This window comes from Episyrphus balteatus, chromosome 2, assembly GCF_945859705.1.
Source record: "Episyrphus balteatus chromosome 2, idEpiBalt1.1, whole genome shotgun sequence".
In the NCBI taxonomy this organism is placed as follows: Eukaryota; Metazoa; Arthropoda; class Insecta; order Diptera; family Syrphidae; genus Episyrphus; species Episyrphus balteatus.
In genome coordinates this window covers 20,562,950-20,705,710 of record NC_079135.1, presented here as the reverse complement: position 1 = coordinate 20,705,710, position 142,761 = coordinate 20,562,950, and the positions used below count along the sequence as shown (strand labels likewise).

The window sequence follows — 142,761 nt, the reverse complement described above, 5'->3', positions numbered from 1 at the left end:
ACAATTTACAATTTACAATTTACAATTTACAATTTACAATTTACAATTTACAATTTACAATTTACAATTTACAATTTACAATTTACAATTTAAAATTACAGCAACAAATCAACGTCGTTGATTTTGGAAGATGACTATAATCCTAACCGGAACATCGACGTTCAGGTGCCGAGGTTTGATATACAAAAAAGCAGTGATAAATTCATGATATAAAATCAAATCAAATCCAATTAAAAAAGAAAATTCTTTATTGTTTTTGCTGTTGTTTTTATAATTTCGATAAGCCTTGTATAAAAGAGCTACAGCTGCGAGCAAAAAAATAGCAGCGCTTTAAAATAAAGCACTAAACATTAAAAGAGCTTTGGTTTTGGAATTTTTTTTAAGTAAAACTACTTAATTTTCATTAAAATTTTTATTTTTAGTAAAAATGGAATTCAATTTATTTCTATTAAGCTAAGAAATAATCCAAAAACAAAATAAGCATCAAATTAAAGCGAGCAAAATAATAGCAGTGATTTTCTTTTTCTAATAAATTTAAATACAAAATCAAGGCCCAAAAAAGTTCAATTAAACGGTATTTTATTAGAGAAAAGATAGTATTTGCTTCCATGACAGTTATTTTCAATTACTGCTTCGCAAAACGACCTTTCAGGAAGTCGTTAAGTCCCTGAGATCTTTGAAGTGATATAGATCATCAAACCTGCTCAACAACGGTACATAACTTTCGTTATTTTAAATTTTGGCCTTAGAGATGTGTCTTTTATATCCCCCCAAAGTTTTTAGTAGGGATTGAAATCTGAGAGACTCTGAGCACCCAACTAACAATTTTGCTTCTATAAAGCTTTATAGATGCTACCGTTGCTTCTATAAAGCTTTATAGAAGCAAAATTGTTTGTAATGCATATTTCACTATATGACCTCAATTTTAGTAAAATGAAATCATTGCCTGGCTGCTCTGCTGGTGTATTTTGGGTTATTATCCTGTTGGAAGACCCATTTAAGCTTCATTTGGTGTCGGATTAATAGCAGCATAAATGTTTTGCAAACTATTCAGGTATTAGAGCTGGTTAATAACAGTTTTGATCCAATATATTCGGCCAAGTCCATAGTAGCAGAAGTATCCCAAAATCTATCTGTTAAATCTCAAAGCCTCGGTAGAGCTTCGGTAAAGCTTTGTTTAAGATCTTATAAGGACATCCCGACTAACAATTTACAGGGCTATTCTGGGCAACCTCACTGATGTCTCACAAGTCACAATAACCTCATAACTCCAGTTAAACTCGATTTTGTGACTTTTTCGTATTCTAACGAAAACCTCACAGTCACAAGAACCTCATAAGGTGTGGTGAGTTTGATTTTGTGAGGTTTTTCGAATTCTGGCGTACCCTCACAACTTGTGAGCCTCATAAAAATTGTAAAAATTGTGATCTCCTTCAGAGCAGGTCACAACTCACAAATAACTAGAATTTTGACATTTTTTATGTCCATAAAATGTTTTGAGAACAAATAATTTTAGTTTTTCTATTTGTTAGTCAATAAAAATGGAATTAGACCTAATTTTGTTGTATCTAGTCATAATCCCATATGACTTTCTTAATAATTTATATCTTTTCTGTAGGAAACTCAGGACTATCGTCACAGTAGCTTTTGCTGTATCGAAATCAAATTCTCATTGAATCTGGAAAAAAGCCTTCAATCAGGTTAAAACTATCAAGAGCAAGTGCTCTCCTAAACAGTACGAGACGAACAAAATAAGCCCAGAGTGGGCAACGTTATTTTTGACCCAGCATTAGGATTTCATGCGTGAGACTCAAACACCGTTGAAAGAAAGAATTTACAAACTAGCTGCCAGTCCAGTGGACTGGTTGGTTACAAGAAACACAAAGCTGTGGAAGACATCGATTCTGGTAAGCTATTTTTTTCTAGATTCTATGGTGTCTAACTAGCTTATTAAATTTATAGACAATTGTCCACCATCTGTGCTGAAGAAGCTTTCCAATAAACAAAGTAATGCTTAAAAACCTGCGTCAAGCCACCGAAGTTGGTGTCAATCGCAAACAACATAAAAAGACTATATAGCAAAACGCTTAAAAGCAGCAGCGGCAACATCATCGACAAGTGCGCATACAACAATTACAACAACTTCAGTATATCAGCCCCAAACACCAAATATAATAAACAGAGTCTAATGACGTCCGCAGTTGAAGTTCCTTAGCCTAATTGGCAATTTTTAGTCATCACAGGTAAACCCTTAATTTAGGATTTTTAGATCATACTATTTTCAAAAGCTTTATTTTTCTTAGGTTGACACAATAAATCAACAGGCCAAAATCAGCCTCCAGTTGACCACAAGATACAAATAAGGCCAATTGTCAATGATTCAGGCCTTTAAATCATTCCACACTACAACGGCCAACTCACAATCATCACCCACGGCAACAGTAGCAACATCAGCAATAGCAACAAGAAGCCAATGCCAAAGCATTAGCGTATGCACTTATGCAGCCATAATGCAACTACCAGACCATAAGCAATACCCCAAGTTCCGCAAACACTGTGTGTCTCAATTTTGTTTTTACCGATCTCAAATTCACCAAAAGATCACCAATCGCAGACTCTGTTGAAAAATTTAATTTGTTTTGATTTACAAAAATCTTTCCTAAATTCTAGAAATTAGAGATTTATATTTTTTTAGAAAAATTATTTTATTAAAACGCATCTTACAATAAAAATAACGTATGAATGCAACCAAAATCATAAATTTAAAGTGTTTTTTCTCAGATACGTGGGTTTGCGCCATCTACTAAATGGCAGGCGAACTGGAGTTCAAAAGACAAGCGTTCAAGCTCCATTTGTCTTACAAGCATATTAATATACACGACCTGGTGCAAGTGTTGATTCCTCCGTCACCGATGAGAACAGATGGAGAGTTTTTTGTATACTCTTAAAGATGGGGACACAAAAACTTTGTCACGACAGCCAAATAATATTTCTTGCTTTATGTTCTTTCATAAACCGCTCGCCAATTCTTAATGCAAAGAAAATGGGCTCAACATTGAGTACCTTCTCGAATACAAAGAGAATCAATTGCGTATGTGTAGTTTTGTCTTAAAATTGAAAAGAAAATATTATATATTCTTTCAATAAAAAGAATTAATTCTCAATCTTACCTCATACAGAGGATGCAACAAATACTCGAACAGTCATTAACCTTCCATCCAATCACAATATATCACAACACTATTGTCGTATACTCGCCCATTTGCAATTGCAAAAAATCACATCGAATATCTGAGCATCTAACAGGAACTCAATGACGTTTGGAAACAAATGTGCGAATGCAGTGTTGCCGCAGGCTTTTTTAGAAAAGTAACAACATTTTTTAAAAAGCGTAACAAATGGGAAAAAAGAGTAACAAATTAAAAAAAAAGTCATAAATCGAATCTTATCTTATTTGAAAGCTTATTTTTACCAAGTCTGCAAGCTACTGCAGCGAAAAAGAGGTGAAATAAAATAAACTAGTAGAATTTTCACTTTTCAAAAAGCAGAATGAAATTTTTAGTTTGAGCCTAGTGGCTAAAACAGATGTGCGGCACATCTGCAGGCATCGCTGCTTGCAGCGCTGCACCCAAAATACATGTGCCGATTTCTGTCAAAAAGAATTGATAACCTTGATATTTTTTATAATTTTTTTTTTTGTAAGAAACGATAAAAATGCGGTTTAAATGGAAGAAATAATTGAATTTATAAAACAAAACAAGATGGTTAAGTTTTTTTTTATGAATTCAATTAGTTCTTGCATTTTAAGAAAATCAAAACGAACGTTATTTGAATTTTTGAATGATAGATTGTGTTAACTGCCAATATCAGTAATGCCAAACAGCAAGTATTTTGTATTTTTGTTGAAACTTGGCATGGAATTTAAAAATAGAGACATATTGCAGCTCTGCGCTGCATGCAGATTTTTCTCCCATAAGAGCCCGTGTTATTTTATTTTGCTGCAGGGAAAAAACTGCATGTCTGTTTTGACCATAATAAAGCTGAAACAAAATTTTATCAACGAAAACAAAATTTCAATATGCTTTCCGTTTTTCAGTACATAGCTGTAGAAAAGAATTCCGGATTATGTAGAGAGTTTTCCTGGCCCTTTTTTCTGTTATAAAGAGCTGTGTTGAAGTTTTTATTTTGTATTTATTTTTTGTTCAAAAACGTATTTTCCGATATTTTTTCTTGATTTTAATTTAATTAATTTTTTTTTACTTTGACAGAATTCTCGATGATATATTTTCGTTATCACTTTAGCTGTCGACTTTGAGGACTTAGAAAATTTAATTTTAATTTATTATTTTTAGTTATGCCATTTTTGTGTAGTATTTTTCGTTTTTCATCTAGGTTTTAATCAATGAAATTTAAAAAACAAACGTTCTACTGGAGGCGGAGAGGAACAATTTATTAATTTTTTATATCTTTCTGAAAAATTGCCCTTCATTTTAAACAGTTTTTTCTTCTTGTGTATTGTTAAAAGATATTATAAATCCTCAAGAGCTTTTAGATTATATGTAGATACATTTTAAGATTGATAACTGTTACTTTCGAAATTAAATGCATTTTATATTATATTATTTTGTGGTTGGAGAATAATTTAAAAATTGAAAGGTAGAACTATTTTGGAGAAGAATTTTTTGGCTAGAGTGTCTAGCCTAAAATTAACACATTAAATTTTCCCTTCATTAACTCCCATCCATTTAATCCTTAGCGAATGCAAATAGGTATCTATACAAAAAATAGATTTAAAACTTTTTTACCATAAACAGCTCATTGTTACCTGCAAAATAGTCAAAGTTATTGCATAAATTGTTAAATAAAAAAGTGCGTCGGGTTGAAATTTTCACTCTATTCAAAAACAAACAAAATTTTACTGAAAAAAAGTGTAACAAAACGGAATAAAAAGTAACATGGTAACAAAATTATTTAATATTTCAATAAAGTAACACTTTTGTTACACTTGTAACATTGTGGCAACATTGTGCGAATGTGATTTCCCATGCAACTAATATGGCCTTGAAAGCCCAAACCAAGAAGAAATTGCCTTTTTAGATTACTCCATATTCCTGCATTAGATTGGAATGATGATTTTGTATATGTAGATTAATTTTGATTTGTTTTTTTGGCTTACCTCATTTTTTTTTTAACAAAAGAAAATGCAGCCCCAGCAGATTTAGTAAAGAAAATCCTTTTTTTTTCTAAACAGGCGGATGCGGGCGTGAATGATCCATTATACAATTCTAGTTGGTTTGATATTCCATTTTTTTTTTTGTTTGCTGAAAAATATTAATTTTAAAACTTACTGGTTGAACAGAATGAAAATTCGCTTGTAGCAAAGAAAAACGTCGTGGTACAAGATGTCAAATAAATTCGCTCAAAATGTAGAAAAGATGAACAGAATTATGTGGCGTACAAAAATGTCAATTGCCTTGAAAAAAAAAATTTTTTAACTGAGTAACCACATTAGAAACGTCAAAAGTCATTCCGCTTGTAGCTTGAAGTAAAAGTCGACTCGACTTGTACCACAGCGAATTTCCTTGCCACAGCCACAGCTACGTATTCTGGCACCAATATACTAATTTCATACTTTTTAACTTTGACAGCGACACAAGACACAAGCCACAGACACACATTCTGGTCTACCAGTTAAGGTTCATTCGAAATAATATAAACAAGGGAGAAATTACTTATTTTTTTTGGCAGTTCTAATAATTACAGCCTAATTCGGGTTGAAATTTTCGGTCTGGTAAATAAGGTGTATGGATGTTATTGTTGATGACGAAATTTGTCTACGTCGAAGGTTGTATGGTATATTCAGTTTGATAAAAAAAATAGCCATTTATTCATAAGTGAAATTGAATTACTTATATAAATAATTTGGAGGAGGTTGTAATCCATTAGTTGGAAGTGCTGTTAGATAATTTTTATATTTCCTGCATATGTGCATGAAATATGCTTGGTTATTGAGTCCGATTTGTGAGCGTGTTTTGAAGAATTCTTTGTCAACATTTATGCGTTCGTATTTAAATTCCATGTTTGCCTTTGTTTTCCAGCTTAATTCGTCTGAACGTATCAGATTCTCTGTACCAGCAAACCAGAGAGATCAAATTTTTGTAGTCCTTCATTGCCACCAAGACGGACAACCAATTTGTCGTCCTTTTTTTGACAAGATTGCGGAGTTTTGTTGCTTTGGGTGAGAACGAAATAAGTTTCGGGCTAGCGATTGGTGTTGCGGCACATTTGCCGATACTTTAAGTCAAAGTGGCAATCTTTTCACATTCACTCTTCAGTTGATCAACCTAATATGGACGCTTTGAGAGCCATTGTTTTCCTAAAAGTAAAAATCTTCATTTACAAAAAGCGGAGAAGGATTGCATTCACTTATTGTGCATGACTTGATTTAAATGCAATCAATACTACTTGCCGTTGTAATAGGTAACTCATGCCATCCGATGCCGGTGGTGATCCAAACACTTCCAAACTTAAATCTCATCTTTTGATGAGTTTCACGTTCTTTTGAGTCTCTCTGACTGCCTGGTACAGGTTGGAGTCCATCTCGACGAATGTCTTGAACTGCGCCAAGTTTACACTTTTCTTATAAACAAGTGCAATTATATCATCAAATGCAAAAATTAAGTTGGGATTGTTAAAAAAATTATTAATTTCTTGAGAGTTTATTAATTCTAAAATATGTGAATTGAATATTGTTTCTTTTTTATCTGACAAATCAGCTGGTTGTCAAAATAAGAAACTCACCTCTATCGTGGTGAATTTGTTGTGAGGTTTCTTATGAGGTTTTTCGCAGAATACGAAATTGTGACAACCTCATAAGAAACCTCACAAAAAAAACCTCACAAAAAATTGTGACTTGTGAGCATCACAACTCCAGAATAGCCCTGTTAGCTTCTGTAAGGCTTTATACATGCTTCTTTTGCTTCTATAAAGCTTTATAGAAGGAAAATTGTTAGTTGCGATTGCTATAAATGTCAAACTTGTTTAATGTTCTCCCTTTTCCATATGCAACAACAACAACCTTACTAAAGTTTAAAAAAAGCTTAAATATATCTTCCGTAATACCTTTACCGAAGTTTAAATAATATACATAAGCTTTTCATATTATTCTTTATTATGCATTTCAAGTCAGTTAATTTTTGCAATCATGTGTTTTTTTTTTTTTAATATACACCCAAATTTAGAAGTAACAAAAAGATTTCTTTTTACCCCGATAAAGTAGATGATGTAGGCGTTACATAATATTAATTTCGAAATTTACTATCACACAAGTGTGCTCTACCCCTTAACCACTCATTTTTGTTTAGAATTTCGCAATGGCGTTCAATATTTGTTTCATTGACCTATTATAATAGGTCAATGGTTTGTTTATATTTTATTAATGCACAAAAATTTCATTAGATGTTCATTATTTCTTAACAAATAATTGCTTAAAACTTTATTTGTAGCTAATTCATTGCAATTTCCATTGCAAAAATATTTATTTTTCGTAAATAAACATTCCCAAACTCTACTTTTTCTATTTTCTCCTAGATGTCACATCACTATTTCTCATCCATATCGTTCACACCTCAATTATTCTAAACAAATTTAGCCATTTTGTTTTTTTTCATTTTCGAACAAAATAGCCGATTTGCGCAAATAGCCGCTATATTTCGGCATCAGTTCGTCATCGTCTGTTGAAAGAGGTTGGTCGATTGTTCGACGTGAATAAAAAAAAAATAAATAGAATAAAAACTAATAAACTAAATTACAATATATATATATATAGGAAAATTATATATATACATACATCAATTCAAGACAAGTACATTTTTTTTCAATAATTAATTAACCCGAGTAAATTGTACGCCAATTCTCAACACAAAATAAAAACATTAAAGTGAAGTTTATTTAACTTTAAATATTTGACAACAAATTGTAATAAAATAAAGGTGAGTTTATTTTTCACACTATAATCCGGTATAATAGAATAGAAGGAAGCCATTTTGTTTTTTCTTTCATTCTTTCTGGTTGAAAAAAAGTTCTTTAATTTTTCTTTCTCTTTTTAAAAACTTAAATTTTAATTTGATTAAAAATTAATTTAATAATAATTTAGTTTGTAAGTGAATACAATTTATTACATAATTATGAAGGTTTTTCTCAGTTTGAAAAAAGACTTTGAAAGACTTTAATTAAGTACAGTCAATTCAAAAGATACTTACTTTTCTGGAAGTTTTTTTTTTCTGTTCTTTCTCCAAGTCACATGTTTTTTTAGCTGAAAATTTTCCAAAATCAATTTGGTATTTTATTGATTTTTTTTTCGTTGAAATGATTTGACTGAAAATTTGCAAGTTTGATGGGTTTTTTTTCGCATATTTTTCTCTACATCCCCAACTTTTTTTCTTTCTGTTTCATTGAAAAAGTAAAAAAAAAAAAAAAATGGCAACCGGGCGGCATAGTCAGGCGCGCCATTTTGTCTTGTTTTTTTCGCACTTATGTGTTACCGAAAAAAAACATTTGTATGTATTCACTTTACCTTTCACAAAAAAAACCATTAAAGATACAAACTAGCACTCTTGTGTGTAAACTGTAAAGTACACAGTGGAGCACCCGGGACCCGGTCATGGCGTTGACCTCAATCCCAAAAAAAAGCAAAAAATGCTTGTCATGGCGGCAAATTGAATTTGAATTGAGTTTGCCGGTTTTTTTTCTCCCTATTTTCATTCTCTTTCCATTGAATTGTTGAATTAATTATTTAAGTACTTTTTTGTTGTTGTTGTTGGGTTGGGTTTTTTTGGTGTGCGTGTGTAAGAAACACCTTTTTTTGTGATGTGTGTTTGTGGATGATACATTGACACCGGCCGGTGAATTTCATCAGTCTCGATCTCCAAACAAGCTCCCTTGAGTCATGAATGATTAGTATTTTTTTTCCATAAAGTCGTTGTCTTTTGTACGTGGCCAAGAGCCTCATTAAATTTGTTTGTCTTCTTTTCTTCTTATCTATCTTGTCCGCATTATTCACATTAAACACCGGATGACGAGGGTTTTCCTTCTTGTATACATAATTTACTTTTTGTTCTTCAGCGCATGTCTGATGCAGAAGGACGCTTCTTTATATACCTACTTTGTATACCTCAAACATATTGAGCGCTAAATTTAGGGGAAGGTATGTATATTTTTCTTCTGTTCATCACAGATGTTCAATTTTCATGGGAGCCGGTAAAATCTTGGTTTCCTTTCCTTTGCTTTGCTTTTCGTTTGTGATGGAAAAATTCTATGTAGGGTGACTATACGCATAAATAAGTTGAAGAAAACTAAGATTTATATCGGCATAAAGCAAAATTGTTTTAAGTCTCAAAAAGCAAATTTTACAGGGGTTTAAAGCGACAATTTTCTGCTCGTTTGCCATTCAAGTTATGTTTTTTATAAAGTTTGTTCTTTTCTCTTGAATAAAATGTACAAGTTTACCTCATTAGTAGGTGCATACTATTTTTAAATATTTTTTTAAACTAAAAACCCAAAATTGGACTTAGAACAATTTCTGTACTACAAGTAGGTACGCACTTTCCTTAAATAAATATTGGACTTAGAACAAAATATGATGGGACTTAGAACAATCAAGAATACTCGGGGTCTCATTGTGTTTATTTTTCTATGTCCCATTAAATTATGTTATCTATTCGCTAAAAAGAAATTTTTTAGAGACAAAAACCCTTTTCAAATTCGGAAAGAGCACCCTCAAACTAGTAAAACTGCATCATTAACTCATTTTCGGTAAAAAGTGGATTTAGAACAATTTTGCGATTTATAAAGTCGCATTTTAACACTTGTAAGTTGTAATCACCCAAATTGTTATTTTGAAAGGCACCTTAATCGTTGGTATCTTATCTTGAATACCTACTTGCGCAGATAGTTTATCTTTGTTTGACTTGTTATCTATTTGCTAAATATACTAAAATATTTGTTTTATCATTCACCTAATTTTTAATTTTTGGAATTGGTGCATTGTTTTTTTAAAAAATGTTTCTTCTTTCAATTTCAATACATAGCTATACTTTGTATTTACTTGATATTGGTAATTATATTTATGCAGATGGATAGAATGAACACAGATGGTCTACGTGAGAGGGGGATGCTTTGTGGTGTTTTCTGTTTTGTGTATTTTTTTTTTTTTCTTCTCAATTTCTGATTCTGCGTTTTATTGCCCTTTTTCATTCTATACATTATGTACAAATAATGCAGCAGAGTAACCCAACCCACAATATCTACTGAGGGTGGATTTGTTGTAGTATCTATAAATTTTCTACTGAACTAAAAATTGATTTTTTTTTTTTTAATTTAAAACGAGGCCTACCAGCAGCTAAACTATCGAACCAAAAATGTGTCAAAAGTAATTTTGAAAAATCTTTAGAATACTACTTTTTTAGTTGAAAAAGTAATATTATTCTTGAAAGAAAAATTAATAATTGTAGGTATAGATTTATTGTAAAAACCAATCAGTTAAAAATACAAAATAAAAATAATTGCTTAGAAGGGCACCTATTGAAAGAATTCTTTTGCGTATACCTATAATAATGACGAATAGGTATAAAAAAGAAAACAAGCATGACCCAGATATTTTGGCATTTAACTGTTTTAAATTTTACAACAAATATGAATCATAACTAGGCACTCTGTCGCTGTTGCTTGGCAACCAGCATCTGGCATTTATTAAAATTATTTATATCTTTTTCATGTTGCTGTTTCAGTAAGTTGTGTAGGCAAAATGAATAGAAAAATAAAATGTGTTGCCGAATACCTGAAATTGTGCAAAAAAAAAAAACAACTACCTGATATTTGTTGTAAAAATTCTTTCGGTTATGTTTTTGTTGATCTGTTCTCTAAAAACTCATATACATTCAAATTTCGAAAAAGTGGAACACAACAGCTTATTCTGAAAGATTAATAATTGTAAAAACATGTTCAGCACAATTTTGTGTATTTCAACTCTGAATTAAAGTTGAGGAAAGAGAATAATGTACCCAGTTTTTCATTGCGATATCAAAGGCAAACTTGATTAAGAAACAAAATAAAAGTTTTCAATTGTTTTGCCTTGTTACTTTGGTCCTTCCGTATGCATATTTTCACAGATGATAAACGGGTTTTTAAGGTTTTTGAAATTCAAGTCAAGAGAAAACTACTTTAATACCAAGTTTTTCAGTGAGGGAAAGTAGACTCGTACACAAAACACCAAATTAGTTGAATAAACACTGGTTTAACTGATAGACTTGTTTTATTATAATAAATACACGTTTGTAAGGCTTTTGTGTATTCATTCCTTATTAAAAAAAACTACTTCAACTCAGCACTGAAAAACTTGGGCTAAATCGGAATTAGAAAATGCTTCAAATAAATTTGAATTAAATAAAGAAATTGGGAAAATAAGAGCACAAATAAATAAATTAATATACCTACCTACATAATTTAAAGCCATGGGGCGATTCAAAACGGTTACGTTGTTGTTGAGAAAAAGTTCAAATACTACCAAATGAGTTGTGTACTTACTAGGTACTTGACTTGACACTGAACTGAACCCTAATCTTAAAATGACTCTTTCAGTATTTATTCGTTTGCCATTGAAATGGCAATCTATTTTCAATCTTATATTCAATTTATTGCAATTCGATCATGACACGAGGGAAGAAAACCAGTCTCTAAAGCTGACTTTGCTCTAGGTTTTTAGCTCTACAAGTCAGAAACGATAAATTGGTAAATTCACTTGTTTCCGAGAATTTCCATAATCTCACTTTGTCAAACAAGAACATAAAAGTACATATAATTTTCCTTTGTATTTTTCTTGTTTTGGATTTTCAAAACCGGTTCATGTTTCAGTTCTTGAACATCGCAAGTAAATTCAAATACGCTCGTTGAGCTTATTACGGTCAATCACCCTTGTCAAACATTCACAAACGCATGAACTTTTGACCGTTTGTTAAAAAAATCAATTTCAACGAGATGTTTCTTCTTATCTAAAATCTTCAGAACAAGTTTCTCCACCGTCCATTTTTAATGGTGTTTGAGCATGTTTCATTAGTTCTTCCTTAGTATGTAAACTTTTTCACCCTGTTTCAAAACTTGTGCCTGAATTATTAAGGAAGCGACATGTTTTGACAAGTGTAGACAGTCTAACTAACTTTTTTAAAATTTATTGTTTTCGTTTGGTAAAAAAACCAATTTTTTTTATCTAAATCTATCAAAAAACTGTTACTTAATTGTAGTTGTACAGATCAAAAATTGAAAAAAGACCTGTCTAAAACATACAAAAAAAAAAAAAACAATTTTAATGTTGAGAAAATTAGTAATTAGTTAGTCGGAGTATTGGAAAATAGCAATAGATATTTATTACATTAAGGTGCTGGATCGCATGATTTTTTTTTTCTCTTCATATTTGGTTATTCTCTTTATTTCATTTTCACATTCTATTTTCAGGTTAATATAGAAAAAATTGAATATTTTTTCGAAGAAAAGAATTATTTTTTAAACGAATCATTTGATTAGAAAATTTTTTGGCAAATAAAGAAATTCAATTTCCTTTAATAAAGAAAATGGCTCCAAGGTAGGAATGTTTTTTTTTTCAAAATTCTCCATCATTCTTCGATTTTAAAAAAATTAAATTATAATTTATCATTATCGCTAAATATCTATTTATGTTTTATTTCTTATCGTTGTAGCGTTAAAATGGCATTCCGTGGAAACAACAATCGCAACCGCAACTTTGGCGGCAATTATGGTGGTGGCCCAATGGCTGGCGGCAATAACCGCATGGGCATGAACATGAGCCCTTGGGATAATCAAAATGCCGGCGGTGGCAATTATGGAGGTGGTAATATGCGCCAAGGTGGCGGTGGAGGTGTTGGCGGCGGTCAAGGCATGAATGCCCAAGCCATTAGCTTAGCCAACAACCTGCTCAATAATTTGTTCAGGAATCAAAATCCACCATCGCTGCTAGATCTTCCACGAGGCGGTGGAGGAATGGCGGGTAACCGCAATCAACGTCCTGGACCGGTATGTATTGATTTTACTGATGTTTAATTTTATTTATTTTCCACTTCATAAAGGGGGGACATTATTGGTTTTTTATTTACTTTCATCAAAATTTTATTTATAAAAAAAGACAAAAAATATATAAAAATACAGTATGACTTGATGGGAGAGATTTATTTAAATTGTATGTTATCAAATTTCATATTTGCACCCTCTCTTCACAACAAAAAGATTGTTTTTGAAAAACTATTTCATTTAAAACTTAGAAAATTTGTGAAAAATAAAAAAAAATGCATGAGTTCTTCTTTTGGACCTTTTAAGAATGCAGTCGGTAAGAACTTTTTTCTTCATCAGCTCCTGTTGAATTCGCAAATGGTTCCACTTACGAGCAAGTGATTGAATGAACCACTCATTTGCATCAATTCTGAATTTCATTCACTGTTGCGTCCAATCATTTGTTTTATTCAATTCTCAAAACAATCTTTTTCTTTTCGTTCTTGCTTATCAAAATTGCTTTTTTTTCTAATATTTCTAATGTCCTTAGTTCAAAATATGTATTTGCACTGTGCGAGGAGTCAGGAAGATCAAACAAAAAGAGATAAAGCTCTGTTTGAATACTCCTCGACTCGAGCACCGTAAATGCAGAAGGTTTTGAACTTTACTTTGTTTTAACGAAAACTCCCGAATCACTTCATGTCTATTTAACTAGGTTTCATCATCTTGATTTCAAACAAACATGCTCAACAAGCATGCGTGTTGCTTTTATTGTTGCTTCTTTGCTTTGGTGTTGTGTATTTTTGCCTTCAAATAACATAAATTCTTCAATAAGTTTTTCAACTCGCCATTTTAGCCTACTGTATTTTTATCAACATATTTCACCAAAAAACACCAATAATGTCCTTGGAAAATGTATCTCTTAAGTCAATTGTACAGAAAAAAAATGAAAACTTCTCCTTTTATTTGCAATTTTATCTTATTTTTTTTTTTAATTTTATAACAAAAAAAAAAATGTATTGTATACCTCTAGAAAAAAAAACTCCTTTCGGCAATGTATAAACTTCGTTTTGTGCATTGCCACCTTTGTTTTTCTTTAGTTTTAATGAAATATTTTACTAAGACATAAGTTAATTTCTAAACAAACAAACAAAAACTGTTTTGGCTGTTTTTTGATGCGTTGTAATTGCCGTCGCTACAAATGGCTCCTGACCTACGATATCGTCTTCTGGGATTTAATAAATAAAAAAATAGCGCATATATCTATCTATCACACCAAAAAAATACACAGCCAAACTAACAACATTGGTTGTGTCGTCGTCTCTCCATTGTATAATGTAGATTTCATCCGACAAAATCAATTTTTTTTTAAAAAATGTGAAGAATTTGAAAAAAAAGTAAATGTTTTAGCCCGAGAGATATTTTAATAAACGCCAGAGAAACGTGATGAGAGAGCAGTTAGACGAATCTATGTCGGCCTTTGTGCATGTGCAAAACAACAATGCCGCTCAAAAAAATAGACTATTTTATTTTAGCAAACATCAAACATGTGTGTTGTTAAAAACAGTTGACAGTTTTATACACCAATAAAAGAAATGTATATTTTTTTCTTTAGAATTTAACGAAAATTATGTATTTTTAAACAAACAAAAAACAAAAATCAAACAATCAAAAAAATTTCAATTCTAATTTTCTTATAATATTTTTCTCTCTTCAATGTTCTCTCTTTTGGTTCTCCGTGCAAAATTGTGTTCTTTTGTTATTTCCCTACACGAAAAACAAAATCACATAAATTGTAAAAATCAATCTACGCCACCACACAATAAAAATTCAAAAACAATTTTATTGTTTGTGTGTGTGTGTGTTATTGTGTGATGCCTGGCTCCACCTATATACACCTACCTACATTAAAAAAATATGCGCACTGTGCCCACAACTACCGATCTTCAAAAAAAATCTGTTCCAACTTTTAAACCAAAAACCATGTTGTTTAAACCATCAACGGTTAATTATTATGCTACACCACGATTCACGATTCGATTGCTTGCCCGCCGATGCCGCCAAACTGACCAATCTTTATAAAAAAAAATAATGATTTATAATATATAAAAAAATATATAAATTTGTGTAAACAAATTGTTTAAAATAATTATGAAAAATTATATAAAAACTTTGTTTTTAACCGAAATCCACAAAAAATGTAAAAAATACAAAAACATAAAAACTTGATGTTTATGTGCGCCCAATCCAACTGTACACGTTTTTCTAATTTTTTAATTTTGTTTTCTTTAAAATGTGTGAATTGTGATATATTTTATTTTAAAAAAACTATCAATGTTTTATTGATTTTTTAATTTTTTTTTATAAATTGTAATAATTTTTAAACTATACGTGTCTTGGGCGCTGATTCCATTGTGCAATCACAAAAATATGTATACAATAACTGTATTCAAAATATACACTTGGACTTGCAAAATCAAAACCGAAAACTGCCATTCGGTTTGTGTGTGCGTATCTCTGCTGCAAACATGGCAAAAAATAATCAATATACAACAACAACTTCACGTGGCTCTTGTGATTTATATATAATTTCAAAAAACTTGAAAAATCGATACAAAACAAACAAAAAAATACTTGTATATTTATGAATATGAATTTTGTTATTTAAAAAAAAATCAAAAATACTATGTTTAAAAAAAAAAAAGATGGTCAATCGAGCTGGCCCTGGCAATCGCAATAACCAACGCCGAGTTCAAGGAGGTTTCAATAACCGTGGTGGTGCAAAGGTTGCAGCCAATAAGCAAGGTGGCGGTATTCGTAAACAGAATGCCTTTGATCGTGCCAAGAAACTTCTGGCTAAAAATTCCAATAAAAAAAAGGATTCAGCTCCTGGTGAAAATACTGAAAATACTAAGAAAAACGAGAGGTAAGAAATGTCACTTCAAAAATGACATATTTTTAAAAAACAAAATACAAAAAAAAAAAAAAACAAAAATCAATTTCAAAAAAATTTCAAATTTCTTTCCAAATAATAAATAAATAGTAATTTTTTATATATAATTTTATATATAAAAAGAATTTTATTTTATTTTAATAATAAAATATATTTAAATATATATTTTTCATCTACTATATAAAATATTATATTTTTTAAAGTAAGTTTTTTTTATATTGATGGATATAAACTACAAACAAAAAAGCCAACACATTTTCATATAAACTACTTTTCTATATAAAAAAAAAAAATATATAAATTTTTTTAATTAATTTGTATAAACCAAACAAATGTATGTGAATTTTTCTGCAAAATCACTTGTACTACTTCTACAATTTTTACCTTTTTATATCTTACCTTACGTTACTACAAACTACATTTATATTTATACAAAAAAAAAGAAGAAAACTAGAAGAAAAAAACAGCAACAATATATTTTTTTTTTACAAATATTTTCTCAATTTTTCACTTTTTTCTCTCGCTCTCTATTTGTGTGTTTTTAATCGTCATTTTCAAGAGAAAAGTTGTTGTATTTAATCTATTTTTTTTTTTAATAAATTTTAAAGAATTTGTGTTGAGAAATTATAAATAGAGAGTCTCTCTCGTTCGATGAAGATGATGATTAATTAATTGTTGTGTTTCACCAGAGAAGTGGACTCTCTTTGCGCTCACAGATGTTTATTTTTTTTTTTTTTATAAAATTATTTTAATTTTTAAAATCAATTAAATCGAAGATTTTTTTTTTAATTATTTGAAAATATTTTTGTTGTGGTTTTATATGATGTGTGATGTACTACAGTTATGATGAAGCAGAAAAAATATTTACAGACAACAATTAATAAGAAAATGATAATAAATGATCGTGTGGGCCAACCTGAGAGTAATATAAAAAAAGTCTTTATAAGAAAATGGTAAATGGTAAAAAAAGTCTTAAAAAATATTTAAATTTTGTTATTGTTACGCACATAAATCGGTTTTTTATAAGAGTTTTGAGGTGACAACGTTATTCGTTCACGTAAAAATAGAAAATTCCGCAAAAGGTTTAAATGAAAACACCCCAGCAGAAAATAATTGCGTAAAAAAAGGAAACAAACAGCTGTTTTTTAAACGTCAAATTGAACTTATAAAATTTGTTCAATTAAAAAAATAATACCCCTAATCTCAATATGCTAGAAAAATTCCGATACTGTAACCAATACAATTTTGTTGGTGATTTTAGATTTTTAAATTTAAGTTTTATATTCTACGAAAACACTTTTGTTTTCTGTTTGAAGTCGTTATCAATTCTTATCAAGACAAAAATTTAAATAATTTTGAAAATGTTCATAAATCTTGATTAAATATTAATTTCTAAGTCATAGCTTCAATCATACCATAAACACTTTTCAAAGAGTTTCATTTTCTCTTGTTTATGCATTGAAATAGTAACGTTTTAAAGCAATATAGGTAATAAGAAAAGAAAATTAATAAATAAATTTGAAACATGCGAACGCGTTTGGCAATATAAAACTTCATTTTTCAAAAATTGGATACTTAAAGTTGCTAAACGTTCACATTGTCAACTCCAATTTCATTAAGTGATCATTATAGACAGATTGAAATTGTTAAACTTAATATTTACTGAAAAAAGCCATCGGTTCTGCACGAAAGTATGCTTAAATTTGTATGTTTAGAAAAACTAGTTCTAAAGCTTTTTAGAATTTTTTTATTCACGATATTAAGATCAAGAGTTTAAACTGTATCTATTTAACCAACTTCAATACGAGAGATGTAATTGGCCATATTTAGATATATAACACTGCACAACAAAATTAAGCTTTTTGTATGATGAATTAACCAAACAATACTTTTCCAAAGGTTTTTGGTGTGCTGAACTCGAATCCGAATTCAGAAATATTCTATCAGCTCCCGTTTTTTAAATATTACCGTTAGAAAATGCAAAAACACCTGTTTCTGAAGTTGTGTTGCAATGTGTGGGAATTTTTTTGCAACACTTTTTGTGAAGGTTTGTATAATAATTGTCTTTCATCTTTAAAAATCTGTTTTTATCTTTGCGATATCTTTTTTATAATCCGAGATATTTTAATTTGAAATTACTGCAGTTTGAAAATAACGTTATAGATAAAATAAGTAAAAACGAACGTACTTAAACTCAAGATATCTCAGACAATAAAACAGATATCGGAAAAATTTATACAGATTTTCAAAGAAGAAAAACAGTTCTCATAAAAACCGTTAAAAATTTTGATAAAATAAGGTACCTCACATCAAAGCATAACCTCAAAAACAGCCAAAACACGTTTTTTTCGCAAATTCTAACGGCAATATTTCAAGAACTAAGACTGATAGAATATTTCTGACTTCATATTCGAGTTAAGCACCCCAAAAACTATTGGAAAAGTATAGTTTGGTTTATTTATAATAAAAAAAAGTCAAATTTTGTTGAACAGAGCTATCAGCCAAAAAACGTGTTTTTGCATTTTCTAATGGCAATATTTCAAAAACTAAAGCTGATAGAATATTTCTGACTCCAGATTCGAGTTCAGCACACCAAAAACCATTGGAAAAGTATTGTATAGTTTATTCATCCAAAACCTTGTTGTGCAGTGTAATTGGTTAAAATCTCGTTTGATTTATTTTGAAGCAAATGGATGCATCCATTACTTTAGCTATTTCACTGCATTCTCCGATCATGTCAATTCAAAAGATGTCTCTTCTCAGTTCATTTAAAATACTTGCGAATGCAAGAGTAGAAGTTGTATTGCTACATTTGTACTTCGCTAATGAATTCTTTAGCAAGAGTGAATAAAAAAAAGTAATTACCTGAGTCTACCGTCAATTGTTATTGGATACAAAAAAGCCGCCATGATAGATAAATGCCGATTTATTGACTTGATGCATTTTTCATTAATTTTATACATTAATCAATTTATAACTGGTCATTATTATTTTAGCAATTATAAAAGCTCATTATAATACCTTTGTCATTTTTCGGCGTTGAGTTGGAAAATTAATTTTCTTGTCGTCTGTTTAGTGTAAAATATAGGTGTGAAAAATACATTAAACTTAGAATTCAAGCATTGATTGATTTTAATGACATTGACATGCTAGAACTTTTGTCACGAAGATTTTACAATAGTGCCGATTGCATTTGTTATTTCTTGAAACTGTTAGCGGAACCTTAAGCTGTTTTTTTTTTATATTTTGTTTGAGAAACACGACAAAATTAACCAACATTTCCATAATCTCTATTAGAAATCCGATTTTAGTGCAAACACAATTTTTTAATTCAAAACAAAAAATAACAAACATTTCTTATGAAGACTTTTGAATCCATCAAAAAGAAAATTATGAATAAAAAATCCATTTTCCATTTCCAATATTTTTCAAAATAAAACTAATTTTATTTCTTTTTTTATTTTTCACTTTCAATATTTCTCTTCGAACACACAAATTTGATCCTGTGATGAATATCAATCACATCAATCAATATTAATCAATAAATGATGAGCAGCCAAGTCAAGGAATCCCCCTACGCCAATGTACCCAACGACATGTTCTACTGTCATCTCTGCAAGAAGCACATGTGGGATGCCAACTCGTTTGAAAACCACATCAAGGGACGTGCTCATTTGATGATGCGCGAAGGTATTGAAGAAAGCTACCGTCTACGGGCTAACATGATCCGCCAAGAGGCCAAGATCGCCGAACAGCTCAAATCGGTTGAATTGGACCGTTTGAAGCGTATGGGTAAGTCCAAGAACCGCAACTTGGAATACTGCACAATGTGCGATTTGAACTTCCATGGTCATTTGTCGGCCCATCGCAAATCGGACGGCCATTTGCAGCTGAAGAAATTCTTGCATCCCAAGTGTGCCGAATGCAACAAGGAATTCTCCACCCGCATTGACTACGACTCGCATTTGCTGTCTGCTGATCATTTGAAGAAGGCCGCCGAAAAGAACACCAAGGTTGGTGAGCGCAAGAAGAACACTCTGACCATCTTGACTGAGGAGGATGAGTTGAAGGATGTCCGCCCACCACAAAAGAAGAAGAAGAAGGCTGCTACCCCAGCTGCTGGTGAAGTCAAGAAAGAAGGTGAAGAAGGCGCTGAGAAGAAGGACGATGAAGAAGGTGATGAGAAGAAAGAGGGTGAAGAAGAAGCTGCCGATGAGACCAAGGAAGGTGATGAATTGAACGAGACCAAGGAAGAAGAAGAAGAGGAGGTTGCATTGCCCGAAGATACTGAAGATATCATTGTTGATTTCAATGATGGTGATGATGTTCCCGTAGAAATTGACGCCAAGTTGCCAAAATACAACTGGACTCGCCCAGTGGGTGCTAGCATGATCACCAAATTGGAATGCTACGAGTGTTCAATTTGTGGCAAATTCTTTGACAACGAAAAGACTGTGGAGGTACATTCACGTACCGTTTCTCACCACCGTCAATTTGTTAAATTCCTTAATGACAAGTCTAGCGATACCAAGATTGCTCAGAAGAGAGCCGCAGCCGCTATCGAAGAGACCGAACGCAAGAAGAGGAAGATTGAAGAAGCCACCGCTGCAGCAGCTGCCACTGAGGCCAAGAAGGAAGCAGGTGAAGGTGAAGGTGAAGAGGCTGAGGGTGAGACAGTCAAGGAAGAAAATGGTGAGGAAGCCAACGATGAGTTGTACGATCCATCAGAAGCTACCGGTGACGATGAAGATGTTGATATGGCCGAGAACGGTGAGAAGGAAGCTGCTGTAGCTGATGAAGAGATGGCTGAAGAGGAGAATGGTGATGCGGCTGAAGTTGAAGAAGAAATGGAAACACAAAACGAAGAAGCTGTTAAGGAAGAAACACCCACAAAGGCTGAACCCAAAGCTCCCGCAACTCCAGCAGCAGCCGAAAAGCCAGCTCCCGCAGCAGCAGCAGCCGCAGCAGCACCAACAACTCCAACACAAGCGTCACCCCAGAAGAAGGGAGCCGCAGCAGCCAAAACACCTGCCGCTAAAGCGACGCCCAGGGGTCGTGGACGCGGTCGTTACACCCGTTACTAGGTATATTTTTCCAAATGACTAACAAATAATTAAAGAAAAACACACACACATTAAGTAGGTCTTTTTTTTTTTTAATATTTCTCTAAGCATAATAGAAATATATGCGCAAACGGTATTATTATTGAACAATATAATAACTGGCACGTGTATTAAAAATTTACCATTCTCTGACATACTTAGTAATTTATAATTTTAATTTTAACAATTAAAGCAAGCAAACAAAAAAAAAAACAAAAACAATAAATGAAAAACCCTTAGATTTAAACAAAAGAAAAATTAAATTAAATGTGTTGACTTTTTATTTATAAAACAAAAAAGGAAAAAAGAGACTTCTATTTCTGCGGAACTATTACAGATTTAGATTTTGCAACAGCATTGAATTTGCACATTTGGCTCAAAGATGGGTAAGCGTTAGTGAATTGGAAAGTTATTTTTTTTTTTATAAAGTTGAGAGAATTCTGGTCTCAGAAAATGATCTGTTTTATTATAGAAGATCCTTGATTGAATAGAAAGAAAATACTCAGACAAAATTGTCTACAGCAGCACCAAGGAGCCTATTACGTATTAGACTGATGTACAGTTAACTTTTGGAATTTGTACCACAATTCCATTTAATATCAGAAACAAAAGTGCTACATTCGAAAGATGGGAAATTTTTGCACATCAAATTGAAGGTTCAATCCGTTTAGATGTCATTAAGATTTTGGTGACCGAAATGATGCTATTGGGTTTGCGTTTATGCGGCTGCTTTTTTCGGGTGTTAAGTAAGGTTAGACATTCGGTCCTATCGAGCTATCCGTCGGAGCGGAAAATTCTCCAATTTTATACGAAACATGCTTCGAGGTGTGCTTCCGACAGGTAAAAACTGCCCGATTCGGATAAAAGCGGACAAAATGCGCTCGGACGGATTACCTCGCTAGGGCCGAATAAACGATTATCGTAATACGTAATCGCGTTTGAACGATAACGAAGTAGTTTCAACGATAATCGTTATACAAAATAGGGCCCCAGTTAAACGAAAGTCAAACGATAACTAAATGGAAGTCGTCAAGATTGACGACTACCGTTGAATCGTAATAAGTAATCGCATTTCAACGAGAACGAAGTAGTTTCAACGATAATCGTTTTGAAAAAATAGGGCCCCAGGCAAATTGCAATCGTAAATATTTGGCCCTAGCGAGGTACCCGTCGGAGCGGAAAATTGTCAAATTTCATACAAATGGGAGAGTTTGGGCGAGTTCATAAATGCAGGACTGCAGCAGTACTGCAAAAAAAAAGAACTTTCATTCATTCAGCCAAGGATTGTTTGGTTAAAAATGTATTGTTATTAGAAATATTTGTCTTTGTTTATAAGAACAGGTACTAAATAAGTCAAAATTCACTTGTAATTACAACATTATCAATTCTTTTTTACAGCACTGCTGGAGTCCTGCATTTATGATCTCGCCCTTTGTACATGATACCTCGCTTGGGGCCGATTAACGAGTATCGTTGGAATTAAACGACAACAAAGTAGTTTCAACGATATCGTTTTAGAAAATACGGCCTTTGAAATAGATTTTTTATCTTCCATAAAGGTAACAAACACTAAGCATAACTTGGACGTATTTAAAAAATGCTCGCTCAAAACTAGCTTCGAATACTCCCCAATCACCTGATTTGAATGTTATTGGGCTTGTATGTTACTCTTTGTTTCGAAAAGTTAGGCAACGATCAAACGATTTGCTGAAACGAGTTTTATAGGAAGATTGGTTAAGATTTAGCCTAAATTTTATATCAAAGCTAGTAAAATAAATGCCTCCAAATGAGTTTGTCCCGTTAGGTCTAGAAGGTACCCTAGAAACTTTCTGAAAAAGTACTTATTCCTAAAATAAAGTTGAGGAATTTGTACTTTAAATTTCGATTTTCATGGCTTTTCCTTCTGTTAGTTTCAAATCTAGTTTCGTTGATTTGACTGATTTTTTTTTTTTGTTTGAAATATTATGTATGTAGGTTATGAATAATAATATAAAAACTTATTTAAGTTCCTTATCAAAAATCTGTTCGGCTTCTATAAACGTTCTTGGTCTTGTTAAGTTAGGGCTTTAAACTTAGTTTTGTGACTGCTCTGTTTTCGACGCATGCAACTCAAAAAAATCCTCATATTTGCAAACATTTTTAATTTTTATAGGTATTAAAATAGAGGGATAATTAACTAGTATCATTGAATAATTATATATAGAAGTGACACCGGAAAAAACATCCGCTTTGTTTGAGGGGTGGCGCTACAATCCTTACAAGAGTGGCGCCACAATCGTTTTAGGATTGTGTATTCGATGGCCGAAAAATTCCTTAAAAGGACTTTTGGTTACTAAGTAACCACAACTACTATATTATTTATATTTGGTGTATTTGTATTAGTTTTGTTTTGTGTTAGAAGTGTGTTTGTTTATTTTTGTTTCTGTAATATTCAAATTGAATTTATTTTTAATTTTTGTAATATTTTGAATTGAACATTTATTTTTGAATGTTTGATTCTTATGTATATTTGAAAGGATTTTGTTTTTCTGTTTTTATTAACGACAAGAAGATTTTTCTTCAACTATAGAGAGTTTATTTAATTTTGACTAGGGTGCTTTTTGTAATAATATCTAGCTGTAGTTCACATTATTTAAATGTTGTCTGCATGCACTGTAGCATATACTTACTATTTTCTTAAACCCCATATGCAAGAGTAGGTAAGGATCAAGTTCATACAATATGGCCATATTACACATTATTTTAAAGTATTTTAATGCATATTTCAAATATTTTAATACAATACGAAACTATCTCGATTATTTGCTTAAAATGATTTATGTATGCGAACAAGAACTTAGGATTTACGGCTTTGTTCAAATTTGCAGTTTTTACAAAATGTTAAATTTTGGAAAAAAAATCTTTTCGTACCATTTTTGGATACTTTTCTCTGTTTTTAATTTTTTTTTAATCTAAAATTTAAACGATAATAATTAATAAAATGTTGAAATAAACTCACAAGAATTTGAGTTTATTTGAAAAAAAACTGTAAAAAGGTCTATTTTGATCGCAAATGTATGAAAATGTGGTTTTGGATAGTTCCAATGATTTTCCTATTTCACCATTTGAAATAAAATATTTGGTTCTAATATCCTAAAACTAGAAGAATGTAGCTTTTACATGCTCTTTATTTTGTCATGATACTATAGTCAAGCTATGCATTCTCACAAAAAAAAAGTTGAGATAACAATCAGACATTGCATTACTATAGCCCTGTTCCATTGGAGAATACTAATAGTAGATTTTTTGTTCATCTGTCAGTCTGTCTGTCTATAGCTAAACGGATCTACCGATTAACATCAAACTTGGTATGAAGTATTTTTTGGAGACTCTCCAGAAGGGTTTTTAGAACTAATTTTTTTTACCAGAAATAACGATACCTGCCATATACCAATTTCGGAAATGTTTTATTTTCTCGAAAACGGTACCAGTAATTTTGTTTAAAAAAATTATAAAATAATTATTATAAAATAAAAATTATTATTAACCTACCGTAGAACCGTTTTTTTCAAATCTGATTTTCTGCCAAACTGCCAATTCAATTTTAAAGAATTTTTATATAGTTTAAATATTTATATAGTTTAAATATAAAACAGTAAGACAATTTGGAAAAATAATAGTTTTTGGATAAAAAAAATTTAACACTTTTTTTTGAAAAATAAAATTTTCGAAAACCGGAAATTAATTTTTTTTGACATTTTAGTTTTGAATGTTGAATAGTGATTTCTACGAAATTGCATACCAATTTTATTTTTGATTTTTTTTTGTTTTAATTTATTTTGTTTGTTCCTTTAACTTTTTGGACTAGTGTATAAAAACAACTCAGGTTAAAAGCTGCACTCGTTATGAAACTCAACTATTAAATTTAGCCGAGCGTTAGCCATGTACCTGAGCATTAAATTGTTTATTGGTAGGGTGAAATATATACAGTACCTTGCCATATTATTAGGCCCAAACGAAAAAAATAAAATTTTTTGCTTCATGTTGCTGAATTTTTAAAGTTTTTGTCGAAATATCTTGAATTTTTTGTTGTCTTATTTACTTACTCTTACTATGTAGATACGGATTGACTTAAAAAAATTTAAAGAATTCAAAAATTTTGATAAAAAATAACGTGCAAAAGGGAATAAGCTCCAATCGAGGAATAACGTGACATTCTTAACTTTATGACAAAAGCACCATCTTGCATAAATAGTGAAGCTCTGATCGTCTGGTTATTACTTAAGATTCTTAGATTTTTGGCAGTTTATTCTTTCGTAGAAGACCAGACGAGCAGACCTTCACAGTATGTTATTCCAACTTTTTTTAAGTCAATCCGTATCTACATGATAAGTGTAAGTAAATGAGACAAAAAAAAATTTAAGATATTTCGACAAAAACTTTAAAAACTGAGCATCGTGAAAATTTGTAGTTTTTTTGCTTGGGCCTAATAATATGGCAAGGTACTGTATAATTCAGTTAAATATTTAAGTCAGCCTTAAATTTGATTATTGGTAAGGCCCGCAGAAAATAAAATTTACTAATTATAAGTTTCGGTGAATAAAACTTCTTATTCAGATTTATTTGGCACAAATTTATTTGTCATGAAGTAAAGTTATCAGGTGGAGTTTCGATTCAGCAAAAAAAGGCGCTAGTTGTTACGCATTTTATAATATTGCCAAAAAAAATATAATATAAAAAAATAGCAATCTCTGTGGGGATACGAACTCAAAGAGCAAAAGTAAAGAGCAATCACCTTGTCACCTACGCTAATAGGACTATTGAAATAAGTGTAACTTTCATTCCCTATAAGCTATAACGTGCCTAGGATATACAACAATAATTATTTAATTTTGTTCAAATTCTCGTCGTTAATAAAAATGTTTTGTTTTTAGTTTCGAGTTACTATGGATACATTTATAATGTCAAATAACTTTTCAATATTTTTGTTTGATATTTGTGTAATTTTGTATGTATGAGTAAAATTTCCATATTTTCTTTTTTCATTTATAGGATGTCGATGTGTCGATAAGATTTATTTTTTTTCGATATTTGTTTTATGTTTTATGTGTGAGTAAAATTTCCTTATTTTTTTTTCTAATTTAGGATGTCGACATGTCGATACGTTTTATTTTTATTTGATATTTGTTTTCTAATGTTTGTATTAGTGAAATTTCCTTTTTTTAAAACAAATTTTTGGAAATATAATTTTCTAGGACAAGCCCCATTCTCTCTGGACATTTTTTAGTACATCTGATTGCCGAAAAAATAAAATTCTGTGGCGCTAGAAACTATCGGTGTCACTTCTATATTATATAATTATTCAATGCTAGTATCGTTAATGTAACGAGATATCAAAAATAGAATGGTAGCAAAAAATAACTTCAGAAGTGAATTTAATTTTTTTTGTTCATGGATCAATAAATAAATGTGCTAATAGGATTCAAAATAATTATGCTAATATCTTTTTTTTAAGTGCATAGTGTTTGTGTTCGCACATTTAAGTGCGGCTTTGTTGCTATGCATCTAGTCAGCGCTGTAACTCCATCATAAGTAAATAGTGTTGACACTAGTTGCAATTATTTGTTAATCTCTTAATCAACTACATCTTGGATATATGTAAACAAACTGCTTAGATTATTATTTTTCAATCTACAGCATTTCGAACAACATTCTTTAAAAAAAAATCGCCTCAACATTCCTAAGCTTGATTTAAGTTGTTGATAGCAACGAGTTGATTTTTGTGCTAGTTAATTGCTTAAATCGGGACACATGTTGTTTGTTGGTCTTGTAGACCAACATGTTGTGCTTTCCTTATGACATTAACCACTTCTGATTAATAGCAAATAACTTACTTCTAAACAAACATTGAAGCGGATAAAAAATTTATCAGGAGCAATTATGGAGTAGTTTGTAGTATAAATCAAATCATGGTTTAGTTCAAGTTATCCAGTTAAGTGGAGTTAAAAGTTGTAATCCATCAATGCATAAAAATGTTTTTGACCGTTTAAATTCATGATACAAAAAAAAAATATAAACCGTTATAATTTATGGAATATTAGTTATGGTTGGCCTTATCGTAAATTCAATCGAAGTCGGAAAATTGTTTCGAAAAATTATCATAAAATCTGGTAGTAAATCGTAATTGGTAGTATGTATGAGATTTTTAACTAAGTTACACTGAGCGTCACTTGAATAGAAACAAAGGATTGCTGTTGTAGATAAGAGCAATTTGTGCTTTGGTCAGGTAACAGCAGATTTTTTTTTTTTTTGGAGTTGTACTCGTAAGTCAAAGTTTAATTAAGTACATTGTATTTTTGATGTGCTATCCAAATCCAAAAATATTAAATTCACTCATTGATTGATTGATATTTGGAGTGTAAGATGCACTGCAATTTATAAGATCTATTGTGTCCCAAAAGTCACTCATACGCCATACGTCATTAAAAAAAAAAAAACACTTCGTTAAGCTGATATTTTGCATGATTTGGAAAGGGTTTTAACGTTTTTTTGAGCGGAATGCACCACGATTTTAATATTCAGCCAAGTAAAAAATTTACATCAGAAAGTTTGATTTGCAATAATCTTTTTTCAATCATTTTTCTAGACATTGGGCAGGAAAATCGAGTAAAAATAACCCATTCTCTTAATCCCATGAAATATTTGGTGCAGGGTCTAAAGCCCTAAGGCCAAAAGATCAGTGTAATCGGCCCTAGCTAAATTCACACAGCTAAAAACTCCCCGATTCGCTAGGGCCGAACATCAAAACTGCAAACTATGATAACATACACTTTCCCATGGTCTCTTATTAAAAATCAAATTCATAAAAAGTTAAGAATACAAACAAAAGGCTATTTTTATTTTATTTTTAAATAAATATTTAAATCTAAAAATACATTAATAAATTAAAATACATAATATTGCATTTAAACTTAAAATTACTTTAACATGAACAATACAATAAAAGTTAACATCTATAAACTACAATCTATAGAGTTATTAATTCTGATTTGGTTTTGAATACTTGAAGATTTCTTTGATCGACAGCACCAACAATTTAATAAATTCCTCCCACTCAGTACATACACATATGGATCCAATGTAAAGAGTAAGGCAATTAAAGCTTCTGCTAGCTTAAAGAACCAATGTTCTTTTGGCAAAGGATTCGTTTTCAATGCTAATACGATGGAGATCTAAAAAAAAAAATAAGTGCATGTTTTGAATATGTGCTAGAGATCTTACCATTTGTGGCATCCAACAGATAACAAATATCAAACTTAGAAAAGCCATAAGTTTGGAGAATTTTATATTAATATCCAAAGCCTTTGTTAAACTCGATTGGGATGATGAGGAACTTGAATTGCTGAATCGCCTACGTTTCTTATAGAGAATGGCTCTTATGACAAACGTGTTGCAAGTTACTATTGTAATGCAGATTAGAGATCCTTAAAAAAGAGAAAAGAAAACATTCTTGTTTATGTATCTTTTTTTTTAAATTTTGCTAGTCAATCAAGAAATTATTATTATTCACTTTTTTATTTTAGTATTATTGAATAACAATGTCAGATTGTGTTAAAAATACTACAAAAGAACTTAAGCCATATCATAAACAAGTACAAAAAAAAAAATAATAAATAGAAATGACCAAACCAAACCAATAAAAATTTAAATTTGTATTTATGACGGCCAAAAAAAATTCCGAATAAACAAATAATAAAATAATATTTTTGTTTAGATTCAAAAAAGGAAAGGTAGAGGTAGGTACATTTCGGCATCAAAAAAATTATGTGCAGACTTACCAAAAACTAAAAATAAAATCGCATATGCTCTATCTCGTAGAGTTTTAGCTTCCCTGTAGCGTAAACATTGTCTTGATTCGTCATTGAAATAAATTCCAAAACCAAAGAGTGGGAAAAATGTTATAATACCCGCTACCAAAGTCAATGCTAAAATCGCATTTCGATTAAATTTTCGTGTAAAATGCTGCAATAAATATTAAATTGAAATAAAATCAAAATTTTTAAACAATTCTGCTCTGTGTGTTTACTGTTTACCTCTTGATAAATGACGGGATGATTCAAAATTATATATCGATCGATAGACATTATCATTGCTATGCAACCAGAACTTATTCCAAAAAATCGAAAGACTACCCAACTTGCACAAAACCAATGATTATATTCCAGGAGGATATTTGGTGGAACGGTACGCTTTACAATTACCATGGTGGAAACACCCATTAGTCCGATTAAATTGTTGGCTGTTAAGCATCTGTGAATGAAAAAAATAGGTACTTATAATTTGAATGAAAAAAAATCTTTGGAAATGTTGAAATTAAAAAAAAAACACTATTTTCCTTAAAAACTGAACTAAAGCGACTAAAGCACCACAATAATTTGGTCGCAAAACCCACAAGATTTTTTGCTTTAACCCTTTCGAACACAAACTATGAAAATCAATTAAAAAAATGTTTTTTCAGTATTATGGCGCAAAAACATCACAACTAAGAAATATGAATAGCAAAAAGTTATTTTCCAAAATAAACAATAGCAAAACTAATGTGTTACTCTCATGTTACATGTACCTACATAACATGCACTGCCTATGACCACCAAAAAAGTCGGACAACTGAGAAAATAACTTTTTATGGAACAATGATGTATGCTACTTCTTCTAAGCCAAAAAACAACTGGATTAACATTTTTTATATCTTTTTTTCAAAATTATGACCATATTAAAAAAAAAAATGTGAATTTCAGTCCCTTTTTCGATAAAAAAAAAATTAAAAGTATGATAATATGACTAACTTTTTTAATAATCCAGTAACAAGGCATTATTATCTTTCAATTAAGCCATCGACACCTACAAAATTATTTAATGGAGTATTTTTTACGAGTTTTTAAAAATATTTTAAATGAGAGTAACGCTGGGTTCGAAAGGGTTAAGTCCTTTTTGGTATAATTTACATTGCGATGTAGGTAGGTACTATTCGCTAAGTTTAGGATTCGGAAAAAATCGAACTCGAGAGTCTGTCTGTCTGTATGTTTAAAGTGCCTCGAGGTACAGTCTAAACTACTGGAGCGATTTTCTTCAAACTTTGTTATAAACAGTTTCGAGTGATTTGATTTGGATTTTTAAAAAAATATTTCAATTTTTTTTTTTAAATCAAGTTTTTGAAAACGGTTTGATGAATTTTATTGAAATTTCGTTTTTATGTCTAGAATAATATTTTCTTTAAAATGGCAGACCAACTTTTTTTTAACATTCGACCCTTGTCCGGGTCAGGTGTAAATTATTTTCAGCGATACCCTTACTCACCACATACCAAATTCTCAACGAATTTCACTTGGGGTTTGCCTAACATCGTCAAAAATCACTGCATCTTTGAAAAGCCCTAGTTTTGGCTTATTTTCTAACAAAATTAAAACCAAATTTATACGACTACTCCTAGTGAGTGACTATAAAAGTCTTTTTAATGTAGTTACTAGTGTAGTTTCAGTGCAACAGGTATGGGTCAAAATCATTGGGGTGGAAAATTTGATGCCCAGGCAATTTAACATTTAATTTTTCGCCTTTACCAATTTAAATAATAGGTAAGCATCTAGGAATATACTTTTTTTTAAGTAAGAAAAGATTTCATTTATTTTGTATTTCATCTATATACTCAAAAAAGCGTTCCTGGACATGTTCATAACTAAAAAACTGAAATTCAAAAGGCTTAAAAACATATAAAAGACAATTATTTTAGACTATTTCCTTTTTAAACACCCCCTGGGAAAAAAGATAGTAAACTGCATTATTTTTATTTTGATAAATGTTGCCTACAGAAAAATGATGCATCGTATCAAAATATCTTAAAGCATCAAAATTATAGGATCAAAAAGCCTGCAGGTGGTGTAAAAAAATGTATTTTCGGTAACTCATCGAACTAATTTATCGTCACATAATTATTTTCATTGATTAAATCAATGTTTAAATTATTTTTCAATGTTACTTTCAAGTAGCGTACATCAAATAACCGTCATTCCGGGAACGTCAGTTTCGCAATAATTCTAGATTCAAATTATAATTTTTTGTGAATAAAAATGATAGGTTATTGAGGCCAATTTTACCTACATATATTTTTTTTAATATTTCGTTATACAATATTAAAAAAAAATAATAAAGGTCATTCATAAGTATGTAATTTAGAAAAAGCCACTTTTATTACAAGTATAAAATTTGGGATGAACGTTTCATTTGCAATTTGAACCAAAAGAGTCCATCGAAATATTTTGGGCCAAAGTATAGCAATTTTTTTTAAATTTAAATGATTGTTTTTCTGAACTATTTTGCATGAAAAGTTATGGGTTTTTAAAGTAAATAATTTGTTTAATCTCTTTTTCACAATTTAACTTTGAAAAATTTGAATGTACTATGGCTTAGCCATAGAACACACGGTCATTCTCCTACCGACCATGGTAGAAAGTTTGGATCGTATGCTATAGTTGTATAGTAGTAGCTAGTATTCCACCCAAAAGTGATTTTAGTAAAATTTGTCGCTTAGAGCTTGTGGAAAGCTTAAATTTTTGTTAAATCAGAGTAAATACCTAGGTTTTCAAATTTTTGAAAATGTTAAGCTTTGAAACTACATAGGCTAAAAATAAAAAGGAGAAAAGTAAACATTTTCAAACTTATTTTGGGATGGTTTTCCTAGATGAAAAAAAATTGATGCAGAAAGCTAAGACACCTATTGTTAAAAAAAAAACAATTTGTTTACTCTTTTTCACAAAACAATTGCATTAGTACGACAAAAATTATTTTTACTTTTGTACTGTTCAATAATGTCAAGCTTTTACTAAGCATTAGTAACAACATTCTTTTTATAAGCTTTTGTACTATGTAGTTTTCCATTCGAAAAAAAGTGAGTTCTTATTGAACATCATTTTTTGAACTTTTTTTCGATACCTCGATGATGCAAAATTATAATTTTTTCTCGGTCGGTCTCAAAGCGTCTATTATAAAACGAACTTAGATTATATGAGAGATCTTACCACAAAATCCGGCGTAAAAATTAAATTTGTCTAAAATTTAAGTGCGAAAAATGTACCGTTGCAAGCTCGCAATCACAAAAAAAAAAACTCTTGATTGTTGTAATATCGGTACGACGATTGTAACGTCTAGTTTGTTCATGGAAAATAAAACTGAAATTTTCAACCAAAATAATGTTTTAAACTGAAAAAATTAATTGAAGTTTTTGGTACCGCTTAAAGAATGTCTGTCTGTGTGCTTTAATTATTTGGCGCCATAAAATGATTTACAAAAACTGCATCGTTATCATTTTAATTTCCATCAGATGTCCCACTAGGGAATCCAAGACTTGTGCATCTTCTGAATCCCTATGGCAATATTTATTAAAGCACTTAAATTTGCTAAGTAATATTAAAAGAAAACAAAAACAAAAAAGAATTATATGCACCACCTATAAATTTTATATTTCAATATACTATCACAATAATAACATTAGCGTTACTTTAAATCAAAATCTAAAAGCAAAAGGGGAGTAACTGATGATTAGACATAATTTTATACTTTTATAAACACTCTTTATCAATGAAAAATTGAAATAACATAAAACAACCTCACTTGGGTACTTTCATCTCCTAAATGCTTCATTTTCAAAAAAAAAATAAACAAAATCGTTAAAAAAATTGATAGGCAAAATTTAATTAACTTCCTAACTTACACTTAATTTTCCTACACTTCATTTAAACGATTTACTGTGGCGTATCCATCAAATTATTCAATTTATTAATTTGTAAGCTTATATTTAACTGAAAATGTTATTAAACATTTTCACATTTAAACACTATTAAAAAAAAATTCACTTACCTTAACATCAGAGTATAACTGCCATTATTATATCTCCTTTTCCTGGCTAATTTAACCAATGCCAAAAAATTCCCCAATATTCCAATTGAAAGAAATACAAATATTATTGCAATTAACATTTTCTTGTCTTTTTTGACTAAAGATGACTGGAAGCTTGCATTCGCATTAACACCACTCGAATCATTTTTTAAAAACACTTGAGAATCCATATTTTCAAACCGTCAATATAAACAAACATCCATTAACATAAAATTCATATAAGAACAGTAGGTTTTTACTCGGTAGTCACTTGTAAAAGGCGCACACCAGCACTCTAATAGCTCGATCAATAAGAAACCAACCAGTTTTATGAAAAATGTTTAAACTTTTTTTGTTTTTTTCTGTTTGTAAATATTGTGAATAAAATCTACACAGCATCCAAGCTACCACAACGAAGCTTGCTTGCTTGCGCTTCGGCCGGCGTCTCGGAACTTACTAATTTCAGAAATACTATAAACGATTGCATCCCCAAATGGGGGTGCGAAGTGCGAACTACAAATCAGTTCTCGGTGAGTTTTAATTGTGAAAAAAAAAACAATCACCTCTAAATCTATAGATTCTCTGCTGCGTAAGAATCTGAGAGTGAAAATTCCCATCAAGCTTTTAGATCTTCTACCGAAACAGTGAAACTTCAATTTCTGACTGTGGATGCTGGCTGGGATGCTAGAGATGCATGACTGGAGGAAAAAAAATGCACACACGTCGAGCTTTTCTCGCAATTCTTTTGTGCTTTTCCTTCAATATTGTTAAGGCTTGATGCAAAAAAAACAAAGATTTTTTTTTCTTATTTAATTATATTAATTAATTAATGAAGTTAATGAATTATAAATAAATATTAACAGAGAGATCAAGTGACACAAATGGAATTTGTAATGAGTAAACGTGTTGACAAATTGAATCAATGTGTGATACAAATAAAGTTGTAATTGTTAATTATCACATTGTGGTTTTAATTTTTTAATTTCTAGAGAAATGGGGAAAGATTGTAGGTACTTGGAGGGTGTAGTAGGTACTATACATTGCGTAATTTTATTTCCGGATTACAGTGGGGGAAAACCATTAATATTGACGCTGGCCACATATTTAATTTAAAATTTTATGGTACTTGGTCTAATATATCTATAAACATGGCTGGAAATATAATAGAACTATTATTTGCGAAAGTTCTTATCCTAAAAAAAGTTGTGGGTTTTCCCAAAACAAATTATGAGTTTATAAGAATGATGCTTTGTTTTATGAAGAAATTTGATTTTTTTTTTGTTTTGTATTTTTACCAAGACTTAATAAAAATTAATAACTCACGAAAACCATCGTAATCTGAAATGTATGACGAATCCGAAAAACCAATCTGTTTGTAATAATTTGAATTTTGATTTTTTTAAGAACATTTTTTTCTAAGAACAGTTTTTTATTGGTTCTGTTAATTGAGGTAATTTTGAATTGCTTGAAGTGCTCTGAAATGTAATCTTCCAATAGAATCGCTCAATCAGTCAAAACAAAATTCTTGGGTATCGGGGTGTATACGTAACTTTATTTTCTTTGCAACCGTTTTCAAGTTAAACGTTCTAAGTTACGCTTTTCCCAAGTTTTTTTTTGGTGTACTGAATTCAAAATCTTATCATTTTTTTTACTTGCGATATATGTACATAGGTACCTACTATAGGGCAAGTTTACATTTACATGACATTACGATGATGGAGAATGTCAAAAAAGTAGGTTCGGCAATTCTGTCTGTCTGTCTTTCTGTCCCTCTGTAAGAACCTCGATCTACAGCCTAAACTACTGGAGCTATTTTCTTCAAACTTGGTAGTTAACAGTTTTGGGTGATTCCCTAGGGGACAAATTGAAATTTTTTTAGGACCAAAACTAACGGTACCTGTCATATAACGGAAATAGAAAAGTTAATTTTTTTTTTTCAAAAATGGCTCTAACGATTTTGATTAAAATTTTTGTCTGTAGTATTAGTATTACACATAAGAGCCAACTTTTGAAATAAAAAAATATTATTTGTACCGTTATTAACGGTACCTGTCATAGAACGATTTTTTTGATTTATGAATATCTCGTAAACGACAACACAGATTTCAACCAAATTTCTTATACAAAAACGTTAAAACAAACGTTATTTAAAAACTTTAAAAAAATTTTCAAAAAAAAACATTTTTGGATTTTTAAAAAATATTTAAAATTTTTTTTTTTGAAAAATCGATTTTTTGAAAACGGGTTGATGAATTTCATCGAATTTTCGTTTTGTTTTGTGTTGAATTATAGTTTCTTAAAAATGGCATACCAACTTTTTTTTTTAAAATGTTATAAAAACGGCTCTAACGATTTTCGATTTTTTTTTTTTCTAAAAATTCCTTTTTATACAAGAAATCAAACTGCATATTTGGTTTTGTGAAAAAGTTAATTTAAATCGGTGTTCAATTAATTATAAAAACAGATTTAATTTTTTTGCACTACTTATGAAATTCCTTAAAAATAACAAAATTCAGATTTTGTCTAATTTTTTTCGGTAAAAAGCTTTAACATAAGAATTACTTTTACCATAAGAGCAAGTACGTGTGAAACCAGTCGTGCATTTTGTCTTCATTTGTTTTGAAACAAAAACATACAGGGTGTTCTTAAAAGTCATTACTACATATAAAAGCCATGATTGGTTCCTAAGGTGGTTCTAAATCGAAAAAAACTTATGTCTTTTAATTGGTTCATATTTTTCATAAGTTTTTCTATAGAATTTTTATAGGAATATCTAAAATTACTAACAAAGATTTTCATCTGGATTTTATTTCCAAAAAAGTATGAAGTTTGATTTGGGTAGTTTTTTGAAAAATAAAAAAAAAAAATAACAAAAACTACCCGGAACAATAGGTATTATTTTTATTATTTTCTTCTTCTTTAAATAAAAAAAAAACGTTTTTAATCTTGTATAACTAACCGTTTATAAATTTTCGACTTCATTTCTAAGTTTCCGCAAGAAAGTTCACAAGAAAATTTTGCATATTTTCAAACAGTTAACACAAAGCTATCGGATAGCTTTTTGTTGTTGTAAACAATGTTTAAAATAAGCAAAGAAACGAACCATTTTCTGTCAAAAAATAATCTGAAGGTATCCGAGAATTTTTGGTATACCTCAGGTATCTGAGTGATCAGCTGATAAATATTTGGCTATTTTTTATTTTGATTTCTATTCGCGCGTTTATTCAGCTTGAAAATAAAATAAATTTGCAAGAATTAAAGTTAAATCGATTGTGCAAGTACTATTGTAACAATAAAAATAAATTGCACGACTGGGGTCGCACGTACTTGCTCTTATGCTTAAAGTTACTATAATGTTAAAGCTTTTTATTCAAGAAATTTTAAGTTAGATATTTTGAAGAAATTTCATAAGTAGTATAAAAAAATTAAATCTGTTTTTATAATTAATAAAACTCCGTTTTAAAATATCTTAAAAAAAAAAAACAAATATGCCATTTTATTTCTCGTATAAAAAGGTATTTTTAGAAAAAAAATTTTGAAAATTGTAGGAGCCGTTTTTTAAAAAAATAATTTTTTATATATAAAATTTTTTTAACATTTTTCAAAAAAAAAGTTGGTATGCCATTTTGAAGAAATAATTAATTTACACATAAAAACTAAATTTCAAAATTTTTCATTGATCCGTTTTCAAAAAATTGATTTTTCAAAAAAAAATTTTGAAATATTTTTTAAAAAAAACCAAAAATGCGTTTTTTGAAAATTTTCTAAAATTTTAATATTATCTTTACTTACACACTTTTGTATAAAAATTTTCATTTAAATCGGGTTAATTTTGTACGAGATATTCAGAAACGAAAAAAACCGTTCTATGACAGGTACCGTTAATAACGGTACAAAAAATATTTTTTTTTATTTAAAAAGTTGGCCAGATACGGGTATCCCAGATAGCCTGTCCGATAGGTGTTTGAACGTGCCCATTGAGTCATAAAATCTAATTTTTCATTTCGATCGAAAATATACCTTGCATTATATTTGAATAATCTCTTTTTGGTCATTATACCAACTGAATTACTACATCAAATTTCACAGGTATTGGATTATATTCATAGGGTATTTCCTTCAACAATCACTATTTCACGTCAAAAAATTTAAATACATTTTATTGATTTATTTATTTGAATCGGTCATTTCAAAAACTGATAAGTCACGCAATACAAATTTGAGGTGTGAATCTTAGTGAATATAATTATTATTATTATTATTTATTCTCTATGGTGTCATTAACAACTTTTTCATTCACATCACAAATAAATGAGTTTCTTGCGCAGATTATTGGTCTGTAATCAAAAATATAAAATCGTGAATGTTAGTGGTGTTCATTTTGTTTCAGAATCTTGTACATTTTTTTGAAATTTTATTTTCTTCCGAGAAAATTTTCTCTCAACTCTAAATCATTTTAAAATAAATGATGCTTAAAAGTTGGAAGACTTCGTTAAAAGTTCTCAAAAAAATTTCAGTTAATTACTTTGAGAAATGAAAATTGAAAGACAAATGAGAATGTCCGTCCGCCCGTCTATGTAATTTGTAACAATGAAAGGACTATAATTTGATAACAACTTTTACTATGGAAAATTCATTGTTTAGCATTAGGAATGTAAAATATTGCAATATATTAGGATTATAATCCTAATAATTTATGAATCAATCGTGCAACCTAAAGGTCGAAATATGATGGTTTCATTTTTCCTGAGTCTGAAGAATTCAATTTAAGAATCCGACCAATAGAGTCCAAAATGTACCTAAGCTTTTTAAGCCCGCAACTTCCAAATTTTTTTGAGATTTTCAATGATTAAAACTTATTGAAAAATGAAAAATTGGCACTTATGAAATTATCATGAATTGTTTTTTTAAAACGCTTATATTTTGAGTTCTTTTGGTCGGATACTCAAGTTTAACGTATTTACTCATGCAAAATTACTGAGCAACATATCATTTTTTTTTTCAATTTCAATTTTGCTTTCTTGAACTTGCTATTTACAATTTACTTAAAATATTTACAATTTTTCTATAATAATTTCTTCTTCTATTGTAGTAATTTCAAAAAAAAAAAAAAATCTAAAAAAATACGAAAATTGGGTTGTTTTTCTAAATAATAATTCTCCGTACTACTTAGTAAATTGAAATGGAATTCCTACAATATGACTTGTTACATACTTAAATATCGTGACATGATTGCAATATCATGATGAGTAATTTTTGCATTACATACGTTTTTGAAAAATGGGGATATCTAAATTTTGTAATTTTTCAAACATTTTTGAATCAAAATTAAGAAAGCCAAGAAAACCATTTTCTGGCTTTAAGTGGTAAGGTTTTTTTGTACACATTAAATAAAATTGAAACTACAAAAAAAACTGATGTTATTGTTATTATTTTTTGTTTGTAAATATATGTATATATTTATTTTAATATCATAAAATTAGCTTTAAAAGAGCAGTCACAAAAATAGAATTATCTTCACAAATCTTAATTTAGTAAGTTTTCTTATTTCTTAATTGTTAAATTAATCTTAAGCTTAGCTTATTATCTTTATTTTTTCTTTTTAATATTTCCATGAAATGTTAAAGAAAAATTTAAAATGTATACACATAAATAATATAATTAACCGAATGTACAAAACATCATTTCTTAAAAAAACTGAGAAAACTACACATTATATTCGGTGGTATTATCAACTCCAGTTCGTAATCGACTTTGATCACTTAACGATCGTCTTAGACCACATCGCCAACGTTTGACGTAATTCATGACAACTGGCTGTTTAGTTCGACTTAGAACATAAACATATGGATCTGATGTAAAATGAAGTGCCATAAGGATATCAGCTAAACCAAAGAACCAGTGATCTTTTGGTAAAGGATTTTCCTTGAGAGCAAGTACTATGGAGACCTAGAAAAGTAAAAAGAATATTTATTTAAAGACCTTTTTTGGAATCATTGAATTTTCTTACCATTTGTGGCATCCAACAAATGACAAAGGAAATACTGAGATATGTCATCAGTTTGGCGAATTTGATCTCATCCGGTGAAGTAGTTGTATTGGCAGCACTGTTTGATTGATAAAGTGCAGTATTGACGTCATTATCTTTTTCCCTATTAACAGCCTTGTAATTTCGAGAATGTGTTAGGGTCTTACTGCGGCCAATAAAACAGAGAACTCGTGTAACGAATAAGTTACATGCTACTATGACAACGCACAGAAGACATCCTGAAAAATTCAAAAAAGAGTTTTTAGATATTTTGTAGATACAACATCTATATCTTATGCCAACTGACTTTCTTTTTTAGTTGTCACTCATATTTCATTTCTTAAAACTTACCAAAAGCCAAAAACAAAACAGCATACGATTTATCCCAAAGCGTCTCTGCCTCACGATAGCGTTGGCATTGGCGTGTCTTTTCATTGAAATAAACTCCAAAGCCAACAAATGGTAAAAATGTTATAACCGTTGCCACAGCTATCAAAACATGTATCGTTTGTCGTACAACGTGAAGTGTAATGTGCTATAATAATCAATAAGATTTGTCAAAGGATTTAATTAAGATTAATGAGTTGAAATTAATTAATTTAGATTTATGCTTATTACCTTGTGATAAATAAATGGTTTAGCTAAAGCCATCCAACGTTCAAGTGCCATAACTGCCGCTATACATCCAGAGCTTAGTCCGAAAAATCGCCAAACAACCAAGCCAATGCAGCGTAAACGAACAAAATCAGCAAGTATCGATTCGGGAAGATAGAGTTTTAAGAGTAATTGGGTTAGCATACCCATAAGACCGATCAGATTATTGGTTGATAAACATCTGGAAGATAAAATATAAAATGCGTAAATATAAAATGGATTGGGATGCAAGAACTGATATTTAATTTTGATATTTAATGTTAATATTTTTAACAATATGTAAGGTCCCAAACGATGAAGAAATCAGTTGATACTACAATAATTGCAAGCACTGCTGTTCAGTGAGAAAACCCATACTGTATGTAAAGGATGTGGAGATTCTACTTTTTGGACAGAGACTATTAGAAAAGAGGGAGGGATGTACGTAAAAGCTAAGCACCTTGAACACTTTCTTAGATTGAAAAGGTAGTAGTTAGTGAATTTAAAATGGAAAAAAACATTTGAAGAGTCTTGGTACTGCAAAGCTGGGTCCACTCAAAGTTTTTGTGGTATCGAATTTTGAACTTCCAAAATGATTTGAAATGTACATTTTTGAGAAACAATGACCATTTTGTTCACAAAACTTTTTTGATGTATCAACTGGCTCAGTTATCCAACGTATTCATTGGAATTTTTGTAAGCTTTTAGCATGTTGTCATACAGTGAGTGCAGCTAGGCTGCTTCCGTCAATTTACAATGAAGGTTTGAATGAAATATAAGGACTACAACCAAGTTCATGGGCTAGAGTTGTGGCGGTGCTTAAATTGTGCTGCTACCTGTTATAATTTTTTTGGTTTTATTTTCGTTTTAATTTTTTTTAAATTTTTTTATTTTATTTTTTATCATGACAAAAATATTGTTTTTGGAAGTTCAAAATTCGATATCTCTAAAATTTTGTACGTAAGAGCAATTCTAATAGGTACTAGATTCAAATTCAGAAGGTCAAAGTTCATTAGGAAAGTATAATGTGGTTTATGGCAAATTCTAGCTTGCCAATACTGCTGTTATTTACGGACAAATTGATCATAAGAAATCGTTGTTTTTTTTTCACTTTTTCTAATATTTTCTGAAATAAAAGTGTAATATATCTACATACATAGTCTTAAATAAAGATTTTAATTTTAAATACGGCATCCTAAACTTTTCAAAAATCAACAAAACAAAAAAATCAACAAAAAATAATATTTTACTGAAAAAAATTAAAAATAGTTTAAAAGATAAAAAAATAAATTTTATTTTATTTTTATTTATTATTTTATTTTATTTATTATTTTTCGCACTATTTAGGAGGTTTTATACAAAAATTAAAAAAGTTGTAGTTTTTTTTTATTTTCTGCAACTTTTTTATTTAATTTTTTTTTTGATAGGTAGACTATACTTTAGACTGAAATTGTAAAAATCCACGATTTTTGACACCCACCCCCTTTTCGCAGTTTATTATTCCATTTGTACAACTTGAACCACGATGGAATCAATGTTCAAGGAACCGCCATGACGATCAAAAATAGTTTTACACTTATCTGCAAAATGTATCGCCTCTTGATGAACCCAGAAACTAGTCAATTTTAATAAATAAACTATACATAATATAGAAAAATTGGCTTTGCAGGAGGCGTAAAAATTTCGTTATATTTGGAGAATTTACTTTTATTACAACAATTTTTTTTTTGCAAGTTAACTTAGTTTTTGAAAAATTATTTTTGTCTGTATAAGTGAGTACATCTGAACACATTTCCACAGCCTAAGACGGGTGGACGGATTTTCTCCAAGTTTTGGTAAAAATGGTTTTCATTTAATTCTGTAATTTAGTTCTTTTTTTTAATTTAAAAAATCTTTTTATTTAAAAAAACACAATCTATTATGTACCAGAAATTGCTGCTTTTCGTTTAAATTCGTATATGTTTTGATTTTTGGCTTAAGTACATTTCAACAGAATTTGCTCAAAACCTGCGATCATCTATCAATTTAATAAAAACAAAAAATATACTAAAAATGATAATTTTTTGTTTTTGTTTCGTTTATTTTATCAAGCAGTGCATTTAAGGTATAGAAGTATGTAATCCGTAAGTCGTATATTTATTGATATTCAACCAGTCTTCGACTATATGCTGATTTAATTTTTTCATCGTTATACGGAAATATTCGCAGTTCAATATCAAGGCTCTTTCTTACGTATAAAAATTGCACACGGAAAATTAATGTAAATGACATGTTAACGCCTTTTCACACATATGAACATATCTACCAACTGTTACAGTCTGCAACGTCAAGTTGTCACACATTCCCGCTTACATCGGATTATTGACAGAAATGGTGTGAAAAGAATTTTAATGTTTTCACAGTTGGTATTCATAATAATCCAATGGAATACAAATATTACAATTTAACTTCTATTTCATTATCATTCATAGATGTGAACGAATTTAGTGATTCGAGTACCGATAAAAGGATTTTTAAATATAACCTCTCGCATCAAAAACATTATTGATGATTTTAATTTACGATTTTGATTTAAATTCTTTTAAAACTTATAGTTGAGGATTGTAGATTAGATATCAGTAGCTTTTACTTTATGAATGTTTGAATTCTTAGATAGTCAAAATCAACCTATTTGAAAAAAAAAACGTTTTATGTTTTAAGAAATCTATTTCCATTGATTTTAATAAAATCTTATTTTTATATATGCATAGTAATCTCTTAATAAGAAACTTGTGTTTCTGCTCACTATAGCAAATTTTCTATCACTTAAATTGTTAGCAAGTACCTTTCGATTGACGTACATACTCTGAATAAAATCTCACATATTTTAAATAAATTAAGACCATAACCTATTTTATTATTTTATGTTAATTTGGTTAAATAAACAACTTTGACTTTGTTTACCACTTTGGAGAAAAAAAATTTTCACAACTTTTTCAACATCCTCGATAGTATAGTGGTCAGTATCCCCGCCTGTCACGCGGGAGACCGGGGTTCAATTCCCCGTCGGGGAGATATACAAGAGTAAATTTTTTTTCATACCACAAGAAGAATTCGCTTTTGCAGTTTAACAATATTAAGAAGAGTATCTTACATAATTGAGGCCCTTGCATCAAAAAGGGGACAGGTCCTTATTTTTTGTTTATGCAGATCCAAACTTTTAAAAAATCGCAGTTATTACTAGTATTTGTTATTTAACTTAAAATTTGTTTAAAAATATGTGAATTTATTCAAATTTTCATTTAAAACAGTCGTTAAATAAAAAAAGTTTAATTTCATTGGAATTTCTTTTGATGTAACTGATCAAAATATGTATGTTCAAAATATGTAGGTGTAAGTGTTGAAAAAATAAGAAAAGCAAGAAAAAAAAAACACTTCTATCGATCTCCCCGACGGGGAATTGAACCCCGGTCTCCCGCGTGACAGGCGGGGATACTGACCACTATACTATCGAGGATGTTGAAAATTCGGTGCAAATTATTTTTTGGAAGTTAATCTAAATTCTTAATGACTAAAAATAGTAAAATAAAGTAACAAATACATAAGAAATTTATTCATAATAAATAAAGTGATATTTATGTTGTGCGTTGAGATGTATACAAAATTGTATTGCTAAATTGTGATGTTTTTAATTTATTTAATTTAATGTTATTTATTTAAAAAAATATAAAAATGTAATAAAAATAAAAAATAATACGTAATAATAAAGCGCCCTTGAAGATGCTGAGAACCTCCAGCAAAACGTCGGGACAAAAATTTATGTTTTAAATTTTTATTTACACAAACAAACCAAATTGATCAAAAAAGCCCAATTAAACTATCTACTTAAATTACAAAATTATAAAGAATTGGTCACAAACACCAACTTAATAATTACACTGTGTTCGAAAATGGAACTTTTTTTTCCGACAGAGGGCTCTCATATCTACTAAAGATAATTCGAGTATGCTGAACACGATGGCGTTCTTAGTTTTTCTGGATTAGGTCAAATAAGAAAGATTTTTGCGTTTGAAATTTTGTTTGCACATGCCAAAACTGAGGGTATAAAACACCATATAATTTCCAATTTTTGATTTTTTATCGATGAAAAATGATGGAAAATCTATTTTTTCGCAAGTATTATTCGTAAAAGAAGTTATTTGAAAAAAATCTGTCGAATAACCATTTAAATCATTATTTTATGGCAAAAAAACGTCGATTTTTCTTCAATTTTTCTAATATTTCTCGTATTACTTAAATTTAAATGCAGCACTCGGTGGCAACGATTTGATGTTGTATTTCAGGATAGAATATGGCTTTGTTTACAAATACGAATAGGCAATCTACAATATTGGTTAAGCTTAAGAGTGAAAAAGTAGCAGTAAAACACTGTTTTTTTTTTTTTTTAATTTTTTAGTTTATAAAATAAAAAAATTACAAAAAGTTTAAATGCAATACATATGTAGGGGAAGTGGGGGCAAAACGCCCATGGGCTCAAGTAAAAACCCGCTTAAGAGAAACCCTCTTAAGAGAAAAACCCGCTTATCTGAAACACGTTTCTGATATTTAAATATTTTCTTCAGTTAAACGGGGACTGTGACAAATATATTATGTGTTGTGTATGTAAGCTCATATAATGCAGATGGAAGTAATAGTAAATATGTTTTAATTTTAAAACAAATTGAAAGAAAAATGATTTTTTGAACTTTAACAAAAATTAAATAAAAATATTGATACCATGCCTGATTTTTTAATTAAATATCTACATCTACATATGTATAATATTCCAGAGTACTAACACATACAAGGTGTGTACAAAATATGTTGAGTTTTCGCATACATTTGTACCTTTATAGTTCAAAAATGTAAGAAAAATTGTAGAAAAATCGACGTTTTTTTGCCAAAAAATAATGATTTAAATGGTTATTCGACAGATTTTTTTCAAATAACTTCTTTTACGAATAATACTTAAAAAAAATAGATTTTCCATAGTTTTTTTATCGATAAAAATCAAAAATTGGAAAATATATGGTGTTTTATACCCTCAGTTTTGGCATGTGCAAACAAAATTTCAAACGCAAAAATCTTTCTTATTTGACCTAATCCAGAAAAACTAAGAACGCCATCGTGTTCAGCATACTCGAATTATCTTTTGTAGACATAAGAGCCGTCTGTCGGTTTTTTGAACTATCACAGTGTTATTATTAAAGTTACAATTAAACATAATTTTAAAATAAGGGAAATATAAGTATAATCGTAAAAAAAAATCAAAATGATAGTTATTCTTTTAAAAAATTTGTAAAAAAAATCGCTATATCCAATGAAATAAAATCTACAACTGGGTCACATGTACATGTACATGAATTTACTTACTTTTATAGTTAAATTTAATTCGATGGCTTAAAATCATTATTAAAAATGTATACATATGTATGTAAATGTAAACTTAAGAAAATAAGTTCTTTTATAAAGAATTTGTTTTAACTTAAATTTAATATTAGCTGTGTTTTATTTTCCTCGTGATCCAGATCAGATCAGATCATTGTTTTAATTAGATAAACAACAAAAGCAGGATTTTGTTTTGTTATTGTTTCGCAAATAAATTATTAATGATCTGATCCGGATCACGAGGAAAATAAAACATAGCTATTGTTAGTAATAATAATTAAATAACAAAAAAAAAAAAAACAAAGTTAGTTTTAAAAGGTTTTCGCGCCATTTTGACTTATAATAATAAATATTGCAAATCCAACACAATGAAAATTAAATAGAAAAGAAAGTGAAACATATCGGTTTTTTTTGTTTGTTGTAAGATTACAACAAACTTTTGACAAAAATTTGTTAACATAATATGGCGCCTACTGACTTAAATACGATTAGAATTTCAAACTCGAATAATAATATTTACCAGTTGGCATTATGTCTTCGGCATACATATACATAGGTACAGTGTACATATGTAAATTATATATAGGTATATAGTTTTTTTTAAAATATTCTCATTGCGATTAGATTGTTATGATTTTTGAATAACAACAACAGTATTAAAATTCTTTGGGTATGCAATTTCTCTGTCAAGTTTCGGATGTAAGTGTAATATAAGACTGACTATTAGAGACAGTGTATACAATAGAGCTGTAGCAAATCGTATGTATTCGTTACTAAAATGCGGGTATTCACTTTAGTAACGAGTAACGAAACGTTACTTTCTAAACAGTATCGTTACTCGTATGTTTCGTTACTGGGTACTGAAGTAACGAAACATACGAAACGTACGAGATACGAAACATACGAGTAACGACGCGATTCCAGTTTCAATACTAAGTCCGATGTAAGAGATACGAAATGAAGTGATACACTTAATTTGTCGCATTTCGCATCTCGTGTCGGTATCGTAACCATAGTCAGAATGCTAACTGCAGATAATTATCTGGAGTTTACTTTTGTCTCGATTAAAACAGTAGTGCCAAGGTTCAATAATCATTGTGTTATCGATAATTTATACAGAAATATCAAAAGAGACGTTTTTGTATTTTCTCTATTTGGCCGAAATATGTATATCTACGACGCAACCAATCTTTTTATGGCCTTGGTGTTAATGGTATTGATATTTAGCTTAAGAATGTACAAAAGTTTTTTGGTTTTTCAAAAATTTTTTTTATTTTCGGTGCAAAATTTTCAACACAAAAAAAAAGCAGAGAAATCGAGGTTTGAAAATCACTCTTAATAGAAAAAATTAATGAAAAATTGTTCGACATGGTTGTATTGAAGTGTTAATATTTCGAGATCTGCGAAATGTACGAAACACACGAAGCATGCGAAAGTAACGAAAGTAACGAAACATGCGAAACACACGAAACATACGAAATATGCGAAAAATGCGAAACATACGAAAGTAACGAGTAACGATATTATTGATGCGGGTACTAGTATTAAAAGTAACGTATACATGCGGGTACTCATTTTGTCGTTACTTTTACAGCCCTAGTATACAACGCACTATGTGAAAAAGCGTTAACATGTCGTTTACATTCGTTTTCCGTATGAATTTTTATTACGTACAAAACAAATTTTAGTCGATTAAGTATACAATTTTGTAGAAGAAAATACGACTAAGCCTCTAAATAATTATGCTACTTGATCTGATGTTTTACTACTCATTGAATTTTCAGATCTGTCACAAAAATGACATCATTCCGTATCGGAACTAAGCTTTCATCAAATTTCAACTTTTTTTAAGCATTTTCCGCGATGTTATATCCTTATTTGATTAAGTTATTAAAAATATTTTATAAAAATGTTATATTAAGCAAAAAGAGGACATTGCTATATAAATATTATCTTTTTCGCAATGTTTTCATTCTTTTTTGGCTTTCATAGCAAATATTAATTTTATGTATTTTATTCATAAAATATTATGAGCTTAAAAAATTATTTAGATAGAATATCAAATAATCTTGTTACAAGAAAAATGCTAAAAACAAGATATAAAAATATTATTACAGTCTCTTTTCTAATAAACTAAACATACAAAGTGAAATTTTGATCAAAAACAATATACGCAAATTTATCATACTTTTGTACATGAAAGGTCAAGAGTGACAATAACAACAAAGCAAAAAAAAAGTAACACCATGATGGTGAGGATGAAGCATAGTTTTTATGGTTGATAGCCACTTTCCTAAGATGCGTATCTACTCTACACAAAACCCAATTTTATTAAGTCTTCTTTTTCATCGTAGATACATTATTATGTATAAAGTTTTATTATCAGGTTTTTTTTTATGGTTTTCGAGACTATTTACGTTTCTTCAATTCTGTTTTGGATGTCAACAATGCCTTTACTTTGTTAAACTTTTATTTTGCTGAAATGAATGCTGAATTTTTATTGAAGTCTTGTACCTTCGTTTATGATTTATATATAAAAACAACTTCATTTAGAAGTTGGTTTAAGGAGTATCTAAACTTTATATTTATTTAATTCTTACTTTGGAAAATTACATTTGAAAACCAACGTAAAAACAAACAAAAAAGTATAATATTCGATTTCCTAGAAATTAATTTGTTGTACCAACGAATTTTGAGATATTTACAATCGATATATACCCTTTAACATTGAAAAGTCTAAAATACTTATTAATAGAACCTGTAGGGTTTTTCCAAACATAAAGTTGAAGTGCTTGCTTAACATAGTATTCCTTTTACCTACTTAAAGTATCTCACTCTCTTTTGTCTAGTACCTGTGTTTGTACTTACAAAAGTAAACATTCATGTCTTGTCATTCTAAAGTCGTTACGCAGACCACACTATTCGATGAGAGATACTAATAAATTAACCGGTGATGAAGTGCAATTTAAAAAAAAAAAAAAAAAACAAATTTTGATGATTATTATTTCCCTCACACTACCGCACGTGACGCTAATTCGTAAACAAACTCAAGATGTGTTACATTAGCTGCGCCTCCAGTAGAAGCGTAATAATAAGACAAAATATAGACAAAAATATTTACTCAATATTCAATAAAAATAACAACAAAAACAAATTATAAATTTTGTATATAGACAAATAATTTTGCGAATCATCATGATTATTATTATTGATATTGGTGGTCGAAGTGAAAAAGAATATTGAAATTTAACTCATCTATGTTGAGAGAATCCATTTGTATGTTTTGCGAGGAAAGAGATTAAGTCATAAAATTTATTATTCATCATAAAAATAAACGTATAAATGTGCATAAAAGTAAAATCTTTTTTTTTTATAAGGAATTTTTAAAAATAAATTTTTAAATTGTGCCCAGACTGGACTTATTGTATTCAGTTCGTTTATTATATTTTAAGAAGTTCAAAACAAAATAAATGATTTTTTTTCTTCTAATTGGAACGTGCCTTCTTTTGAATTCTTTGAATAAGATAGGCAGTGCAAATTGCTAATAATAGAGATCAAAATTCCAGTGAAGATCTTAGTGCCTTAAAGTTATAGAATGAAAGAAAAAAGTTAAGTTTTTTTTTTTATGCACATTGACACTTGACATTTATTTGCTTTTAATCGGGCCATTTTAAATGTTATACTTAAGAAATTTCTTAACTTGAGGGGTTTTGAATCTTAAACCAAATTGTGTGTGTTCTTAGTAATCACAAAACTGATTTAAAGTTCTCCTTTGTTGGAACTAGATCCTTCACATAAGATATGTACACAAGGACATCAAGTTCAAAGATTTGGTGTTTAATTTTCATCGATTAAATTTTGATTGTTTTCCAAGAGAAGTTTTCAAAAAACTTTTTAAGCAAATGTTCGTTAAAAAAATTACCAAGGGAAAAAATAAAAATTTAATTGAATAATGATTTTACCTTAGTTTTAAGTTGCTCTACGATGTTGATTTCTATTTGGATTCGTTTTCGAAAATTGGTTTTCGCAGAAAAATATTGTTCAATGTTAATCCAAATTTTTAGTTTTCAAATTTTAATTGCTTAAATATCAATGTTAAATATATGCTAAGCTGCGGAATAAAAAAATCCTTTCAATCGGTCAGTTAAAACATTAACCGGTTGTTTCTACAGAAAAAAAAAAAAAATGTTACGTATACGCCACAGTGGCCACTTATGTACATTTTTCTATGGAATGATTAATATAGCTGCTCACTTAAGGGGTAATAACACCTTGTAAACCATGAAATCGAGCGTCATATTCATCAGCGTATAAAACAAAGAAGAAATATTATTTTCTTTTGGTGTTTGTTTAGTTTAATTAAGTATATTAATAGGTAACAGAATAGGCTAATGTTAAATTTTTTAATGATGTGAAATTTTTTAAATGGCGGTGTAGTTCAGGATGATAGTAAAATACTGTGCTCCCATCGGGCGACCAACTAACTCCTACAGTTTTTAACCGATTGGGCTGAAATTTTGTGTGGAGCTTAAAAATACTATTCTCTAGTGAAGTACGTAGGATTTTTTTGAAATATTAATTTTTAAAGAAATGGCATTAGTTTGAAAAAATTATTTCATTCCAAAAACAAAATTCGTTGAAAAAAAGACCATAAAATCGTTAAATTTTAATATTTCAAAAAAACGTACTACACTAGAGAATAGTATTTTTAAGCTCCACACAAAATTTCAGCCCAATCGGTTAAAAACTGTAGGAGTTAGTTGGTCGCCCGATGGGAGCACAGGATTTTACTATCATCCTGAACTACACCGCCATTTAAAAAATTTCACATCATTAAAAAATTTAACATTAGCCTATTCTGTTACCTATTAATATACTAAATTAAACTAAACAAACACCAAAAGAAAATAATATTTCTTCTTTGTTTTATACGGTGATGAAAATGACGCTCGATTTCGTGGTTTACAAGGTGTTATTACCCCTTAATATATGTATACGATGTTTTTAATGTAACAAATAATTTAATAAGAAAAGCGAAGAAATAAATAAAATAATTGTTATTTTCATGAAAATTTAAATTAAACAAAAACCCGTTCTATTTTTAACAAAACTGTTATAGCCGTTTTATAGAAAAATAAATTTTTCCATATTCACTATATGACAGGTATGTATAGTTATTTTTGGACCAAGAAAATTATTTCTAAAAACATTTCTGTAAAGTCTCCAAATAGCACAAAAACACATGTTTTTAAACTCCTTTTTGATGCTGAATCTACTCTGATATAAAAATTAGTCAATATATCACTTTACTAAAAGTTATCTGCCGATTTAACGCAAGGGTGCTTGTCTTTTAACAACAATAGGTAAAAATATAATCGAAAGCCCATGCACAAAATATATGTACATAGGTACTTATCAAATTCGGAATGGAGTTTTTAAATAATGTTAAAACAAAGAATCCAAGAGAAACACTTAAGGTGAAAGGGTGTTTTTTCTGTAAAATAAAGAAAATCTGCGATATGTGACAAAAATTAATTATATAGATGGTACCCTTACGAACTTTATTAAAAATGTCGTTGTTTGCCATTAGAATATCGAATGTGCATATTTACTTGCTCTATAGGGATATTGGTTTCGTGTCAAAAAAATTTCAAGGTTTTAATCAAAACTAACATTACGATGATGAAGTTTAAAAAAGGGAGTACTTGAAGCTGCAGCCTAATTGGGTGGACGGATTTTCTTGAAATTTGGTACAGGTGATTTATTCGTAATTCAAAAAATTCGAATAGTGGAAATATGGCGTTGCAAAACTGTGCAAAACTGAAATTTTGGTTATTTACGTATGATGGTTGATGGCTTGAACAATTATAAACTTCTTCTTCTAAACACACAGTTCTTATCATTTTTAATGATTTTTTGAATTCAAATTTTCAAAAAAAAAAATATATTTGTTTATATAATTTTTTTTATATCTGACCAAATCTATGAATTTTCAAAGGTTAACTAACATTTTTGTACTTTGAACTAGGTATAAGAGCTAGTACGTGCGATCCAGCCGTGCATTTTATTTTTATGTGAAAGGGTGTTTTTTTAGGTGTAAGGAAAATGTGATTTTATTGCAAAAAACCAAGTAATAATAATGGTACCCCATTGAAATCAGGAACCAAGAATAAAGGGATTTTATAAAATAATTCTGGGATGTTTTTTGGAAGAGAAAATTCTATAATTAGTGCCAAAAAGGAAATGATTTGTTAAAAACTTTACTCAAGTTATTTTCTGGTGTCGAACAATATTGAAAGAAAGACGAAAAATTCAAACTGTTTTCATATGTCTTAATTTTTTTTGTTTTGATTTAAATTCAAGCTTTTCTTGATTGCCAACCAAACCGAGATCAAATGAAAAGCTTTATAGTGGATGGTAGTTTGCTAGAGCAGGCTATTTCATTATTTCTTTGAATTCGTTTAAAGCATTTATGAATGACAGAAACAAAATATATCTTGCCATCAATTTATGCAACAATTCTAGTCCTGAATATTATTGGCTCATTATTTCTGCACCTAGATACTGTACATTCATATATTTTATATTTACTGTATAGATATATTTGTAGTTAATGTATATCTTCATCTTATTGACTTTGACACTTGAAAAACTTCTTGAGTCGATAAGAATGAATATATTTTTATTCAAAGTAATAAATGTGTAAAATATTCAAGACACGTCGTCGATTTAATCGTTTCTACTGAAAGTACTTTGAACTAATAAAATATAGAAGCAAATACTTCTTCGTTCCTAAACAAATAACTCTTTGACCATTTTAGTATATTTCAAAGTACCCTTTAAATAAAACTAAACAAAAAAGAGAAAAACAAATCTTTTGTTCAAAACATTTTCAGAAAGTTTGTTTTGGTGATCATTAATTTTTAATTGATAAAAAGTTTTAAAAAAAATACGTTCCAAGCTTTTGTTATGTTTAAATTTCTGCAAATAGAGAACCGTGATAATACAAGTTGTTTTACTAAATTAACATATCAAAACGCAGTTTTTATAATCCAACTTCGTTTTGTTTCTTTCAATATTCAATGTTATTGTAAAGATATCTGATCCAGACACCCGCCTTCTTATTTAATGAAACGTTAAAAACGACAACTTCCAAAGGATCCAATCATGGTCATGATGGTCATTCATTATTCATGACACTAGAGATAGTGTTGTTTTGGCCAATTTAAGACTTAACCTATGAAATTACACACATCAAGAAACAAATTTACAAACATTGGCACACTCGCCACAAATTTCTGAATTTGTTGCACGTTTCAATAAAAATTATCCCACAGAAACCAAATTGTATATATCTTTTTTCTAAAAATACCACAAATGGTATGCTATAAAATTATGTCGAAGCAGAAGTGAAATCGAATCAAAAATAAATGTGGAGTGTGGAGTCCATGAAAGTCCACTTTTTGTTTTTTTTTTTTTTTTTTTTTCATATTAAAGCACGTGTACACCCCGTGGTCCTTTATCGAGGACACAAGTCAAACTAAAAAAGTAGGTATCCTAATTATTTAATGTGTGTGTGCTATTTTTTTTTTGTATAGTGAAGTATGAAAACGTTCCTTGAAAGAATGCCACAAACTCAATACTCACGAGCACTATCCTGCTGATTTCAATGAATTTTTTAAAGACTTAAGTTGTTTACGATGAATTCTCTTGATATATTGGCAGAATTTCAAGAGTTTTATCATAGATTAATATTTGAGGCCAATTTCTGAAAAATATCAATATTGTAATAGATTAAGAAGAATATTTTACGCAAATAAATTCCAAAAAGTATGACAACTCTTTTAATATAATATTACTCAATGATAACTTCTGTAGCGTGAAGACGAGTTAAGTTAAAGTCGAAATCCCTAAGATGTTGAAATCCATTAAAAAAAATGTTGGATTTCAATGTTCTGTTTTACAAAATTCAAAATTTAAATAAAAAAGTACTCATACACCACAGTGACCGAATATTAAAAACGAATAGATTAGCAATCGATCCTTACAAAATGTATGCAGCTGTAAAGTCTTTAATCTAAAACCGTGTCTAATGTTTTTTTTTACCCAGTCATTAATCGTTGAAGGCAGTTTTCATAGAACACTAAAAAAGTGCCATTAAACTTTGTTACCTAACTTTACTCTTTAAATTTAATTTTAAATGAAACATAATAAGAAAACTGAAATTGAAATGAAATAAATAAATTAAATAAGTAAAAAAAAGATTACAAATGCTTTCTAAAAAAGAGACAAATATGTCAATCACTCACTCGAACTTAATCTCCAGAAATATTTTATTTAATAAGAGAACATTTCCATTAGGAAAGACATTTCAAGGACGAAATTTCTAATAAATATTTTTGTTTGCCATTATATTCTAATCTCTTGAAATCCTCATTAATACCCAACACATTTTTATTTGATTACGTTGAAGTAGTTATTACTGAACAGTGATTGTTATACACATACATACATAAATCTTGCATGCGGATTTAATGAAATTTAAGATGATTCTTAAACCTTTCGATGGTTAACGATCAAATTTCATCTCGGGTCAGTTTGACCAACGCCACATGTCGATTGAACAAATAGATGTGACAATAGATAGAGAAGATAAACAGTATGTTAGTAGAAAAATTTAACTCTTATAAAATTGTACAAGGTCAACAAAAAATGATTTAAGTTGGATCGAGGTATTGTTTTGCATCCAATACTATTTTCTATGATAAAAAAGGAGGTATGCTAAAGTACTCGTGATTTTATTGAATCCTCGATATTATAAAACTTATTTTTAAGATATTCTTTTTAGCATTTAATCATAAGTAATTTTCTTAAAAAATTGAACAATTTTTTTTAAGACATGAAAAATTATTTTTTATTGCAAACAGTTAAAAACAGTCAATTGTTTACAAAATGTTAAAATGCTTTAATAAGAATTCCAAAGTGTAAACGTTCTTAGAGGTTAAAGGTTATCTATTGTATATATGTACTTTGTAAAAATAGATCACTGTGGTGTATACGTACTTTTTTCTTTAAATTTAATCCTTCACAATTTTGTAATTCCTTTCTGTCGCAGTTAACAAAATCTCGTAGCTGAGTAATATAAATAATTTTCTGTGAAAATTTTATTCAAAGTCCTATTTATGAGCACTTTTACGTCAAGCCTTTACAAGAAAAATTAAGAAACACACAAATTTGTGATTTTATAGTTATTTTCGATGGACTTTACCTTTTTGAAAAATGGTGGCATATGGAAAGAATAAAACATTTTTTGAGAGCCATTGCTGCGCGATCATAAAAATTGTCACAAGTTTTCATTTCCGAACAATCTTATTTTATGTTTTGATGATTGTGTTTATGGAAGAACTTTTTTTAAAATCTTTCTCTTGAAAATATAAAAAACTGCAACTTTTATCTATTCAAATTTACAACTTTGTGATATTTATTTTTTTAAGCTATGAAAAATTATCTTTTTTTTTTAAATGTTCATGAAACATTAAATTATTAAATTATTTTTAAACTCTAATTTCCAACTGGATTAAAATTCTTACAGGTCGTTATAAGAAATTTAGTAAATATGGTGACATTTTTCAAAGTATCATACATAACATATTTATATTTTTAAACTTTCGGCCAACGTGGTGTATACGTACTTTTTATGTTATTTGACTGTTCGTTAAATTGTTAATTCTTCTCTACCACAGTAATAGTTACATTGTAGCTATGAACGTTTTTGGTTGTTTTTTTTTTTTTTTTTTTTTTTTGTAATAATATCTGAATCGTTTATTTCAGAAACGACATAAGTCCATGAGCATAAACTTTTCAGGAGCAACAAAAAACTGTTTTTTACTTAAAATTCCACAACACTTCAAATTTAGAGTATGCCGAGTTATAATCTAGCCTAAGATGCATTTAGAAACCTTTAAAATATAAACTTTTTTTTAGGTCTTTGCGGGTTTTTAAGCCTTTAAAGTCGGTGGACTTATGTCGTTTCTGAAATAAACGAAATTTTTGTGGTAAAACTTTTGTTTTTATTTATCTATAGTTTTTGAACCCTACTTTCGATTTTAATAAATTAAATAGCAGTAGATAGAATAAATCTTTACCTTTTTATAGATGTATAACTTAAAGGCTTGCGTGTCATGATGTTTGCCAAAAAAATTTAAAACTGGTAAAATGTCATATTATTCAAGAGTTAAAAATTCTGCCACCACCAGAAATCTGTCTATAACTTTTGAATCCTGAGTACAATTTTAATGAATATAGATAGAGTAATTCTTTACCTTTTTATAGATATATAACAAAAGGGGGTGCGTCGTGCGTGTCAAGATTGCTGCCAAAATAATTTAAAACTGGTAAAAAGTCATGTATTTAACAGTCAAAAATGTTGTCACCGGGTGAAAATTTTCCATATATTTTGAACCCTTTTCTTTCAGTTTTCGTATTTTGGGGGGTCTGACATACTTAATTTTTTTTTCAGAAGATGAATAACTATACATAAATGAGAAATTTCCAAAAAAAAAATTTTTTGGAAAAAGTGGACTTATGCTGTTTCTGAAATAAACGATTCATCTGTTATTCAATGTTCTACTCTCAGGAGTTATAAAATTTATGAAAAAGGTCATCTCGAAACGAGATTTTTATTTTTATTTTATCTACCAAAAATATTACATTTTTATAAATTTTCCTTCTGTATTTTAGTAAAAGAAAAATAGACTTTTTTGTCGGGATGCCACCCCCTGCTGAAATTCGCAATTTTGAAAAATGAGGAATGGTTTATATTTTCATAACCATAAGTTTAACTGTTTTCAGGCCAAATTCTCCGAAAATATTATATGCTTTTTTTAGTTCTTAGAGCTTTGATTTGGTCGACTTAGAAGTAACAGAAAACTCCGAACTTTTAGTAAAGCAAGTAAATCGGTGACTTTTGAATAACAATTCGTTTATTACTTAAACAAGAATCAAATAAAATACAAATAAATTGCACGACTGGGGTCGCACGTACTTGCTCTTATGCTTAAAGTAACTACAATGTTAAAGCTATTTATTCAAGAAATTTAAAATTTGATATTTTGTAGAAATTTCATAAGTAGTATAAAAAAATTAAATCTGTTTTTATAATTAATTAAACTCCGCTTTAAATTGTCTTAAAAAAAAAACAAATATGCCATTTTATTTCTTGTATAAAAAGGTATTTTTAGAAAAAAAATTTCGAAAATTGTAGAAGCCGTTTTTAAAAACAATTAATTTTTATATATAAAAATTTTTTAACATTTTTAAGAAATGATTAATTTACACATAAAAACTAAATTTAAAAATTTTTCATTTATCCGTTTTCAAAAAATTGATTTTTCAAAAAAAAATTTTGAAATATTTTTTAAAAATCCAAAAATGCGTTTTTTGAAAATTTTCTAAAATTTTAATATAATCTTTACTTACACACTTTTGTATAAAAAATTTCATTTAAATCGGGTTAATGTTGTACGAGGTATTCAGAAACGAAAAAAACCGTTCTATGACAGGTACCGTTAATAACGGTACAAAAAATATTTTTTTTATTTAAAAAGTTGGCTCTTATGTGTAGTACTAAACAAAAAAATTTTAATCAAAATCGTTAGAGCCGTTTTGGAAAAAAATTAACTTTTCTACTTCCGTTATATGGCAGGTACCGTTAGTTTTGGTCATAAAAAAAAAATTTCAATTTCCCCTCTAGGGAATCACCAAAAACTGCTAACTACCAAGTTTGAAGAAAATCACTTCACTCGTTTAGGGTGCAGCTCCAGATAATCGTATGTCATGTAAAATTGTTATCTCAAGTTCGATTTTTTTTACGAATCCTAAACTTGCCCTATAGTACCTATATCGCAAGTAAAAATGAGTCAAAAATTCAAAAATGTGGTTTAAAAAGTATTAACTTTATTTGTGTTTGACAAAGTCATTCAAAGTCATAACAATTAGACTGGAACACAATTTCAATATTTTTAACTAAATATGTATACCTACTACATTTCAAATTTCGACATAATGAACTGCAAAATTTTTGTTTATAATACAATTAGTAAAATATGTGCTTCAAAATTCTTTGTAGGACTTTATTCTGTCAATCCGAGATACAGTCTAGTTTTTTTTTTTATTATTACAAATTTTTCTTTCTAGACTATAATAAATATGAAAGATGTTTAATTTGTCTGTTCTTGAAGATCTGTATTGACTGTTATTTAGCGAAATGCAGTTTTATTGCATTTATAATTCAAAATGGTGCAACCAAAATTGCACTCTTGATGTCGAAGAATTACCTATATCTCTATTTTAAGGTACTTTTCACTCTAAGTTCACGTGCTAGAAATGTTTGACATCAGGAACTTAATAAAGTTTCTTACAAAAACATTATATTTCGTAGAGTAATAATTCAAACTAAAGTATCAGTGTTTTTTTACTACCTACCCGATTCTGAGCTGCAAAAAATGCACCGATGCACTTGAGGTAGTAAATTTTATTTGCACTGCATTTATCAAATCATTCTCTCCAGAATTTATGACACAAGCCAAACAACATGAATCATGACAAACATTGCATAAACTAATATTGCCAATGTGAACTTGTTTTGATATTGATAAGCAACAAATTAAATTCACCCTATGGAAGGGTTCTCACACATTATTTCTCCTTATCAGTTTGTTTTTATTAAACCAATAAATCAAAATTTTACAAAAACTATTATATTTTCTTGAAATAAATCCCCCCCCCCGTTTAACCAATTTGTAAACACACACTTACCTTAACATAAGTGTATATTTGCTATTCTTTGAAGTCCTTTTCCGCGCCAATATCACCAATGCAAGAAAATTCCCCAAAACTCCCAAAATGAAGAATAAAAAAACTATAACCATTCCAAAGGCAGACTTTGAGAATCTTCGTTGTACAATTGCACGCATTGTCGAAGTAGGTGTTATGTCCATTGCCGCTGATGAAGATGACCATAAGCTTTGATTAGCTGGTGCAATAATCGAACTATTCCATACATTTTCGGGATCCATTTTAAATTTGTATTTAAAAACTTTCAATTAGTGCCCATATAATTCACAGAAAAAAAAAACTAAATTAAATCACAAAAAAACGCCGCCCGAAAAACTCTGAGGTCTCGACCAACTATAACACTTAAATAACTAGTCCAAAAGGTATGTCTTGAAAAAAGATTGGAACTACTTTATTCGAGATAGATAGAATCGCACCACATTCGAATTCTTTTTCGACTACATCTACTTATTCCTCATGGAATGTTTACACTAAGGCGTCTTGGCACAAACTGAATTCTACTTCCAATTGATGTTTACGAGTTACCCCCCATTTTGGTGGAGCGCACCACTCGGAAAAACTTATCATCGCCAAAGACCCCCATTCTCGGTCTCGGTCTCGGTATCCACCATCAGTTTCAGTATTATATCGTGCTCATCGGTTCCGTTTCTGGCTTTTCTGATTCTGAGTGTTGTATATCATTGTGATGTTTGCTATCAGCCATAGCCAAGACTTCATGGATTCAACATGCGTACGGATGGAGAGCTTTATGAGTGTTGTATAGACATTATCATCGTGATGCGAGAGGGGTTGTTTATGAAGGCAAGACTCCAGCAATATTTTTCAACCTTTTTCGGCTTTAAAAGATACTTCTGCCGCATTTCTATACTTCTGTCAATTCAATTGTGTGTTATGCTTGACTATTGTTTGCCATAAATGCAATTAAATAGCCAATTATTATTGGATGATTGGGCGGAATCACAAATGAACCTATAGTTAAGATGGACCACACTTGTATACAATAATAAAAATCGTTGGGTGATTAATACACATAGACGACGCAATTGTTTTCCTTGACATGGGCTTATAACTACCACCCGAGATGTAGCTTAATATCCTGCGGATAATCCTTTTAAGTGTGAAATATTAATTGTTTCTGTAGAATTATGATGTTTGTTTTTTGCACAATTAATAGAATGATTGTGAACACGCATTTTTTTTCTGTGGAATAACTTTTTCTTGAGAAAAAACTAGGCTCTTGAGACTTTATTTTGCGCCAGAATGAGCTTAGAGAGGGTATTATAATTTATTAAAATTGTGTATTTGGGTAGCTCTCTCTAATTGTGTCTGTCCAATGCTAAAAGTCTATCAATGAAACAAAGTGAAAAATTTTAGTTCATTTTTGGTTCGCTACCCACAAGTTTTGGTTCGTTGACCTTCGGTATGGAGGTTGATAAAGATCTAAGGACAACAACATTTTTTTTTTTTTGTTTTCCTTTGTCGTGTTGTAACAAATTGAGTTAAAATGATGGGAATCAAGAGGAGAGATTTAATGTTAAAAGAACATGCAAAGTGATAAATTCAGTTGAATCCGAAAGTAAATATTGTTACATTTTTAAAGATGGAGATATTGAGATGAGATATATTTTCGTTTTTTTTTTTCATAAATAAATTGAAATTGGTTTAAATTATTTTTTTATTTTGAGAATGGCTAAGGAATGATGAACTTGAATGATGTACTTTAAAAGAAGTCCTAAATTATAGTGTACGTGATATAGATTTAATGATTTTAACTTTTTAAGAGATATCAATCATCCACCTACACTTTTTTTGATGTGGATTTATGGACTTGGTTTAAATTTTCTGGAAATTTGAAACATTTTTAATTAATAAGTTCTACTATTCAGTATTCATGATTAAATTCTAATGTCATAGAGTATCATAAAATTTGTAAATTTATAATAGACATTAAGGATTAAATTCACTAAAGAGTTTACAAATTATTAAAATAAAAAAAAAAAAAACAAAAAGTTGATAGTGGAGTAACTAAAGCTCAAAAATTGGCAATATTAGTAGTCTAAGAGCCGGCAGCATATTTTGGCAGTTTTGATATAACCGAAATTCAAGTGTGCACATATCTAGATATGCACCACAGTATGTCAACGGAACAAGTCTGGCAGTGATCTTTTTCAGCTTTCCCTTGCCAGACGCATCCAAAGTGCAGCAAAAAATCAATTTTTGGCGTTTTGGTATAACCGAATAAATGATACACCAAAAAATCATAAAAAATCCCCTGTGGGTACCGCAAGTTTCTTTTTCAGCTTTCTCCCCGCCAGATCGCTTTAAAGCATTTTTAAGTGCATTTTTCTAATAAAAAACCTAATTACTTATTTTCTGTTAGGTATAACCATATGATGGTAACAAATTAATATTCTATGTCTATTCCTGGTCTAGAAAATATAAGTTTTAGCCAGCTATTTTTCAGCCTTCCCTCTGCCAGACGCATCCAAAGTGCAGTCAAAAATCAACTTTTGGCGTTTTTCTAGGTATTACCCCAATAAATGATACACCAAAAAATCATAAAAAATCCCCTCATTTCAAAAATGTGGGTACCGCAAGTTTCTTTTTCAGCTTTCCCCCCGCCAGACCGCTTTAAAGCATTTTTAAGTGCATTTTTCTAATAAAAAACCTAATAGCTTATTTTCTGTTGGGTATAACCGTATGATGGTAACAAATTAAAATTCTATGTCTATTCCTGGTTTAGAAAATATAAGTTTAAGCCAGATATTTTTCAGCCTTCCCTCTGCCAGACGCCCTTAAAGGTTTCCCAAACAGGTTTTTCCATAGAAAAAACACCTAGTTTCTGTTTTTTTCTTATAAAATATTAACTTTCTCTGCCTTGTCCTGATTTAGAAAATGTAAGCTCAAGCCAGTTTTGTTTCAGCCTACCCTCTGCCAGACGCCCTAAAAGGTATCTCAATAGTACGGGAAAGTTAGATTTTGCTATATGGGGCATGGGGGTCTGGGAAAAAATCCGAAATGCATTTTGCCTTCAGGGATTAAAAGAGCATAAACCCAGGAATCGAAAGAGTCTAAAACCACATTTTGTACAACCGCACCAAGAATCATTTTGTTTGTCCCTATACAAAAAATTGCAATTTTTTGAAGTTTTTTGCCTGTTTGGGAAACCTTTAAGGGCGTCTGGCAGAGGGAAGGCTGAAAAATATCTGGCTTAAACTTATATTTTCTAAACCAGGAATAGACATAGAATTTTAATTTGTTACCATCATACGGTTATACCTAACAGAAAATAAGCTATTAGGTTATTTATTAGAAAAATGCATTTCAAAATGCTTCAAAGCGGTCTGGCGGGGCGAAAGCTAAAAAAAAACTTCTGGTACCCACATTTTTGAAATCAGGGGATTTTTTATGATTTTTTGGTGTATCATTTATTGGGGTAATACCTAGAAAAACGCCAAAAGTTGGTTTTTGACTGCACTTTGGATGCGTCTGCCAGAGGGTAGGCTGAAAAATAGCTGGCTAAAAATTATATTTTCTAGACCAGGAATAGACATAGAATATTAATTTGTTACCATCATACGGTTGTACCTAACAGAAAATAAGTAATTAGGTTTTTTATTAGAAAAATGCACTTAAAAATGCTTTAAAGCGGTCTGACGGGGGGAAAGCTGAAAAAGAAACTTGCGGTACCCACAGATTCGAAATCAGGGGATTTTTTATGATTTTTTGGTGTATCATTTATTCGGTTATACCAAAACGCCAAAAATTGATTTTTTGCTGCACTTTGGATGCGTCTGGCAAGGGAAAGCTGAAAAAGATCACTGCCAGACTTGTTCCGTTGACATACTGTGGTGCATATCTAGATATGTGCACACTCGAATTTCGGTTATATCAAAACTGCCAAAATATGCTGTCGGCTCTCGGTCTATAGGGAACCCGGCCGAACAGCTTAGATTTTGATGATCTTTTTTTTCAAACGTCGTTAATTAAAAATACTTTAAAGTCTATAGATTAAAAATTGCCGGTGTTGCCGTTTTGATTTTTTAAATTTAATTGAAGATTTTTGTGAACAAAAACAAATTTTTTTCAAAAATTTTTCTTAAATTTCATAAATCAATTGATGCCAAAAGATTGTCTAGGAAATTCAAGGAAAAAAAATATATGGGAGTGAGGGACAATCTTCCATAGTTCAAGCGATAGATGCAATTTTCTTATTAATTGACTTCAAACACAAAAAAAAATATTTGAACACAACGGCAACACCTATATATTCAAATATACATTTTTTAAAAGCTAGAAGCTTAGTCATATATGTAAAATTAAAATTAAGTTAATTGAATGAACGGCTTTTGAAAGAATGGTAATTGAACTCAGATTTTTGAAAAAAAAAAAAATTATTGAAAAAATTTTAACATGTCGTTTTTTAAACTTGGTCGTAATATAAAATGCATTTATTTTCAAATTTTTTTGGCTGCATTTATTATGATTTCAAATTACACTGGTCAACAAAATTTAACTTTTTTTTTGCCACAAGAATCCAAATATACTTTTCTAGTAGTTTTTGGGGTGCTGAATCCGAATCTGAAGTCAGAAAAATTTGATTGGCCTTCGTTTTTGAAATATTACCGTTAGAAAATGTAAAAAACCGTAATTTTGGCTTTTTTCGAGGTTCTGTTTTTATGTGGGGTAATTCATTATAAACAAATTTGTAATGGTTATTATAAGAACAGATATTCTTCTTTCAAAAACTGTTTAAATTTTCCCGATATCTCTTTTATTGCTCGAGATATCTTAAGTTTCATTTAATAAGTCAAAGAGAAACTAAACTTAATCTAAAGTTTAAGTCACTGGCCACAGAATTTTTGCCACAAGAATCAAAATATACTTTTCTGAAGGTTTTTGGGTTGCTGAACTCGAATCCACAATCAGAAAAATTCTATTAGCCTCCGTTCTTGAAATATAACCGTTATAAAAAAACCCTTTTTTGCATATTATAACGGTAATATTTTAAGAACGAAGGCTAATAGAATTTTTCTGATTGTGGATTCGAGTTCAGCAACCCAAAAACCTTCAGAAAAGTATATTTTGATTCTTGTGGCAAAAAAAGTGTAATTTGGTTGGCCAGTGTTGTTTCTGATTCAAAGACCGCTACTTAAATTTTAAATATCTCGGGCAATAAAAGAGATATCGGAAAGATTTAAACATTTTTTGAATGAATAAAACTAGCTCTTATTGGCACCGTTACAAATTTATTCACAATTAATTACTCCACATAAAAACATAAACTCGAAAACAGCCAAAATTACGTTTTTTGACATTTTCTAACGGTAATATTTCAAAAACGAAGGCCAATCAAATTTTTCTGACTTCAGATTCGGATTTAGCACCCCAAAAACAACTAGAAAAGTATATTTTGGTTCTTGTGGCAAAAACCTTGTTGACCAGTGTTATAAAAGGAAATGTCAATATGTATTACGGTTTATGAAAAAAATTAAAAATTATTTCATTTTCGAAGAACTTTTTTTAATAAAAGTTTTGAAAAAAATGTAACTTATTTTTATTTAAAAGTTCAACATCTAAACATAAAATTATTTTTTATTCATTTAATAACCCTTACTGTTGAAAGTTAAATAGCAAAAATTTAAAGTTCCTATTTACCACAGTCTTTGAGAAAATTAATTATTTCAATGCAAAAATTCAGTTTTAATAAAAAAAAAACCATTGAAATTGAAGTAATTTTTCATTTTTTTTTTCAAAAGTGTGATATATTTAACCTTTTTTGCTTCGAAATTCAACTGGTAATATTTATGGCTAAACATTTTTTTTAAATAAATTCATATTTTATTAGAAAAAGTTTGGAAAAAAGTCATTTTAAATTTTTCTAACAACAATTTTTTTTTTTAATTCTGAGTTTGAGGACCATTTTTTCAAAAAGTCTTGATTAAATTTAGTGGATTTAAATTTAAGAGATAAGAATGAGCTTCTGGCTTTTTAAAAATGTATTTTAAAATATTGTGGTGTTGCCGTTGTTTTCAAAATATTTTTTTTGTGTTTGAGGTCAGAATGTTAGAAAATTGCATTTATCGCTTAAACGATGGAAGATTGTCCCTTACTGCCTTTTATATATTTTCCTTAAATTACCTAGAAAATCTTTTGCTATCATTTTTTTTTATGAAATTTAAGAAAAAAAAATGGTTTTGTTAAAAAAAAAATAATTTTAATTTAAAAATACAATACGGCAACAGCGGCAAAATTTAATCTATAGACTTTAAAGTATTTTTAATTATCTACGTTTGAAAAAAAATCGTCAAAATCAGAGCTGTTCGGCCGGGTTCCCTAATAATTTGCTTTAGTTACTCTACTATGATATGAAATGGAAATTGATATCGTAATAGTTTTTTTTTTTTTAATTTAATATAGAAAGCGCAGGAGGTTTCATCTATTATTTCAATAACAGGAAATACGAAAAGGCCTATGAAATTTCTCCCAGCAATGGAAGACATTGTTCATACAATATAACAATCCTTCATTTTATGTGAAAACCAAGGTGAATAAAAATTAACTTTTCACTCAAATTTTAAGAAGATTTTTTCTATAAAAATAATAAGAAAATCTGATTAATCGTTGATTTTAATAAGATTTTCTTATAAAATATATGGGCAGTAAAACAATAAGGCAATCTGTTAGTTTTTACGTGGTCTCTGTGTATGATGTAGGTTAACATTTTTGGTACAATCAACTATTTAGAAGACTGTTTACAAAAACACCTCAAAGTTTCTGGGAATGGTGCAATATTAATGGTTTAGTTTTAAATATTGACAAGTGTAAGACAATGTATGTATGTATTTTATATATGAAAGAAAAATGGTATTGTCAATAACTATGCGGTTAATTTGTCTCTACTTTGTAATTTGTGAAGTTCTACTGACCATAGGATAGTGTTGGAATCAAAACGAAACTTTACTGACCATTTTCACTTCTTCTTCTTCCATTAATTCGGCGCTGTTATGATCTACTGCACATTAGTGACCCACCTGTGGTGTTTGCTGGGTTGACTTAAGAATTTGGTGGCAAGCCTCCCGGGTTTGTATTGTTCAAATTTTGAGACCAACTGAATGCTGGTGTTTTTGCATTTCCTGGTACTATGAGCTTTTAAGCCTACCTTTCTTCTTGCGATTTTACTGACCATTTTGACAATTATTAAAAACTTCAAAAACACTCTTGCTTTTATTAAAAGATTTGTACGAAATTTTCGTGATCCTTATGTTCTAAAAACTCTTTATATCTCATTGGTAAGATCCATCTTAGAGTATATGAATATTTTCTATGAGTACCATATTACACGATTCATACAAATAGATTAGAATCCATTCAAAGAAGATTTATCAGATTTTGTTATAGCCTAGTCGGGATGTACAAAAAATTAAGCTGAAATGGAAAAAATTATTAAAATTATTAAAATTAAAAATCGTGCAATTTTTTTTCATAGGACGGTAGAGGGGATCACTGAGAGCTTAAAACCAGTTTTTCGGGAAAATCGACCTTGTGCTTAAGCCGCCATCTTGGATTAAATGTAAAACACGTTTTAGTGAATAACTCGGCCATTTTTGATTTTGACAAAAATTATATATAAAAAAACTTGTAGAAAATGTTATTTTCTATAGCTTTTATCTTAATAAATTTTTCTATATGAACCATATTTTTCGAGTTAATTTAAAAAAACTATACCCCTACTCAGCTTAAACTTTATACCCGCTTTGATTATAGATTGTGAGATCAACGCAATATGAGAGTGTTTGTATATGTTTTTGGGGATGAGAAATCTAGCTGCATTTTTAGTTGTTGCAAATTCTTGAAATTTTATAAACAAACAAAAGGAACTATCTCAAAATCGGTAAGTGTTATTTTAAACAAAATGAAAGAATATTATAAATGATGTTTAGCAAGACAATTAAGTCTTTGAATTTTTCGAATCGGTTCATTAATGCCTGAGATATGACCAATTGTTTGTAACTCACTCTCTTTTTTAATCTTTTATTATAAACAATTGGCCATATCTCAGGCATTAATGGACCGATTTGAAAAAATTCAAAGACTTAATTGTCTTGCTAGACATCAATTATAATATTTACTAATTTTGTACTAATTTTGTTTAAAACGACACTTACCGATTTTGAGAAAGTTCCTTTTGTTTATAAAATTTCAGGAATTTGCAAAAACTAACATTGCAGCTGGATTTATCATCCCCAAAAACATATAAAAACACTCTCATATTGCGTTGATCTTAAAATCTATAATCAAAGCGGGTATAAAGTTTAACATGAGTAGGGGTATAGTTTTTTCAAATTAACTCGAAAAATATGGGTCATATAGAAAAATTTATTGAGATAAAAGTTAAATAAAATAAAATTTTCTACGAGTTTTTTATATATAATTTTTGTCAAAATCAAAAATGGCCGAGTTATTCACTAAAACGTGTTTTACATTTAATCCAAGATGGCGGCTTAAGCACAAGGTTGCTTTTCCCGAAAAACTGGTTTTAAGCTCTCAGTGATCCCCTCTACCGTCCTATGAAAAAAAATTGCACGATCTAATTTTTTCCATTTGAAATGTTTAATTCGACTGGGCTATTAAAGATTTCTTATTTCTACCATGGTCGAATAGATTCATCTTGTCCCTTACGCTCAATGTATTCAATTTATAAATCTTCTATCTGTAACGAGTCAAACATATCTTCAACTTTGTTTTACTGTCGGAATATTCAATGGATCGATTTCAGCTTCACCGATCCTTTTTCGATTTAATTTCATTGCGAGTCAATATAGTTTGTTTGTTTGTTATTATTTTAAAAATAATGTTTTTAGCATTTAATGAAATTAGTAAAATAAATGAAAACTGAAAATGTGTTTTTTTTTTCTTTAACAAAAGATACAAAATTTATCCTCAAATAAAACCCATTGGTACCCTAAATATATTGTTTTAGAATCGCATAAGATCTTTAATGTGGTACTTGTCTTAGTTTTACTTTGATGCCGTCAGGAAACATTGTTAAGAGCAATTTTTTTTTCTTTAGCACCTTTTTAATGGCAATGGCAATGGAGTTAGCATTTTGTTTCCTTTAATAGTCAAACTCAAATGTTGTTCGTTTGCCAAATAGTAGCACATATTTTCGTCCTTTGGAATTAAATGTAAAATAGGGAAAGGGCGTTATTAATAATTTTATATCTGAAAACTGTATGGACTTAAAGGACCTGGGCCCCTGTTCTTTAACTTTATTACTGGCGATAAACGTTTTTCAACGTCTCTAAAATCCATTTTCTTCCATAAATGAAGTAAAATTTCTTTCAAATTCAGAATTTATAATTTAATAAATTATGATCTGGCACAAAATTTCTTTTATTTTGATGAGGTTTAATGGATTTTAAAGTCATTCAGAACATATGAACACTGGTTCCCATCTTAATGGAATAAACTGCACAAGCAGAAGGGTTGTGGACCGCCACTTATATGGAAATATTTCCATCACTTAGAACTTTTGACATTGAAAAGACAGGGTCGTAGAAAGAAAGGCAATACCCTACCTCGAAAAAGGTCTAGAAGATGACGCCTTTAAATTTAGCCTATATAATCTTTTAGCGCAATGGTTTTCAAATCTAGATAAAATACTAATAGTGTTTTTTTGCAACAAATATAGAGAGTACGTCAATTCTAGAGGGACAAATATAAAAAAAAAACTTATTCCACTAATAAATTTATATTAAAAATAAAATAATAGAACCAATATATTATTGGGAGTTTAAAATTATTCAGAAAGCATTTAATTAAAATTCAAAACAATACGAAAACGATATTTTATATATTTATATATGTACAGTACATTACAAATATTAAAAAAAAATGTTTTTATAAGAAAGCTTGCCAATAAGTCTGATCATATAAATTTCATTCAAATTTTAAATGATGTTAGAAACAATAGCACCAGGTTAGTACCTACTCACTTTACTTTTTCTACTTATTACAAATTTATAGGTATTCAAGACGCGTTTTCAATCAAATCCATTTTAATTTCTTCGAAAGAATTACATATATTTCTAAAAAAAAATTGATAGCTAGCTTCTATAAAAAATATTTGTATAACTAACTTTACTATTGACAATGCCAACACCATTTCACAACATTATTTAATGTTTTCTATACTTTAGCCAACACCATAAACCACCCTATAGAATGTATCAAAACTCTCAACAACGATAATAACAATAATAATAATAATCAATTAATAAATACAAAACCATTTCCGAATTCTTGGTGGAAAATAATGGGGCATTGTGAGTAAGTGCATAATCATAATTTGATCACTTAAAGAAAAATAAACAAATAATTTAGGCATTAGGGACTAACTTCTCTGGAAAACTATATTGCGAATTAAATTCTATTTCCGTGCTAGTCACTAGAGACTATTAGAAATATTACAAAGTGAATATATTTTCATAACAATTCAACTCTAGGAATTAAGTGGGTGATAAAGGCAGAACTAAAAATATTAAATGAATGGCATATTTGCATTCTTATTGAAATGCTATTATTGATAAATTCAATATGAGTTTCACGCTAAAAATTTAAAACTTTTGTTTTATTATTTTTTGAAATATTAAAGCACAACATTAGACAAAATGTGCAAGTCGAGAGTTGGGAGTGAGGAAGTATGAATGGTCAAAACTCGAAGCTTGAGAAGATGATGAAAAGAAGGCTGGTAGACATTTTTTGTGTCCAAGACGCGAAATGGCAAAACACAGAAAATTAGTCCTGATTTTTTATTTTTAAAACAAAAGCGTATTAGGTGTTTTACTTTATGGAACCGGAAAGGGTAAAATTGGAATCTATAATCCTTTATGTCGCTTAAATTACTGATGATGATTAATGGCTACAGCTGCAGTTTTTAATAGAGGTCATAAGACTATACTTTTTTTCCTGAAGTAATAATTCGTCATGAACACTTTTTTCTTTCATAAATTCGCTTCTTAAAGAGGTCCTAAGGTCTTACTTTTTGCTTTGTGAAATCCTGATTTGTCATAAAGCCTTTTTTCTTCTATAAATTCACATCTTCAAAGTGGTCTTAAGATAATACTCTTTGCTACGTAACGCCCTAATTCTTCATAAAGGCTTTTTTTTTTCATAAATTCGCTTAAAGAGATCTTAAGGTCATACTTTTTGCCTCATGAAGTCCTAATGCGTTATGAAGACTTTTTTCTTTCATAAGTTTGCATCCTTAAAGAGGTTCTAAGGTCATACTTTTTGCTTTGTGAAGTAAATTCGCATCCTAAAAGAGGTCTTAAGGTCATACTTTTTGCTTCATGAAGTCCTAATTCGTCATAAAGACTATTTTTTTCATAAATTCGCATCCTTAAAGAGGTCCTAAAGTCATACTTTTTGCTTCATGAAGTCCTAATGCGTTATGAAGACTTTTTTCTTTTATAAATTCGCATCCTTAAAAAGGTCTTAAGGTCATACTTTTTGCTTCAGGAAGTCCTAATGCGTTATGGAGATTTTTTTCTTCTATAAATTCACATCTTAAAAGTGGTCTTAGAAAATACTTTTTGCTACGTAAAGCCCTAATTCGTCATAAAGTCTTTTTTCTTCCATAAATTCGCATCTTTAAAGAGGTCTTAAGGTCTTTTTTTTGCTTCAGGAATTCCTAATTCGTCATGAAGACTTTTTTCTTTCATAAATTCGCATCCTTAAAGGGGTCTTAAGGTCATACTTTTTGTTTTGTGAAATCGTTATTCGTCAGGAGGACTTTTTTCTTTCATAAATTCGAATCCTTAAAAAGGGCTTAAGGTCATACTTTTTGCTCCATAAAGTCCTAACTCGTCATAAAGACTTTTTTCTTCTATAAATTCACATCTTAAAAGTGGTCTTAAGATAATACTCTTTGCTACGTAACGCCCTTATTCGTCATAAAGGCTTTTTTCTTTCATAAATTCGCATTATTAAAGAGGTCTTAAGATCATACTTTTTGCTTCATGAAGTCCTAACTCGTCATAAAGACTTTTTTTCATAAATTCGCATCCTTAAAGAGGTCCTATAGGTCATACTTTTTGCTTCCTGAAGCCCTAATGCGTTATGAAGACTTTTTTCTTTCATAAATTTGCATCTTTAAAGTGGTTCTAAGGTCATACTTTTTGCTTTGTGAAGTCCTAATTCGTCATGAAATTTTTTTCTTTTATAAATTAGCATCCTTAAAAAGGTATTAAGGTCATACTTTTTGCTTCAGGAAGTCCTAATGCGTTATGGAGACTTTTTTCTTGTGGTCTTAAGATAATACTTTTTGGTACGAAAAGCCCTAATTCGTCATTAAGGCTTTTTTCTTTCATAAATTCGCATCTTTAAAGAGGTTCTAAGGTCCCACTTTTTGCTTTGTGAAGTCCTAATTCGTCATGAAAACTTTTTTCTTTCATTAATTCGCATCTTTAAAGAGGTCTTAAGGTCATACTTTTTGCTTCATGAAGTTCCTATTCGTCATAAAGATGTTTTTCTTTCATAAATTTGCATCTTAAATGTGGACTAAAGGTCATATTTTTGGCTTCGTGAAAAAATCATGAAGACATTTTGCTTTCATAAATTCGCATCCTTAAAGAGGTCTTAAGGTCATACTTTTTGCTTCATGAAGTCCTAATTCGTCATAAAGACTTTTTTTTCATAAATTCGCATCTTTAAAGAGGTCCTTAAGTCATACTTTTTGCTTCATGAAGTCCTAATGCGTTATGAAGACTTTTTTCTTTCATAAATTTGCATCCTTAAAGAGGTTCTAAGGTCATACTTTTTTCTTTCATAAATTTGCATCCTTAAACAGGTTCTAGGGTCATACTTTATGCTTTGTAGAGTCCTAATTCGTCATGAAGACTTTTTTCTTTCATTAATTCGCATCCTTAAAGAGGTCTTAAGGTCATACTTTTTGCTTCATGAAGTCGTAATTCGTCATAAAGACTTTTTTTTTTCATAAATTCGCATCCTTAAAGAGGTCCTAAAGTCATACTTTTTGCTTCATGAAGTCCTAATGCGTTATAAAGACTTTTTTGTTTCATAAATTTGCATCCTTAAAGAGGTTCTAAGGTCATACTTTTTTCTTTCATAAATTTGCATCCTTAAAGAGGTTCTAAGGTCATACTTTATGCTTTGTAGAGTCCTAATTTGTCATGAAGACTTTTTTCTTTCATAAATTCGCATCCTTAAAAAGGTCTTAAAGTCATACTTTTTGCTTCATTAAGACTTTTTTCTTTCATAAATTCGCATCCTTAAAGAGGTCCTAAGGTCATACTTTTTGGTTCATTAAGTCCTAATTCGTCATAAAAACGTTTTTCTTTCATAAATTTGCATCCTTGAAGAAGTCTTAAGGTCATACTTTTTGCTTCATGAAGTTCTTATTCGTCATAAATACTTTTTTCTTTAAAGAATTCGCATCCATAAAACAAGAAGGAAAATCAAATTGTATTAATGACACATTCTTCTTGGATCTTGGATGAATGCAATAGACAAATCTTATTGTTTATTTTACTATTCTTAGAGCTTGAGGTTTTTAATACTTAAAATGTTTAATTTTTGAAGCATTTTCATACCTCATGAAATTGTTTTCAAAAAACACCCGAGGATTTAAAAGAAAACTATCCTATATCTTGAAGAAGAAATTAATTTCCTAGATAGCCATAGTAATAGTAAACTAGTAGGTACTTAAATTCCAAAAAGCCGTTAACAGGTGAGATTATTCCGTGAACTATAATAAAAATATACACTATTTGGTCACAATGAGACATTAACTTTTTTTTTACCGGTCTAACTAATTTGTAAACAATTTGGTTTTATATTTTTTATTACGAGTATTAATAATTTTTTTTTGTCTCCATATTGAATTACAGAAACGCGCTAACACATTTTTATACTTTTTTACTTGCGATATAGGTACTATAGGGCAAGTTTAGGATTCGTAAAAAAAATCGAACTCGAGATAACAATTTTACATGACATTACGATGATGGAGAATGCCAAAAAAGTGGGTCCGGCAATTCTGTCTGTCTGTCTGTCTGTCTGTCTGTCTGTCTGTCTGTCTGTGTGTCTGTCTCTATCTGGAGCTGCAGCCTAAACGAGTGAAGTGATTTTCTTCAAACTTGGTAGTTAGCAGTTTTTGATGATTCCCTAGAGGGGAAATTGAAATTTTTTTTTTATGACCAAAACTAACGGTACCTGCCATATAACGGAAATAGAAAAGTTAATTTTTTTCAAAAACGGCTCTAACGATTTTGATTAAAATTTTTGTGTGTAGTACTACACATAAGGGCCAACTTTTTAAATAAAAAAAATATTTTTTGTACCGTTATTAACGGTACCTGTCATAGAACGGTTTTTTTCGTTTCTGAATATCTCGTACAAAATTAACCCGATTTAAATGAAAATTTTTATACAAAAGTGTGTAAGTAAAGATAATATTAAAATTTTAGAAAATTTTCAAAAAACGCATTTTTGGTTTTTTAAAAAATATTTCAAAATTTTTTTTTGAAAAATCAATTTTTTGAAAACGGATCAATGAAAAATTTTGAAATTTAGTTTTTATGTGTAAATTAATTATTTCTTCAAAATGGCATACCAACTTTTTTTTTGAAAAATGTTAAAAAAATTTTATATATAAAAAATTATTTTTTTAAAAAACGGCTCCTACAATTTTCAAAATTTTTTTTCTAAAAATACCTTTATATACGAGAAATAAAATGGCATATTTGTTTTTTTTTTTAAGATATTTTAAAACGGAGTTTTATTAATTATAAAAACAGATTCAATTTTTATTTTATACTACTTATGAAATTTCTTCAAAATATCAAATTTTAAATTTCTTGAATAAAAAGCTTTAACATTATAGTTACTTTAAGCATAAGAGCAAGTACGTGCGACCCCAGTCGTGCAATTTATTTTTTTTGTTTGCATACCCAAAAGTGTGAGTGTTTAGCATAATAATTGGGCACTAACTTATGCAAACTGAATGTTAAAAACACAATACGTCAGACCAAAAAAAAATAAATAAAATTCATTTGTTTAATTAATCGGTCAGATCGGACGCACGACCATTTTAGTCCTTGAATATTTGGTGAGTAAAAAAATCTGAAGCCATTGTTCGTTCATTCTGATGACAATGACTTGCAACCAGAATTGATAAAATTCTAAAAGAACAATTAATAAAATTTTTTATATAAAATTTTAAAGGAGAATTTGCGTTAAGAAACAATAGTTGTCTCATTTTTGCTGTCGTCAAAAATCAACAACTGTCGTCAAGTGCATTTTAAATGGTGCGGGAGTTTTCCAAATGGGTACATTATTGGTATGCATTTTCAATTATAGACAAAGCTTTTCCGCTGAATAATGGAGAGCGTGGAATGCTTATTTCTATTTGCTGGCAAAAATGACAATTTGATAGGAGGTAGGTTACAACTGTCTATCGTAGAGGGAAGATTATGATCAAGCCTAGATTTACATCAATGCCTTGTTAAGCATCAGGCGCCACTCCTAGATTCTATGCATAATAAATTAAGGTGTTTTCAATTTAAATGGAATGTGATAAAAAAGACTTTAGCTTTTTGGGACAATAGTCTTCAGTATATGGGACCATCTGTTCTCTGACTTTTGTATATTTAAATAATGTTAATAATTGGATGCCTAGTCTAGACATAGTTCTTTATTTCTTGGACTGCGACAGAAATAAAAAAAGCGATACAGCACTGATAAGAGTGGCTTAGGCGGCATAAGCTAAAACATTGACAAGAGTGGAAAAAAACAACAAGGGTGACTAAAGCGATAAGAGTGACAAAAGCGACAAAAATTATAAGTGTGTCAAAAGCGATAAAAACGACATGGGCCACAAAGTCTACATGAATCACAATTGGACAAGAGTGACAAAAGTAAACAAGAGCGACACGACAAAAGCAATAGAGGCAAAAAAAGCGACAAGAGTAACAAAAACGTCAAAAGTGACAAGAGCTACGAAAGCTACAGAAATTAAAAAAGTGACAAAAAGACAATTGTGACAAAAGCGACAAGAATAAAAAATAAATAAAATGAAAAAATAAAATATAATAAAAATTGACAAGGGTGACAAAAGCATAAGATTCGAACCAGAGGAAAAAAAACGACAAAAGCGGCAAGAGTGACAAAACTAACAAAAGCAAAAAAAGCGACAAGAGTGAAACAAGCCACAAGAGTTACAAAAGCAGTAGAGGCAAAAAAATACGACAAGAGCGACAAAAGCGACATTAGCTACAAAAGCGGTAAGGCTGACAAGAACAACAAGAGTGACAAAAGCAACAGAGACAAAAAAAGCAACAAGAGCGATAAAAGCGACAAGAGCGAAAAAAGCGACAAGCGTGACAAAAGAACAAAAGCAACAAAAGTGACAAAAGTTACAAAAGCGACAAGGGTTACAAAAGTGACAAGATCTACAAAAGCGACAGTAATTAAAAAAGACAATAATGACAATAGCGACAAGAATCGATAAATAAATCAAAATTACGAAAAAAGCGACAAGAGCAACAAAAGCGACTAGATCGAAAAAAGCGACGAGAGCGACAAGATTAACAAAAGCTACAAAATTACTAAGGGTGACAAAATGGAAAAGCAATAAGGGCAAAGAAAGCAACAAATCGAATAAGGTGAAAAAAGGGCCAAGAAACGACAAAAATGACGAAATCTAAAAAAGCGTCAAAAACTGTTATTGCTCTAGAATATTAAGTTTTAAAAACCATAAACAAACTAAGGCCCAATTTATTCTTACTCGATTGAATTTGAAGTTACTATTAAAAAGAGCAAATTTTAAAACTTGTTTGTGATTTGGCAGTTTTCTATAATTTTTAATAATAAATGCAAAAAAATATATCTAGATACATTTTTATTTTATCATAGCACAACGCTGGTTAATCAATAAAATTCACTCTCTTTACATAAAAAAAAAAGATTTCTCTTAGTTATATCTTTATACTGTTTCTGTTCTCTTTTAATAATAAACCTCACTAATAAAAAAGTACGACCACAACAATTTTACACTTGATTTGTTATAAGATTCAAGTTGACTGCCACCACACTATTTCATCGCATCACATTTGATAATTGATATGGCTTAGTGGCAACATATTAATTTCAATAGAGCCCTTTATTCATGAAGATGGCACGCGACTGTCATTCAATACATTTTATTATGCTAAACGATAATATTTTCACAGTTCAATGGGTTTAAGTATAAAAGTCAGATTATTGAAAGAAATTATCTTGTTTAAAAATGTTGTTATGTTTTTGTTGTCCAAATAAAATATGAATTAATCAGTGCAGTGTTACCATTTAGCAGTAGTGAAGAGTTAAATAAAATTTTTGTTATGAATAATATGTAACTGAACATGAAATCCAGTTGAAGGTGTTTAGTTGCAATTTATTTATTTTGCGTTGGACGCGTTTCATACGCGTTTTGGACGCATTTCAGACGCGTTTTGGACGCGTTTCAGACGAGTTTTGGACGCGTTTTGCACGCGTTTCAGACGCGTTTTGGACGCGTTTTGGACACGTTTTGGACGCGTTTTGGACGCGTTTTGGACGCGTTTCAGACGCGTTTTGGATGCGTTTTTCACGCGTTTCAGACGTTTTGCACGCGTTTCGAACACGTTTTGGACGTATTTCGTACACGTTTTGGACGCGTCTGAGATAAGATTTGTGAGTGTATGCTCAACCATTTAATTCAAAATGTCCTCAGTTGGTATTCAAAAGCTAAAATCAAAGAAACCCTTAGGCTTTTTTAACGTAATGAGTATAGCTGGATTGGGCCAAACGCAATAGCAAATGTTCACTTCAGTAAAATTTTTACGTGAGAAACGACTCTGAATTCAGCTCTTATATTAATTAAACTAAAAGCTTTATTTGAATACAAAATTTTAGTTTTAAAACTTTTTTTTAATTTCTAATTGAAAAATCAGTTTTTGAAAACAGGCTTAGGTATAAGCGAAGTGAATTGAGTAAATTCATAATATTGGATTTTATTTATTTATTTCTTAAATTGCTCTTGGTGTAAACATATACCTACTAAAATTCCAATTTTTGAAGAATTAAAATTTTAAAAAATATAAAATATTGTTTTTTTTAAACTACTTAGAGCCAATTTTTCAATCTTTTAATAAACAGTCAGTTAACTGTTCGACGAATAAAGTTATTAGGCTCATAAACAATCAGATAAAAACATTGAATTTTTCAATCAAGAATGATTTATTCTACAGAATAACAAAAAAAAATTGACAAATTCAAAAATATTTAAAATTAAACGTCATTCTTATTCATGATTGTTTTTGTTTTCTTGTGTTCCACTGTATTTGTTTTTCAAAATTCTTTCAAAACAGCTTTGACAACTGACACAATATTTTTGTTGAGATTATTCCTTAGAATAATTTTTATTCGTCTCTGAAAGAAGCAGATAGTTTTATTCTAAGGAATAAGCTATATCTGCTTGTTGAAAAATTGATTTTTTCTCTATCCTTAGGAATAAGTACTAAATGACTGTTTAACTGACTATTGAAAAATTGGCCCTTAATAAAATAGGGGTAAATATAAGATGTTTGAAGTAAATATTTGAAAAAAAAATTCCTGATTGCACAAAAATCCAGAATTTTTTCACTAAGTTAAAAACGCGGTTATAGCGTACATTTTATTACTTTCAAAAAACATAGCGACAAAATTCATCAATTTTGTAATAAGGGAAAAAATGTCATACAAAAAAAAACTAAACGAACACATCGGCAACCCTGCAACAAATAATAAAAGAAAAAGGGCACTCTCTTTTCATATCCATACACAAAATAATCTTTTGTGTGAGTATTTTTGAGTGGGTTATTATTTTTTTTATTTTATTTTCTTATCTTTTACAAAAACAAAATTCTCTGACAACGACAAATTGTTGCTTCTCGCCCTACTACTAGCGAGCGGTATTGTGTGAAAGTAAAGTTGGGCATTTTGCCATTCTACTGGATACGCAGGTACACACTTCAACTAGAAATGTTCGATTAATTTTTTTTTTGTTAATAAGTGAATTTAATTTAAATTAGAAAAAGTAAAATAATTAATAATATAACGACATATGTTTTAGAAGTTCCTAATAAAATAAATAAATAAAACATAAGGTAAGAGGTAACGCAGGCATTTTGAATAGTTGAAGCCACATCACATTGAAACTCTGGTTATTTGCATTTAGTGGCACGATTTTCCTTACTCACATGTGGCCTTGAACTTCAGAATAATTGATTAAATTTAAATTTTTAGTTTACATTTTATTTATACCTGCGTGCTACTAAATATTGAAAATGTTGAATGAAATGTAGTTTTGTGTTTTTCATAAAATTTGTTCTTAAGAAAGAAAAGAATTTGGTATAGTGTTTTAAATTGTGTACCCTTTTTATCATCTCCATGTTTAAGAAAAATCGATAGAGTATGTGTTGGTATGTACCAAATCTCATAAGGATGAAATTCTCCTCATAAAATAAGAAGAAGAAAAATAATCTATTTTATTATACCTACGAGTGGAAAAAAAAAATACTGTCATTTTGAAAGCATGACAATCAAACGCAACAGGTCTCGATTTTATTCTTGACTCATAAAATTGCACTGATTAATACTGCCCTTGCTTTTAATAACAAATTAAAAAAAAAAAAAAACAATTAGGTAAATAGAATATTTCTGATTACATTTTAATAAGTTTATTGCATTGAATCAAATGATAATATGACAGTCTTATCATGTTTGTAAGCCAAAAATAGACTTTTTTTTGTTAGATCTTTAAACGTATGTATATATGTACATACACCCTCCATTTTTTTTTTTATTGTTTTTAACATTACGGTTTTTGGTTAAAGTTGTGTTTTACCGTTGATGTTGATTGTTATTTCTTAAATATTGTCCATGTTTTACTTTCAAAAAATTGAATGAAAGTATGCATTAAAAGAAGTACAAGTATGTATTAAAAAAATATTATAAGTTATTAAAAATTGATCTATATAAGTGACAAAAACTTACATACCTACTCCGATTTTTATGAAAATTTCTTAATAGTTTTCCTTTTCTGTTTCTCAAAAAAAAAAAAAAAAACTAGTAACAAATGATTTGCGAAAAAGTGAACTTCCTGCCTAGATCTTAAAATAACTCAAACCGTTAACAGAGTTCAAATTGCTAAAACTTTTAAGACTTTATATACACAAATTTGGTGTAGGTATATGAAAAAAAAAAAAATATAAAACTTAGTCTTCAAAGTAAAAAAAGATGTTTTCATGTTAATTGAAATATGAAGTCCAATTTGATAAAAAATAAAATGCACGACTGGATCGCACGAACTTGCTCTTAGAGTTAAAGTTGCTTAAATTTATAAGATTTTTTATATAGAAATTTGGAAAAAAATATAAAATTCGTTTAAAAAAAAAATAAAATAAAATCTGAAATTAAATTGCCCTCCAAAACAAGTATGCGGTTTTGATTGATATATTAACCCTCTGTAGGCACACCTCTTTTTTGCGAATTTGGTTTAGAATTTTCCAAGGAATTCGAATATTGTATTCTTAATTCCAAAAACATGTGTTTTGACCCTTATAAAGACACTTTTTTGTGACCACTTTTTGTTTTTGTCTTGCCAAATTCGCACCCGTGTGCCGACAGAGGATTAAGATGCATTTTTAGAAAAAAAAATTTCAAAATCGTTAGAGCTTTTTTTAAAAAAATAATTTTTTATAAATAATTTTTTGGAAAAAAAGTTTTAAAATAAAATTGGAATGCCATTTTGTAGAAACCACTTATCAACATATAAAAACAAAATTTCAAAAAAATTCAATGTCCCGTTTTCGAAAATTTGATTTTTCAAAAAAAAATGTATTCTGAAAAGTTCTGAAAGGTACAAAACTTGAATAATATGGAAAAATTACTTCATAAAAAAGACGGATTTCTTAAGAAAAAAAAAATGTATCTCGGTTATTTATGGAATATTCCCAACAATGTTATACCATTTTGAAAAGAGAATTGAACACACCAACTTTTAAGACAACTTGCCGAAACATTGTAGTGCATTTTTTTTACTTTTTTTTTTCTTTAAAACTGATACAGCTGAGTTAAAATTTTTGAATGCATTTGATAGCAGGGTTATTCAAGGTTCCGTAACAAAAGAAAAAAATGAGAAAAATTAAGATTTGTAGTCACGGCACATGAAAAACCGTCACAGGGTGACCATTTTTTCACCTTTTTTTCAAATGCCCATAACTCCCAAAATATATGGCTGCGATTTTTGTTATTATTTTTCTGATAACTGTCACCACCTACCCTATCTACCGTTTTCTTTTCGACGTTAACTTTTGGGACACCCTGTATACCAAGTTTGACAATAATTGGTCCATCCGTTTAGGCTGTAGCTCCTTATACAGACAGACAGACTGACAGACAGACAGACGGACTTCCGGGACCCACTTTTTGGCAATGTCATCTCAACTTTTTTTTGTACGAATACATAACTTGATACATACATATACATATTAGACTGGGCCAAAAAAATAAAATATTTTTTTTTTTTTGAAAGTCAAGGAACTTTTTATAGAACGTTAAAGTCCCTACAAGAAAACATCTTGCTAATTTGAAAATATTGAATTTTCAGTGAATTAGAAAATTTTGAAATTGAAAATTGATTTTTTAATTTTTTTCTCGATTTAAATCGTGAATAACTTCTTCAGAACTCAATTTAGGGAAAATTACTATGAGATCTTTTTTGTAGAAAATTAAATTTCCTATAAGAATCTGTCGTGTTTTTATTTTTCTATTCACTTATTTGCTCATCACAAAATTCCAAAGTGAAACAGTCAAATTGAAAAACACTTCGATTTAAAAAGCTTAATTACTCGAATACGGCTCGTCTGACGAAAATTTTCAATCAGTTCTTTTTTGTAGGAAATGAACAGAAATTTTTTTTACTTTGATCGTCTAGCAGTTCTGTTGTAAAACATCATATCATGTATAAAAATAAAAAACACCAATGATAGACCTCTTAAAATTTTTTTTAACGGCTCAAATTTTCACCAAATTTTTTTTTCATCATCCTGAACAAGATTTTCGAAGTAACTTTCAAAAAAAAAATATTTTATTTTTTTGGCCCAGTCTAATACATAACATATAGTACCTATATCGAAAGTAAAAATATTCAAATCGTTAGAACCCGAGGCGTTTAAAAAAAACAAAAACTTAACAATATATAAAACAAAAGGATAGACCCTAAATTTCCTCGAAATACTATATTGGTAGGTATAAAATTATATAAAAAAGTCGTTTTATTTGAACTGAAGAAGGCGATATAAAGATTTAATAAAACCTACATAAATATAAACCTCTTATTTTTTTTTTTTTTTTAAATTCACATCAAACAAATAAAACTTTTGGTTCGAAAAAAAAAATATAAAAAAAAATGAATTGGTTTAAGAAAAGGAAAATTGGGAAGAAATAAAGAGACTCTAGGATTTTTTTTTAATGTACTTATAATGAGGGTATCCTTTAAGGATCTGCTGCTAATTATAGTTTTAAGAAATTGCCAATCTATTTAAATTTAAGCCCATCAATAAATGCAGGTAGGTATATAAAATTCTTTCGTTCTAAAGACAGTTTAAAATTTTTCTAACCTTAAAAGGCATTAACTCGTATAAGCTTATGTTAGAAGAATACATCGACACACACAACCATCAATTACTCTATCGATTTTTTTTACACTTAGTATTTATCATTTTATTGTCGCATTTTGGAAATGATACAAATTTCGGATTAACTAATACCAAATTTGGAATAAAGTTTATAGACCAGGATTGTCAAACGTATTGTTAATTGTTATGTTATTGAAAGCGAGATAATTTATCAGTGATTTTGTCGCAAAGTAGGTATTCATAACTACCAAAAGTTCTTATTTTGCGAGTTCTGTAGATTGAACTTAAATGTTATCTTTTCATCAATTTTTTTTTCGCTATTATAATTTTCGTGTTTAATTTCATGACACCTTAAGTTGTGGTTACAAAACTCGTGACTCACGTTAACATGCGTTTTTAAAATATTTTTTTTAAGAAAATTAAAATAAGAAATATTTAAAAAAAACTACACTCGAAAGTCCTTAGACAAGTTTACTCCGTTTTTTTTTTCTAAACTTAAAATTGAGCTTAAACTTAAATAAGGTTAATAAAAAAAAGTTCTTTGAGACGTTTTTACTGTTATTATTTTATTTTTTGAAAATAAAAAAAATTTATTTTACTCGAAAAAAACCATTGCTTAAAACAATTGTTGTCAAGTGTTTTTGTGAAAAACAATAATTTTTTAAATTTTAATGAAGTCAAACAAATATTGTTCTCTGTGGGAACAGCTTGTTTCATAAATGAAAAAATTGAGTTGATATAATTTTAATTTTAAAAACAATACTTTTTATACTTTTTTAAAATTAAAAAAAAATTACTTTCAAAAAAATTTCATTTAGCAAAAGTAAAATCAATAACTTGCTGTCTAAATTGATACCCTCTACTGTATTTACTGTGTAAAGTTGAAAATTTTATTGATTCCCAACACACATCATAATGAGAGGAGAAGAGGAGAGCCAGAGGCCGGGTCGGTGGCGACAACAGTCTGCCTGCAACTCCCTTCAGACAAAATGTATCTAGATACCTAGCCTAGCTGCGTTGTATAGTAAAAGTACTCGTTTGTAGTCAAATACAGGGTTGAAGAACGATACAAAAAAACAGCTGCCTGCTAGAACCAGAACGGTATGAGAAAAACCGAAACCAGAAAGAAATATTCGGCATTTTTAGTATCTAAGAGTATCTCTGAAAAGAAGCACATATTCATTCTCAAAAATTTTTTATTCAACTCAATTTCATTCCGTTGAACTTTCTTCACACTTTAATGCCATCATCGTAGAAGATAGTTTATTGTGTTCATTTTTTTGCAATATATTTTTTGTCGACTTTCATTTTTTTTTTTTATATTGATTGAGGATTTCTCGCGTGCATGAATTCGCATCTTAATAGGTTTTTTAGTCTTGTGCAATTTATAGTTAATGCATCGTTAATTCAAACTAACTATCAAAAACATTGAATATAGCGATTTAGTTCCACACTGACTACGACTAATACAAGACTTACTAGCTTTCCGAGACTTACACAAGTCATGTCAGTCAACGACATGGAAATTCGTAATCGAAACGAAAATGTTGAAGGAAATATCGAAAACAATGCTCGGATGCAAACAGGTTGACTCATCGTTTCGCATTTTTTTTTTTTTTCTTTATTTGTGAAATAATTTTTGTTCTTACAAAAAATATCTAAAATTGTATTTTGGGTCGTGACTGTCGTCATAATGAAAAAAAAAATGTGTTTTTAATTTTGTTTTAGCCAAAATGGACGATATTGATGATAGTGTATCGCTAAGCAACTTTAAGGTTTTGTATATCCTTACACAATTATCAGGAATTACACTGATTGTATTGATGGGAAGTTGGATTTTAATACATTTGGGAGGATTTGCAGGAACAAGCAATCCATCAGTGGAATTTAACTGGCATCCATTCTTGATGACAATCGGACTTATTTTCTTGTATGGAAATGGTAAGTTGTGATTTTTTTTTTTTTTTTTCGTTATTCTATAAATACAATGTGGGTGAGGTTTTGTTTTGTTCGAAAACATACGGCAACTTTATCTTAAATATTTGTGCGAAGAAGATTTTTGTGTTTAGTTTGACATAAACAAGATAGAAAATTTTTGTGATTGTTACCTAAAAATTATTAAAAAAAATAAAAATGAACTCACAGGCGTAGTTATTAAAAATTATTATGTTTGTTTTGATTGTGAACATAATAAATTTTAGAGAATGTAGATATACCTACTCGCATTTGGATAAGATACACGCACGCTTGTCAGCGCTCTTATATTATCTTGCAATAGTGTGTTATATTCAGGGTTGCCAGATCTGCCTCAATGAATTGGTATAAGTTGATTTAATGAGACAAGAATAAGGATTTTTTATATTTGTTGTTTTTTTTTTTTTTTTCGTAAAAGTTGACTGAAGAAGTGTAGTAACATTTTAGAAAAATGTATAAAAAAATAAAGAATCTAGAAGTAGATTTGCAAAATTTCTTTGCACTTGGTTACCTACATGCCTACCTACCTATTTTCACAAACTTCAGTGCCAAATATCATTCTTAAATGTGAAAAAATTCCTAGCTTTTTAATGGACGTCTGAAAAAGTCTATTCGAGATTTTCTGCCCAATAAATTTTGTTATTATCAGAAAAGATAAGACGTTATGATGAAAGACACACGAAAAGAGTTCAGATTTAGTAACATTAAATTGAAAATGCAATCTTGCATGAAGCCTTAAAACTCAAGTCATTGTACAATTGTACATTAAGGCATTGTACAAAAATATCTTTCTGATAAAGGGGAGATTATGATTATGGCCGCATGATTTTTATCGGCTCATTTTACCTTTTCAATTTAACCGAGAAACTGAAGAATATACTAGTCTCAAGTGAAGACTATGAACTTCTTCGACTTGAGTGACCAAAAGTAGGTAATGATATAGGAGGGTATTTGTAAGGCAGATTTGAAAAAAAAAATATACCTGTTGGTAAATATTCAAATATACAAGGAGTCTCAGGGTTTTTAGTTTTTCAGGTTCTACTATTAAATTGAGCTTACATATTTAGAATTTTAAAATCTATTTAAAATATAGCATATCTGGTTTTCGAGATATTAAGAGCTTTTTTCGCCAGTCTCCAGAATTCTTATCATTGAAAACATACATAAGTTGTTTAACTTCATGTCTATAACTATGAGAATGATGATAAACATTTTTGAATTATATAAAAATCCATTCTATCCCATTAAAGAAAAAGAATTTTGTTAAATTTTAGAACAGGTGTATGAACTAACGAACTGATATTTGCAACAAAACTTCATTTATTTTAATTTCATTTAAAACGACAATTCAAAAATGTTTGACGCCAACGCTATAATTACAAAAAAGGAGTACAGTGTACAGAACTAAAAAACTACAATATCAGATCAAATTTTCAAAAAATACAAAGTTTTCTTTTATTTTACTCGAAAACTTAGCAACAGGAAGCAAATGATATCCGATATCAGTTAAGGGGTAATAACACTTTGTAGACACGAAATTGTTTCACCATTTTCATCAGCGTATAATACAAAGGAGAAACATTATTTTCTTTTGGAGTGAAGTACGTAGGATTTTTTTGAATTATTGATTTTTAAAGAAATGGCATTAGTTTGAAAAAAATCATTTATTCCAAAAACAAAATTCTGTAAAATCGTAAAATTTAAATATTTCAAAAAAGTCCTACGTACTTCACTTAAGAATATTACTATTAAGCTCCACAAAAAATTTCAGCCTAATCGGTTAAAAACTTTTGGAGTTAGTTGGTCGTCCGAACTCGAATCCGAAGTCAGAAACAACTAATCAGCTCCCGTTTTTGAGATATTACCGTTAGAAAATGCAAAAATACGTTTTTTTGAATTCTTCGGACCTTCTTCTTTTGTATAAAGAAAATTGTTTGAGCATATTTAGTAACGGTTTCTATAAGAACTGTTTTCCATCTTTCGACACCTGTTTAAATCTTTTTAATATCTTTTATATTGCCCGATATATCTCAAACTGAAGTAAGTGGGTTTGGCTTCATATATCATAAAGATAATGATGTTATAAAATTTATGAAAATACCAAACAACTTAGGATATCTCGGGCAGTAAAAAAGATATCGGAAAGATTTAAACAGATTTAAAAAGGTGGTAAATAGTACTTATGAAAACCGTTACTAAATATGCTCAAAAAATTTTCCTTTAAAAGAATAAGGTCCGAACTACTGCATTTTCTAACGGTAATATTTCAAAAACGGGGGCTGATTAATTTTTCTTTACTTCAGATTCGAGTTCAGCATACCGAAAACCTTCAGAAAAGTATATTTTTGTATCGACAACAAAAAAAAAAAAGTTTAATTTTGTTAACCAGTTTTATCTTGGTAGATTTTAAAATCCTTTGGGCAAATATCGTAGTTTTGTTTATTAAGCAAAGAGTTTCGAATGCAAAGTTGTCAAAAATCCAAAAAATTATACATTATATTTTTAATTTTTTGACGAATTCAATGTATCCTGGAACTGGAGAATTTTTAGATACTTGCGATATAGGTTCATGAGCCAAGTTTTAGGATTCGTTAAAAAAAAATCGAACTCAAGATAAGATATAATCAGACATTACATTGGGTTCTGCCGTTCGGTCTGTCTCTATCTCTATAAAAAATGTGAAAATAAGTTTTTTTTTTAAATAAATTAAATTAAAACAGTAAAAATAAATAAAAAACACAAGTTTTTATATACATATAATTTGTTAATAATGATCTCTTAGGAATGCGATACCATTTTTTCTTTTTTTACTTGCGACTATAGGGCAAGTTTAGGATTCGTAAAAAAAATCGAACTCGAGATAACAATTTTACATGACATTACGATGATGGAGAATGCCAAAAAAGTGGGTCCGGCAATTCTGTCTGTCTGTCTCTATCTGGAGCTGCAGCCTAAACGAGTGAAGTGATTTTCTTCAAACTTGGTAGTTAGCAGTTTTTGGTGATTCCCTAGAGGGGAAATTGAAATTTTTTTTTTATGACCAAAACTAACGGTACCTGCCATATAACGGAAATAGAAAAGTAAATTTTTTTCAAAAACGGCTCTAACGATTTTGATTAAAATTTTTGTGTGTAGTACTGCACATAAGAGCCAACTTATTAAATAAAAAAATATTTTTTGTACCGTTATTAACGGTACCTGTCATAGAACGGTTTTTTTCGTTTCTGAATATCTCGTACAAAATTAACCCGATTTAAATAAAAATTTTTATACAAAAGTGTGTAAGTAAAGATAATATTAAAATTTTAGAAAATTTTCAAAAAACGCATTTTTGGTTTTTTTAAAAATATTTCAAAATTTTTTTTTGAAAAATCAATTTTTTGAAAACGGATCAATGAAAAATTTTGAAATTTAGTTTTTATGTGTAAATTAATTATTTCTTCAAAATGGCATACCAATTTTTTTTTTGAAAAATGTTAAAACATTTTTATATATAAAAAATTATTTTTTTAAAAAACGGCTCCTACAATTTTCGAAAATTTTTTTCTAAAAATACCTTTTTATACAAGAAATAAAATGGCATATTTGTTTTTTTTTTTAAGATAATGTATGACGGAGTTTAATTAATTATAAAAACCGATTTAATTTTTTTATACTACTTATGAAATTTCTTCAAAATATCAAATTTTAAATTTCTTGAATAAAAAGCTTTAACATTATAGTTACTTTAAGCATGAGAGCAAGTACGTGCGACCCCAGTCGTGCAATTTATTTTTTTAATATTTTTGAAAACGTTTTCTTTTTTTAAACTGCTCCAACATTTTTCAAAAAAAAAAAGATTTATTAAAACTCTGCTTAGTTCGTTTTGAGTTCGAAACCGTCCAAAAATAACCAAGTTTTATTTTTTTTTAGAAATTTTTACACAAAACTTTATCATTTTAAACAACTTTTACTATAAATAGCAAGAACGACATTTAATTATTATAATATTAAAAACTTAAATAATTATGCATATTAATAAATTTAAAAAAGCAATCAAGAACCCATTTTCCAAAATTCGACAAGTTTAGGAATAATTATTTTAAAATTTAATTCCCCATTTTGTTTTGAAATATAACAAATAAATATGAAATATCCCTTGGATATATGTAGGTACCTCAAAAAATTGTTTGCGCTAAAAAAGATATTTTTATTTTAATTTATTTTTAATGAAAAATGTATTTTTAATAAAATTTTACAAACTTGGAAAAATATTTGTTTCTAGACCTTTTTTGTTATTTCATTCAAAATATTAAAGTTGTTTTTTAAAAGATTGTCATTATATATATGTATATAATTTGAATGGGTCACTAATAAATTCACATAATCATTTTGATGCCAATGCTTTCGAATACATTTTTTCGCAGCCTAAAGTTTTGTGTAGACATAATAATATTATGATAAATATGATTATTTTCAAAAAAAAATTTTAAATTAACTTTTTTTTATAAATTGCCTACGAACTTAAAAGATTTATCTTAACATTTGCATATCCCTATGAATTATTTTAGCAATTCTCATCTACCGTGGACTACGCCACACCCGCAAGAAGACCCTCAAGTACACTCATGCCTCCATTCATATGGCAGCATTCATTTTAGTCATACTTGGTGGTAAGGCTTCCTTCGATTCGCACAACCTCAAAGTTCCACCCATTCCAAACATGTACTCATTGCATTCCTGGTTGGGCGGTGCTGCTATATTTATGTTTCTATGCCAATATATTGGTGGATTCATTGCCTATTTATATCCGGGAGCAAAAGAAAACTTCAAAATCGCCCTCATGCCTTTCCACATTTATTTTGGACTTTTTGGATTTGTATTATCGATTGCAAGTGCCCTAACGGGTTTGACAGAAAAAGCATTTTTCTCAATGCCGTAAGTCGAAAATACATTAATTTTTTGTATTATTTTAAAATAAATTTTAATTTCAGTAATGGCATTTATTCATCACTTCCCACATCTGGACTAATGGTTAACATAATGGGTGTGTTAATGGTTGTATTCGGTGCCCTTGTAATGTATCTGAGTACAGAACCAAAATTCAAGCGAAGGCCTATTCCAGAAGATGCAGTTTTACTCACTGGAGTTAATGAGTAAACAAAGTTGAAAAATAGCAACGTATTTTGTGTTTCATAATTTACATCATACTTAAATCTCAAAAAGCTTTATTTCGAATTATGGTTGTCGACTTGTATTGTATTTATATATAAATTGTTTAATTTTTTTTTTTGTATTGTAGTTTCTTACAATTTACTTACATTTATGTATAATATTTTTTCTAAGACTTATCATATTTTTTTATTTTATTCACATTTGATTTGATCTGCACAAAAAAATATTTGTACTCAATAATGTTTTCAAAATACATTTATGTGTGTAATGTAACGTATTACCTACGTATTTATACTTATAAGAAGTATTGTGTGTTAAGAAATTTGTTAAACAAAATATTATAAAAACAGAAAAAATTCATTTAAAATAAGCACAATGTCCTGTGGTGCATATACATATAATTATATATATATTTATACAAATAAAATACATTCAAATAATAAAAAAATAAAATTTATTAAAAGTTATGAAGGATTTTAGTCTAAAAGATGCATTCTGCCCACTTTGTCTTAAACCAAGATATTCTACAAGGTAAAGAAAATTGCCACTACGGGCATCTCCTATCAACTATTTTGACGGTGAAGAAGAAATGGGAATTGTTGATAGAATACGAAAGACTCAAATTTAGTGGTCCTGGTTGTTGAGAAGTTAAGAGATTCTTTATTATTAACTCAATTCAAAGACTTTTTTGATGTTAATGATAGAGGTGAATGTGCAGCAATTGGCTGAGATGAGGCACCATCGATTAAAAAATACATGGATAAATCTCCTCGATCCGGAAAAACTGGAGAAAGTTAAAAGTCTAGCACAGAGACTTAATAGAGGACCGAGAGAACTTTAAACGATAATTCGGACAACAGCGATAACTTTTTTGATTTTGGTGATTTTGCGAGCAATGATGTTATATCATCATTTTGTATTGTGGATTGAAAAAAGGAAAACAATAACCACAAGGACATCTATCATATTTTTTTTCTACTAAAGCCGATTAGTAAAAATATCAGTTAAAAAAAAAATGCATTTGAAATTAAAAAAAATGTTTATTGCAAATAAAAAATACTTTGCAATAAAAAAAATTTTATTGCAAGTGAAAAATATTTGCATTGAAAAAAAAAATATTTTAATTGTAAACTATTACGAATAAAATTTTTCTGTATTGCAAAAAAAAAAAAACTCAATGCAAAAGTGTGCATTAAATATTTTTACTTGCGATATAGGTACTATAGGGCAAGTTTAGGATTCGTAAAAAAAATCGAACTTGAGATAACAATTTTACATGACATTACGATGATGGAGAATGCCAAAAAAGTGGGTCCGGCAATTCTGTCTGTCTGTGTGTCTGTCTCTATCTGGAGCTGCACCCTAAACGAGTGAAGTGATTTTCTTCAAACTTGGTAGTTAGCAGTTTTTGGTGATTCCCTAGAGCGGAAATTTTTTTTTTATGACCAAAACTAACGGTACCTGCCATATAACGGAAATAGAAAAGTTAATTTTTTTCAAAAACGGCTATCACGATTTTGATTAAAATTTTTGTGTTTAGTACTACACATAAGAGCCAACTTTTTAAATAAAAAAAATATTTTTTGTACCGTTATTAACGGTACCTGTCATAGAACGGTTTTTTTCGTTTCTGAATATCTCGTACAACATTAACCCGATTTAAATGAAAATTTTTATACAAAAGTGTGTAAGTAAAGATTATATTAAAATTTTAGAAAATTTTCAAAAAACGCATTTTTGGATTTTTAAAAAATATTTCAAAATTTTTTTTTGAAAAATCAATTTTTTAAAAACAGATCAATAAAAAATTTTGAAATTTAGTTTTTATGTGTAAATTAATTATTTCTTCAAAATGGCATACCAACTTTTTTTTTGAAAAATATTAAAAAAATTTTATATATAAAAATTAATTTTTTTAAAAAACGGCTATTACAATTTTCGATAATTTTTTTCTAAATATACCTTTTTATACAAGAAATAAAATGGCATATTTGTTTTTTTTTTTTTTAAGATAATTTAAAACGGAGTTTAATTAATTATAAAAACAGATTTAATTTTTTTATACTACTTTTGAAATTTCTTCAAAATATCAAATTTTAAATTTCTTTAAATTTTGCAATGGAAAACAAATGCATTTAAAAAAGACTATATGACTTTTGCATGCTAGACGATAAAATGAGTCCTGTGCCATGAAAAGATACAAAGCAATTACCTGTACATTAGGTTGTGTCAAAATGCTAAAATATGGAATTTTAAAATGTAATAGCTTTTAAAAGTTGTGTTGCTCATCAAAATTAAATCCTGCGTTTACAATTTGTTTTAAATTAATATCTTTGGCTCGCTCAAAATATAGGAAGAAATCGAAGAAATTTGGATTTTTAGAGATTTTTAAAATATATGTTTTTTTTTTAATTGCGCTGTTTGGATACAATAAAAATATATTAAATATTTTAAGGCTTTCTCGTGAAAGATAATTCCAAGAAAAAATGTTTAAGCTTATATGTATTTGTTGATATTGAACACTTAGTAAAGAAGTTGCGAAATAATAAGCGAAGGAAAAAAAATCGTTTTTTTCTTAACAAATTCAACCGATTTGGGCGAGCCAAAGACGAACGATATTAGAATTTTTTTTTTTTTACACATTATTAAACCTTAAACCCTAATAAAACTTTTGACCACTATTACATTGCAAAATTAGAGTACTATTTTCGGCCTACAATATTTAAATGCATGTGTTAAAAACATAAATGCTTGTCAGTTTTTTTATTTTCAAATTTTCATAATTTAGGTAATGTACATATGTATAAATATTTATATCCGGTACCCCTTTACTATGAAACGGTTGAAAGGTTGAAAAATTTACCAAACATATTCTTTAACAATGTTATGGGTGTGACAAATAGGTTTTGTTTCAATTCTTCCACCTAATTGCTTCTCTTAACGCCTATTATGTCAACACTTTATGTAGCGAATTTCTATATTCTTTTATTTTTTAAATTTTGATGAAAACTTTGAAATAATAGCTCCACATTTTGTAGATACATCAGTACCTAAATTTTTTTATTTTAGTATTATTTTTTTAACAATCAATTTCTAAACTATCCACAAGCGGTCGATTTTGTTTTATAAAATTCAAATCCTCATCAATTCCAACAAAATAAGTTGGTATATTGCCACGTCCTTTAACAAATGTCATTCCTCTAAATTTACATTGTATATCAAATGACATTAAAATTTCAGCTGTATCCTGGGTCACCTACGCAAAAGTAAATATTTATCAATTAATTTGCCTATTTAATTCTTTTAAACAAAACTACCTGAATACATCCTGGAATACCCGTCGAATCCATTCTCGATGCCATATTAACAGCATTACCCCAAATATCATAATGAGGTTTAGATGAACCTACAACTCCAGCCATTATTTCGCCATTTGATATTCCAATCCTCAACATTCCAGCATCCGATTGATTACTTTCACATTGAAGATTTTCAACATTAAAACTATGAAGTGTCTTCATAAGATCTAAAGCAAATTGTGCCATAACATAGACCACATTATTAGATTGTCGACTGCTTATTTTTCTCTGTCTTGACTTGGCTGTAGTAATATTCGAAGATGTTGATGGTAAATTTGGTGATACTTCACCATTTGGATCCATGCTTGGAGAACAACGAAGTGCTAATAAAAAGAGAAAAAGTGTATTATAAAAAAAGGTTAGAAGAAAGTAGTAGAGTTACTGGTATTGTAACTTCTTCGTCCATTTGGCATAAGTCCTGAAGATCTGTGACTTGCTCGAACTGTTGTTGATTCACATCTATTTGTATCTAAACCACAAGCAGCCATATAAGACCAGCCAGCTACTTTGATCTTTTCAATTTTCAATTGACCTTGGTATGAAAGTAACTGAAAAATAACCTCAATCTTAGAACTTTTCAAGGTTTATCAATTTTAACCTACTTTCTCATCAAAATCACAGATTATTTCATTTAGAACTCTCAAGCCCACTTTTTCTGTATCATAATTCCGAATTGTGGCAAACATAACAGCAACATTGTCATATTCTTCAAAGTAATGTTCATTTTTCATCTTTCGGGACATGTACAATTCAGCTATAAAATTTAAAAACTTCTTTTAAACTTGACTTAAACTTTCATAACCTAGAACTTACCAACATGAGCTGGTAAAATATTGTGTACCAATATTTTAATAGTTTCATTTGTCACATGAGCATCTTCCTGTTTCTTCTGTAATTGACGTTTCCAGCTAAAAATAAATTGACCCAGTTATAAAAGTTCTTACATAAGCTCTCAAATTGGTCATACTTATAGTCAACCTTGGAAATATACTCTGTTTGTCGATCCATAAGATGAAATATTCCAAATGAAATAAAAATTACCAATAAATGTGAATATTCTGGATTTAAGCCCAAATTCGTTGATGGACTTAAGTGGTAAATGTAGGCGTATTTAACAGCAACACAATACGAATAAACTAAGACAATTACAACGCCAACAATAAATTTCATGGCAAATGGAATGCGGGTGAATAGAAAGTTCATACAGATCGTTAAAACTAAACTCTCTGTTATAGCCTGTGTGGAAAAATAGTTAACTATTATTGCCTTTTTTACTACTGTAATCTTACCCATGGATTAAAGCATAAACTGTGTCTTCCGCCTGTTAGTTGAGATGTATTTGAATTTTGTGAAATTTCTTCAAATTGTCGACAATCCATCTTTAAAGAAGAAATTAAATAGTCTCAAGAAGACCCTCAAAAAGATAAACCTTTTACTTACCAATTGAAGCATTGAACTTGCACAAAGTGTTGTTACCATGGTCAAATAAATAAAACATCTTGCAAATATACTGCGCATCCATATATCCGATAAGTTGTAAAAGTATTGGGAAATCTTATTGTGAGGCTTACCACGATTTTGTTGATCTGATGAATCATCTTCCTCCGATGGGTTAAACATAATCCATAGTTTTTTGTACCAAGTTATGAGGAGAAATCCTGTTAGAAGGGCTCCAGCTAATGCATTTATAACCCAGAACATATCGCTTTGTCTGGAAAATGTAAGATAATACTCTTACTACTTACTACTTACTACTTACTACTTACTACTTACTACTTACTACTTACTACTTACTACTTACTACTTACTACTTACTACTTACTACTTACTACTTACTACTTACTACTTACTACTTACTACTTACTACTTACTACTTACTACTTACTACTTACTACTTACTACTTACTACTTACTACTTACTACTTACTACTTACTACTTACTACTTACTACTTACTACTTACTACTTACTACTTACTACTTACTACTTACTACTTACTACTTACTACTTACTACTTACTACTTACTACTTACTACTTACTACTTACTACTTACTACTTACTACTTACTACTTACTACTTACTACTTACTACTTACTACTTACTACTTACTACTTACTACTTACTACTTACTACTTACTACTTACTACTTACTACTTACTACTTAATACTCACGGTTGATTGATTGCTTGTATTGACAGTATGCCAAAATATGTTATAAATCCTATAAGTATGCTATACTTCAACATCACATCAGGCTCAATCATATACATAAACTCCCATCGCCAATCTTTGAAAAATAAACAAATTGTTGTAACATTACTCCTGAAAGTCTGTTCTTCCATTTCATCTTGTGTAAGTCTTTTAGGTGGTCCAAAACATATTTTCGAAGCACTGCAAAATAAAGTAATTAAAAATCATCTTAAGACCCTATAAATTTGTTAAAGGTCCTTACTGAAATTTCCCGATTGGCATTTTATCTAATTCCCGACTCATTTCAAGCTTAGCTTGGATACGAATTTGATTATACTGCTCAATGGTGTTTTGCATGAAATTTATCGAATTATCAACTTTGGGACCCTAGAAAATTTGTAAAAAATTGTTAAAGAATAAAGTTTCAAAAATTTAGAATTGAAGTACTCTGTTGGATTCAATCATTCGTCGTCGAGCTCCTATTGACTGTCTTTTATATTCTCCTGTTTGGTAGAACTGACAATATTAAAAAAAAAATTTAAGACCCCTAAAGTTTTTTAAATGAAAAATGATTAACTTACTCTCTGTGGTTTAATAAGATACGTTCGAATTTGATATTTATTCAAAACCTCATCTTCTTTAGCCATTTGAGTGCCTTCCTCATACATATACTCGCCATCAAGGAGTTCCAAAGTTTGTTGACTCACATGAACACGCCTTAAAATTGACCAAGAAAATATTTTTTTTTTGTTTTTAGTTAAAAATCAATGATTCTCACCCAGCTGCTCCGGTGGATTCCAAACGATTAGCAATATCGACATCCTTTGACCAAATATCATATTGCCACTTACAGACCCCAATAACACCCGAAAGTATACTACCCGAATGCACACCAATTCGCATATCAATATCCAATTGTCGCTTTGTTCTAAAAGTTGCAACTGCATCAATTTGAACTTCAAATTATTATTTTTCATCAAATTTATGCATAAGTACCTAACTTCACGAATGTCCTTGATCATACGCAAACCAAGATCGACACAACTTTTGGCATGATGATCATTTTTAACGGGAACTCCTGACACACAATAGTAACAATCTCCTAAGAATTTTATTCGAAGGACATTGTATTCCTGAGGGAAAAGGGAAAAGTTACTTAAGTTGGTCAGAAATAATGGTCATAAACACCTCTGAAGCTTGATCGAATTTAACAAAAAGATCATGAATGGTTTCGACAAGGGTCTTGACATCGAGCGTAGTTGTCAAATGGGTATAGTTTACGATGTCGGCATAGAGAACAGAGACCTCCGAATGGGATTCAATAAATAATTTTCTAAGAAATTTGGAGAACTTTTTCATAAACAAAGAAAGTTTTTGAAAGATAAGAATCTTACCCAGTGTCAGGACGTCTCCAACGCTTAATTGATCTGTGTGTGTGTGGATTTCTAGAATAAAATAAGTTGAATAAAAAAAATCTTTTTAAACCTTTTAACAAATTACCCTCTGTCCAAAGATGATCTGCGATGTCTGTTTTCGACTTTCATGTGTTCAATACGTTCTCTGACTTCTCGCTCAATTTTGTCAGCTGTTTGAGCTGGGATGATGCTAAGAAAAAGGCTTTTCTAAGAAAACACAAGTTTCTATAAATTTAACTTGTATAAAGCTTCTTTAAATATTACCTCCTGATCTCTTGCATATCGTAGCAATAAATTCTCTTCTATACACTCTCGTCGATCGAGGAATGTTGTTCGAATTGCAATTTCTTTCATAAAACGAAAGTAAATTCCTAATAAATTTACACATCCTAGGAATATCGCCTCCGAAATGGTTTTGATTAGAATATGATCATCAAGTCGGTATGTTACCATGGCAAAATTGACCATGTAACAAATTGTTGCTGCTATACCTAAGATAGTAGCATGCCAGTTGTCACTTAGAGGCATGAACATATAAATTGCATATAAAATGTAACTGCCATAAGATGGACGTAATGGTGGAATTGGAAAATTCACTGCAGCATGATAAGTCGGTATTAAAAGATCTGTAAATTAAAAACGAGAAAATTAAAAAAGTTATGGTGCTTCGAATTTTCTTTTTATCTTTAATTTTTTCAAGCAAAACTATTTGAAAAATCCATCAAGAAAAAAACAATGTGTTGAGATTTAGTACAGGTATAGGTAAAATAGGCATTTAAAAAAAAATTGTTACACTCATGAAACTTTGGCAAAACGTTTGCTTTTGGGATAAGAACCAAGGATAAAAAGTATATACGCGGACCAGAAGGAAAAAATATCATCATATTATGACACATGTTTTTGAGTTTTTTTTTTTATGCTGAATCAAATGACATAAAAATAAAGTCAATACGATTGCTCTTAGAAAAGTTATTGCCGATTAAAAACAAGGGTGCTTGGTTTTTGAATTTAATAAGTAAAATATAACCGAAATCCATGTGAAAAACATTATGAAATTCGGGATGAATTAATGATGGTTGGAATCCATAAAGTTTTTAGTTTAGTTATGTCTGAGAAACGTACCATAACAGCTGACATAAATTCTGTTAAATTTTTTAAACTTGGTGAAAAAGTTATGGTTCTTTTGTAAGAACTAAGAACCTACAAAATTATCTTGAGTGGGTGTTTTTTTTTTAAGAAATGATGAAATTCGGAATTAGTACCACAAAAACTTTGACAAAAATGTTACACCAATGAAGATTGGTACAAATGTTTCATTTATAACAGAAACAAAGAATCTAGTAGTCTATACAAATATTTTAGGTGAAAGGGTGTTTTTTTTTTTGTGAAATAGGGAAAATCCGCGAAAAGTCCGATAAAATCAATGGCATAAAAGGTAAATGCTGTCTTTGCCATGGGAACTACGAATAAAATTAGTCTTTAAATTTTTTCATGTGAAAGGGTGTTTTTTTTTTATAGGTGAAGAGGTGTATAGGGTGGGTATACTGGAAAACTAAGTAATAATAGTGGTACCCCATTGAAATTCACCAATTATGTTGCTCTTGAAATTGGAAATAAGAATCTTAAGTGTCTTTATTATCATTGCTAAAAGGGTGTTTTTTTAGTGAAATAAAAATTGATGGGCCACTTAAAAGAAATTTGACGAAAACGCTGCATTTGTTATAGAAAGCAAGAATAAATAGTTTTCATAAAACAAATTTGGGAAAAGGGTGTTTTTTTTTCGAAGGTAAAACCGGTAATTGGTCCCAAAAAGCCAATGATTCGTGTATAACGTCTAAGAACTCAAGTAAAATTTGTAATTGGATATCGAAACAAAAAAAAAATCATCATTAATCATTGTTTTTTTTGGGACCAATTACTTTTTTACTGTCTCTTCGAAAAAACACTCTTTCATCTTTATTCTTGCTTTCTATATCAAATGTAACGTTTTGAAATTTTATTAGGGTACCATCAATTTTTTTTTTTTCCATTAAAAAACGCTCCTTCAACAATTATATTGGTGCAGTTCTTCAAAATTGGCAGAAATCGCAGACATTTTTTTTTTTTTTTTAACCGACAGTTTAATTTTAAACGTGAAGGAATACAGTCCGTGGTAAATATAAGTGTTGCACATTGTGAGAAGTATATCAGGTGATTGAAATAGTGTTTTTATTTGAGCGTAAATAAATGTTAGTTGAATTGATAAAGTGTGTGTTTATTTGAACGGAAAGCAAAGGTGGAAATTAAATAAAAGAAATAAGTTTATTGCAAACCTTACAATACCAAGCCTTCATTTCTGTACAAACTAAGATGTTTTCACTTCCAAAATATATTGTAGTTGAAAAAATGAATTACCTGATACGACTAAAATAAACACAGCCGTACAAGACGCCACATATGCAATCCATGGTTGACGCTTTATGAGATCTTCACGAAACGTTATAAAAAGAACCATCCAAACAAGTAGTATAGATGCAAGGTATGAAAATATTTCCACAAAAACTGCACTCAAGTCCTGAATAAAAAGAAGAAAAGTTAGTTCGATAGATAATATAAAAAAATGGGATCACATTTTTTAAACAATTTAATAAAATAAAAATGGTATTTTGTATGTAGTTTTAGGCTACGGATTGTAAAATTTGTTTTTTTTTTTAAATCTTTCTACGAAAGAGATTACTGCCATGCAATCAGGCCAAAAAAAAATTTTTTTTAAAATGTTACACATACACCACAGTGACCGCATGGGTTAGTTTAATTTAAATAAGAAATGAAGCGTTGTTCAGCTAATTTTGCCAAAAAACTTGACGTAATTTGTTTGTACTTGACTATGGTATGTTAACAGAGACTAAGGCTATAAAATAACGAAACAAAATCAACGAAAGTATATTATATTTCTGTAATTTTGAAATGAATTGTCGGTTTTTTTTTTCAAAATGATGTGAATGTTATAAAAAAAAATACCTACCGCCACTGCTGCCATTAACATTACAACATGAGTTATTCCAACTAAAGCTTGTAGAAGTATGAAAAGAGAAAGGTAGCTTATTCGAAGTCGTTGCATATAAGTCGAATAAAACTGTTCCATTTCCAGGTTCCGACATTGTTTCTAAAAAGTATAGAAAAATTAAAATGTTTTGGTAATCATTTTTAAATAAAACAAATCAATCATTATTTAATAGCAAGCTTGAATGATTGCAATAAATTATAACGATGCTATTCAACCGAAAACATAAACAAAACGAAAAATGGTTTCGAATGTATGAGTGAGAGTTGAAACAAGAGGAATGAAATATAAAACGGTTTCGAATCTGTTACAATTACTTCTCGTAATTTCAATAATTGGTTTGTTCCTTGGAGCCAGTTAATATCTTATTTTATATGTATGTATTGCTGCCTTTCACTTTTACTGGAATAAAAAAATAACTTCTTTACTTTAATCTTTTCAAAATAAATTTGTTTCAGCCTAACATAGTTAAATTTAACTGAAAAATTGAATTATTCTACTTACAAAATAAAAGTAAATAGCATTGTCTGACGTATCCTGAAGTGTTCTTGACCTACAACGGTGAACGATATCAACTTCAGCGTTGCATATTGTAAAAAAAAAAAAAAAAAAAAAGTTATCATTCAAATACAATTAACTTTTATTAACTTTTAATTGATTGTAAAAGTCCCTACAAGAGATTGTGAGACAATGGTCAATATCTTCAGATTAGTTTCATGTACATTAAATATGTGTATTTTTTTCTATCCATATCACAGTATGTGTATGAATATTCTCAGAAAGAAAACTAATTAAAAAAATTGCTGCTATCAATGTTTTCGTTTTGTTGGGCGCCATTTCTAATGACTTAACATAATTATTCTCTCACTAATACATGCATTTTTGCTAATACTTTAAATTTTTATCAATACAAATTTGATGTTGTTTGTAGTTGATTACTTTATTTCTTAAGTGCCGAAGTAAATATACAATTCTATTTATTTAATAATAGAATTGAGAACTAGTCAATGCAAGGAAAATTGTGCAATGCTATATATTTTAAATAATAATGCACTTATTTCATTATTAATATTTTTATTATTATATTGATTTTCCTCACCCTTAAAAATCCCCATTCCCATTTTCGTTCGTAATAGAGATTTGTGGTTGGCTCGTGTGTAGGCTTTCTTCGAAATTGTTCCGAATTTCTTTGTAGAATCGTATTCATATTTAAAAAAATATTTAGTCTTTTGTAGTGCCGCTCAATCAATTTGGATTCGCATGGCTATTTATCATTTTGAATCCTCTTTTGTTCTTTATCTGAAAACAAAAAAAAATATAAACAAATTACAAAGTCATTTTCATAAGCAATTATATTATTTAATTTATTTTATATTAAAACAAAAATATACAAAAAATTGCTATCAATATATTATTTGCAATTAATTTGTGAGTACACGTTGCTTTTTCATGATTGATAAATAATTTTTTTTGTTAATTGGAAATCCGTGTCTTTGTTTTTTTTTTATTTCGAAATTCTTAGATAATAAATCCGAGTAAGAAACTGGTTTATATTTATTAGGTTAATAGAAGATATTCTGTAGCAATCTTTTATCAGTTATCGACTATTATCGAATAGTCTTCAAATCAAGTCATAGATAAAATTAATTATGATTTTTCCGATTGATTGCCTTTTCAGCTGATACGAAGCAAAACATAGTAATGTACCTAATAAAATTAATAAAACAATAAAATCGGCTTGATTTTCGTCCTGCTGCGGTTAGAAGTCTACAAGCATTTTCAATCAAGATCAAATATAAAGAATGTGCTGCTTGTTCGTTATTGATGTGGAAAAATTCGATATAAATACATCTAGCTTCGTCAAATGTTAAAATTCTAAAATTTCTTATTCTTACACAGAGAAAAAAGTGTCACCTTAAAATAAGATGATGCGCATATTAAATTTCACCACCTTAAAATAAAGTGATATCCGCTTAAAATAAGGTGATTGCACTTAAACTCAGTTAAATTTAATGTGAATTTCATCTTATTTTAATGTGAATGTTCATCTTAAAAACCCGACCAAAAATAAGAATTTTAAAATTATTGCGGTTTGTGCAATTAACTGTGTAAAAATAAAAAGAATTTTGATATTTGCTCAGGTTTTTAATGTGAATTACCGCAGTTATTTTGTATTGTGAATGGCCCGGCTTAGCGTCGTTTTAAAGAAATACATTTTTCTTCACCATAATGGTTTGCTGCATTCCATGAAAAAATGATCTAAGAAAAAACTATGAGAAAATTTATATTTTATATACATATATACAGTCTTGGCCAAAAGTATTAGGCACCCCAAAAAAATGCTTTTTTTTGATACTGGAAGCACGGATTTGTTTCATCTTCCATTTTTTTTTGGCAGTAAAAACCTGGTCATAAGTCGATTTTCTGAAAATCAAAATTGACACCAAAAAGCTTGGGAAAGTGGGGGGCAAAATAAACATGTGTCAATATGCTGCACTCATTTTTTTGTTTTTTCGATCGTGTCTTGTTAAAAAATGAGTTCAAAGTTAACTGTTACATCTACTTCATTTTTATTTGAATGCGAAGTATTTTGGTAAGTGTTATTCTATATGCGATATCGAAGTGTTGTGATAGAAATCTAAAAAAATTTAAATGGAGAATTCTTCTTCAGATATTTATTAACGATATTAATAAAGTTTTGAAAATGTTAGATGGTTTTTTCTATTTTAATTCGGGCTTAGAACTAGTATCTAAAAGCTTGATATTTTTGGTAAGTTATTATTTGAACTTTAATGATTTTGTTTTAGTATACCCCGTTATTCTGCGATGAATTGAAACTTATGAGCTAGTTTATATATTCTTTAACACAATGCAACAAAAATTGGGTGCTCTTAGGTGCTCTTTAGAGAATTGAGGATTAATTAGTTTTTCACTTTATGCAACGTTTTTTATTTTTAAATTAAATTTACTGATGTTATTAATGTATTTTATTTTGGGTGATCTTAATTAAGGTTGGGGAAGAGAGAAAAGAAACTGAGAATTGCGTATTAGGGATGAGGAAAACAATTTGAGAAAAATAATGTCGACAGGCGGAGTACAGGCCATTAATCAATTTTTTTAGTTTTTGGTAAAAAATAAAAATAACTAAAACTAGGTTTATATTGGATTTTCTTGTAGGAATACTCATTATAAACAGAAATAATAACAAAAACCACGAAAAATAATTATGGCCAGGTTTTTGATGACAATACTCCTATGTGCGTTGGTTCTCATATTGTTTGAATGTAGTTTTTGCAACCTTTTCGAAGTTGCAAAAACTATAGTAAGGAGACGAGCAACCAACATGCACAGGGTTTTAAATGACTCGTAGGAAGATCTGGGGGGATTAAGCACCACTTGTTCCAAGAAAATGGAAATGGAGCCCTTTGACTCGATTTTTCATTTAAAATCACGCATTTTTGGACAGTGTGCCATAATACCCCTGTAAATTTGATCAGTGAAATTTGTAGACGTCTTGAAAATTAAAAAATTTAAATACTTTTTGAAATCTTTTTTCAAAAATTTATTCTTAAGATAAAAATTTTAACTGCTCCCAAGGGCCTAATTCCGCAAGAGTAAGTTTTTCTGTGCATACGAAAAAAAAGTGTAAATGGCCTTGTGATAAGGCACAAGAAACACGATCAGAAAAACTCACTCTTGGGGAACTGTGCCCCAGAGCAGGATACATTTTTAAAGCTGAAAGTTTATCTTTTCATGTTTCATATCAATAGTGTCAAAAATGTATCCTTTTGGGTAAAACCAAAATGGAAAAGGTTGTTTTTTGTCAAAAATGGCTCAAACGATTTTGTTTCATGTTATGTGGAAATAAAAAAAAAATTTGTTTTGGAGCGTTATTGAGGGTTAATGTTATTAACTTGTCATACCACAGTTTTATTTGTGTCTGACTTTATTGTAAGCGGCACTTGAACATTTTTGAAATTTGAAATTTTTTGAAAATCCAATATTAATAATTTCTTTTTAATGGCATTACAATTTTTTTTTTGTTTTTTAATTTTTGAAATTTTGTATATTATAAGAAGAACTTATTTGTTAAAAAAAATGCTTTAACCATTTTAATTATTTTTTCTTCTAAGAATTCTTTGTTATAGAAAAAATGAAATAGCATACTTCGTTTGGAGGTTAAAACCATTTAAACAAATATTTTTGTAAATTTAAACTTCATTTTATATCATTTTTTTAACAAATTTTTTTCCAACTCTAATTTTTTTTTTTTTGAAAAATTCTCCCTAAAAAATAATAAGACACATTTAGATTCGTTCAGCCACGAAAACAAGTTAACCAAAACTTTCCACTTTTGTATCAGTCTAAATACCTATACAATTTGATTGGACTATGAAACCCAAACAAATAAGCTGTAGAAACCACATTGAAATCGACAAGACAAAAAATATTGTTAATTTTATTAAGATATGGTTGTAGATTCTATCACCAAATCGTAAAAATTACAACTAAACATCGTTGTGGATTCTTCACCAAATTGTAAAACAAAAAATTGTTGTGCTTATTCATGCAGTCACATGCTGGTCCATTGAATTGGTTAGAATGTATACGACCTAAAGCTTTTACGCAGATCACGCTAATTTTTAGTTGATATTTTTTCTCACTTCTTATTTTTACTTTTTTTTCGTACGCTAGATTGTTACAGATTAAATTTACTTATAGGGCAGAGTTGCCCATTTGCGGCCGGCCGTCTCCAGTTACCGGCCACCTTTCGGAAAATCGTTATAACTAGGGATTTCAAAGGGGTTTATTCCAAATTTTTACTCGTATGCTGTTCTAACATAAGAGAACAGCATAAGAGCAAAATTTTGGAATAAACCCTACGAAATCCTTAGTTATAACGATTTTCCGAAAGGTGGCCGGAAACTGGAGACAGCCGAAAATAGGCAACTCTACCCTACGATTCGAAACGAAAATGTGTTTATTTAGCTAGAGCTGGGCAAAACTGGGCTGAAATTCCTGATTAAATTTTATGTCTGCTAAATTTTGGAGGAATTTTTGTAACGGTGCTAAAATTTGCTCACAATTTGTATACAAGACTTAAGTTAAAGCAAAAAGAAGGTTATCTCGATATTCTTCAGTTCGATTTTCTCGCTTATACACCTTAAAATAACCGTTTTCCATTGATAAGGACAAGCGTCTAAAACAACTTCTAACTTAAGTACTTTTTTGTACTTACAATTATGTCGAATTATCCCTTTTGATTCAAAGTAACCAAACAATTTAAAAAAAATAAAACACAACACTGCTGGGTGCCAATGAAAACCTTCACTTTCATTAATTTATTTAACTTAATTAGAACAAACCAACTTTGATTTATTTATTGAATCATAAAATTTGTTGATATTCGTATTTCCTATGAATTTGTTTTGTTGTATTTTAAATTACGAAAACTCACTTTTTCAAATTTGAAGAATTTACAACTATTATATTTTTTTTAAGGGGAGCACTTTTATTTTGATTTTATTGCTGGCTTCTCAGGAGTCTTAAATTCATACTCACTTATAGAGTCACAGTCACAGTCAACTGAGCAAATTGATTGCTTATCAGTTTAGCACCTGTGAGAGCTATATATCACGATAAACCAATAATTATCACACGTCTCTATCTATCACAAAAAAAAAAGAAAAAAAAGGCAAAACAACAACAACAAACACAATGTTATATAGTTATAAATTTGAACAACAATTAGCATTAGCAAATAATTCTACCAATTGAACAATAACTGATCAGCGATAAAGCCACCAAACAGATAAAAACTGGAAGTGGGTATCTGAGTATTATTGAAACCACATTAATCCATGGAATTTGAATAAATTAAGGGTTTTTTTTCATAATTTTTTTAAGAAAGGTATTTTGTACCAAATTCAGAACTTTTATCAGTACTTTTTGTTAGTATTTACACGTGGATACACTTTTTCAACCTTTTAAATCGCAAAATTTCAGTATCACAAAGCAAAGATAAGGTTTTTTGAAGAAGGGATAAGTTGCTTAATTTAGGCTTTTATTTGATTTCAATAATCATTATTTGAACAATAAAAAACTCGTGAAGAAGTGATTTTTATCGAAAAGATACTTTGGAATAAAAGATAACGATTTATGTACCTTTTGATCGATTGTATAGGAAATTCTTTTTTGCGTACTTATTTTATTAATTTTATGAACGTAATCCGTTGAAGTCCCGTAGCCAACTGAACAAAGTTACGATTGCAAGAAATAATTTTTCAACGAATTTCTGATAAACTCAATATACTCACCTCTTATCAGTGTAGAAAGTGAGTGAATGAATAAGAAAGGTGATCGATTAAAAAAAAAAGTGAAGTTAGAACCCATTTGGATACAGTTTGATTGACAGGTGGGAAGTGTGAATATATGGGAACATTTTATCAATGTAGGCACAAGTCGTTATTTTATTTTAAGTCTGATGACCTTAAAGTTTGCCAGACAATAGGGAGCTATTAAAGTTTTATGATAAGAGCTTACAAATTTTTGGTGTTAAAATAAGTACATACCAACCAACTTATTTGTATTCGTTTTTACGTTATTGCAGTTAACAAAATATGTTCAATAACAGTTTTTCGCTCACTAAGGCTCAATTTATTCACTCTCCATTAAATTTAAAGCCGCCATTAGAAAGGGGAAATTTTAAATTTTGTATGCGATTTGACAGTTTTTTAGATTTTTAATTGAGATTTTAAATTTAATGGAGAGTGAATGAAATGGGCCTAAATGTTATCAAGTTTTGCTTGTATCGAAGAATCTTGATAAATGTACACAGCCAAAGAGTACAAAGTACTTTTTAATACAAAAAAAAAGAAACGGTTTATGAAAATTTTTTGGACTTAGAGTTCTTGTACCTACATAAAATAACAATTTATTTACATAAAAATAATGTATCTTTATACATTATTATATACATATTATAGTCGAATACATATTTTCTATTTTTTTGTTTTTGCAAAAACTAAAAATATCTTTGCTTTTTATGCTCAATAGAGCGATAGTTAGCCATATTTGATTAAATTTATCGCTTTTAACATTTTTAAATAAAATAAAGCACATACTTAGTAATTCTAATAAGACAAATCACGTAGAATTTTTAAATCATTAAATAAAATTTATAATGAAATTTCCTGTGGAATTAATAAATGTTTTATTTTATCTTTAAAAAAAAATTTAATAGTGTTCAAAATATCCATCACGTATAATTTACTGCCTAATTTTTGTTGCAAAAAAAAAAACTTTATAATTACTTTGTCCAAAAACCTTTATTTTTAATGATGCTTTTGTTTTTTTAAGGAATACTTTCAATGAGTTTTTCAGTAATGAATTTTGTAAAAAAATATTCGCACAATCATTTGCGTTTGATGCACATTTGTACCTATTTTATCTATAAACAAAGGATAAAATTCAAATTCTGAACTTGACCTCCAAAAAATAATTATTTTGTTTTTTTAATTGTAACTTTGTTTTAGTAACTTTTTCAAAAAACTAAAGTTAGCAGTAGTTTTTAGTTTTTGAAAAAAATCTACCTACCTGATTTCAAAAAATAAATTTGAATATCTTTTAATTGCGAAAATGCGTTTTTTGAAAATACATATTGTAAATTTTAATATTACCATTACTTTAACTCTTCTGTATAAAAATATTCGTTGAAATCGTCTAGTCGCTTACGAGAAAAATATTCGATGGAAGTTACCGCTAATAACAGCTCATAAAATATTTTATTTTTCTTTCAAAAATTGGGTCATTATTGTAGCATTACACTCGAAAAATTAACTAACGGTACGCAGGTACCATTAATTTATGTACCTAAAAAAAACTTCAATTCCGATCATAACTGAAGGATTCTCCATCATCGTAATGCAATGTCTGATTTACAATTCCTTAACTTACCCTAGCCTATATAGCACAGATAGTAAATATACCAAGTATAAAATTGTTCTATGCAAGGTGCCTTTAGAAATGATTTTCAAAAAATTTATCACAAAATTAAGAATTAATGAGTCCATCAAAATTTTGTGGGCTAAAAATTCTCAAAATGGAACTCTTTTGGTTGGATATTAAAGATAAAGGTTAGACTCAGGGAAAATCACATAGCATTATATTCTGCACTTAAAACTCTCCTTTAAGTTGTAACATTGGGACAATCTTCATAAAACTTGATATGCAAAAATGCAATATATACGTTTTTGAAGTGCCTCACTAGGATAAAACTTCTGTATAACATAGACCTAAGACTTAATTACATACAAAAATAACAAATTCATTCTTGGCCGCGCAACGTTCACGTTCCATACAAATCTGGCCCAAATGTATGAAAATATTTGTTCTCAATTGCATTTTTTTTTTTTGTTAAAAAGAGTATATAAAAATTGTTTTTTTGGATTCAAAATCAAACCTCTCTAGAAATTTTTTTTTAGTTTTCTAATAAGAAACACTATATCACAATATTGGTTTAAAAATTTTCATTTCCCATGGCTATGTATTTAAGCCTTAAAAATTTTCCAAAAACAATGCGTTTCTGACGTAACATAATCAAAAATTTTAGTTAAAAACCGTCTTATAAAACAGCGTTAAAAAGTCCAAAAATAAAACATAATAAAAAAAAAAAAAAAAAAAAATCAGAAAAGTACCAACTTTTAAGTTCAATAAAATGAGTTAAGTTAACTGGTTAACAAATAACATTTCGACCAAGAACAAAGTATCCGAAAATTTAAATGCAGTTGAAAATTAATACAAATGACAGTGATTATCGAACATAAACTTGGGTTAAGTTCAGTCGCCATGTACTCAATTTTAACAATAGGAGTATTCATGAAACATTGTAAACTTTACCACATCGCAAAATGAAAGAGTTTACCACACACGTTTAAGGAACGCCCCTAAAATCAAAATGCGTAAATGTGGTCGACAGCAATTTATTTTGTTTATTTGCAGCTTAAAACTAAAAAAAAAGTATTTAAACATATAGGTATTTTTCTATTTTGTTATATCAATATCTGTGGCAATAAGACAGAGTAGCTTAAGTTTTAATTTAAAAACAAAATTACACAAATTTAGCTAAGATAAACGATTTCAGTTCAATTAAAATTAAAAACCATAAAAAAATAAGATTGAAAAAAAATTTTTTTTAAATTTCTTAAGTCCACATAAGCTACTCTGTGTTATTGCCACAGATATTTTTTGTAAATACATTCCCACCTCTTGCAGTCATTTTTAGTTTATTTTATTATCAAAATTAAACATTAAAAGTTTTCCGCATTTACCAGATTCAAATGGTAAACTTTACCACACAAAATTGGGCGGGAAAGTTTACCACAATTTTGGTAAGGTTTTCCCATACAAATTTTGACAGCTCGTTTACCACATTTACCATTTTACAACGTTTACGCGGTGTCATGATCAGCGTTACCACTTGCGGAAAAAAAGTCGAAGTAGATTTGAAGAAAAAATGGAAGTAGATTGAAAAAAATCGAAGTAGATTTCAAAATATCCTTTTCTTTATAAAATATCAATATTAAAAAAATTATTCTATTAAAATTATTTAATATTAAGTAAAATAATTTAATTAGTAAAAACAACTAAAACCGAAAATTTTATTCTTTCAAACTACATATTTTCGTCATATAAATATTTTTTTATACATTGTTTTATAACAATTTTTAGTCAAATATTTGGTTTTCTGAAAAAAAGAAGTAGATTTGGCTTATATTTTGATAACTTGAAGTAAATTGGAACAGAGTTTTTTTAAATGAAGTAGATTTCGATATTTTTGTGATGGTGCGAAGTAGGAAGTAGATTTAAATTTTTTTTGAAAAAAGAAGTACATCTACTTCAATTGAAGTAAAGTGGTACCACTGGTCATGATTCATCAATACCCCTAAAAAATAAAACAAACAAAATTAATTCTAAGTCTAAAAACTTGAACAGAACAGCACAGATTCTTGAAAACTGCCAGAGCAAAAAAGATCAGAAAAGTACACCTTCCTATTTTAAAGGGATGAGTTTTGAAGCTTTCAATTAAAATAAATTTTTTGTTTGATTTTTCATTCAAATAAATTATAATTATAATCAGAATATTTTTGTTCACATTTTGAATTTTTTTCATATTAAGAAGATTCTAAACATTATTTTGAATCCATTTGAATATATTTTTGTAAGAATAAAACAAATCAGTTGCCGTTTGACACTTCTCACTCGTTTGCTCTACCTCAAGAGTAGGAGCAAAAAAAACTTGAACTAAACTATGCTAGAAAACTTCATGGAACACAAAATGACAGTTTGTAGAACAGTTTAGGACAAAGTTTTACTTCATGAAACACACAAACTGTTCTTTTCTGTGCGGATCTGATTCATTAAACAGACCTTCTATAAAAAAAAAATTAAAAATAAAGAAAATATACATACTCTACCTATGTAAATCAGGAAATTAATTTTTAACCCCACAAACTCAAAAACTACTGTTTTCAGTTTTTTAATTTCTTTTCAAACTGTAACTGCCACTTGCATACCGCCATCTTCATGTCTAAACTAAAATCTCATCCCCAAAAAATCTACTACATTCTAATATCGTCTCGTAAAAAACGTCCACCTGCTTCTGCAACATCAAAAAAAAATCTGACACTTCTAATCTAATCTGACATTTCATTTTTATTTTGTTGAAAAAAGAATGGTGCGCCTTCGTAGTGCTAAACTTTAAATGCAATTTTCTAAAATAATTAACTACAATCGGCATTAACTTTAATAACTAATATATAAACAATTATTAATAGTTTATTAATAACAATTCAGATCTCGTTGGTTTATCCACCATTTCTCAAGGCCATTTAACATAGCCTACAAAAAAAAAAAAAACAACAATGTCTGCATTTACCGAATCGGCATTGTTAAAAAAACTCCAAGAATTAAATTCTAGCCAACAGAGTATTCAAACATTGTCTCTGTGGCTAATTCATCATCGAAAACACCATCAAGCAATTATTAAAACATGGTACAGAGAATTACAAAATGGTAAGTCACATCATTTTTAAGATTGACCATTTTTTTTTTTTTTTTTGAACAAATCAATAAATAAAAATTATGACTTTAAAAAACAGTCCCCGAATCAAAAAAACTAACCTTTATGTATCTTGCCAACGATGTTATACAAAATAGCAAAAAGAAAGGTCCCGAATATGGTCGAGAATTCGGAGTTGTTCTCCAAAAAGTCTTTGCTTACATTGGAGAGAATTGTAGCAATGACAAACTCTTTGGTAGTTTGGGTAGAATTTTAAATATTTGGGAAGAACGTGGTGTTTATGATAATAAGCTTATTGCTGATTATAGAGCCAAGTTAAATAAAGTTTCTGAACCAAAAGAATCAGCTCCTCCAACCAAAGAGAAAGATAAAGAAAAGAAACTTAAAAGAACACGATCAAACTCTGGTTCCGATAAAAAAGAAAAAGTTGCAAAACCCGAGGAAGGCAATGGAGTAGTTACAGAAATTGATTTAAGTCCACATTTGCCACTTGGCGATCCTCCAGAACCTGAAGAGCTTATCAAGGCTTTGATGGAGCTGGAGAATTCAGCTTCGAGTGATGCAATTGTGAGAGAGAGAATTGCTAATTTGCCACCGGAGATATCGGAAATTACATGTTTGGCAAAATTGGAAGATAAAGATGCTGCAAAAGCATTGGCAACGCAGGTGAGTTTTGGTTATAATATATTGGAAGATTGTTGGAATTGTAATTTTAATTAATAATAATAGGTTAATGAAGCAGTTCAATTATTAAATGAATATAATACAAGACTTGCATCGGAAATGGAAGAGCGTACAAAATTGACAACGATGTTGAGGGATTTTCAAGCCGAACAAAAAGAACTTTTAGCACAAGCTGAGGAGAGGCATGAGGTGAGTAAATTAAATTTTCCTTCACAACTTTGTAGGTATACCTAACAGAAAATCCTTTCTGATTGCTTAAATTAATTTTAAAAATTTGTTTCTTATTCATCTTGTTTTATTGAGATTATATTTGAATATTAGTTAAATATGTACCTGACATACACTCCTTTTCATCAGAATAGGTACACAACTTTTTAAATGTTCAGTATTCGTTTTTTCCTCACAGTCAGTGGCGTATCCAGAAAAAATTTTGGAGGGGGCTGGAAAATTTTTCAAAAATTTTTTAGAGGGTAAATGTGCGAAAAAATTTTCATTTCTTTTTAGTACAGGAAAGTTAGTAAAAAAACAGGCATTTTGTGGAACGAAATACAGGACGGCTGAATTTTTCAAATCTGAAAGAGGGGTATTAGAAAAGCTTAAGTCCTAGTTTTCGGGACGCCACCCCCCTGGCGAAATCTGCCATTTTGGAAAACGCGAATCGCTTCAAAATGGCGGATTTCGCCAGGGGGTTGGCGTCCCGAAAACCAGGACTTAAGCTTTTCTAATACCCTTCTTTCAGATTTGAACAAATCTGCCATCCTATATTTCGTTCCACAAAATGCCTGTTTATTTACTATCTTTCCTGTACTTAGACTATAGTTTTCAGATCAATAACTTTCGACTCATACATCCCATGACTTTCAAAAATATACCAAATTATTGGAAATTTGATAGTCTATAACTTTTACTGTTTAAAAAATTATGTAACTAATACTGGGAATGATATAATCTTAAAAAAACAGAAAAAAAAATAAATTAAAACAACATAACCTCAAAACTATTGCGCGCTGAGAAAAATAATGTATTACAAAGAAAAAGATAATTAAATTTTCAATAACTTTGGTCTGACAACCTTTTCTATAGGACCCATAATTTTGGAGATATAGAGCGATTCGCGTTTTCCAAAATGGCAGATTTCGCCAGGGGGGTGGCGTCCCGAAAACCAGAACTTAAGCTTTTCTTATACCCCTCTTTCAGATTTGAAAAATTCAGCCGTCCTGTATTTCGTTCCACGAAAAAGTCTATCTTTCCTGTACTATTTTATTATTCTTTGATCGAGAGTTAAACGCTGTGCTGCGGTACTGAAAGTGGTATACCTAGTTGCATTATAGTGCTTTCGACAGATTCGTACTACTGTCTCCTCCTTTCACATTCAGAGTACCTAGTGTTTTTTCAAAGTTCTTGTGTCGCAAACATTTCACACAAACAGCAAGGAGTTGAGTCATCCTTAAAAAAAAACTCTTTATTTCGTTCGAACTTTGTCATGTGCTGAATCCAAAACTGTTTACAGATTAAATTATATCACGTCAAGAGTTTTTGGGCTATACTTATCAATATTTTCGTTATATACGACCATGTTCCGCAATTCGAACGAAAGTGAATTCAAATCACTTTTCAATTTCACGTGAAATGAAATATCAATATCAATATTCTTCATTTCGATCGGTTTCGAAAACTTCGAAATTGCTTCTAACTGTCCATTTTATTTTGTTTCTAAAGTGAAATTACTGCAATTCATTGGAAAAGGCCCCCAAATTCACGAACAGAAACATAGTGAATTGAATTCTAAATTGAATTGAAAATCTAAATGAGTGAAAAAATGCGGAACACCTATTTCACTTTCGGCAAGTGAATACGCAAAAAGTGAAATGCAGAACGTGAAAGTCACAAAAACTAATTTTAAATGAAATTCTTTTTGATCCGAAATATATACATATGCTTTCTCGTAATATGTTGCTCTTTAATCCAAATCGGAAGCGCAATACTGCAATTTTCTTAAAGAAACCTGTTGACCACTTAGATTTTGAGATATCAAAAATTTCTATTTCCAATATCTTTGAGAAAAATATTATTAAAAAAAAAGTAAATATTTGATCAAATACGGCGTTTTGAGATTGCATAAGAAGTTTTGCAAAAATTTAACGGTGATGTAATTGGACGTCAAAATACTAAAAAAATTATCTAAAGAATTGGGAATTGGACTGAAATCCGAAAAAAAAAATTATCACAATCCAGATCGTCAGCTAAGGCTTACTTACTCAAACAAACCCAAACAGCCATTTCAGAATTTGGAGGGGGCTCGAGCATCTGTGCTGCCTCTAAATCTCTAAGATTTACGAACAAGTTTTAGTTAATCATGTACATTATGATGAAATCAGCTAAATAAAAACATGATCTTGAAGACTTGGGGGGGGGGGGGGGGGGGGGGTGGGGCTTGAGGCCCCTAAGCCCCCCCCCCCCCCCCCCTCTCAATACGCCACTGCTCACAGTGTAGGAAAAATAATAATTTTTTGATGTCAAGTCATTGTGTAAGATGTTAGCAGTATCAGCCAAAAAAAAATTTATTCAAAACGTGTGGTTATTTTTCTTGTTTCTCTATGGCAAAGCATTTCACATCGAAAAACTGAGTAATTTTTTTGTTTCATCAGAATAGGTACACATAGAGAATGATGTGAAAGTGGTCCATGAAATGAATTTAAACCAAGTTCTTCTTTATTCATTCGTTTTTATTCATAAAAAAATAACAAAACTGTCCAGGAATTGCATTGTTAAATCTCTTTATGCAATCTATCTGAAACTCTTCCCTAAATTGTTAAATGGTGGGTAAGGAAATATTCTTGTCTTAAAATCGAATATCACAAATTTTATCAGTACGGGCTAGCCATTTCCAAACATTTTCAACAAAGTTCAGGGTTTTTTTCAATGGTAGATACTCGAGTACTTTCTAAATTTGCACTTCCTCCCAATATTTTACAGAGGATTTTTTGTGATAGGAGGCGTGGCCCTGTAGTTGAAAAATTCAGTATACTGGTTCACAAATACTAGAGAATTAAGGAAAAGTTTCTTGAATATGCATTTACAAATAATTGTGACCATTCTTCACGTTTGAAATTCATTATTTGTATTATCGTAAAAGATTACTTTCTTCCGTGCCTTAACACTTCTTTTTTAAAAATGAAGTTGGTCTCAAAATGGTTTCTCCTTTCGCAGAATGTTAAACTGATAGACATCAAAATTAAATGTTCGTTGATCTAAAAATAACAAGAAATACCACTCAACTTTGTGTGTGGTAAAAGATTCCAAAAACCTTAAACGAATACAATTCTGTCCTTGGTGTAGTAATTGTGTCTTTTCAAAATTCAGCCATTTTAGAAGATTGGGACAAATGACCATTTTGTTTACTGTCCTAAAATTACAAATAACAACTGTTTTTCACTTTTATTCTTGTCGTTAATCCACCAAAACTGGTAGCACATGTAAAAATTTTCTCGTCTTAGAGTGTTTTTTTTTGCATTTTTTTTACCACCATTCATTTTTTTTAACCCCAGAATGTTTGTTTCTGAAGTCTGGATAGAGCATATTCACAATTCGTAATTTTTTTTTAATCATACAAGTACTTCATTGTTTGTTTTTTTTTTCTTAAGGTGTTTTCGCCACAATTTAACGATTTTAATCCATCCATGTTTTTCAAAATGGTAGTATAATAATATAATAAAACTTAGGAAAGTCCAGTTATTTGTTTTAATGGTAAATTTGCTCGAAATCCACAAAAACATTAAAGATAACAAGGGTGTACCTATTCTGATGAAGAAAAAAATAAGTTGATTTTTCCTCAAAAAATACTTTACAAGAAAAACAATGCGAAAGTTATGGTCTATTTTGAAATAATTTTAGCTGTTGCTTTTCTCAACATCTTAAACTATCATTGGGGATAAACGATTAATGAACATTTGAAAAGTTGTGTACCTATTCTGATGAAAAGGAGTGTATTGTACTCGAAAAATAACAGTGTTGTTTGGGACACCCAGTTTCTCTTTATATTACTCCCACAGAGAATATATTATTTATTTTACAACGGGTTTACCACGATATCTAGAAAGCAATAATCCAGAAAGCAAAAATTTCGAAAGCAAAACTTTCGAAAGCAAAAATTTCGAAAGCAAAAATCTAGGAAACAAAAAACTAGAATGAAAAAAATCTCGAAAACAAAAATCTAGAAAGTATAATCTAGAAACACAAAAATCTAGAAAAACAAAAACCTCGAATGCAAAAATCTAGAATCACGCGCGCGAATGATAAAAGAAAGGAGCTATGTTGTCTACCTAAAGTCTGGCGTACAACTAAAGTCTTCAAAATACATTCATAAATGTTTGTTATATTTGTAGCTTCGTTAAGTTATAACTTGCATTTTTTGATTGGTTTTGTCAATTGGTTTATAATAAATTTATTTGTTAAAAATATTGTTTTTTTCCTATAAAATTGGAAATTTGGTAACGAAAAATATCTTGTTTATGGAACTAAAAATGCATTGCCTTTTATTTGAGTTTAAACTCTTTAAATAGGTTGAAAAAAAAATCTAGAATTCGTTTTTTGCTTTTGAGATTTTTTTCTAGATATAGTCTTTCAAGATTTTTGTACATTCGAGATTTTTATATTCTAGATAAAAAATAAAATCATGTGTGCAATTCACACGTGGTAGAAGTGAAACCTAAAAAAATAATTTTTCTTTATTCCATCACCTTTAAATCCATTTGTAAATCCTATAATAAATTTTATATCATCTGAAAGCATATTGTTTCCCCTTTTATATGACGCTTCAATAATATTTCTACGATGCCTATTAAAAAAGTAAGAATTTTTTTTAAGCCAACCATGTCGAAATTTCAAACTGAAATTATGGTACTTCCTAGCTGGTCCATCGGCAACAGATCTCCACAGGTGTTTTGAGGTATTTTTCAAGTTTTTTAATTTATGATTGTGTAACTTGTAAAGCACGTACCGTTATGTGTGATATATAAAATGAAAGGTACTATTATCAGCAAGCGTATTAAAGTTAAATGAAATTTGTATGTGCTCTAGATCAAAAGATATAACGTGTTTAGGAAAAAAACATCTTTTCATCGTTATCTCAGGATTTTGTATATGAAATCAATTAAAATTTTTGATAATTATAGTTTATTTAATAACCTATCTACAGTATACATTTCATTTATCTATCTATTAGAACAAAAAAGTTATAATCAATTGATTTTTCCTGTCGCTTTTTCGTTTCATCTTGTTTTAAATCACTACGATACTAAAGAAGTATTCACTTCAAAATTTTTTTTCGAGATTTTTGGTATTCGAGATTTTTTTCGTTCGAGATAACGTCATGATCCCTTTTACAACATTGAGTTCAGTTCAGAATAGAAATATCATAAACGCATTAAAACAAATTTCTTCTGCTATCATAATATTGAATACCTTCATTTATAAAACTACACTACTATTATGTAGGTATGGCAACCTTAGTAACAATGAGACAAACACATAAAATGCTCCATTAGTCAAGTAAATTTGTCAAAAAAAGGAGCAATTTTTGCTTAAAGCAGGTGATTTTCTCACTCAAACTATAATATGGCTTACTGATTTGGGGGAGTTCGATGTGGGAAGCAAATTAACTCAGTAATTATTTTTGTTTAAGTGTAGTACGTACATTTTTCTATACCTCCAAAAGTTGAAAAAACTCTAATGGAGCAAGAAAAATGAACTGGGTTAAATTTAATTAACAATTATTGAAAGTTCTTCAAATATTCTAGCACAGAATTTTTGTTTGTCAAACTGAGTACTCTTCTTCTTCATCCATGCAGCCCCACAAAAATCATTAGAGATTAATAAAGTTTGCCTATTAAATAGTAGCATGTTAAAAAAATTGAGTTAAATTTAAAGCAGTCGAGTTAAATTCGAAAAACCCACATTTGTTTGGTTGCCAGGCAGGTTTTACTCTGAGTCAATTTAAGGCTAGTTTTCTTTTCTTTTTTGCGAATTTGTCCGCCTCAAAGTTCCCCTAAGTTCTCAGTAACCCGACACCGATGAGAGGTGAATGCGACCGTGATTGATTTACAAGCAAAAGATTTAATTGCTGCCTGGCGATTCGAGTTGACAAAATACATTTTTTTTAGCTATAAAACGCTACCTTTGATTGAAAGTTAAAATCTGTGTCAACCGCTATTAATGTTTGACAACTAAAGGAATCACAGTCGAATTTTTATGTGAATTTCTCAATTCGTGACTGATAACCCTCTAGATACGAACCGTGCTTTTTAAAGGGCTAATAGAGCTCTATTATAACTCAATAGTCAAACGTTCGTTAGAATAGCCAAAATAAATGAAATTATGTGCCAACATTATTTTTAAAACACCGAATCGTGTATAATAGACCCAAAAACTAAATTTATTTTAGCGATTCGCAAGTCATAGTAGGGATCTTAATTGTTGCATTTTAGGAGAGAATCTAAAAATCAAGAGTCAATCCACTACAAAAAATGATTTCGTGCTTCTTTTTCGATAGATCAATTCAACTTTCAATGTACTCACAGCCACAGTCAATAGCGTTCGTTAACGAGATTAAGAGAACATTTTCCTATCACCAAACTGTATGAAGTATAGTTTTAATTGCATATAGAAGGAAGTGACCAAAACATCCTGATTTAACATAATAAACGTACAAATGGTAAAACTGTTTACCAGCTTTATATTTCGAAAACTCTTTCTTCAAAAGAATCTGATAGCTCTTAGAAGATGTAAGGGCACTTTAAACACTTATGTTGATTGATTTGGTTGTTTTTATGTTTGTCGTGTTGAAGCAAAATGCAAATCCATGCAAAATGAAGAAGAGTTTGGTGGTATGTTCATAATTACCTTTTAATTAAAGTCAGACTTGCTCAAGTGTTTAAATGGACTATATTTTTTCAGAGGTCCCTATTAATTCTGGAGTCAAGTGATCACAAAAACTCTAATATTGGTATTCACCGTCATTCGGCAAAGAGGCAGTTAGTCCATTCCATAAAATAATTGCTAGATTTAAAAAATTGAAGAAGATGTACGTTACACTTATCGAAAATTACTCCGAAACGACAATTATGTCATTTTCGGTTGGTCGTCCGGAATGCTTCCGGTTGCTCCTGAAAGTGTTTTATTGGCGTCGGATGACAGTTCTTCTTTTGGAAAGAAGAGAATTTCTCTTCTGATTTTGAAATCGGAATCCAGAATCAGAAGCACTCACACATTCAAAACTTTAAACGTCAAATTTGTCAAACTTCATTTTTTGTTTGTTTTGCAAAATATAAAATTTAATTAAATAAACCCTTGAAAGGTTCCACAAAATGAATATTAGTATCAATTAAATGATTATAAATATTCCTACAATCATAAACGGTTTGCTATTTCCCTCTTTATCATCTTCATAGTCGTCAAGTAATGAGGAAGATTGTGAAAAAACACACATATGTGCCCTTATTTATGAAACTGGACTAAATCACTTCTAAAAATACGATCAAATCTAGCCTAAAAACAATTATTATTTGAAGGGTAAAATTTATTTGAAAGCGAAATTGCAGTAAATAAACTTCTTTATTGCTCTTTCAGTGATTTCATAAAAGAAATATAATAAAATCGTTATAAGAAAATTGTTATGTAAGTTTTTCTTTAAACAATGCAAAAAGTTACTTAGTCCACTTTCATAATCATGGGCACATATATAGACATAAAACTTCAAGCTGAAAGTAACTGTGTTTGGGTGTTTTTTTTTTGTTGAAATATGCTTATTGCCGGTTAAAATTTCTAAGATCTCAGCAATCTCTAGCATTTTTATTAATCGTACTCTTTAAGTTGTTAAAATAGTTTTATAATGCATATTATATGTACATATAATAACACTACTTTTTTGGTTCTATTAGCCTTTTTAATGGCATAAAGTCAATGTTTATAATATATATTTTTTACTAAAATTTCTTTGTTTTCTATTTTTAGGAATATAGTCAAAAACTGCTTAAATTGAAGGCTGTCCAAAAAGAACTGCATGATCATCTCTCTAATCTACCCGACTTGACACAGCTCCCCGATGTAACTGGTGGCTTAGCCCCACTTCCATCAGCTGGTGATCTCTTTAACATTCATTGAAGAAGAACAATTGAAGATTTTCTTTAAACAAAAATAATACCTTACGTAAATTTAAATATAATTAAACAATTAAAATTACACTTATAATTAATATACACACATAGGGTATACTAAAAACTTGGCAAGATTGTCTCTGCTTACCGTTATCTTTATAAATTTTTCTTTTTTTTTCAAAATAAGTTTGAAACTTTTCGTTTTAAAAAAATATTAACTAAAAAATATTTATGTGCTTTTTACAATTAAAAAAAAAAAAAAAATTGTAACAAAATGTTAAGACTTTTTGGACAAATCCGAATTAAACACAAATTAAATCACAAAAAAATGATTCACAGTTTGATTTTGAAAAACAACAAATATACCACAACTGCATGTCGTAAATGGGAATGTTTTTTTTTTTTTGTTGTCAATAAAAACAAGAAAACAATAATTGTGTTCAAAATGTATGTCTTTATTTTCAATGCATTGCAAAATTTGCAGGACCACACCATTTTTCTGTAAAATCCAAAACATCCGGAATGCCACCGGTAGGTTGCATTTTCAAAGCCACACTAAATTTACTCCAAGTATCTCGATTTGATTGACGATTAGATGATTTAAATGTTACCGGCTGACGCCCACGAACCGGATAGGCACTCAAAACACATGGCACATCTGTGACACCTAAACTGGATTCATACATTCCACGATCATCGACTGGCAGCACCTATCAAAGAAATTGTTTATAAGGATCTTTTTTTGAGATTTTTTTTTCAACGAACCTGATCAACTTGTTGATCCATACTAACAGCCAAAACCCATTCACGAACTTCTTCGTGCAATTGGAGTTCATTTTTAAGATGTATTTCCTCTGGCAAAGGCACAGAGCTGGGGAAATCTGTCGCAGATAGATCCGAGTGATCTACCAGATTTCCCGAACCCTCTTCAATAGCATCGCAAACATCTAAATAATGATTAAGAATGACAAAGGCTTCTGATTCACGTCCAGCAGCACGAAGATCCATTCCAGCTTCAAGGAATCCTTTGTCGACTGGAATTACATCAGTGTAGCGCAACAATGCAACTGATATCCTCACAGCTATTGGCTGAAGGGAAGGTAATTGACGGCATGCAGCTCTTGTTGTGTAATAGTGAGCTATCAAAAGAAGTTGTTCAACGGTGTCAAGCATTTTCGATGCAGAAAATTCAGATGCTCGAAGGGTCTGCAACCAGTATTGGAAAAAGAAAGATTTATATGAATTAATGTATCGGACTGACCTGGGAAAGTTTAAATAGAAAATTCCTTAAGTCCTTCCACATTTCGGCAGCCACTTCCTCTTTCATGGCAAAGCAATCCAAAGCGATTCGGTTGTAAATATTAAAATTTGCCTCCAGTGGAGGTGTTCCATGGGTAAGGTATAAGGCTAGAGCTGCTGCAGCATCTCCCTCGCGAATTAACTGGGCAGCATATAAAGCCAAGTATTTGTGAAGAACCGGACTGCTAATGTTCTTAGCTTTGTCCAAACACCTTACCCATTGACCTTGATCGGCTAACATGTCCAAGGCACTCATGATATCTGAAATTAAGCATACATTTTCAAGAAGGGTTTTTTCATAAACGTCTGCCTAACTTAGACCTGTGTTATAAATGTGTTCATAAAGTCAAATCTGCGATCGTACTAACTTAAGTCCAACAGTAGTAACTGCTGCTCAAAAACGTCATTATGTCGTCAACGTTGTCGGACAGATTGCGTCTGGTCACAAAACGAGGTAATGCCATCAGATTTCTTGTATAAAAAGAAATTTTTAGAAAAAAATATTTGAAAATCGGTAGAGCCGTTAACAACGTTGTTAACGTTGCTATTCGTTACACGTGAAAGTCTAAACTAAGAAGCGTTTAAAAAGTGGTTAAAATTAAATTTAGACAATTTTTTTTTTTGAATTTCTAAAACAGACAGGAACAAAACTTTGCTATCGAAAGTTAGAGAAGTTTTTCAAAGCCAATTTGACATAGGGCTGTAAAAGTAACGACAAAATGAGTACCCGCATGTATACGTTACTTTTGATACTAGTACCCGCATCAATAATATCGTTACTCGTTACTTTCGTATGTTTCGCATTTTTCGCATATTTCGTATGTTTCGCATGTTTCGTTACTTTCGCATGCTTCGTGTGTTTCGTACATTTCGTATATTTCATGTATTTGGTACGTTTCGTATGTTTGGTATTTTAAGTATGTTTCGTACATTGGTATAAGCAAGGGTGTAAACATTTTTTTTTTTTGAAAAAACCAAAAACAATTTCTATAATCTAAGCTACATTTTAAGGTCATAAACATTTAAATTAGTTGCGGCATTCTCATGTAATAAGAGTTTAAAGGTAGCTATATTGAATTTTGTTCGTTTTTTTTTAATCAAACGTGGAAACTTTTTGATTTTTTTCCAAATTTTTAGACAAAACTTTGGTAATTTTTTGTTTATATTCTTTCAGTAATCTTATTACAATTCTTTAGAGACCTTCATTTCAAAAGTGCAACTCGTAGTTCTCGAAATATTAACATTTCAATACAACCATGTCGAACAATTTTTCATTTATTTTTTCTATTGAGAGTGATTTTCAAACCTCGTTTTCTCTGCCTTTTTTTTGTGTTGAAAATTTTTGCACCGAAAATAAACTAATTTTTAGAAAAACCAAAAAACTTTTGTACATTCTTAAGCTAAATATCAATACAATTAACACCAAGGCCATAAACAGATTGGTTGCGTCGTGGATATACATATTTCGGCCAAATAGATAAAATATAAAAACGTCTCTTTTGATATTTCTGTATAAATTATCGATAACACAATGAATATTGAACCTTGGCACTACTGTTTTAATCGAGACAAAAGTAAACTCCAGATAATTATCTGCAGTTAGCATTCTGACTATGGTTACGATATCGACACGAGATGCGAAATGCGACAAATTGAGTGTATCACTTCATTTCGTATCTCTTACATCGGATTTAGTATTGAAACTGGAATCGCGTCGTTACTCGTATGTTCCGTATCTCGTACGTTTCGTATGTTTCGTTACTTCAGTACCCAGTAACGAAACATACGAGTAACGATACTGTTTAGAAAGTAACGTTTCGTTACTCGTTACTGAAGTGAATACCCGCATTTTAGTAACGAATACATGCGATTTGCTACAGCTCTAATTTGACATGATTAAGAAAGGGAATCCTTTGATTCACGTGAATCGAATAGCAGAATATGAAAAAATTAAAAAAAAAATATTTAAAAATTACACACAAAAATTTTAATCAAAATCGTCAAAGTCGTTTTTGAAATAAAGAATCACCTAAAACTGTTAACTACCAAGTTTGACAAAAAAAAAAACGCTTTACAAGTTTAGGCTGTAGCTCGAGTTACGGACAGAGAGACAGACGGACAGACAGACAGAATTGTGGGACCCACTTTTTTTTGGCAATCTCCATCATCGTAATGTCATGTCTCATTGTTATCTGGAGTTCGATTTTTTTTTTCCGAATCCTAAACTTGCCTTATTCAATTCATTTTCCGAAAAATTTGGATTTTAATAATACCAAAAATTTCTAAATAATGAGATAATTGAGTTAAACATCGTATTAGGGTGGCTCTAAAAAATGTTATCTGCTACAGTTGAGTAGTATTGAGTATTTTCGCATTAGGGAGTTCAGAAAAACGCTATATTTTACATTTACTCTTGGAATTAAACCTACTATAACCAAAAAAAAAAAACGCACTTAACAAACTTTCTGTGCACTAAAACTCATTTTTTTTAAATCGCAAAAAAAAACTTCTTTGAACACCCTAATGAAAAATATTTTTGTTATCGATAATTTGTTTCAAATGTGAACCACGCGGTTTTATGTCATTCCACTATTAAAAGTGGAAGAAAGTTTTTTTTGTTTTTTTGTGCCACCCTAATGTAACACAGTTATTATTTTTTTTTGTGACATTTATGAACATTCAGAGTGCTGAAAATTGTACTAACTCAGGCCTGAAACAATTATTCTGCAGAATTGGTGTGGTCATTAATGCAACAAAGCAAAAAGACGATTGTAGGTACTAATGCAGACTTCCGACGTTTATGAAATCACCCGAAGTTAAGGTGCTTCTTACCAATATCAGCCAACTGTTCGACATTTCCTTCATTCTGCAGCCGTGATTTCTGCTGTTGTTCCACATAGGCAACCAATTCTGGATCGATTTCTTTAGCCAATCGTCTTGCCTTGGCCCATTGTTCAGATTTGATGAACACATCAACAGCTTCTTTAGGTAGATCCGAAGCTAGATATAACTGAGCAGCTGGTCCAATCTGGCGTATTTCCAGAAGTCTGGGACCAAGTTGATGAGCAATATGAGTTACATCTTTTCCATCTAAAAATTGATTACATATCTCTGCGGCGCGAACTAAAGCCCTTTCAACGGTTGGTTCATCAGCATTGGAGCTATTTATCTGCATTAAACATTCGGCAGCTTTTCGGAAATCTTCCCTTTTAGCAAATTCTGCAGCTTTATGAAGATAAGCTCTAGAATCGTCTCCAGATGTGGCACTTCTTCTTTGATCTTGAGCCTGCAAACGTTTGAGATCATTCAACGCCGATGGATGATGATCTTCGGCAATGCGAAGAGCTTCGTCAAACATTCCGTTATCTTTGTAATAATCGACTATTAAATCAGGACGTTGAGCTCTTAAAAGTAAAGCTTCATATTCGGCAAAGTTACGGGTTTCCAAAGCTGATGCAGCTTGATTTACCAAAACCTCATTAACAGCTTCAGGAAGGTGAGTTTCAGCAACACTTAAAGCTGCTTTCCAATCACCTGCATGGGTGTACATTAGAATAGCTTCTCGGGGCTTATTGGCTTTGATAAACTCAACTTCAGCTTCTTCGAATTTACCCTCATCTTCAAGAGACATTGCGATTTTCAGATGAACTTCATCGGTAGGTTTGCCTGATATACGACAAAGGTCCATAGCAAATTCAAATTGTCCTGAATCACAAGCAAATCCCAAAGCTGTGTCTAAAAGGCTCAGTTTGGTTAAGAGTCGAACAGCTCCTTCAACTGGCAAAGACTTTGCCCACATATAAGCCACTTGGTTACTAGCCCCGTCAGTTCCCTTTTGTTTAGCCACACGATAGCCATCTTCCCAGCGATTTGCTGTGCAATACATGTGAACAGCTGACTTCCAATCACCAGCAGCGATAAAATGAATTTCAGCATTTTTGAACTTTCCCTTGGTCTCTAGTTGACGAGCCAAGTGAAGATGGGTAGAGTCAACCAGTTCCTTGTGGAATTTCTCCACAAGACGAATCATAGAATCGTACAGTTCTCGTCGTTTATACATGGCAATTGCCAAATCCGGTTCATTGACAGCTAGAAGAACTTTTTCTGCATCTCGGTATTTTCCTAAAGACGAAAGCTTTCTCATATGATTAAAGCTAAAATTAATAGCGTCTTACCTTGTTCTTCGAGGTTCCTAGCCAAACTTACAAAAAGATCTCGCATTTCTTCAGAATTCAAATACTTCTCCCCAATCGAATAAGCTTTCTCCCATTTGCCATGTTTATTCAGCAGTTCTATGGCTTCTTTAAAAAGATTTGCACGAACTAAAAGATCTTCAGCGCCCTCTAGATCTCCAGCAAAGGCTAAATGCTTCGAAAGATCCAAAGCATACTTTTGAATTTCTTCTGGTTCGTCTAAAACTTTGGCTATTTGAACAGCTTTTCTCCATTGTTTTGCACCAACAGCTGCGTCAAGTGCCTTTCGGGTAGCTCCAGCTTCGATATAATGATTGATAGAAGCATCTAGTTGCTTTTTGGAAACTAACCAATCTCCCCATTCTTCTTCAAGGCTAGTTACTTCATCTGGAGCGACTTGTCGAGCGAGTTCGAGAGCCCTTGCATAGGCACTTCCCTTGCGGAAAAGTGTTAAGGCAGCTTCAGGGTTTGAGAGCTTGTAAGCTATGTCACCAGCCATTTCATAGAGTTCTGTAAAAAAAATCATTAAAAAGGTTTAAGTCTTTGTTAAAGTAAAGTGAAGTTTTTACCACAATTAACCAATCCTTCGGTGACCTTACGCATCATTCCCTCGTTTTCTAACAGATATGAGGTTTTCAAGGCAAGTCTTGCTGCTCTGGCGGGTTTATTTGCCTTCAGATAAAGGGTCATAGCTTTTTCGACTTCACCCTGTTCTTCCAAGACCTGTCCCGCTTTTTCTTCCTGACCAGAAGACAGTAGAAAGCTCATTTGGTCTTCCTTGAGCTGTGTTAATAACGGGTAACCCCTTCGCTCAGCCAGATTAATAGCTTCATCCCACATTCGAAGCAGTTTATACATTTGCAAAGCTGATTCAATGTCACCCTGCTCCAAGTAAATTCGCTCTGCAGTCCTAAGGTCTGAATTGAGCAGAGCTAACTTTGCCCTCACCTCAGGACACATAATTCCTGGACCCATAGATTCCTCGTACTTATCTGCAGCGGCAATCATTTCTTGTAAATAGAAAGCCTTCGAAACGTTACCTAAGGCAGCATAACAACGTTGAGCGACCCGTAAATTCCCGTCTTCTAAAGAAATTATAGCTAAATTATGCCACATAGCTTTTGCAGCCGGCTTATCTCCCAAGGTCTCGAGAAATTGTACAGCTCTCCCGAAATCACTATCATTTACAGCTGTTCCAAATTCAACTAGTCCCTCGTCTAGTTGATAAGTATGCTCAGTTGGACCTTCTTGAGTGCGAACCATTGTACGGCCCTGAGATTGAAAAGATCGTAAAAAAACCAAAGTTACCCTAAATTTTTTTGGACCTACCCCTTCTCTTATGACTTCTAGGACATCTCCTCGAATAGACATCATAGTCACATGCTCTGGGAGATCTATGTTATACCAAATTGCCAAATTATTGTTACTCTGAGCCACAACAACATCACTCTGAGGGACCCACTGAACGAAGGATATATTTCCGAGTAAGGTCTGCTTTTTTCCAGCATAAATATCAGCCAACATGAGCCTATTGAATGTAACGGTTAATATAAAAGAGAACTACAAATATTCAAACAGATTTATAAAGACCTCAATTTCTTGTCCCGAAAAAGAAGCTTATGAGCCGTTTCACTCAACTCAATCCAATCGATCTTCGAATCATGAGTGACTTGAGTTATAACTGTTTTAGAAATAAGGTCCACAACGCAGATTGTTTTAGCGTCCAGCAAAAAGGCTAATTTTTTGTTATCTCTGAAAATAAGTTCATATAGTAATTGAGTGAAAATTGAGTGAAAATAGAAAAAAAAACTCAATTACCTTGAGTTTCCTCTTTCATTCAATCGAACTGAAATCACATGAGGATTGACAAATTCAGTCCTAACTGATCCCAATATTTGATTTTCTCCATATTCCACTAAAGATAGCTCTCCCACATTGAAAATCAAACAAACTGTTGGATTCTCAAAATAAAACCGCTCATGGCGCCCGGTTACTGACCAAGATACCTCACTCACCAGATTTCGAGTGAGATCACTCAAAATCAATGAATCTTCAGTCCTAGCTACTAGAAAATTATCCTTTCCCATAATTCTGACATCGTCTATCTCAAGACCAAGAGTCGATTCGATGGTCATTTGTTCACTAGGTTCCTGAATAGATTTGACTAAAAGCTGACTTGGAGCAACGAAAATGAGTTCGAATTTATCCTGCCATACAGTTCGTTTTAGAACTGATTCGAACATAATTACGGCTCCTGTTACTGAGCCCATGGCTAATCTGAATTTTTAAAAATCATTAAAAAAGTTTTTAAACCTTAAAGTTTTCAAACCTTGCTCCATCTTTTCGCCACAAGATCGATGTAACAGTATAAAAGTAGTCGATTTCTTTATTAGCAGTTTCACTCCAAGCTTGTAAACGGGGACTCCATGTAAAAATTCGAATTCTATCAAAACTTCCAAAAGCAACAGCTTGACCATTGGGACTGCAAGCAGCTACCGTGAATTCACGTTCACCTTCACTTCGAGAATAGTCAAATGTACGGACTTGACGACCCTTTTCAACAAATGAAAATAAAAATTTGTTAAAAAGTTTAAGAAAAGTTGATGTAGTTTTTTACTTGAGAGTCATAGAAAATAATTCGTTGATCACAACCTCCAGCACAGAAACCACCTTGAGGCCAACCCAAGGCAAAAGGTGGAACAGTGTGTTGAACTAATCTTCCCGAAGATTCGGCATTACCTTCGGTTAAGAAAAACCGAATTATTGTACCGTCATTATGTCCAGAGAGAAAACCTGTTCCTTTGGTGTTTGGAGCAAATGCAATGGTCATACTTTCGGCACTATAGAGGCTTTGAGATTTGTTTGTTTTGCAGTGAAGAGCACGTACTTTTCCATCTTCAAGGCCTGCAAGTAAAAATTGAACAAGAAATAACATTTTTAAATTCATAATTCTACACAAAACAATGGACACGTTTACTCTGAACAACTTCCATGACCAAAGCTGTATGTGTTAAATGGTTGCATACAACTAAAAGTGTGCACTTTTAGATATAAAAAATTAATTTTAAAAGACACAGTAGTTAGTGCATTTTCTTCATTTCTGTTTTGTGGCCCTGAAAAGACGAAAAGGGTCCAGTTTTTTTTCAAAAAGGACTCTATAAAAAAAGTAATCGGCAACGCTGCTTTCGGGTGGAGTTAAACATATGTAATAGTTCACTAAGCTCAACAAATAAATTACTGTTTCAAATGTTGTATCTTCCTCTTTACTTGCTCTATAGTATTGGCATGCGCGTAGGAAGGGGGGGTCCTGGGTGGGCCAGGCCCACCCTAGAAAATCCATGGCCCACTCTAGAAAAATTGACAGTACTATGGAACTTTTAAGCCAGAACTGTAATTGGAGGAAGCAGTCGGAAGCTTATGTCAAATTCACGTTTTTTTTGTTGTTTTCTTTGTCTTTTTGATAAGTTTTCATCCGTCGAGTGCGGTTGCGAGCACTGTTGCCGTCCGTTTTATGTTCATCCGACAATTCTAGTTCTGGCTTTAGTCTGGTATTAGCTCCCACTGACAGTTTTTTTTCATAATATCGCTTGCTGAGAATTATAAGGTTGTTTGCTATAGTATAAGTACATACCTCGTTTATATGAGCAGACTCAGGGCGAGTTGTACAAACGTGGTTCAGCTTCGGATCAGGAATTTAACTCGCCGATTTCGGCGGATGAGCAGTGGATCAACTTTATTTAATTTATTTAAAGAATGGATCTAGCTATTTCAACCTATATGGACCTAGAACCAGTGCTAAAAGTCAAATTTACCACCGAATTCAGAAGATAAAAGTTGCTGAACCATGGATTTAATATTTGTACAACTGGCCCTCAAAGGCCGGATTCAATAATTAGCTTTTTCAACTTAAAATTTTGGCACAAGACTTTATTTTGATATTTAGGCCGTGTGTGAATCGGGTAAAATATTTAGACGAGAATACATTTTTGACACTTTTGAGGTGAAAAGATAATTTCAGTTGTCAAAATAAACATTATGAGTGTGTATTAGGGAAAATTAATATTTTTCAATATACATACATATTTTATTTTATTGATGATGAAAAAAATTGTTAGTGAATGGCAACACAAAAATAAAATTCACAGGAAAATGTGTGTTGGAAGCTTATGTTAATATTTATAAATTAATTTGACATCATTAATTCTTTTGTTTTGCAGAAAAAAAAAATATATCTACGTTAAAAATTTATTCAAATTCACACAGGTAAATTAAGCCAAAGATAATTTTTTTGCTAACCAGACATTCAAATTTCTTAACCTAACCCAATGCCCAAAATTTAATTTCCTACATTTCGGCTTAGGTTTCAAGAGCACCTTAAGTAAAAATATAAAGCAAATAAAATTGACAGCTTGGTAAGGTCAGTTTTTAAAGCCAATCGCTGTCATATATTTTGAATGAATTCAACATGTGTGTCCATCAAAATAAAAGTGCTGTAACTCCATCCAATTGCATTTCGAGATAACAAGCTTTTAAAAAAAGGAATTCCATATACCTAACACCACACAATATAAAAACAAAAAACAGTAACTATCAAAGATATATTGCGTAATTGGAGTTGATTCCTCTTTATATTGAATGATATTAACAAAATACGATACCATTAATCAAAAAACACCTTTTTTCAAAAAAATTGAGTTACACAACCATTATTTTTGACAAATTTTAAGTTATTTAAAACAATAGAGCTTGGCGAATAATTTGCCATTGTAGGGAGCAAAGTAAAAACAAAATGCATGGCTTCAGGTGGACGATATCATCTGGCCCACCCTAGACAAAATCTCTAGCTACGCCCATGAGTATTGGTTTCATTTAAAAAAAATTGAGGTTTTGATCAAAACTATCATTACGATGATGGAGAGTTTAAAAAAAGTGAGTTTCGTCATGAACTCCGTCGGTCTGTGTGTTGGTACGTCTATGCGTCCATCTCTACATGAAGCTGCAGCCTAAACGGGTGAACGGATTTTCTAGAAATTTGGTACAGATGATTTTTTCGTTATTTTCAAGGTTGATTTTTGTTTTGTTCTTTCATATTTTACCTTTAACTTGTACCTCCCATACCAATGTTTCGATTTATTGTATAGGGGGAAGTGGTCACCCTTCGTACACGGTCATCCTTCGTACAGTGAGCATAAAACAAAAACTAAACGGTATTCAAACACGTGCTTACTAGTGTGCATAGACATAGTAGACGCTGAGCTGTTAGATAAATTTTGAATCCTAAGTGCAACGGATTCGGTCGCCAAAAGACTTTTAGTGTTTTTTAGTGCAGTAATGAAGAATTGCTGATTAAAGTGTTAAATTTGTGTTTTAATTATAAATATTGCAAAATCTCAGTACATTTTTTCAAAAATCGATTTTTCTGCATTATGTACATCTTGGGGATCATTCGTACAGTCAAACATGGGCACATTCGTACGCATACGTATGCCCGCCAGTAAATTTTCTTGAGCAGATAACAATCAAAACACGGAGTAAAAGTTTTATTGAAATGAAATTTAAACCTCTATAATACATTTTTCGCATTCTATAGTAAATTAAGGTTGGTATTTTTATATATGTAAATAATAATTTGTTTCAGAATCATCGAATCGCGAAAAATTAAGTTTTTTATTTGTTTTTGTTTTTTTCTGAGTCAAGTTCAATTAATTAACAAATCAAAAGTTAGTCAAATTAACGTTTTAACTATCCTGTACGAAGGTACCCCACGGGTGGGGAGGATTCGTACAAAAATCTAATCCCAGTAAAATGGCTATAACTATTTAAGCCTTTGACTTAGAAGTGTCAAATTTTTTTGTAAAGTGTAATAATATAATTCAATTTTAAAGTTCAAGTGACCTCAACTCCAAATTTATAAAGCGTTTCGCCCAGGCACGACAGTGGGCTCATCAGTTAGATCTGTCGTACCCTTACTAAGACGCCTTATTTTGGTCGATGTTTACCGACACTATATAAAACTCACAGCATGAATATACTGTGAATTCTAATATTCAAAGGGAATTTGTTTAAATTCAGACCTTAGAAAAATGTATGCCCGTGGTCAGGCTGATATAATAACGAAGAAAAAAATAACAAAAATAATAAAAATTATTTAAATTATTTCTATTTTAAGTGGAGCGATTGAATATAATTCAATTTTAAAGTTCAAGTGACCTCAACTCCAAATTTATAAAGGGTTTCGCCCAGGCACGACAGTGGGCTCATCAGTTAGATCTGTCGTACCCTTACTAAGACGCCTTATTTTGGTCGATGTTTACCGACACTATATAAAACTCACAGCATGAATATACTGTGAATTCTAATATTCAAAGGGAATTTGTTTAAATTCAGACCACGGGCATACATTTTTCTAAGGTCTGAATTTAAACAAATTCCCTTTGAATATTAGAATTCACAGTATATTCATGCTGTGAGTTTTATATAGTGTCGGTAAACATCGACCAAAATAAGGCGTCTTAGTAAGGGTACGACAGATCTAACTGATGAGCCCACTGTCGTGCCTGGGCGAAACGCTTTATAAATTTGGAGTTGAGGTCACTTGAACTTTAAAATTGAATTATATTCAATCGCTCCACTTAAAATAGAAATAATTTAAATAATTTTTATTATTTTTGTTATTTTTTTCTTCGTTATTATATCAGCCTGACCACGGGCATACATTTTTCTAAGGTCTGAATTTAAACAAATTCCCTTTGAATATTAGAATTCACAGTATATTCATGCTGTGAGTTTTATATAGTGTCGGTAAACATCGACCAAAATAAGGCGTCTTAGTAAGGGTACGACAGATCTAACTGATGAGCCCACTGTCGTGCCTGGGCGAAACGCTTTATAAATTTGGAGTTGAGGTCACTTGAACTTTAAAATTGAATTATATTCAATCGCTCCACTTAAAATAGAAATAATTTAAATAATTTTTATTATTTTTGTTATTTTTTTCTTCGTTATTATATCAGCCTGACCACGGGCATACATTTTTCTAAGGTCTGAATTTAAACAAATTCCCTTTGAATATTAGAATTCACAGTATATTCATGCTGTGAGTTTTATATAGTGTCGGTAAACATCGACCAAAATAAGGCGTCTTAGTAAGGGTACGACAGATCTAACTGATGAGCCCACTGTCGTGCCTGGGCGAAACCCTTTATAAATTTGGAGTTGAGGTCACTTGAACTTTAAAATTGAATTATATTCAATCGCTCCACTTAAAATAGAAATAATTTAAATAATTTTTATTATTTTTGTTATTTTTTTCTTCGTTATTATATCAGCCTGACCACGGGCATACATTTTTCTAAGGTCTGAATTTAAACAAATTCCCTTTGAATATTAGAATTCACAGTATATTCATGCTGTGAGTTTTATATAGTGTCGGTAAACATCGACCAAAATAAGGCGTCTTAGTAAGGGTACCACAGATCTAACTGATGAGCCCACTGTCGTGCCTGGGCGAAACGCTTTATAAATTTGGAGTTGAGGTCACTTGAACTTTAAAATTGAATTATATTCAATCGCTCCACTTAAAATAGAAATAATTTAAATAATTTTTATTATTTTTGTTATTTTTTTCTTCGTTATTGTAATAATATATGTTCATATTACAAATAAAGTCCATTTTCTCGAAGCTGGAGTGAGTAAATAAATAACTAAAAAAAAATAAGTAAAAACTGTACGAAGGGTGACCACTTCCCCCTATTGCTCGCAAAAACAACTCCAACCATTTCGATAAAATTTGGTGTGATTAAATGTCCAAGATATTCTAACAAAACTGCATTTTTAGTTTTTCTCAAAAAATTCGGGCAGTCGAATTACAGTAAGATATTTCTTGTCATTCTTAATGATTTTGCTCACTAAAATTTCCAAAAAAAAATTAGACAAAATGAAAAAAATGCACGACTTGAGTGGCACGTACTTGCTTTTGCAGTTCAAAGCACTTTTATGTAAGTTTACTTGTAGATTTTAAGAGCTGGCTCTATATAAATAAAATAAAATGCACTACTGGGTCGCACGAACTTGCTCTTAGAGTTCAGGTTGCTTACATTTTTAAGACTTTTTATATAGAAATTTGGAAAATGTAGGTACATACTACATAGGTACAGAAAAAAAAAATAAAGTTCGTTTTTTTAAAAAATAATATAAAATCTGAAATCAAATTGCCCCCCAAAGCAAGTATGCAGTTTTGATTGATATATTAAGATGCATTTTTAGAAAAAAAATTTTCAAAATCGTTAGAGCCGTTTTTTAAAAAACTAATTTTTTATAAATAATTTTTTGGAAAATAAGTTTTAAAATAAAATTGGTATGCCATTTTCTAGAAATCACTAATCAATATCTACACACAAAATTTCAAAAGAATTCAATGTCCCGTTTTCGAAAATTTGATTTAAAAAAAATAAATTTTCAAAATTTTTTTAAAAATCCAAAAATTATTTTTTTCAAAATTTTATTATTGGCTTATATTTAAATTATGTATATGCTACTTCATAATCGGATTTGAAAAAAACGGTTCTATGGCAGGTACCGTTTATAATGATTTTCAAAAAAATTTTTTTTCATTAAAAGATAACCCTTGTCTTAAAACTATTATTTGAATTTTTTATACAAAACCGTTTGAGCCGTTTTTGAGCAATTTCAACTTTACTAAAATCGGTATATGACAAGTACCGATATTTTTGGTCCAAAAAAATTAATTCCAAAATCCCCTCTGGAGAGTCTCCAAAAAATGCTACATACCAAGTTTGAAGTCAATCGGCCCATCCGTTTAGGCTGTAGCTCCCTATACAGACAGACTGACAGACAGACAGACAGACGGACTTCCGGGACCCACTTTTTTGGCATTCTCTACCATTGTAATGTCATGAAAAATGTTATCTCAACTTTTTTTTTTGTACGAATGCATAACTTGACATATAGTACCTATATCGCAAGTATAAATTGATATTGGGGAAGAGTCGACATTTTTAATTTGACTTTTTTGGAAAAAATAAAAATGCAGTTTTATTGCAATAGCTAGAATATTACGTCTGCAAAGTTTAATCAAAATCGTTAGAGCCGTTTTCGAGATATTTGAAATTGAAAAATTTGTATGGGAATTAAACTTTCTAAGGCCCAATTTATTCACTCTCCATTATATTTAAAGATCCCATTAAAAATAATAAATCTGTCAAATCACATACAAATTTTAAAATTTCCCTATTTTAATGGAGACTTTATATTTAATGGATTGTGAATAAATTAAGCCTAAGCGAGATATAAAAAAAAAAAACAAAAAAAAAACAACTTTCAGAATTCCATTAAATCAGTACTAAATTTGAAGAAAATCCAGCCACCCGTTTAGGCTGTGGAAATGTTTACAGATGGACGGACAGACGGACGGACGGACGAAAATGTGAGACCCACTTTTTCGGACTCCTCCATCATCGTGATGTTGGTTTTGATTAAAACCAAAAATTTTTAAAAAATAAAAAAAAACCTTCTTGCCATATAATGACTATAGAGAAGCTCTACAAGACTCAATTGGTTTCATTTATTGTTATTGCGGCAGTGGTAACAAGTCATTTTAGGAAGCTTACACTTAACCGGTCACTGGGGTGTATGCGTATTTTTTTGTCTTAGTCAAATTTCTATTGTTTCGTACTTGTCAATGATAATGAAATAACGCCCTGGCAGCTGATTTCTTAAGCGAGAGGTAACTTATTTATACTAAAATCCAAATCCAAAAAACAAAAAGGTCCATTTTAAGCGATAACAAACATGTATAGCTGCTAGCTTATATCGGCGCCGATTCTGAGAAAAAGAGCAAAAAATGTGGCTTGAATGGTGATGATTGAGCCAAAAAAAAGTTAGCATTACAACAGTTCATTGTTCTTTGAGTCCGACTAAACTAACAGCAGACGAAAAGTCTGTAGTGTAGAGAGGATCTTTATTTACACCAAAGGCGGAAGTGTATTAGTATATCCTGCCCATATGGGATTTAAGAGATCAAAAAAACTAATTTATCACTTCCAAATCTCAATTGTCAGCAAAAAAAAAAAAAAAAACAAATAAAAAAATAATTTTTTCCCAATAAGCAACAAAACAAATAAATTCCAAACAAACAAACCTGCAATAATTGCCCCCGTAGACAACCAAATCAACGCTGTAACTGCTGACGATTGTGGAAATTTATTACAAATAACCTTCTTATCATTCCATGCTTCACCCAATTTATACACAAATACAATATTATCACTTTGTCCAACTGCCAATTTAGTTGAATCCGGACTAAATGCTAATCCTCTAATTACGTACGATGTCTTGCCATTTGTCGGATTACTTGGCTTAGTTGAAAATTTATCTCTTCTTTCTCCAGATTCATCAAATATAAGAACATGCCTGTCAGCGGTAGCAACGGCAAATTTTTGATGATTTGGTGACCAAGTTAAACCGGCAATACGATTTAAATATTCCTATGGGATGGAAAATTTTTTTATTAAACAATTTTTATGATCCTTAAAGAAAGGACATCAATTTTTATTATTACCTGTCCTTCGATGAGGGTTTTTAAAAACTTTAACTGCATTTTTATAACTTTTTCCTACTTCGACATTTTTTCGAATAAAATAAAAAAGACATTTCGTTTTGTTTGGGTTTTGTTTTCTGTCAAGGGTTGCCATAGTTTTTAAAGCAATAAACTTATTTGAGTTTTCTCTCAAATTAAAGAGAAATAAAGGATAAGGGGTATAAACAGTTAGAATCGGAAAATTCTGTTAATAAATCTTTCTCTCAGAGAAGTCATATAAAATTACTCTCTCCTTTCTCAGAGAAATTATATTCACCACTCTCACCCGGGTGTTGTGTGGGGGATTGATTTTGCGTGTAGATAAATCTATGGTCGCTATAAGGATGGGCAAAAGGACTCATACTCATACTCCTTTTTGATATGAGAACCCAGCTACAGGTATGGGGTTCATGATTGTGTCCACATACAGTGAATCCATCCCACAGGATGTTGTGGGTACCTACATCCGATGAAGATGTGAAGGGTGACACATAGTGTCTGCTTTCATTTATGTTCGTCGGGTAAAGGACATTATATTGGCTTGACACATGTGTGTGTGTGTGTGTGTGTTATTTTTTTCGTATTCCCTCGGTAAGGATTTTCTATATGTACCCAGTACATACATATATTAAAGGTACACACACATTTTGTTAATAAAGGCTTTTTGTTCTTTTTCGGAATAGATGTGAAATTTGAGATGACATCTTTATCGCCTGCTAAAATGTCCTTTAACTCATTAGCATGCATTTCTAATTGAGAAGTTCCATGAAGTGAAAATGATTGCGTAGTATGGTTAAAAGGACGAGAGGCATGGAGGATGTCGGTCGTCTTGTGTGCAAACACAATTATCTGAATGCAAATAATTGTTAATGTCGATGGCAAGTTTATGATTTCTATTTGGCATTAAATTTATGCAGGTACAGGTACGGTACAAGCTTTATTTAAATGAGAGGTTTTGAATTATGTATAGAGTAGAGATGATGCCTAGAAGGCAATTATGTTTCTTTTCATGCGGAAAGGTATATCGGGTCAAGGTGTTTTTTTTTTTTTTTTGTTTTATTAAGAGTGTCATACATATGTATATAGTTAGGTAACTACTTTCGATAATAATAATTTTTTTGGGCGGATTCATGTACATAGAGATAGAGAAATGTTTTTGAAAATAGGTAAATACCACCTCTACTGAGTAAAAAAAAAAAAAAAAATAGCAAATAATACAAATTTTATTCCCAACTCCTTATATTTCTATCTGCTTACCTCGAACACGGTGGATGGTGAAAATTGTATATAAATGAAATGAGAAGTGGGATAAGACCTGTTGGATTAACAAAAGAGCGACATTTTTTTTTGTTCTGGAGATAAAAATGAGTTAGTGGGTGGATATTGGTTAAACCTATTAAAACAGTGTTTGTATTTTCTTGCAACAAAAATTCTTTCAAATCTCTTAATTCTGCGTTTTATTTAACGAACAGAGAATATCTGAATGTTACATTTATGTTAAATTTATGTAAGTAACATGCATGTTAGTAAAATTTATCTAATTGATAACTATGTTAACAATATCTATGTTATGAAAATAACATAACTGAAAAACGGTTCTCTTTTAACCAGAAATTTTAGTTACACAAATCTGTTTTGATAACAGTTCATTATTGTTTTAGAACTGTTCAAAATAACATTTTACAAGGTTAAGTTTTGCAATAGAGGGCGCTAAGAACACTGTTATAGAAATTATCATATTATGGTGAATTGACGGGAAATGGTGAAATAAGAGAAATGGTAAAACAAAGGAAGAATGTTTCGTTAAAACAGTTTCATTGTCAAATAATTATAGATAGAAAAATAATCTCAGAATACAACCATATTTCGTATTTTATAGCGACATCTAGTGGTGTTTTTATTTTTGCAACAAAAAAAAATTATATTATTAATTATTTAGTTCTTAATTTATGCAGATTTAAGAGAGATTTTAAATATTTATATTATGAATAAAAAGAAAAGTAGAATTTTAATGTTATTTGTTAGATCTAAAAACGTCTTTAGTATGTTCGCAAACCGTTATGTTAAAGCAAATTCACAAACCATTATGCTATAAAAAACCTATCGGAAAATATTTATAGAAAAATGCCTAATATCCGGTGATAAGACGAGATTTATTTTCAAAAAGGACATGGTTGTAACATAGCAACCTATATTTATCAATGGAGGAAAGAATAAGCTTTAAGACTTTAAGGCTAAACTTTGAATTTAAATGTAGCTTTTTGTCAACTACTAATAAACTTTGTTCCTAAAAGTTAATTTTCCTTTTTTCCTATAATAATCTAATGCAAAACCTATAGGTAGTGAGGGATCTAAAAAGAATATTATAGAGCTTAATTCATGTTATCCAAAAATTAATACCAAGTTTTAAGCTAAAAGTCTAGCGTTCTTTGTAACAAGTATAAAATGTATTTATCATGCATATAAACCTAAGTGGTTGAGTTTGAAATAATTTTGCCATAAAGTTAGTGACAAACATCACATAGCTTTACAAACAATTTTGCTTCTCTAAAGCTTTACAGAAGCAACTATAGCACCTGTAAAGCTTTATAGAAGCAAAATTGTTAGTCGGAAATACCCATAATATTAAAGCCTTTTTCTACTAAAGCGAATGTGCTAATTATCATTTCATTTGCACGAAATAAGCTTGGATATCGAGTAAATATTTACGAAGGTTAGGTTAGGTTAGGTAGAAATGGCTATCAGGAAAACGACTGACAATTTATATTTACGAAAGAACCCATTTTTTTTTTTTTATTATGAACAAGTCAGAAGTCACACCGCTTTAGTCACTTTATTTCCAAGCTCAATCCTTGCAAATGAGTTTGAAATTATCTCACTTGAAATTTAAAAATTGTATCGGTAATTATATCGTTTGCCCTAGTCGAAACAGGGGTCGAATTACGGCATACGTTCGTTAACGAATGGTTGCTTTGTGTCCCTATCGTTTTCTAATAATTAAATAGAGACAGAAATAGTCAAAACGTTAACGTATGATCGTAATCGAGTGCCGTAATTCGGCCCCAGGCTTTAAGGCTTTTCAAATGTGCCAAATTTCTTGGATTTTTTTGTGGAAATATGTTTTAAATGCCCAAAATTACGGTACCTCGCATAAATATATAAAATTTGGGAAAGTTTAATTTTCTGAAAATCTACTTAAAGGCAAATGCAGTACTCGGCAACCCTACTCAAATGCTAAAAAACAGTAAAATCACTTGTTTTTTTTTAGCCAAAGTGTATAATATTTCATAGAGTTAAAGGCTATAGCATACATAATATTTTAGCCAAGACTATCTTCTATCTAAAAACTGTCGGGTGCCACCTCGCAAATGCAGACAAGTATTCGGCAACCCTACTCAAATGCTAGAAACTAGCTTTTTAGCATTTGAGTAGGGTTGCCGAGTACCTACTTGTCTGCATTTGCAAGGTGGCATCCGACATTTTTTTTAGATAGAAGAGAGTATTATCTAAAGTATGGTGTATAGTTTAGCTTTCTAGTGCATACAAAGTTATACTGTTTTGTTGAAAGAAGATTTTTGTCAGTGTTGTTTTCATTTGAATGGGATTGCCACATTTGTAGGGTTACGTTCCTTATATTATTTTATTATTTTTTTTTACTATTTTGACTTTCGTTTGGCATTTCAAAAAATGTTTCATCTGGCCAAACAACAAAGATATGAATGTATTAGTTATGTGACAATGTTTCCTTTAAAATAGGGTTGCCACATGGAAGTTCCCATTTTAGAAGTGGCAACCCTATTTTTTTATTTTCAGTATCAACTTATCTTTTATTTGACACCAATTTTAACCTCTAACCTTATGAGCTAAGAAACTCGACGGTCACCGTTTGGACTAACGAAAGTATAAATGTAAATTTTTAAAGCCAGCTTTATATTTTGATAATTTTTTTTTTTCCAAAATTATTATACATAAACGGCACCTAACATAGAATTTTTTCCCAAGCTATGTATTAGGGTGCTTCTTAAAAAACAATTTTCGAAATTTTAATGGGACACCCTTTCATTTTGTTCTTCCTGCCTTAAATATAAATTGGGTAAAATTTGGGCCAGTTTACACACGTTCTAGGGGTCGCTACCACAATTCAAAGTTTTGAAAAATACACCAAATTTTGTTATTTTTTTCCCAAAATTTTAAAATTTGTTATCAGAATTAAGTACTTTATATTAAATCTTTAGCTGTTTTGAAAGAAATGTTGATAAAAAATACAGCGGAATAAAAATTTTTGAATATTTTTGAATTCGACATTTTTTTTTTGTGTTATTCTGTAGAATAGTTAACTGAGTGATCTCTCTTAATTGAAAAATTCAATCATTTTATCTGATTGTTTATGAGCCTAATATCTTTATTCGTCAGACAGTTAACTGACTGTTTATTAAAAGATTGAAAAATCGGGTCTTAAGCGTAGATACTTTGTATTGTAACAAAAAAGTTTTTGCTGAAATTGATCTTTTTTTTTTACTCAAATCTTTAGTGAATGGTAGCGACCCATAAATTTTAATATTAAAATCGGGAAAAAAATACCATATACTATGCTTATATGGTAGAACATAATGCAGGGGTGTCCCATTAAAAAATCGAAAAAAAAATTTTTTGACCATATAAGAAGCACCCTACTATGTATACTTATTCAATTCCAACGTAATTTTATATACAAAAGCAGTTTTATAGCTTGAACACTAAATAGAAAATAAAATTTTCAAAATCAATTTTTTAGTTAAAACAATTTTTTTTTTGAATCAAACTTTTGGTAAAGTGGTACTAAATTTTTTTGAAATTTTTGTTTTTAAAACTGTTTAAGAAATGGTTCAAAATTATATAAGGAGTTATATTTTTAAATACTCTAAAGATTTTGAATCTATTTATCAAAAAATGTATCCTAAAATAAGAAATCAAATTGCATGATTTTTTACTTGCGATATATGTAGGTACTAAAGGGCAAGTTTAGGATTCGTAAAAAAAATCGAACTCGAGGTAACAATGCCAAAAAAGTGGGTCCGGCAATTCTGTCCTTCTGTCTATCTGTCTGTAGGAACCTCGAGCTACAGCCTAAACTACTGGAGCTATTTTCTTCAAACTTGGTAGTTAACAGTTTTGGGTAATTCCCTAGAGGAAAAATTTAAATTTTTTTTTTAGGACCAAAACTAACGGTACCTGTCACATAACGGAAATAGAAAAGTTAATTTTTTTCAAAATCGGATCCAATGATTTTGATTAAAATTTTTGTGTGTAGTGAAACACATAAAAGCTTTCTTTTTAAATAAAAACAATATTTTTTGTAATGTTATTAACGGTACCTGTCATAGAACGGTTTTTTTGATTTATGAATTTCTCGTAAACGACCAAACATATTACAATTAAAATTTTTATACTGAAACGTTTAAACAATCATTATTTAAAAAATTTAAAATTTTTTGAAAAAACTAATTTTTGGATTTTTAAAAAATATTTCAAATTTTTTTTTTGAAAAATCATTTTTTTGGAAACGGGTTAGTGAAAAATTTTTGAAAATCCGTTTTCATGTGTAAATTAATTATTTGTTCAAAATGGCATACCAACTTTTTTTTTTTTAAATGTTACAAAATTTTTATATATAAAAAATTATTTTTTTAAAAAACGGCTCTAACGATTATCGAAAATTTTTTTCTAAAAATTCCTTTTTATACTAGAAATAAAATGGCATACTTAGTTTTTTGTAAAAGATAATTTAAAACGGTGTTTAATTATTTATAAAAACAGATTTTATTTTTTATGCACCACTAACGAAATTCCGTGAAAATATCAAATTCTAAATTTTCCCTTATTTTGTTCAATGAAAAACTTTAACATTAGAGTAACTTTTACCATAAGAGCAAGTACGTGCGACCCCAGTCGTGCATTTTATTTTAATTGTTATGAAAAAAATATTAATTATATGAAAAATTTTACACACAAAAAAGCTATACCATCAGTTTATCTTTATATTCATCTTATCAACAGTACCTCAGAAAATTTAAAGTAGATTCATTGAAGTAGTTTTCACCAAAAAAAAAGGTAACAATAACTATCAAAAAAAGGAGAACATTAACCAGATAACCCAGCTGATATTTGACCTTGGTACTCAATATCACCAAAAAATTTCCCTTTTATTTCTCCTCAAATTCCCCTCTACCCCTTAATTAAAATCACCACTCTATATAAATTCACCCCAATATCTTGATGATGTTATATGCTTTCAACACACCACCCCAATATGGGGTGTGGTGACTTTTCTCTACATTTCTCAAAAAAAGAACGAAAAAAAGCTATTAACCTTCCACAACAGAATCTTTGTGGGTAGATGCGGCATTATACAAATAGAATTAAATTTATGCAAATTTCATTATATCCTATACAGGCCAAATTGCAAAAATACACAATCTATTCAGATAGATGAAGTAGAAGTAGAAAGAAGAAGAAGAAATAAAAATGTCCTTCAATCACAAGGACTCTGCGTTTATATAGAAATCTTTTTTTTATACAAAATAGCTTAACAAATCAGAAACCCATTTAAATCCTATTCAGAGTCTTCTAGTCACACACGTTTCTCTCTATTTTACTCCTCTTATTGCACACAATAGCATAGTATTTATTTGAAAATCAAGAAGAAAAATACAAAATAAAAAAAGGACATTCTCAGAGCATTGAATAGAAAAAAAAACTTGAACTTGTATATGAGGTTACCTGATTTCATTTACCTATCCAACCAACAGAAAATACCTATGTGTATCTTCTTTATCGTCCTTGTTGCTCTGATTTTTTTTTTGCCATCCTGAGTGTCAAATAAGGGCGCTCCCCAGATGAAAGAAGTGGGGCGTTAGTAGTTAAATAAAACTTCTCACCATAAAAATCAACAAAAGAATAGCTTGTTGACATAAATAACGACTACATTCACAATTTGAAGTGAAGCCAAGCCGCATTGTAGCTCGGAGGTAGGTATGCAAAGCAATAATAATTTAATTTAAAGGAAACATGACTTGCTACTTGCTACGTTTTTTTTTATTCTCCTTTTTTTTTTTTTTTTTTTTGTTTTGTTCATGCCCCCATTTTTTTAATTTTTTTTTTTGGTTTATACGTACGCTCAGAGCTCATCTCCATCTCGCCATCACACCGCCCATTGCCGCCCATCATCATCATCATCATCCACCAGAGACTTTGGCTCTACTGGGGTGCCATTGTATGCTTCCGGTTTCCTTTGTGTGCTATCTCATACTCATACTATGGCCCAACAATGACAAAAGGACATGCTTCCTGTAAAAATGTTTGGTTATTAAATTACTGGAGCATATCCTTGAGCTTTTGTTTGAGCACAAGTTAAAATACAAAAAAAAAAAAATGAATCACACAAAAAGCCGGGCAAAAAAAAAAATGAATAAAATGCGGACCAAAAGAAATTGACTGAAATAAATTGTTGGTTTTCTCTTCCGATGTCCTAGCTCGGGTCGCTGGTGCTGAATGTATATACGCGCCAAGTCCACTCGCACACCCCCATCCTTTAACTCTTATATGTGTGTGATAGTACTTCTTCTTGTCGTCGTCCTTTGTGACAGTTTTTACTTGTTCGCTTGGTTTGGCCCAAAAACTTAGGACACAATTTCTCTTAATAAAAACAGCAATTTGCACAAGCTAAAGGATATACACTTACATATGTTTTCCGTTTTCTTTTTGTTGTTGTTGTTTTTCTTTAAATGTTAGTAAGTGTGTGAATTTGTATTACGTATGAATTTGGACTATGTATTCATAGATTTGTTTAAGCGGTGGATGTAAGTTAAAATGGATGGACACACTAAAGAGGAAATATTGTTTTCAGAAAAAAAAACAAGCTTCTAAAGAAGCTACATAATATCAAGAACCAGAATTTAGCCACTGAAAGTTTAACTTAGAAAGCTGGATCCACACGTTCAACATACGTCCCAAATCGAAATATTGAACAGTTAAACATTTGAAAATTATTTTAACTGATGCATAAAGGACATATTTGAGCCCACCACATCAATTGAACCAGTTTGGAACGGTTTAACTATTCATTTGGTACTTATACTTAATGTTGAACGTGTTGATCAACCTAGTGTGGATCTAGCTAAAGAATTCGTTCTGAAGGACCTAATTCCATAATAAGCTTTAAAGTCGGCCATTAGTTCTGATGTTCTGACATGTTCTGTTCTGATGTTCTGATAAAACACAAAGTAGCCTCACATAAATGGACTGATATTAACGACAAACCATGCCCAAGCGTTGATTTTACCATTTCGGCATAAGGAGACAATAATAAATAATTCTTACTGTAGGTAAGATTATTTATTATTTATTAATAAAAACAACGAATTCTCTTCCATTATCTTTTTCCTTAAATAATAATTTCGTTTGAAGTTTGCAAAACTGTCAAATTTGTAGTGCGTGTTAAAATCAGTCTAAAAATATGTGTAGATTGGTATTAAAAGACGAAAAAAGAATCAATTCGCCGGCAAAAAGACATCAACTATTGCCGACTCGTCGACGGTACATCAATGTTTTGCTTCAATGGAAAACGCAATGGTACAATGGTTGTAACTCCCAAAATATTTTTAATTTGCATTGCGAATTGTTCTCGTATTTAAAGATTGACAAATAAAATTCATTACATAACTTTAAAAAAAATTGTTTTTCAAAATAAAAAAAATTAACTTTTTTTTAATCCAAAAATAATTTTTTTTAAAAAGTTTTCTTAATTTTTATATCAGTATAAACCTTTTAATGTAAAAATTTTCATTAAAATTGGTTGTGTCGTTTACATTGAGAAATCGGTTCTATGGCAAGTAGGTACCGTTAATAACGGTCCAAAAAAATATTTTTCTTATTATTTGCAGCATTACATGTTTTTTTTTTTAAAGCAAAATCGTTA

At 30.0% G+C, this 142,761-nt stretch overlaps 7 protein-coding genes, 2 long non-coding RNA genes and 2 other non-coding genes across 23 annotated transcripts; 5 read left to right on the top strand and 6 right to left on the bottom strand.

The window, feature by feature from the left end:
* The first annotated feature begins 1,220 nt into the window (after positions 1 to 1,220).
* Positions 1,221 to 2,761, top strand: LOC129909068 (uncharacterized). 5 transcript variants are annotated; one of them, XR_008771402.1, is made up of 4 exons: positions 1,221 to 1,345; positions 1,619 to 1,907; positions 1,963 to 2,243; positions 2,304 to 2,761. It is a non-coding gene; the product is annotated as an uncharacterized LOC129909068 (long non-coding RNA). The 5 variants fall into 5 exon arrangements; XR_008771403.1 differs by having other exon boundaries at positions 1,222 to 1,340; XR_008771401.1 differs by having other exon boundaries at positions 1,222 to 1,442.
* Positions 2,762 to 5,025: 2,264 nt separating this feature from the next.
* LOC129909067 (uncharacterized) lies at positions 5,026 to 6,941 on the bottom strand. 4 transcript variants are annotated; one of them, XR_008771400.1, is made up of 4 exons: positions 6,802 to 6,941; positions 5,733 to 6,639; positions 5,177 to 5,321; positions 5,026 to 5,111 (listed from the first exon to the last, which is right to left on the bottom strand). It is a non-coding gene; the product is annotated as an uncharacterized LOC129909067 (long non-coding RNA). The 4 variants fall into 4 exon arrangements; XR_008771398.1 differs by having other exon boundaries at positions 5,733 to 6,634; XR_008771399.1 differs by lacking the exon at positions 6,802 to 6,941 and having other exon boundaries at positions 5,733 to 5,834; positions 5,910 to 6,772.
* Positions 6,942 to 7,707: 766 nt separating this feature from the next.
* On the top strand, positions 7,708 to 21,179 carry LOC129909059 (zinc finger protein on ecdysone puffs). 2 transcript variants are annotated; one of them, XM_055986003.1, is made up of 5 exons: positions 7,713 to 7,991; positions 12,508 to 12,634; positions 12,750 to 13,083; positions 15,762 to 15,982; positions 19,566 to 21,179. In XM_055986003.1, exons 2-5 carry the CDS (start codon positions 12,624 to 12,626, stop codon positions 21,091 to 21,093), a joined length of 2,094 nt encoding a protein of 697 aa, XP_055841978.1. In that variant the 5' UTR covers positions 7,713 to 7,991; positions 12,508 to 12,623; the 3' UTR covers positions 21,094 to 21,179. The 2 variants fall into 2 exon arrangements, with proteins under 2 accessions (XP_055841979.1, XP_055841978.1); XM_055986004.1 differs by lacking the exon at positions 15,762 to 15,982 and having other exon boundaries at positions 7,708 to 7,991; positions 19,566 to 19,946.
* Positions 21,180 to 27,984: 6,805 nt separating this feature from the next.
* LOC129909064 (prostaglandin E2 receptor EP2 subtype-like) lies at positions 27,985 to 33,698 on the bottom strand. The gene is made up of 5 exons (XM_055986008.1): positions 33,001 to 33,698; positions 29,184 to 29,400; positions 28,929 to 29,112; positions 28,372 to 28,574; positions 27,985 to 28,322 (listed from the first exon to the last, which is right to left on the bottom strand). The coding sequence occupies exons 1-5, from the start codon at positions 33,207 to 33,209 to the stop codon at positions 28,104 to 28,106; spliced, it is 1,032 nt and encodes a 343-aa protein (XP_055841983.1). The 5' UTR covers positions 33,210 to 33,698; the 3' UTR covers positions 27,985 to 28,103.
* Positions 33,699 to 38,496: 4,798 nt separating this feature from the next.
* LOC129909061 (prostaglandin D2 receptor) lies at positions 38,497 to 58,459 on the bottom strand. The gene is made up of 5 exons (XM_055986005.1): positions 57,902 to 58,459; positions 39,665 to 39,881; positions 39,398 to 39,581; positions 39,029 to 39,285; positions 38,497 to 38,967 (listed from the first exon to the last, which is right to left on the bottom strand). The coding sequence occupies exons 1-5, from the start codon at positions 58,159 to 58,161 to the stop codon at positions 38,725 to 38,727; spliced, it is 1,161 nt and encodes a 386-aa protein (XP_055841980.1). The 5' UTR covers positions 58,162 to 58,459; the 3' UTR covers positions 38,497 to 38,724.
* Trnad-guc (transfer RNA aspartic acid (anticodon GUC)) lies at positions 42,661 to 42,732 on the top strand. The gene has a single exon. It is a non-coding gene; the product is annotated as a tRNA-Asp (tRNA).
* Trnad-guc (transfer RNA aspartic acid (anticodon GUC)) lies at positions 43,104 to 43,175 on the bottom strand. The gene has a single exon. It is a non-coding gene; the product is annotated as a tRNA-Asp (tRNA).
* Positions 58,460 to 76,869: 18,410 nt separating the features above from the next.
* Positions 76,870 to 88,164, top strand: LOC129909065 (plasma membrane ascorbate-dependent reductase CYBRD1). Of its 4 annotated transcripts, none has more exons than XM_055986011.1 (4): positions 76,870 to 76,986; positions 82,393 to 82,605; positions 87,189 to 87,555; positions 87,612 to 88,162. In XM_055986011.1, the coding sequence occupies exons 2-4, from the start codon at positions 82,398 to 82,400 to the stop codon at positions 87,775 to 87,777; spliced, it is 741 nt and encodes a 246-aa protein (XP_055841986.1). In that variant the 5' UTR covers positions 76,870 to 76,986; positions 82,393 to 82,397; the 3' UTR covers positions 87,778 to 88,162. The 4 variants fall into 4 exon arrangements, with proteins under 4 accessions (XP_055841986.1, XP_055841988.1, XP_055841985.1 ...); XM_055986013.1 differs by lacking the exon at positions 76,870 to 76,986 and adding an exon at positions 76,987 to 77,130 and having other exon boundaries at positions 87,612 to 88,160; XM_055986010.1 differs by lacking the exon at positions 76,870 to 76,986 and adding an exon at positions 77,914 to 77,956 and having other exon boundaries at positions 87,612 to 88,164.
* A 2,656-nt stretch (positions 88,165 to 90,820) lies between these two features.
* On the bottom strand, positions 90,821 to 104,060 carry LOC129909058 (adenylyl cyclase X E). 2 transcript variants are annotated; one of them, XM_055986001.1, is made up of 22 exons: positions 103,965 to 104,060; positions 98,899 to 99,098; positions 97,761 to 97,901; positions 97,151 to 97,310; positions 95,021 to 95,382; positions 94,842 to 94,963; positions 94,736 to 94,786; positions 94,530 to 94,674; positions 94,338 to 94,474; positions 94,120 to 94,269; positions 93,923 to 94,058; positions 93,789 to 93,857; positions 93,604 to 93,728; positions 93,324 to 93,542; positions 92,592 to 92,862; positions 92,441 to 92,530; positions 92,119 to 92,387; positions 91,965 to 92,059; positions 91,754 to 91,905; positions 91,534 to 91,699; positions 91,110 to 91,474; positions 90,821 to 91,048 (listed from the first exon to the last, which is right to left on the bottom strand). In XM_055986001.1, exons 2-22 carry the CDS (start codon positions 99,004 to 99,006, stop codon positions 90,872 to 90,874), a joined length of 3,510 nt encoding a protein of 1,169 aa, XP_055841976.1. In that variant the 5' UTR covers positions 99,007 to 99,098; positions 103,965 to 104,060; the 3' UTR covers positions 90,821 to 90,871. The 2 variants fall into 2 exon arrangements, with proteins under 2 accessions (XP_055841976.1, XP_055841977.1); XM_055986002.1 differs by lacking the exon at positions 103,965 to 104,060 and adding an exon at positions 103,039 to 103,161.
* A 4,440-nt stretch (positions 104,061 to 108,500) lies between these two features.
* On the top strand, positions 108,501 to 118,122 carry LOC129909063 (regulation of nuclear pre-mRNA domain-containing protein 1B). Its single transcript, XM_055986007.1, has 4 exons — positions 108,501 to 108,872; positions 108,959 to 109,545; positions 109,609 to 109,752; positions 117,574 to 118,122. Exons 1-4 carry the CDS (start codon positions 108,722 to 108,724, stop codon positions 117,721 to 117,723), a joined length of 1,032 nt encoding a protein of 343 aa, XP_055841982.1. The 5' UTR covers positions 108,501 to 108,721; the 3' UTR covers positions 117,724 to 118,122.
* Positions 118,123 to 118,150: 28 nt separating this feature from the next.
* On the bottom strand, positions 118,151 to 133,917 carry LOC129909057 (intraflagellar transport protein 172 homolog). Its single transcript, XM_055986000.1, has 13 exons — positions 133,788 to 133,917; positions 133,368 to 133,713; positions 125,826 to 126,112; positions 125,538 to 125,761; positions 125,027 to 125,485; positions 124,799 to 124,960; positions 124,538 to 124,736; positions 123,778 to 124,480; positions 123,191 to 123,718; positions 121,848 to 123,137; positions 118,978 to 119,276; positions 118,482 to 118,922; positions 118,151 to 118,426 (listed from the first exon to the last, which is right to left on the bottom strand). Exons 1-13 carry the CDS (start codon positions 133,824 to 133,826, stop codon positions 118,178 to 118,180), a joined length of 5,226 nt encoding a protein of 1,741 aa, XP_055841975.1. The 5' UTR covers positions 133,827 to 133,917; the 3' UTR covers positions 118,151 to 118,177.
* Positions 133,918 to 142,761: the final 8,844 nt, after the last annotated feature.

Bases quoted from the DNA above. Each gene is read 5' to 3' on its own strand.
- LOC129909059 (XM_055986003.1), top strand. The intron at 13,084-15,761 runs GTATGTATTGAT...AAAAAAAAAAAG, and splicing joins GCAATCAACGTCCTGGACCG to ATGGTCAATCGAGCTGGCCC. The intron at 15,983-19,565 runs GTAAGAAATGTC...AATGATGAGCAG, and splicing joins AATACTAAGAAAAACGAGAG to CCAAGTCAAGGAATCCCCCT.
- LOC129909064 (XM_055986008.1), bottom strand. From the start codon at position 33,209: ATGGATTCTCAAGTGTTTTTAAAAAATGATTCGAGTGGTGTTAATGCG. The intron at 29,113-29,183 runs GTAAACAGTAAA...TATTTATTGCAG, and splicing joins ATCCCGTCATTTATCAAGAG to CATTTTACACGAAAATTTAA. The intron at 28,575-28,928 runs GTAAGTCTGCAC...CTCTTTTTTAAG, and splicing joins GATTTTATTTTTAGTTTTTG to GATCTCTAATCTGCATTACA.
- LOC129909061 (XM_055986005.1), bottom strand. From the start codon at position 58,161: ATGGATCCCGAAAATGTATGGAATAGTTCGATTATTGCACCAGCTAAT. The intron at 39,882-57,901 runs GTAAGTGTGTGT...TTTATCTTCCAG, and splicing joins AAATATACACTTATGTTAAG to ATGTTTATCAACCAATAATC. The intron at 38,968-39,028 runs GTAAGAAAATTC...TTACTTTTCTAG, and splicing joins TTTGTTGGATGCCACAAATG to GTCTCCATAGTACTTGCTCT.
- LOC129909065 (XM_055986009.1), top strand. From the start codon at position 82,169: ATGTCAGTCAACGACATGGAAATTCGTAATCGAAACGAAAATGTTGAA. The intron at 82,251-82,392 runs GTTGACTCATCG...ATTTTGTTTTAG, and splicing joins CAATGCTCGGATGCAAACAG to CCAAAATGGACGATATTGAT. The intron at 82,606-87,188 runs GTAAGTTGTGAT...GAATTATTTTAG, and splicing joins TATTTTCTTGTATGGAAATG to CAATTCTCATCTACCGTGGA.
- LOC129909058 (XM_055986001.1), bottom strand. From the start codon at position 99,006: ATGAATACGATTCTACAAAGAAATTCGGAACAATTTCGAAGAAAGCCT. The intron at 94,675-94,735 runs GTAAGATTCTTA...CAAATTTCTTAG, and splicing joins TGGAGACGTCCTGACACTGG to AAAATTATTTATTGAATCCC. The intron at 92,863-93,323 runs GTGAGTATTAAG...TACATTTTCCAG, and splicing joins ATACAAGCAATCAATCAACC to ACAAAGCGATATGTTCTGGG.
- LOC129909063 (XM_055986007.1), top strand. From the start codon at position 108,722: ATGTCTGCATTTACCGAATCGGCATTGTTAAAAAAACTCCAAGAATTA. The intron at 109,546-109,608 runs GTGAGTTTTGGT...TAATAATAATAG, and splicing joins CAAAAGCATTGGCAACGCAG to GTTAATGAAGCAGTTCAATT. The intron at 109,753-117,573 runs GTGAGTAAATTA...TTCTATTTTTAG, and splicing joins AAGCTGAGGAGAGGCATGAG to GAATATAGTCAAAAACTGCT.
- LOC129909057 (XM_055986000.1), bottom strand. From the start codon at position 133,826: ATGCAGTTAAAGTTTTTAAAAACCCTCATCGAAGGACAG. The intron at 126,113-133,367 runs GTTTGTTTGTTT...TTTTACTTGCAG, and splicing joins TACGGGGGCAATTATTGCAG to GCCTTGAAGATGGAAAAGTA. The intron at 124,737-124,798 runs GTCTTTATAAAT...TACATTCAATAG, and splicing joins TTTCGGGACAAGAAATTGAG to GCTCATGTTGGCTGATATTT.